This window comes from Adiantum capillus-veneris, chromosome 17 (genome assembly GCF_014529385.1).
Source record: "Adiantum capillus-veneris isolate H3 chromosome 17, ASM1452938v2, whole genome shotgun sequence".
Taxonomy (NCBI): domain Eukaryota; kingdom Viridiplantae; phylum Streptophyta; class Polypodiopsida; order Polypodiales; family Pteridaceae; genus Adiantum; species Adiantum capillus-veneris.
The window spans coordinates 133,151,136-133,295,314 of NC_140947.1; the positions used below are offsets into that span (position 1 = coordinate 133,151,136).

Sequence of the window (144,179 nt, forward strand, 5' to 3'; positions counted from 1 at the left end):
TTATAGATCTATCTCAACACGGGGCCAATGGTAAAGGGGCCCAAATGAGAGATGGTCTATGAAAGAGCAAGGCTAACCAATGGAGCGTAAGACCTTAGGGTTAGCTTCATTGAAGACCTCCAATAGTTAGTGTAAAAGTCCTTTGACCTTAGGTAAGCTAGGATTGAGCTTGAGGTGGGAACCCGGCCCAAGCTTAAGGTGCTTGAGGTGCTTGATGATTGAGATACTTGAGGTTCTTGATGATTGAGATGCTTGAGGTGCTTGTCATGCTTGAGATGCTAGGGTTGCACTTGAGGTGAGAACCTAGCCCAAGCTTAAAGTGCTTAAGGGCCAAGCTTGTGGTGGGAACTGGGCCTATGCATGAGGGGCTTGAGGTGTCAAAAGGTGAAGATTCAATCCCTACAAGGAGGGGGCGAGTCCTACAAGAGGGGGGATGAGAGAGAACACCCACACACTCACACAAGGCATGCATGGTACAAAGAAAGCAAAAGGGACACTTGTCAACTTCCTCATAATGTTGCCCTCATGGTGTGCCTGAAGCCTATTGGTTGGCCACCCAAGGGATCCAATGATAATTTAGGAGATTTAATTAATTGATTTTGCATTTATCAAGTCCTCTCTCTCAAAGGGGAAAGGGGGACACTTGTCCCAAGGCTACCCTTGCTGCTTGTAATGCCTCCTGCTTGTGATTGGCTAGGCCTGGAGAGGTCCAATGAGCTTCAAGCATGAGCTACAAGGGGGGATCGACCCAAGCAAGCTAGGGGGTTGCTTAGGGGGTATACTCACCCACACACACTCACACACACTCTCATTGTGTGCTATGCAAAGTGCAAGAGCTCCCTCTCCTTCTCCAAGCAAGTAGAGGTTGAGAGCCTACACCAACACTCTTGGATATAGAGTGCAAATCCAACCAAGACCCATGCTTCAATGCTTAAGCTTTCCATCTTCTCCATCTTCATTACTATGCTATTATGTATGCTAGCAAGAAGAGTTATGATAAGTGAGGAACTAATTTTTTCTCCTATGAAATGTTTCTTCTGGATAAAGCTTTCTTCAAAGTTTATGTTATGCTTGTGATACATGAAGCTTTCCATCTTCATTGCATCACCTAGGTCAAAAGGAACACAAAGATTGTATTGTAACAAGTCTCTCTTAATGAGAGAAATCATAATACAAATGCCTATTGGAGGAGGGACCGACTCCACATAAACCCGGTTCTCAATAGTTGTCATGCTCTCTAAATTCTCTCTCTTGCAAAAGTATTGTTCATGCCAAGTTAACTAATTGCTATGCCTATGTTGTTATCTTCAATTCTGTTCACCCACTATGCTCACAAAGTAACTTCTCAAAAGTAATCTCATTAATTTCCACTAATCTCAAGTTAATAGGCCAATTCCATTACATCCCCAACCCCCCACCACCTTCATCCGTCCTTGGTGCCTAGAAAAAAGCTTACAAATAAAGCTTTTTTCAAAAACTCTCTTTTTACTCCCTCACTTGTCTCTCTTCTCAACCCTTTTTGGAACTCTCCTGCACCCTCCTTATCTCTTATCCAAACTTTTGACCATCTTTCACCTCTCTTGAGTTCTCTTCTTTCCCACTTTCCCCCTTTTCATCCAAAACCTTCGTTTATCAACTCCCTTTTCTCTCTTAGAAATGCATAACATTGTCATTAAACCGGCGGACAGGAACCTTGGACCCGTCATTCTCTCCAAATCTTGGTACCTTAAGGAAGCTCTTTGACATCTCTCGGACCCTTCCACTTACACATGTCATGTTGCCTCCTCTATCGTTTGTTCAATCTCTCCTTGCTATTCTCTCAAAGTTTCCTCTTCTTTCACAAGGAAAGGAACTTTACTCTTTCCTCTAGTCACATTATGATCAAACCTTGCTCTTTCTTTCTGCTAACTAAAATCCATAAACCTACCCTTGTTAGCCGTCCCATTTTTTCCTACAAAGGTTACCTCTTGCAGAATGTCTCCACGTGGATTCATGTATGACTCTACCATATTCTTCTATCCAAAACTCAACACCTTGAGGACTCTCATGCCCATATCACAGACTTGGCTTCTCAGTCCCTCCCTCCCAACATTATTCTCTTTACTTTTGATGTAGAATCACTTTACCCAAGTATCCCGAGCACAGTCTAGAAGCTCTAAAATACTCATTTCAAGGCATTTTTCCTACATTCAAAGTCCATCTCTCTCTCTCTCTCTCTCTCTCTCTCTCTCTCTCTCTCTCTCTCTCTCTCTCTCTCGCATGGCTTATTCTAAATCATCACTAGCTCTCCTTTAATGGTAAATTTTGGCACCAGGTAGAAAGAACCACCATGGGTTTCAATTTCGCTATTGTTTATGCATGTATTTTTCTTTGCTTCTTGGAAGACAACCTTAACCTTCTTTCGTCTCCCTCCTTTACTTTAAAAGATTTGTAGATGACACTTTTGCTATTTGGGATGGTCCTCCCTCTAGTTTAAGTAAGCTTCTTAAGCAGTATGGTCACCCTCTTAAAGAGCACATTAGAACCTCCCATTCTGTTTCTACCTTTGAAGCCTTTATTCTAGATATACATTTGTTACAACGGTGTACTAGACACGCACTGCCATAAAAAATGTCTCAACTCCTATAACTACATTCCATGGCAATCTTGGCATCCCACGCATCAAAAAGTTGCCTTTATCCTTTTTGAGCTTAAACTCATTTTTAGGTTCATCTCTATTCGCAACTTGCTCTTCTAAACTAAGAGCAAAAGGATACCCCTCCTCTCTCTTGATGGCATGTTGTCTCTACATTTCTTACAATTCTAGATCATTGGTCCTTGAAAAGAAATTAACCCCCCCCCTCCCCCCCCCCCTCCCCGCATCAAAGTACCCTTTTCACCCCAAACGCACCGACTCGACTTAGCCCGTTCCATCAATAAAAACCTCTTCGAGCGGCTATCCACTAATACCCAACTTTCACATCTACTCAAACCAGTACTTTGTTGGTTAAACTCACCTAACCTCGGCAAACTCCCTTCCATGGACAACCTCCACCCTTTTTTTTTTCAACACCCTTTAGATAGTGGTAACCAAGCATCCTCCTTAACTCCGCCCAGATGACGTATTACCACACTTCCATGGACACCCCTTCTCCTATACCGATTTTTTTGTAATAAAAGTCCTAGAGGCTCTCCTTGTGTTGGAGTGGTGCTATCTTTTCTTTCCTTTAATTCCCCTTTACCCATGTTTTTCCTCCATTTTTATGGAAGGGTACATCCTTGATTGTATCAAATTCCTCTCTTAAAGATACCACCAACCCCCCTAGATTGTATAAAGTTATCCCTCCCAAAAGAGTCTTATCTCTCTTAAATTTTGTATCCTTTTTGGGAATGGAATAGCATTCCTCATGTCCCTTCCTTCTGTATTGTTTACACAATTGATGAGCTATTAAGTGAAACACTTTTGGTGTAAAGCTTTGGCTACATCTCTCTCTCTCTCTCTCTCTCTCTCTCTCTCTCTCTCTCTCCCAAAAAGGAAAAGAGAACCCAAGATTTGAAAATGTTGGAAGGGTAGAAACTTTGAAAGAAAAAATGGCTTTAATAATCGAAGGATAACATGATTGGGAGGATAACATCATGTCCATTGAAAGGTCACACGTCATCCCTAGACTTGGGCTCTCAAATAAGCCTCCCCTAGGCCTGCTTGATCGTTGTTTCGACCATGTATCATATCCACAATGTACACCATGATGCATTTGCATGTGACATTTTCTCTTGCTTAAGCTAATATAAACAATAGAGACCCCAATTCATTTTAAAGCAAAAATGCCTTTAAAAGTCTAAGGATAACATGATTGGAAGGATAGAAACTAGTTCCAATTACTGGGAGGTTTCTAATGTTTTCGCAAGAGACAGGATGAGAACTACGCAGAGGTTTGTAAATGATGATGATAATGAAAGGAGAAGAGAAGTTGTAGGGAGATTAGAAAGAGAGAGCTTCTTCTTCTCGCATGTAACGAACACGAAAATGGTGATGGGAACTGGCTGGATAAGTGTGCCATCTGCCAGAAGTTAAAAGCATGAATTGTTTAAGCCATGAAGGAAGAGGAAGGAAAAAGATCCTTTGGCTCACCAAGTAAACACGAAATGGAATTGTGGAGTTCTCTTGCTCCTCCCACCGCAAAGATTTGTTGTGGGAAAAATCTCTCTCTCTCTCTCTCTCTCTCTCTCTCTCTCACACACACACACACACACACATACGTGCGCGCGCACTCCTCCGCACCGAGCTGCCTTGCATAAAACTCTCCCCTCTTGTCTGAGCTGCTGCAGACAAAGTCAAAATCCTAGATGGCCGGCACAACAAGGCCTCAAGTCACACGAAAAGTCCACAGATTTCAAGGAAGCTTCTAAGAAGTAAAAGGAGTTAATTGTTTTCAAGCACTAGGTGTCCCCACAATTCATTATAAATGGAAAAATTCAAATTGAACAAGTTTGAAGCGAAGGGCCTTAGAAGATGGAACATGAAAGAGAGAGAATTGAAAGGTCAAAATGTAATACATTAGCTGTCATCCTATCCTTTTAAACTTTCCTATAACTTCCTTAGTCCTTTGATTTATAGGTATCTAACTTATTCTTTAACTTTTCAGGAGTAAAGCCAGTAGGAAATAAGTGTTATCATGTGAACTTTGCTCCCTAAAAGCATTCCTCCCTGCCTATCCACGCACAGGTCTTGTCAAAAAAACAACACAAAAGAGACATATAGTTGACAGTCTCCTCTCCAAAACAATGGTTGGCATTCCCTGAGGCTTAAGGCAATATGAAAACCCGCCTACTTCGTAACCGCAGAACCTTTTCATATGCCATTGATCTGTTTTGCCTCAAATTAAAAAGAACCAATACAACCGGGTTTAGATCATCGGTTGAACAAATATGTACTTGTTACATGTGATTCTGTCCCATCTCTATTAAAGAATACAAAGTCACTCACCGAGCAAAGCGAAGCAGCTTCTTTTTCTGCTTCACGAACCATAATTGACAAATTATAGACCAAGTGAAGTGGTGGGATGACTGCCACGGTGATCAAATAAACCAATTTGAGTTTCAACCGAAACAACACACATTCAACAACTATCCACTTGACATGATCCTGAAATAAGCTCGCTCACTGAACATAGAAGCCCTGAAGCTTGTCACAATTGGGTGTCTGCAAGGAAGGGTACCATCGCCGGTGATTCATTTCTCTCCGACAATTGTAGCCAAGCATTTCAATCATGTCCCTCTCTACTTTTGCTTCCACGCTTCTGCGAGAGGAGCTCCCTGGTGGGTACTCTTTATCAAAATCCATAGACTTCACATAAAATTGAACCTGATGCTCCTTTGTAGAATACTGAAATTGGTATGGCGCAACCTGCTCCATACTGTAAACAGGCTTTGAGAGAGGGATAAGGCTGATTAAAAACAATGCCAACACAGGTAGGATCTGCAGTAGGGTGAGCAATCCTGGGGAACTATCGGTATTGCGACTTGCTTGTGCTTGCCGAGTTGCTGATGCTCTGTTGTGCCTCCGCACATACTGAGCGCGATGGAACGCGTTCTCTGACCCAAAGAAAAATGAGTTGAAGATTTCATCAGCATCAAACATATCATCATACGCATAACCACTGCGCGCATAGCGATACCGAGCATTACTTTGACGAGATAATTTATGAGGATCCTCAGGGCCATGCTGATCATACATGGCCCTTGAGGACTCATCATTCAGATAAGCAAAAGCCTTTGAAACGTGCTTGAAAGCCTCTTCAGCACCTGCAGCACTGTTCTTGTCTGGGTGGACCTTCAAAGATATTTTTTTGTAAGCCTTGCGTAACTCTTCGGCAGTGCAATCCTTCTTGAGCCCTAAAATTTCATAATAATCTTTGGTCTTACGAATGCGGTGTACAATCTCGACCTGCTCAGCAGAGGCTACGGCATTTGGAGTAGAATCACCACAGGCTCTGGCTGTCCCTGATACACTTTGATTTATCTCATTTTGAGCTTGACTATCTTGGCCGCTTAAATCCTCCACACCTTCTCTTAGAGATGACAAAAGGGTGCCAAGTCCTAAGCTCGGGTCCAGCCGGTGAGCTTTTGCAAGAAACTTTAGAGCCTTTGCCTTATTACCACACTGTAAGGCGCTATTTCCAATATTGAAACAATGTCTCGCTGCATCCTTGTTTCCATCCATGTTCAAGGGTTGCTTCAAAGTGCAGCTTCTAGATGATCTGACAGGTAAACCTGTGAAATACATAAAAAATACTTTACATCGTATATCACACATCAAACAAAACCAAGAATGAATCTTCACATAAACAAAACCAAGAATGAATCTTCACATAAACAAAAAGCAACTTACGCTGGCCCATGAACAGATCATGCTCAAGGTAAAAAGTTTTACTTTCAAAACTTGAATTCTCTGTAAACTAAAAGCAAAGCTTTTGAAAGCTTCAAACCAGAAACCTAGAATAACTACCTTCTCTAAAGGCTAGGATCTCACAAAATGATGCCGCCAAGTCATTGAAGGACGATTCTTTTGTCCTATTTTTTGCATGTAGCTCATAATAGTAATTGTAAATAACCAAAGCTCATCAATAATGAGCTAAATCTTAGCTAAAAGGTGTGAGAAGGCACTAAAAGCTAATGCAAGCCGAAAAATGACCCAAAAGGTCCGACTCCCAAACGAGTTGACCTAATAATCATTCCTTAACTCTTGGTCAAGGTCTGAATTCACCCAAGCAGCGCACTGACTTTCTTTCTCTACATCCTCTCTCCTCTCTATAGAGTGCTGATTTTCTCTCTCTAAACCTGAATTTCAGATTTTCTCTCTTCTGGCAGACTATCTTATCTCTCTGTCTCTGGAATCTGCTCAATTTTTTCAAAAAAATTGCAGATTTTTCTCTCTAAAGCTGAGAGTTTCTCTCTCTTCAAAAATTCTTCTCTCTTGAAATTGATGAGAGTATTTGAAACTCTCTATATCTCCCTTTTAATAAACTGCTCTCTCTCTCTCTCTCTCTCTCTCTCTCTCTCTCTCTCTCTCATATGTCACTTTGGCCTCTTGAAGACATTAATAAAACATTTCATTTCTTTCTCTCTCTCGCGCTTTTTTTTGGGCTAAAAAAGGGGCTGTATTATGTGTACATAAGAGACCTCTGGGAATGCGTGACCGGTTCATGATGTGGGGGGCAGCTGCATGGCTGTTGCAATTTCCTGGGTCACACACCTTTTTTCAGGGCCTGCAGACAGATCCGGTCCTCATGCTTACCCTCTTGGGATATGGACCAGGCACTCTACAGATGATCCCAAATATAGGTCAAGAGTTGGATTTCTGCCAGAGAGAGACAGTTTTCACCACAATATGCAGCATCACGCTTTGGACCATGTGGAAGGCTCGATGCACCCACATTCTGGGCTCTCACTCTTCCCCTACGTCCACCGTTTGGATAGAGCTGCTGCATACCCTTCACACTCGGTGGGACTCTTCAGCCGACTCCTCCAGAGCAGCAGAGCAGCGTTGATGCGTCTCTCTCCACACATAGGCAACGTCGCTAGTTCTTTTCCGTCAAGATCATGGCCATCACATGGCATTATGCACCCCCGCACTGGTTCCTTTTACACTCATCGTATAGACCACCTTGATGTTTACATAGCCTACACATTGTTAACCCACTTTTAAACTTCCTTTGGGAGATAGGCCACTGAGCTCTCTCTCTCTCTCTCTCTCTCTCTCTCTCTCTCTCTCTCTCTCTCTTTTTTGTTTTTTTGGAAAAATCAGGGCTGTATATTACTGAGTACAATATAATCCCCAGCAGATGCCAAAATAGCCTATCACGTGGGGTGTACTAGCTGAATGTAAGGGTGAGAGCCACTATAGTGACAACTCGACTAGAACAATCTCATGGTGGTCTGTGTGATGAGTGGAGGAGAAACCACTGAGGGGGGGCATAATGCCATGTAATCTGGCCACCTGTAAGTGTGAAGAAGAGTGGAGATCGGGCCCAACGCCGAAGGAAGGCAAAGCGACGAGCCTCGGCTGCTCTAGATGTACCTGAGGAAGAATCCCATTGCCAAATCAGGGTGTGAATGATGTCCAGCCAAATGGCAGTGAGGGTATCCTGAAGGAGCTGTGGTGCTGCACTGAGAATGTGAAGACAACGAGCTCTCCAAACATTCCATAGTGTAATGCTAGTGATGACTGAAAAAACTTCATCACGTGTCTGAGGATCCCCTTGCCAAGCGATCTGTGGTAACATAGCCAAAGTCCCTCACCGATAACCAGTCGAGGTAAGCATAAGAGCTGGATCTGTGTCTGAGCCCTCGTAGAAAAGATGCGGTCCGGGCAACGGCATCAACCATGAGACAGATCCCCAATTGAGAAATCCATGCTGAACACCGGCTCTGCTAAGTAAAAAGCAAACTGCTAGCCACACTATATGAGAAGAGGAGCATGACCAAAGAAAGTGTGCATGGGACTCATGTAGTCGCAAAGGACATGTAGTCTCTCTCTCTCTCTCTCTCTCTCTCTCTCTCTCTCTCTCTCTCTCTCTCTCTCTTTTCTTTTCTTTTTTTTTTGAGAAAAGAGGTTGTATTCTATGTACATAAGAGACCTCTGGAGATGCTCAAAGCCTCAATGGCCTATCATCCAAAGAAAGTACAAAAGCAGGGTAGCAATGTGTAGGCTATGTAAACATCAAGGTGGTCTGTACGATGAGTCTAAAATGAACCACTTTGTGTGTGTGTGTGTGGGGTGGGGAGGGGGGGGGGAGGCGGGGATGAGGAGATAAATAAAGCCATGTGATGTGGGCATGATCCTGACTGGAGAAAACTGACGACCTTGCTCATGTGTGAAGAAAGACGCATCCACGTTGCCGTGGAGGAGAATCCCACTGACTGCGAAGAGTATACAGCAACTCAATCCTAGATGGTCTCGTGCAGTCACGTACGTTTTGTCCACGTACGAAGACGTGATGTATTCATCGAACTTTAAAATATTTTGTCACACTTACGTACGTTCAAAAAAAACAAGCGTGCAGTTGTAAAGCTTGGGAGATGTAGACTTGGGGAAGGCTTGAGAGCTATGAGGGAGGGAATGGAGAGCTTGAGAGCAATGCCTCATGAGAGAGCTTGAGGAGAAGCTTAAGAGCTATGAGAAGAGGAGAAAAGAGGGTCTGCTTCTACAGAGTTAGGGCCTTGAGGCCCTTGAATCTTGAGCTAGAGGAAAAGAGGGAGACAGAAGCAGCATTATGCATAATGGAGGGAGGGAAGGAGAAAGGGAGAGGAAGAAAGAAAGTTTTATTAACGTCCTTGTCGAGGCCAAAGCTAGCCTATAGGACAAATCAGATACATCTTCAATTACAATCCACTTTGGGTATCATCCAAAAAGAAAGGTGCATGTGCCAACTAACTTGAAGGTTCTCATGAGAGTTAGATATTACAAATGATAGAATCACCATGTGCATAATGTGACTAGATGTGTGCATGTGTCAAGTCCATGTCTTTGACAAGGGGGGTGTGGTCTTGAAATCTCTGATAATAGATTTTCCTCCTCTAGAAATTGCCGAATTTCCTTGTTTCCTTGCTTCTCTGACGCGTTGGATTCCTGAGAGAGAGAGAGAGAGAGAGAGAGAGAGAGAGAGAGAGAGAGAGAGAGAGAGACCATGTACAATATGAGAGAGAGAGAGAGAGAGAGAGAGAGAGAGAGAGACCATGTACAATATGAGGGAGGGAGATAAATTATAATGGGCATGAGCATTGACTCTTGAGGTAATGTCACAAAGGTATCCTAGGCTAAATGTGTGCAAAAACCCCCCCTCAAAAAGGCAAAGTCAAATAGTCAAATTGCTAGTTGGCAATCAACATGACTGTTTTAGTCGGACGGAACGGACTAAACAACCCGACAGGACGAGACAGTACAGGACCGAAATAACAGTCTCATCCAACAGACGTGAACTACCATGGAGCCTCAATCCAAATGGCCGTCAGAATGGTGGAGGTAGGGGAGGACTACGAGCCAGGAATGTGGGCACATCGAGCCCTCCACATGGTCCAAAGCGTGATGCTGCATATCGTGTTGAAAACTATATCCCGGTGGGAGAAATCCAATCGGTGACCTACATCAAGGATCATCTATAGAGTGCTTGGTCTATATACTAAGGGAGCAAGCATGAAGACCGATCAGACAGCAAGCCCTAAAAAAAGATATGTGACCTCGGAAATGGAAAAATTTATGCAACTGCCCACAAACCCATCATGGTCGTGCCCACTCTAATCAACAAACAACAAACTACCATACACATTGGCTGCACATATGGGACAAACCCAGAAAGAGTGCCTCAAAGACTCAAGCTCTGAAGTACGTATTTGACAAGTCGAATCATATGACTAGTGACTGCCGACCAAGTACCAACAGGTAATCTTGCATTTGCTATCATCCACATGAAAAAACATATCCTGCGGCTGATCCGAAGGATTCAGATGCATGACCAAAACTGTCGCTGGAAAGCTGGGAAGATACGTTGATCTTGCCATACCTCTAACTGCCGTGGACAGTGAGGTGGGTGCCAGGTCAGCAAAAGAATCCTCCTCCTAAGGGCTACAATATACTCAAAAAAGAATAGAGAGGCTCCATCATCGCTCAATGAAGGCCATTGCCACTCCCCAAGATCCTAGTCCAATTGAACAAGGGGCTTTCCTTGCCAAATCCACAGTCTCCAAAGGGGTGCCTCCTCAGTAGTGAAACACGTGATCTGTAAGGTGCAACGGAATAATTGTTTGCGCTTTGCTCAAGATGAGTACTCCGAACTGTGCTCAAGGTTCCTTTTAATTCTTATGGAAGGGAGAGCCTTCCGTTCTTACTGAAAAGTGCTATGATCACAACAAAGTGAATGGACACTGTGCGTGCAAGTGTATGAAACTGAGAGATAGAGAGAAGAGAGATACGACACCAGAGACGTTGTAAAACCCTCCTCCGAAGGCCCCACTCTCGTCGGCGAGAGTGGTCTACTTATTGATTGCACAAAGAGGTACAATGACGATGCCATGGATTGATGCAACTTGGGACTATGCCGATGACGACGACGACTTTAGGGTTGAAATCTGCGGTCTTCTAACTGCTGAAAATCTGCTAATCTTTGGGCTGTTTTGGGTGACTGAAAATGACTGTTTTGGCTGCGTTTTCGAGGGCTGAAAATGGGGGTCTTCTACATGCATCTAGGGCTGAATCTGCTGCTGTCCAAGAAGGCTGAAAACGCTGACCATCTGCAGCAGATCAGGCTGAAAATGGAAACGCTGATCTGCCCTTCTAGCGTTAGTGAAAAACGCTGGTTTTTCTGGGACTGCTGGCGATCATGGGGTTGCTGAAAATGCCAGGATTGTGGAAGTGCTGAGAATATCAAAAACGCCAGGGCTGAGAGGGAAAAACCAAAAATGCTAGGGCTAGGTGTTGGTGGCGATGAAGCAAATCTGCAAACGCTAGGGGTGCTGATGAGGTTCTTGCTGAGAAAGTGCCTGTTGAGCGGGAGCTCCTGTTGCCTCTTCTGCCATTGAGTGCTAACTTGGGTTTGCTTATATATTAACTTAGCAAAATTGCCCTACCTACTTTTGTTGGGAAGTCACTTACATTAATAAGTGAAAAATGTCAAAAATAGGGAAAATAGGCTAAATGCACTCGAAAATTCCCCTGAGTGAATCTGATGGATTCTGAATGGAATACTGATGATCATGCTGTGTGCAACCACAGGATATGCATCTATGCTAAGTGACTGGGCATGCACGGTCTACGAATAGACTCACAAAAAGTGCCAGATCACTTCTAATCTAGACTAATTGGACTGACTGAACCCTGAACATGCTATAGCTTGTCCACGGACACATAGGGTTGGATGTGTCAGGTACTGGTACCGAACTGTATGGCGTCGAGGGAGATCGCCAATAGCATTAGGAATCCTGGGAGGGACTCTTCGCCAGCCCACTCTGAGTGTGGGACGTGCGGTACTTGAACTTCATAAAGGTGTGCAACGCTTGCTTCTTTGGGCCGCGCCGAAAGCGACACAAAGTCTTCTGTGGCTCCTTCAATGCTTCAACTTCGTCTAGAGTCCTGCTTCTTTCTTCTTCGAGAATCTCCTTGGCTGAAAATTCATGAAACCGTTTCCAACACAAAACCATGAACATACCCATTCCATGTAAAGTGCCTGGAAAACATCTCGTCTTCGCTAAAGACTGTGTATGCAATGTAGATAAACATAGAGACGGGGTGACAAACCGTTCATCAAACACATGCAAACAATGAGATCGAATCTTTTCTGTTTGATCGAAATCAATCAACTGTGGCAAATCACAATGGAAATGCCCATGCTTGGTGCTCATACTATCATGTGCTCATTCTAATGTGTCATGCCAAGGAAGAGACATGGAATGCAACTTCCTTACATACATACTTTTCAGCTTTTCATGAAAAATCCGCATACATTCGTGCTCATCTATGAGAGAAACGTGCTCAACATACAATATATCATGCCTAGGAAAAGAGATCACATAAAGATGTTGGCTAAAATACAGGAAACGATCACGAATGAAATACTCGAACAATGCCAGCGTATCAATCATGCGAACACATAATACTTCCTGTAAGGGTTCTTTGGACCTAAGCTCGAGGGCCAAGATCGATCCTTCGTGATTGATCGAATCTGCAACGAGGTTAGCTTCGATAGAAAAAGCATCAACTAACACATCATCCTTGTGAACCATCACATCATCTTCATGCAACTCATCATGCTCGTGAGAAATCACATCTTGATCATGCAATTCATCATGCTTATCATTGTCATTGAAATCATCATGCTTTTCACAATCATGCAAATCCTGTGTGTCATGCTTTGGAGAAAAAGAGACTGAGAGAGTCTCCTTCTCCTGAATCCTTTCATTCTTGTCCTGCATATTAGCAATGAGAGATGGAGAATGAACAATGTCCTCTCCATGAATGACAATAGGAGAATCACTTGTGGCATTGAGAGTTAAAGTGTTAGCCGCAAAATCCAGGAGAGCGTTATTATCACGAAACCATCGAATGCCCAAAATCATATCACATCCTGAGAGAGGAGAAACAACAAATCTTCTAGTGAACACAGCTTGTTGAATTCCAAAAAACACATCAAGGCACTTCTCCGTGATGAGATCGTCCATACTGGAAACAAAGCCAGAGACCTCGAAAGGAGATCTCGGACTAGCTTCGAGGCGGGCTCTCAAAACAAGAGAGACACTTATCACATCATGCATACTACCTAGGTCAAACAATATGACAAAACGCTACCCCGACGTACGACCATAACATTTAATGAGAGAATCATCAATGGAAGGGTCCTGAGAAACTTGGGACACACTCGTGTTATCATTAATTGCATTGAGAAAGGAAGTGGGTTCTGTGGATTCTTTAGATTCATTCGATTCAAGCTTAGGACATGTTCTTTTTATGTGACCCTTAATGTGACAATGAAAACAACGACCTTCCTTAGAATAAATGCTTTGCTCTTCCGACGTGATGTATCCTCCTACAATTCCTTGTGCTATCTTTTCATCTCGAGTAAGCTTAGGTTTAGCAATTGTGTTAGCCTTACCCTTAGATTCATTGAAAGAATTCTTTTCTGAGAGACTGTTGGAAGATTGGTTAGAAGAGTTACCATTCTTACCGTTCTGAGGGTTTTGAGAAGTCTACGAGGTACTTGTGGGAGCCTTGTTCTCCTTAGGCTTTCCCTTGTTGTGCTTCATCTCCTGTGCGAGAGCAATCGCTACCGCCTTGTTGAGATCGATTGAATCGAGCACCTTGACATCGTACTTAATATACTCGTCCAATCCAAAGAGAAAAGCCTCTTTGCGCTCATCATCCGATTTGCGTAATTGGGTACCTAGCTACAAAACACAATTAGAAAAAGACATAACCGGCATACCATTTTGCTTGAGAGCGCACCAATCGTCCTTCAATCGTGCGTGGTATTGAGGTGGCATAAACCGCGCCTTGAGCTTGTCTTGGAAATCAGCCCAATTGAAGGAAAGGGGCGTGAATTCATCGGATTCCTCTAGGTGCGCGGCTAACTGTGCCTCTTGCCATGCGTGGTATCAATTGATGGCATCACCGGCAAGGTACATAGCTGCCGTCAAAACTTTGCTATTTCTTGTCTTCTTAGTTGTCGCAAAATAAGCATTAAATTGATGCAACCAAGAATGAATAACCGTAGCATCCATCTTACCGTCATACTTACTGAAAGTCAACTTCTCTTGACTAGATGGTTGGAATCCACATCGTGGCTTGCACCACTTGAGGAACTCCCACGATCTTTGGGTGGTTCGGTCTTCGAGGCTAGCACTTGTCAAAGCAATTCTTGAGTGCGTAGTTCTCGTTGAGCCTCACGCTCGATCTCCAAAGCCACTCTTTCAGCTGCACGCTCGGCCTCAAACATCGCACTTCGTGTTGCCTCTTCCGTCTTTCTTTGTTGTTTTCGTTCTTTGCGTGCGTCGCGCTCGCATTCTAAAGCAAGGCGATTTGCTTCTTGCTCGCGGTCCTTAGCAAGGCGATTTGCTTCTTGTCTATCCATCGTAGCCATCATCTGCTTGACCATTTCCTCCATAGGGTTTGGTATACTTGGTGACGTAGATGGCGAAGGGGAAGGGTCGAAAAAATCTCCTGGTGGGGAAAATTCTTCGTCGCCTCTCTCATGCTAATCACCTGTATGCGAAGTATCCATTCCGCTTCAGGTGACGACCATACACTATGATCTTTGGTTCTTAAGTTCACGAGGAACTTGGGTTCTTGGGTTCTTGGGTTCTTGAGGATCTTGAGGTTTTCTTTCGCTTGTAAATCGCGTTTGAGAAGGATCTTCTCTTCACCCGAGTTCTACTATTTTCCACAGGCGCACCCCTTGGCGGCCTTGCACTCACACCAAGGTTGCTTTTTCCCACCTCACGTCGATTGGTCGGCCGCTAAGTGCACGGTCCGCTCTCAATGAGTGAAAAGAGACACAAGGGGAGACTGGACAAGCCCTTCTTTCTTGGGATACCAGTCACTCTTCAACAAACACGACTAGGAATCGACACGCCCAAGCGAACTTGGGTTCGTGCGACCTCAACAAGCAAAAAAAGTTATGCGGTTCTTTATGTGGTTCTTGTGGTTCTTCCCTTGAGTGATACAGAACACTGCCAAAGCTCTGATACCGATGTAAGGTGCAACGGAATGATTGTTTGCGCTTTGCTCAAGATGAGTGCTCCGAACTGTGCTCAAGGTTCCTTTTAGTTCTTATGAAAGGGAGAGCCTTCCGTTCTTAATGGACAGTGCTATGATCACAAACAAAGTGAATGGACACTGTGCGTGCAAGTGTATGAGACTGAGAGATAGAGAGAAGAGAGATACGACACCAGAGACGTTGTAAAACCCTCCTCCGAAGGTCCAACTCTAGTTGGCGAGAGTGGTCTACTTATTGATTGCACAAAGAGATACAATGACGATGCAATGGACTAATGCAACTTGGGACTATGCCGATGACGACGACGACTTTAGGGCTGAAATCTGCGGTCTTCTAACTGCTGAAAATCTGCTAATCTTTGGGCTGTTTTGGGTGACTGAAAATGACTGTTTTGGCTGCGTTTTCGAGGGCTGATAATGGGGGTCTTCTGCATGCATCTAGGGCTGAATCTGCTGCTGTCCAAGAAGGCTGAAAACGCTGACCATCTGCAGCAGATCAGGCTGAAAATGGAAACGCTGATCCGCCCTTCTAGCGTTAGTGAAAAACGCTGGTTTTTCTGGGACTGCTGGCAATCATGGGGTGGCTGAAAACGCGAGGGCTGTGGAAGTGCTGAGGATATGCAAAAACGCCAGGGCTGAGAGGGAAAACCAAAAACGCTAGGGCTAGGTGTTGGTGGCGATGAAGCAAATCTGCAAATGCTAGGGGTGCTGATGAGGTTCTTGCTGAGAAGGTGCCTGTTGAGCGGGAGCTCCTGTTGCCTCTTCTGCCATTGAGTGCTAACTTGGGTTTGCTTATACATTAACTTAGCAAAATTGCCCTACCTACTTTTGTTGGGAAGTCACTTAAATTAATAAGTGAAAAAAGTCAAAAATAGGGAAAATAGGCTAAATGCACTCGAAAATTCCCCTGAGTGAATCTGATGGATTCTGAAGGGAATACTGATGATCATGCTGTGTGCAACCACAGGATATGCATCTATGCTAAGTGACTGGGCATGCACGGTCTACGAATAGACTCACAAAAAGTGCCAGATCACTTTTAATCTAGACTGACTGGACTGACTGAACCCTGAACATGCTGTAGCTTGTCCACGGACACATAGGGTTGGATGTGTCATGTGACATGATCTCCTCTGGAAAGAGCCTATCACTTTGACAGGCTGCCAATGAGCAATCAACTGCCAATCAAGTGGAACCTCAACCCCAGTTTGACGTGACTTCCATGATGGCCAATCTCAACAATGTTAATAAAAACTAAGAGTCCCCTATTGAGCAACAACCGAGGCTCCCAACAAGGATCGAAGTACACCCACCAACCTTGATGAGAAGGTAAAAGAGTTTGTTCCCCAATGAAGACATGACAATCGGGTGGAATAGCCTCATCAATCTCTCTCATACGGACAAAAACCCCTCTGTGGATACCGTAGGTGACTTCAATAACCTATGCCCCAACTAAGGAAGCATCTGAACAACGGTGTAAAGAGCCTGTTGCCCGTCATCCCATCTAGCTCAGTAAATGTGAGTCCTCTCGCCTAGCTAACACCCTTCTGAATCTGTCACATTTGCATTCCATACAAGTGGCTGCCTCGCTACCTCCTCGACACAAGAAGGCGGGCGTCAAATCAAAGCAAGACATAATTCCTTCCGATCTGTATGCATAAATAGTGACAAATGACGTATCCAAAGGTGCTTCTGTGAAGATGAATCTGATCATCGGGCACCAAACACCGACAGTATCCATAGATCCAAAATGAGGATAGGTATGTGACAAAGTATGGTGCAAAAATTGTTTCCAAGGCTCTGCCCTTGAAACCAATCCGTGTACTATGAGCTTGGCAAGTAATGCCTTGCTCTGCATCTTTCGACCAATAATCCACAATCCTCCCTCCTCTCTAGGCAAAATGATTATGTCCTAATGGACTCGTGGTTGGTTGTCAAGAGAGCCATCTAGGCCACCCCACAAAAAGTTGCATACAGGCGTCTCAACCGCGCCATGATAATAGAGTGAAGAGTCATGCAGGACGTGGTGAAAAAAGCCATCACATGAAGAACTTGATTCACCACAAGGAGCCCAAGATAAATGCAAGGATGATCAATGGCAAAGTTTCTTCTTGATAGATTGTAGTACGGGTACAAACTATTGCTCAACTGACACATCAATGCCAACATGGAAACCCAAATATCTGCAAATCTGCCCTCTAGGTAGCCAAGTGGAATTATCTTGTGCACACTATTGCATGGCATGGACTTGGATGGTTATTTACGGGGGGAGTATTAAGAACTCTGAGCAGTGGTTGATCTCAGCACCCTCAAACGACGCAGGCTGCGGTCTTGAGGGTGTGTGGTTATAAATAACAAGGCATCTCGTTGACGTTGTGTCAGACGAGGATGTTGAGGTTGGTTTTCACAAGATTCCCGAAAATTTGTTCGTTGTTGCCGGGAGTTCTGGTTAATGGCCGGAGGTTCTTCTGTGGTAAACTCCAACTTTCCTTTCATGAGCTTGTAGCCGATCGCGGAATGGTCCATAAGCTCTTGCATGGTAGAGACTTTCTTGGAGAGACAATATTCCTGCAATGGTGATGGTAGTCCAATGGTGTAGCGCTCGCACTGGTCCTCCAAGGAATGAACTTAAAGGAGGACACCGGAAGGTACACGTCGAGAAACCTTTGGCTATAGTCGTCCATGGTTTTGGTGGCAAGCATTTTCAAGTTGCCCCACTCTGCCAAAGTCCGGACTTCAAAGATCGAAGTCATGTAACTCCGTGCAAAAACTGTTTGGAAAGCTTGCCAGGTCCTTGGAGCATGCGGTTGTGTCGCGATTGAACTCCATCATTGCATAGTATTATCTTTAAAAAAATCCCACTGCTCGAGAAATCTTGGATTCTTCTGTATAGTTCCCCAAAGCATAGATGTTGTCGAATTGCTGTGAGAACTGCAATGCTTTCTTGCGATCTTTCACCCCGAAAAAAGTGATAAAAATTTGAATGTCGCATATCCCGGGTATGGATAATAAGGGTATCCATATGGGCTCCAACCATTGTAGCCTGGTGGCGGCGGGGATGGAGGTGGGGGCAATGGCGGTGGCAAAGGCGGTTGCATTGGATCAGGATCAGATGGCTGCACCATATACCTAAAGACTCCCCCGATCGAAACAGACGGCTGAGAAGGTTGCCGGTTGGAAGCTCTCGTACTTTCTGATGCCGGAGGAGGAGGTACCACCCGGGGCATCAGAGGGGGTAACATGTAGTTCAAAAATTGTTGAAAACTTTGCAGCATAAGAAGATTCTATTGAGGATGCCACGAAAGAATGTCGTGAAGCTCGTTGAGCAGAGACTGCAAATATTCTTCTCAATCCATGAATTCTATGTCTTGGGTTCTTTATGGTTTATGCCCTGTAAGACAGAGCGATGAAGACGGGAGCGCACCCGATGCGCGATGAAGTAAGGGTGGGAGTGGCTAATAAGTCCGGGGTCGGGCCTCGAAGATACTTCAAGTGAAAATTCCGCTCTGTCTGCTCTTTTGTAGGACCGGTGTGCTTTCTGAAAAGCACACGCCTGATGCTCTCATACCACTGTCACAAGATGGGCACCACGTGCCAATAGAAAAGGACAGACTGAATAGACTTTAAGCACTTCAATAACAACTGAACTGAGAGAGAGAGAGAGAGAGAGAGAGCGAGACGACACGCGACACGGAGTGGTGAAATTTCACCCTAAAGAGTATTGGCCTCAAACCTTGGCACCCATTTCGGTGTTTCTTTATATTGCATCAACACAATACAAGTCGGTACTCCATACTCTGCACCTTTGCCAGGAAGCATGCCAGAGAATGAGCCCTAACCTCATATTTAAAGGCCCTTGGCCTGAAAAACACTTACAGTGAAAAGCCTTCAAAACTCAAAAGCTTCTAGTCCAAAAGCAATGCCAAAAAGCTGCTAGCGCGTTTTGAGGAATTCCGTACAACTGCCACGTCAGCAATCAGCGCAAAACGTGGAGCGTCCGTACAACTGTCACGTCATCAGTTTTTGTGTGAGTTTTTGTGTGGCAACTGCTCTATATTACTTCCTTTATGTCACTAGGGCCCCATCGGACGGGGTCCCCATAAGTTGGTAGGACTTCTTCTTCTGTTACTTGTTCTTCTTAGGGTTTAGGCCCCTCGGCAAGGATCTGCAAGTTGGCTCCATTCTTTAGGGCTTTGACACGTCAGCAATTTGTGACAACTAGCTCTTCTAATGAGGAAATAGCAATGAAAGTACCTCTGCCAAGCAAGAGGATGTCCTCCACTTTGACTTCATCCGAACCGGCTAGAATGCATGTGAACCACTCCCCAACGTTGACACAAGCATAGGAACATCCTACCAACCGGTCGACGGGCCCTCTTTGAGGGAGAACCTCGATACGTCACCGATTTAATGCTTTAAATCCTTGAATATAACAAAAGATGGTTCCATAATACACAAGAGAATATCCGAAGGAAAGGGTGGCCAATAAAATTGACCTTTATCCACACCCCTAACTCTTAACCCTATTACTTCACCTCTCTTAAGCCTCGTGGAAGCAGGCAAAGACCTTTCGAAACCTAAACAAGCAGGGAAAAAGCGTGTGCGCGTGAAAGGAGAGAGTGTGTGTGTGTATGTGTGTGTGTGTGAGGATTCTAGATGCTAATCCTTAATTAAGTACTTAAAACTCATGATTAAGACTTAAGAAACTGAACTTAGAAACAAGACTTAGAAGACTCTGTGTTTGATTGAATGAATAAAACTGAGTACAAAGGGTTCCTTTTATAGGAACTGAAGAGTCATCAATGAAGAGGCATGTCTCTTGGTGAAGAGACATGACTTAAGGCGAAAAGACACATCTTTTTACTTTTTTGGGCTAGAGCCGGCAAGCCAGCAAGGAACTGCCTTTGCTTCGCGTGCACGCAAACGAGTCAAAGACAAGTTATCTTGCGGACTTGCCGACAAGGGGAAAAGCGCCTCCATGCCGTATCGTGGCATGTCAACGGGGAATGGAAGCAGGTTTCCCCCTCGGGGGAGTAAAAAGTCTTTTCATGCCATGTTAGTCAGTCCATGTTCCCTTGTTAGTCACGCCACCCGAGGGTAACGTCAGGAAATCACCAAACGAATTCAGTGATGCATTTAAGGACCAAGGCTGAGAGAGAGGGACATACCCTTGTAACTCACAGACTGTGCTGAATCCTGCCCAGGTACTCCAGGATTTTCGCCTGGTAGAAAAAGGCCCCCGTCCAGCGGATGTCCGGTAGGAATGCCATACCCAAAGTTGGCGTCGGCTCAAAGGAGGCATCCCGATCCGGCCAACCATGGTCACCAAGGCCCGCTCGGAAAGCCCCAGGACCATGTTAGGCGAGACCGCACCGTACGCAATAACTACAAGCCCTACGAGCTTCAAACACCCTCATGGGCCAGAGCATTGTAGTATCGCGATACGGCCCCGCAGAGGAATGCTGCAACGTTATCCGCATAGGCACTCCTCAGCTGCGGTCCACGACGACCATTATGGGCCCCACGAGGGACAACCCAACCCGGCAATCGCTTTCCGCTAATCTCCCCTCCCAGGAGTAACACTTCGGTATCTTCACCGCTAGGATTGTTTAACAGCCGTCTAGCATGTTCCAAACAGGGTAGTATTGAGCTTCTGAGATTGTCCAGTTCAGGGCACTGTATCAACAGGTGCGTAAGTGACCTTGAACCTTCTTCCATTCCGCACAATGGGCAAGTCCTCGACTGTGCCCGTTCAATCTTATCCTTAAGCATTAAGCCATCCACTCTTGCTAGTAACAAGACTTTCTCCTCCATCCCACCGGGGTTCTTCCCAATGCTCTGCCTAAAGAGGTATCCACGCGTGTCCTCATACTTCCTCTCGATATAAGGATCAAGGGAGACACATTGATGTGAGTGTTCCCAAAGCTTCCAGCTCTCCTGTCTTGCGGTTTCAACAGAAGCGCCGTTGATATACCTCTCCCCCCAAAACTTTGTCCTTTTACACCAAGTCCACTTCTTGAATTGGTTCCAGTCTGGTATATTGTTAACCAAATCTGCAATCCAAGTCTTTAGACCTACGTATTTGGTAAAAGCTCGTACCCTCTGTCCTGCACAGTAATCTGGTACGGGGGGCCCTAACTCCCGGTGAAGAGTTGTTGCTGCCACAGAACTCGACTTCGCGGCCTTACCGACTACCCACCTCATTCAAGTTGCTATAAGCGTCTCTAATGGGTTCAACTTCCTCATGTCATGTGAACCCATAATCTCCGCTCCATAAGTCGCCACTAGGAAGACGCACGCCTTGAGAAAGGCCAACCTTGACCACATCGGAATTTTCTTAGAGCACAGAAGATGTTTATGGGCATACAGAGACTTACGTGCACTTTCAATCCTATCTTTAAGGATAGTATCGATCGAGACTTCGCTGTCTATTAATATGCCCAAGTACCTATACTCCGAAGCTACCTGAATCTCCTCAGGTCCGATGTGAGGCTTGAAGGCAATAAGTTCCTCAAGGTCCCCGTTGAACACGGTCGCCTGGCATTTCTTTATGCCGAACTTCATCCGCCACTTCTCCGCCCAACTATGCAATCTATCTAAACTAGCCTGCAACTCCTCCTTAGACTCCGCAAATAAAACTAAATCATCTGCAAAAAGCAGGCCCTGGATCTTCAGGAGTAGGCCTGGAATAGCCACCCCAAGGTCAGTCGCACTCTCATCCAGGATGTCATCAATGAATATATTAAAGAGAGTAGGCGACGCGGGACACCCTTGACGCACGCCACGGGCGATTTGGACCTCCTCACTCAACTTCGCTCCCACCCGCACTCTGACCTTGAAAGATTGGTACAAGGCTCGAAAGAAATTCAAGCAACGACCTCCAATCCCTATGGCTTCCATCTTTAAAAAGAGCGCCTCGTGTGGCACTGTATCGTACGCCTTTTCAAAGTCAATATATGCCGCAAACGTCGGTTTCTTAACAACCTTCTGTCTGAGCACAATCTCCTTCAAGGCAATCACTTGTGCCACACACTCCTCCTGAGTCCGAAATCCGGCTTGACCACGCAAGAAGAAGTTTCTTTCCTCAAGTTTCATTGACATCCTATTGATCACGAGTGAGGTCAAGAGCTTCAGAGAGATTGGAATAAGAGATATCCCTCTGTAGTTGTCCGGATTAGAAAGATCACCCTTCTTCGGGATATACACCACTACCGAGGTAGATGATGCCTCCGGCAACTTCCCTGAATCAAACCAAGTACATAGCAGTTTGAAGACTGCTCTTCCCATGTCTGTATTTGGTTTAAATCGATCCGATCTAGTTCCCTTATCTTGCATAAGGATCTTGAAAAATTCAAGGGGAATGCCATCTATCCCAGCTGCTTTATGTCGCTTGATCTTGCGACATACCTCCCGAACTTCAGTCCACCTAATAGAGTCATTGATGCCCTCTATTCTAGGCCAAAGTCACACAGCATGGTTATGCCAGTGTTCTGGGTCCTTGCTGTGCTCGGAGGGATCGGCGAAGACGCGAGAAGCATGATCCTTCCAAATGTCTCGGATCTTCTCTTCGTCCGCCTGCAGCTCGCCGTTCTGGTCTCTTAGGGGTTGAGCGGGCCCTCCTTTTCTTCTCCCCCCTAGAACGGCTTTCATATGCTTCCACCAAGCATACCACTCCTTGCGTCTTGCTAATTCGACGCTCTTGAGCATGAATCGTTTGAGAGCCTCTCTCTCGCTTCTCTTCGTTTCAGCTCGCGCCTCTTTTAGGCACTCAACAAACTTCCTCCACGCCCTATCTTCACTAGAGGAATCACTCTCTGCATGCCGCAGAGACTTCCAAGCTTCCCGTCTTCGGTTGATGGGTCTCCGGGCTCTCGGGTCTAGCCTAAAGCCTCTATTTGGCCTCTTGGGAGGCCTTACGGAGAACGCACCAACATCTCGAGAGACTCTTTCAGCTGCCTCCTCAAAGCTCTTCGACTGGCGGTTCACCGCCGCCTACGTGATTCCCCTTCCTCCGTTGCTTCTGGTAGGGAATCCCAGAAGTTGTGGTGCAAAAAGAGTTGAGCCGCTGGTTCAATTCTAGTCGCATCAATGGAGGGGGGGGGGGGGGGGGGGGGGGGGGGGGGGGGTGGGGGAGGCTCCGCACACACCGCATCACAAACCAACTTCACCTTAACAGGCCAATGGTCCGACAAATCCACCGCTCTCTAGACACTGGCATGGCCGAGGAACTGAAGGGCCAGATCATTGGCCAAAAAGAAGTCAATGTCTGATCGCCCTTTACCACGGGAAGAGTGATACGAGAGTCCAGAGCCTCTCGTTTGGACAATCTTAAAATCAAGGTCTTCACTCCCCAGCCATCTCTTCATCGGGCGCCGTCTAAGATTCCAATCCCCTCCGATCAGGAGAGGAAGGCCCTTTCTGCCCAACCTACGAAGCTTCGAAGCTAACGCGCTTAAAACGTCTGCTCGCTCATCCACTAATTGCCTCTGCGGGACATAAACATTTCCGTAAATCCAACCGTCCTTCATATTTAAAGGAAAGAGTTGGACAAACAAGGAGTTTACGTCCGACATTCCCAACTCAAAGGCTCTAAGTTCCTGGGAGACCAAGGTCACAAGTCCCCTAGCACTTGGAATGTCGAATACCCCGCTATTCTAAGGGGCCATGCACCCTGGAATAGTCGAGTCTCTTGGAGACCCACCACATTCCAAGACACATCCTTTCGGCGAAGAGCTGCAACCATTGGGTGAAGAGTCACATCCGTAGGGCGAAGGGTTGTGACCAGTCGTCGTAGGAGTGTGGCTTTTGGCGAAGAGGTATGTCTTTTGGGCGAAGAGGTGTGACCATTCGAGAACAGGAGTCCTCCTGAATTAGTCACACTTCGCATCTGCATCTGTAATGAATCAAGAAGAGTGTAACAAGCCACAATCGTGACATTCCCTCCCATTTAAATAAAAACCCCGTGTTCAGATGAAAGTCTTCTGCTTGTCAAGGAATTCTTGAAGAAGGTTTGGGTACTCCTGCATATCTTCATCCGTTTGCCAAGTTGAGTCTGACTCATCAAGCTCCATCCACTTGACAAGAAATTCTGTTGTGATCTTTCGTCTTGTTTCTTTTTGTCTAACATCAAGAATCTTTTCTGGAACAAGAATTGTGTGTTCATCCTCAATTTCTGGCACATAAGAAGATAAGTCTGGAATTGGCGAATCTCCTTGTATGTACTGTTTGAGCCAAGAAATGTGGAAAGTTGGAAGTGTTGAAATTAGGGTTGCAGAGAAACACACACAGCTTGGACAAGACGAAGGAAGCTCAAGGCACACAATAGAGAGTGTGTTACTTAGTGTGCAATAGAAAGATAGATAGCCCTAGAGTAATGGGCGTATATACAATGCACGGGGGAAAAAACCTCCTAGAGAGGGAAAAAATGCCCCGGCGGTCCTAGTGTGTTCACACACATCACTGCCACATGTATATGGTAACAAATCCCCCCTGGAGTGATGCGGTGAATGAGAGCTAGCACATGAGTAAAGGGAAGTGCCATGCCCTGAGGACATGATCAGTCCACAAAGGAAAGTAAGCCCAAAGCTTTGCAAAAAGCTTCGAGCTTCTCACAAGACAATGCCTTTGTGAAAAGATCTGCAAGGTTGTCCTGTGTTGGCACATAAGCCAAGCTGACCTCTCCTGCTGAGAGCCTCTCCCTGACATAGTGGTAATGCACCTCAATGTGCTTTGTGCGAGCATGAAAAATTGGGCTCCTCGCAAGTGCCAATGCGCTTTGACTGTCAGTGTAGATAGTGTTGGTAGTGTACTGTCCAACATCCAAATCAGCCATAAGGCGTCTGAGTCATACACACTCAACCGTAGCTGTGAAGACTGCCCTGTACTCAGCCTCACAATTCGAAGTGGCCACAGTAGGTTGCTTCCACCATGATATACATGAACTGCCAAGCATGAAACAAAAACCACTTGTGGACACTCGCGTGTCAAAACAACCAGCACAATCTGAGTCCGAAAAAGCATGTAAGTCTGGCGGCAATGATCCCCCCTTGGGATAAAACAAGCCAAGATGTAAAGTGCTACTAAGGTAGCGGAAAATCCTCTTGACAACCTGCCAATGCTTAGACCCTGGGCTATGCATAAATCTGCTAACCTGTGAGACTGCAAACTGAATATCTGGTCTCGTGTTGCATACATAAATGAGGCAGCCAACAGCAGTTTGGTAAAGAGTGACATCGGCAGGATCGCTAGCATCATGTAGACTCAACTTCAAACCTGTTTCCATGGGAGTGGCAATAGGTTTGTAATCCTCAAGTCCAAACTTACATAGCAATGTCTCTATGTAACTTTTTTGACACAAGGCAATACCACCATCACACTGCTTAAACTGTATACCCAAGTAATGATACAACAGCCCCAAATCTTTCATCTTGAAAGTAGCATTGAAATCAACCTTAAATTCAGCAATATGTCTCTCATTTGTTCCAGTGATCAGCAAATCATCAACATATAGAACCACAATGAGAAGTACATCACCCTCACGCTTTACATACAATGTGCTTTCTGTTGGACTGTTACGAAAGCCTTGTTTGACCACATGAGTGTCATCTTTCTCATACCAAGCACGAGGAGATTGCTTCAACCCATACAAAGCCTTGTTACATTTGCACACTTTGTCCTCTTGTCCTTTTATGACAAAACCGCGAGGCTACGTTACATAAACTTCCTCAAATATGTCACCATTCAAGAAAGCAGTAACAATGTCTGATTGATGTACATCCCAACCAAAATGAGCTGCCAATGCACATAGAAAACGCACAGTAGTCATACGACAAGTGGGAGCAAAAGTCTCTTCATAATCTACGCCTTTTTGCTGTGCATAACCCTTTGCAACAAGTCGAGCCTTATGGCGATCGATCTCACCATCCGGCTTGCGTTTCAACTTGTAAACCCACTTCGTACCAATGGCCTTTTTGCCAAGAGGCAAATCACATAAAGTCCATGTGTCATTTTCTATAAGTGCATCATATTCTGATTGCATGGCAGCCATCCAATTTTCTGAATTTTGTGCTTCATCAAAAGTCAGAGGCTCCTCAACATCATGTAAGCTAGACACAGCCAAAGCATAACAATCTGATGCATAAGATGCATGGCGAGAGCCTGAACGAGTACGACTAGACAAAGGTGCATCCAATTTACTGTCACGCAAAGTGTGCACCAGCATTTTGGCATACCTCTAGCCTGCTCATTTTCATCCCTTTCCTCATCAAGTACATCATGTACATCTGCATCAGTAATAGGCTGATCTAGAACATTTTCAGAAACCCCCATAGGCTGTACATTTGCCTCATTGGAACTTACATTCGTATTTTCACCACTGAAAAGAGGCAACAAAGTGTCATAAATGTCATGTGAGCTTACATTACTGTCTCTAGTACATGACAGCAAGGGCTGAACAGAATCTTCCACAAACACTATATCCCTAGAAACCAGAATACGTTTTGTTTGCGGATGATACAACCTGTAACCTTTGCTTTCAGCACTATAACCAAGAAAAATACATTTGACAGCCTTATCATCCAATTTTCTGCGCTACACTTGTGGCACCAAAGCATATGGCAAACAGCCAAAAACACGCAATAAAAGGCTTTCTATCATGCCATGCTTCATATGGAGTAATAGACTGCAAAGCTTTCGTAGGACACATGTTTAGTACATAAGTGGCACACATGATGGCCTCAAGCCAAAAAGAATGCGGTAAAGCTTGACTTTTGACCATACATCGTGCCATTTCCGTCAGTGACCTTTTTTTCCTCTCAGGAACACCATTTTGCTGAGGTGTATAAGACACTGTACATTGGTGTTTTATCCCACGACTAGCCAGAAATGCATTAAATTCATGAGACATATACTCCCCCCCTCGATCGGAACGGAGGGTGCCCATAGCACATTTCGAGACATTTTCAACCATAGAGAAAAATTGTTTGAAGCACATAAAAACTTCGGACTTCACTTTAAGCGGAAATACCCCTGCATGCCTAGGAGTAATCATCAATGAAAGTCACGAAGTACAGGTAATTGCCCAAGGACGGAGTTTGTATTGGCCCACAAACATCACTATGCACAAGCTGCAACCTGCATGTGGCCCAGACTGAACCATCCTTTGGAAACTTAGAACGCTGCATCTTACCCAAAATACAGCCTTCACAAACATGTTTGACAGGTGTTTCAAGAGGTGGCAAAGAAGCAACCATATCAGATTTCTGCAAACCCAGCAAACTGGTAAAATTCAAATGACCAAAACGTGCATGCCAAAGTTTTGCATCTAAAATAGCCCTTGAATCTGCAACAGCATTTGCAAAATTTTGTCCACACTTGTCATACAAAGTGAGCTTATACAACCCACGGCACAAAAGGCCAGATGCAACAATTTCATCACCAAAATTGAGATAATGAACTGTACATCTGTCATCCATAAATTTGACTACAAGTCCAAGTCTAGCAAGTGCGGATACAGACAAGAGATTCTTCTTGATCCCACGTACATAAAGTGCATCAACAAGTGTGAAAGAACTGCCATTAGCAGCAGTAAGCACAATCTTTCCAACTCCCCGAACTGGATAAGAGGCATTGTTGGCACAAGTGACTGAATTCCCATGAGGGACAGACTCGAGAGAGGTAAACAATTCACGATGTGAGGTAATGTGCTTTGCAGCACCACTGTCGAAATACCACACACGTGAATCTGCAAGAACTGACAAGCATGCATCATGGACAGCAGGATTGTAAGTGCACTCTGCACTAAAAGCCCATTCTGCATCAACATCAGCATTACAGTCTCCTTTTACAGAAGACTCAACAATGGATGCATTTGTAGTGGAACCAGCATTTGCAGTGGAACCACCCTCTTTCTTTTTAGCCTCTTTTGCCTTCAACTTAGGACACTGCTTGATCAAGTGATCATTAGCTTTACAATAATGGCAACGCATCTTCTTTTTGCCCTTATCACCAGAATTGCCAGACAAAGTGTTGCCAGCAGAAGCATTAGGAACAGTATTTTTGCCACTCGTAGCAGAACCATAAGAAGTGGCTGCATTGCTATTACCACCCTTTCTTTGAGAAGCAATAAAAGCTTATTCAATTGCACACTGCCTAGTCCTATTTTTTCTGGAAAGTGACTCTTGTAACAGCAATGTGCATAATGCATCAAACTTGACAACTTCAAGATTTCCTTGGGTCATAAGTCTCCAAGTACTAGCAAAAGTCTGGTAAGAATCTGGTAAGGCATCAAGAACAGTCTGCACAAGGGAACTGTCTGAAATGACTTCCCCTGCAGAAATAAGTTGCTCATTGATATCCTTGACACTAGCAAGGAAAGTGTCCATATCATCTTCCTCATGCATAATCTTCGACTCCAGCTCTTTACGCAGTAAAGCAATTTTAGCCTCATTGCGGCTTGCATAAAGACCAGCCAAAATATCCCAAGCCTGTTTTGCAGATTTTGCTGAACGGATGTGAGGAACAATGGTGCGCTTCACAGATACGCAATCAATGCATGAGCCTAAGCATCCTTAACATCCCAACGAGCTTGTTCTGCCGTAGGCAAAACAACTCTAACAACAGCAATCCTTGCAGCAAGACCTGCAACATCCTCAACATCGCCTACATCCTCAGAACCGGGACGTACATCAATGCCCTGCACAATGGTCCAGACGCCCTTTGACACAAGAACATGTTGCATCATATAAGCCCACATAGGGTAGTTGTCCCCATCCAACCTGTCCTCAGCAGCAAACATCTTGAACACATCTGCGTTGTTGTTGTCAGGCATGGTAAATGCTGCACCTGATGTGAAAACTGCCCGAAAATAGGAGAAACGGAGCGAGAACAACACGTGCTATATAGCACAAACCGCAGAAGACTATAGGGCACCTGTTATGCAAAAAATGCCACTAACAAAAATTTTGCACAAAATGACGAAATTGCCTGTGCAGACCTGCCTGTAGTGGAAACGGAAGCCGAAATGAGCCCCAATCGAAAATCTGAGCAAACCAGGCTCTACGAGTTGTCCCAAAGTATTTCTCGACCTACGAACGCTCGCCAAAGCTCACTGAAATCGGAGAAAGTGAGCAGGCGTGTACTGGAGCAGCTTGCGACGAAGCTCGGGAGGACGCAACCTGCTCTGATACCAATTGTTGGAATTAGGGTTGCAGAGAAACACACACAGCTTGGAGAAGACGAAGGAAGCTCAAGGCACACAATAGAGAGTGTGTTACTTAGTGTGCAATAGAAAGATAGATAGCCCTAGAGTGATGGGCGTATAGGATGAAGTTTTCCCCATGAGAGTGGAAGTTCCAACTTGTAACTAACAATTGAGTACTTCTTGATTATTTTGAAAGGTCCATAGTAGCGAGGACGCAACTTTGGAAAGACCAATTTCACAGTTTTGTAGCGATGAGGTGCTATATAACAAAACCAAATCTCCTTCTTGGAAATCTGCAAGTCGTCAATGCTTATTGATTTGTTTTTGGTATTTTTGTTGGACATGAACCAACTTGTCACGTCGCATTTCTTGAACCAACTGATCTGCTATAGCTACTTTGTGTTGAAGAACAAAGTTTGTCGGTATAAGAGGAGTATGCCCATAAGCTGCTTGGAATGGAGTCATGCCAGTTACTGAGTGGATAGAGTTATTGTATGCGAACTCTACAAGTGGCAAATACTCTTTCCATGACCCCAATCGAATTTGTATGTAATGTCGAAGCATTTCTTCCAAAATTTGATTCACTCTTTCTGTCTGACCATCAGTTTGAGGATAGTATGTTGAGCTGAATAACAAATTTGTATCAAGGGATTCGAAAAGAGATGTCCAAAAATGCCCTGTGAATTTTGGATCTCTGTCTGAAACAATAGACTTTGGTAATCCATGTAATCTAAAAATGTGTTGCACAAACAATTGTGCAACGTATGGAGCCGAGGCAGCCTTCTTACAAGGAATAAAGTGTGTCATCTTTGAAAACCGATCAACCACTACGAGAATCTGTGCATTGCCTTTCTGAGAACGAGGCAATGTAGTGATAAAATCCATGCTGACACTTTCCCATCTTTCTTGAGATACGGGCAAAGGATGAAGTAACCCTTGAGGAAGCTGTCGAGAAGCCTTCTTTGTTTGACAGGAATGACAAGCTTTGACAAACTTGATAACATCTTGCTGCATTTGTGGCCAAAAATATGTTGCAGATAACAATTTGTATGTCTTGTTGATGCCTGGATGAGCAGCAAAAGGGACTTCATGATGTTCTTGGATCAAAATTTTCCGCAATGGCACATTGTGTGGAACACAAATGCGATCAATGTAATACAGCAAGTCATTGACAATGGTGTAAGCTGCAAACATATTCATCTCTGCAGGAGTCGGAGTAGAGGATTTAAGAGCTTGAAATGCATCCCAAAAATCTCTATCTGTCAAATACTCATACTTGGAACAAGCAAGTATTTCCATCTGCACACCGGAAATGGCAAAGTTGATAGCGCGAGACATGCGGCTTAAGGCATCTGCAACTGCATTTGCAAGGCCTGGCACGTATTGACTCATCATATGAAAATTTGCCAAAAACTCAACCCATCGTCCTTGACGAGGATTCATCACTGGTTGAGTAAAAATGTATGTCAATGACTGATGATCTGTCTGCACCACGGAATCTGCGCCAAGAAGATAGTGTTTCCAAGTGCGGTAAGCATGAACAATGGCTAAGAATTCCTTGTCATAAACTGGGTATCTCATTTGAATGGCTGAAAATTTGCGGTTGTCAAAAGCAATGACACTCTCATTCTGCATAAGAACACCTCCAGAAGCACGATCTAACACATCGGTCATGACCTGAAAAGGTTGAGTAGGATCTGCAATAGCCAAAACTGGAGTTGTCGTCAAGGCGTGTTTAAGGGCTTTGAACGACTGTTCTGCTTCTTCAGTCCATTGAAGTTTATCATGCTTGGTAAGCTCAATCAAAGGAGCTGCAATGTCTGAGAATTTGTGGACCTTGGTGTGATAGAAATTTGCAAGTCCCAAAAAAGAGCGCACATCTGAGATGGTGAGCGGTAAAGGCCAATCCACTATGACCTGTATTTTCTTCGGATTGATTGCAACGCCACTAGCAGAAATAATGTGACCAAGGTATTCCACCTGATTCTTGAAGAAATCACTTTTCTTCTTATTGATGTATAGCACATTGGTTTGCAAAACTTAAAAGACAAGCTTCAAATGTTCCTTCTGATCAACCATCGTTCGACTGAAAACTAAAATGTCATCCAAATAGACAATCACGAACTTGTCCAAGTAAGGTTCGAAAATTTCGTTCATCGGGGTCATGAAAGAGGCCGGGGCATTGGTTAACCCGAATGGTAATACCAGAAATTCATAGTGACCATACTTTGTGCGAAAAGCTGTCTTGTACTCATCACCAATACGAATGCGAATTTGGTGATACCCTGATTTTAGATCAATTTTGGAGTAGATCTTTGCTCCCAATAACTGATCAAATAACTCGTCAATGCGAGACAGGGGAAACTTGTTTTTTATCGTCAACTTATTCAAAGCACGATAGTCAATGCAAAGACGCATAGACCAATCTTTCTTTTTGACCAACAGAACAGAAGCTCCAAAGAGACTTTTGCTTGGGCGAATATGACCTTTATCCAGCAAATCTTCTAGCTGGCGCTGTATCTCTTGAGATTCGGAGTATGAAACTCGATAAGGGGCTCGAATTGGTGAAGGTTGGCCGGGGATCAAATCTATGGGATGATCCACGGGACGCCGAGGAGGCAAAGTTGTTGATAGCTCGTCGGGAAACAAGTCCAAATGTGGTTGAAAGAAGGGTTGTTGCAAATAAGCAATGTTGGAGGATGATTTAACTTCTGCGTCCTCTGCACCGGGTTTGACATCTCGCAACATGATTAAGGCAGTAGCACAATCACGTTTTTTGAACCAACCGTTTGACTTGTAAAGTAGAAACCAATATAATGGGTTTGGTACTGAAAAGACCACGAAGCTCTATTTCTTGTTGCTTGTGAAAGAGCCGAATTAAGTGATCTCTGAAACTGATTATTGGATCATACTGAAATAACCAAGATTGGCCAAGGATCAAGTCGTAATGTGACAAGGGCATAACTGAAAAACCAAGCTGATCCTGGTAATCCTGAATCAATCCTTTTGTTGCACTCAAGGAACCATCAACAAGTTCTACTTGGTAAGCTACCTCACTAGGTTGAGTTTGGAGGCGCAGTATAGTAATCAAAGATATGCTGACGAAATTAGTAGAACACCCATTATCCACAAGAACATTGATTGGCTGCTTACCAACAAAGCCAAGGAAGCGAAGAACTTGGTTCGAAAGATCCACTGGAGCAATGACTTGATTTCGAGCATTCATCATTAAGGCACTTACAACCTTAGAAACTCGAACACAACGTGCTGCTTGTTGGCCTTTGTCTGGGCAGGAGGTTGGCTGTGGATAAGTTCTGAAATTGTGGTCTCCATGTGAGAATTCTGGCGAGGATTTGAAGGGTTTGGCTTCTTGGGGCATTCATACCACCTGTGTTGTCCATGACAAATTGTACATAATCTTGTACGGTTGGAGTTGGAGGTTGAAGGAGCCGATGAAGAGGCTTGCTGCCCAGAAGAAGTATCCTGCCGAAAATCACGACGACCATTCCTTCTATGATTGGGACAATTGTTTCGTTGATTCTGATTATTTGCAGCAGAGGAGGCTCTGCAAGTGGCTGCTTGTCCAGAAGATTGGGATCGAAAAGAATTTTGTCCAACAGAATATTGTCTCGAAGATTGAGATCCTGAGAAAGAACACTGATTCTGACCACCTTGTCCTTGGTAATTACGTTGTGAAGAGCTTGCAGAATTGGAAGCTCGATCACCAAGAAGGAAACTTCTAAATGGGCGTCGATTATCACCAAGACGCTCGACATAAGCGATCGCAGCATCAATTTTCTTTTTCTGTGCTATGTTTATTATTTTAAAAAGGTAATTTAATTTTGGATTGTCTACCTCTGGTTCCGGAAGGTCGACTTGCTCAGGAACTGACTCTGCTACAGAGGAAATTGAATGTGTAGCTAGATGCGTCCTCGAAGAAGAAAAGGCCTGTAAGACATCCAAACGGGCGGTCATCGATGCAAGACCGGTGGAAAGGGCCTCCTGGAGGATGGACATATGTTCTCTGAGGATGGCTATCGGATCGTCGGGTGGAGCACTGCCTGTCTCTGACATTCTGATAGCTCAGAGAGAATATCTCAGAGAGGCTGGAGAGGTGTGGTTGCCGTAAAAGGGTGAAGTTGCTGCTGATGCTGCGTCCCACTCCTCTAAAAAATCTGGTCCAAGATCCGAATCCTCGATATCTTCTACCTCGTCGATAGGAGGTGTGTCGTCTGGTGTCAAAGGCGTATAGTCCGAAGCTGCAATTCGCTGTGAACCCGAACCAAAGGCCGCTAGGAGATGATGTCGTTCTATCCACGCGACACTCTGTCAGAGAATAGGCCAAGTGAGGGTACCGGCCTAGTATGTGCTCGTAGTGTGGCAAATGAAGAGGCTCGCACGTAACAATGATATGCCACATCACCCAGGCCTCTAAGCGCGAGGCATGCCGATGCGTGACATAAACCAGATAATTTTGCGGCAAAACTGTTGGCTGTAGTGCAGGAACAAGAGCAGGCTCAGGTGCCGGAATGTAGTCAAGAACCTGTATTTCCTCTGGAACTGGAAAGGGTTCTAGAGATGGGGAATCCGAAATGAGAATTACCTCTGGTTCGAATGCGGGTTCCGGTTCTGGGGTTGATCACTTCGGGAGCAGGAGGAGGATTTTCTGGCAAGATATCTTCGAGAACCTCGTCTGTGTACGAGAGAAAGATGACTGGAACGTCGAGGGAAACGTCGGCCATGACTGTGAATAAACCTGCGTGCGCACCCGGCGATGGCCAAAATTGGCAACGCGGAGGATTAGAAGAAGAGGGGGCGGCAGATTTTCTTCACGCTGGCGCTGGCTTTTCATTGCGTTGGTTGATATTCGGTGGCCCTTCTATTTATTTTTTTTTTTTTTATGTTTGGGTACCCACTTTAAATTTCTGTTGGGCGGTCGGACAAACTCCTTAAAAAATTAAAAGGGTGGCCCAAGTTAATCCAACGTTGTCAAAACGAAACGCTGCACTTATTCGACTGCTGCGTGCGCTGCCAGCGTGGACGGCTTGGCGTGAGTAGCCGGGTGAAGAGGTGGCCTGGGAGCACTGGCTCGCGTCAATTGCGCAAGAGAAGGGTGCGATGCCCTTACTCTTATCAAGGAGCACATGGCCACACTCTCCACAAGCCTCACATCATTACACACTCGTTTGGATCAGATGCAGACGCAAAATACTTCTCGGAGTCGTCCTACAACTTCTTGGACAACAAATGCTGCTTCACCACCTTCTTCCGAAGCTTCAATGGACGAACAAAACGAACAAGATCCAACTGATAAGGTAGACAATCGCGATGTCAATTACTTTATAAAAATTTTAATGCTGCACAGAAAAAGAAGCTTGATGTTAAACTGCAAAAGACGTATAATGGTCGCAGCGACCGCCGACAAGCGCGTGCTAGACCAATGGCTGTTCAAAATGGACGTCTACTTGTCCAACACGGACTTAGTAGAGAGTAAAAAAGTTGCACTTGCTAGTTCTCTGCTCAAGGACATAGAATTTCTTTGGTGGCAACAACGGGTTGCTGATGGTAAACACACACCTTCTTGGGATAAATTCCGGTGTGCTATTCGCAAGGCGTTCGAACCTGCCAATGCAGGTTTTCATGCCTGGTCCTCTCTACCCGCCTGAGCCAGGCAGGTTCCTTGGCCGCGTACATCACACAGTTCCAAAGGATAACTCTGGAGATAGAGACCCTTAGTCCCTCTAACAAACTTCATAGTTTTATCGACGGACTCGAACCCAACCTAAAGGACGATGTGCACACTACAACCCTACCACCTTGTATGCTGCAATTGCCTATCTGGAGCGTCTTGGCGATAATCGGCGTCCTACACGAAATTTTCTTCCTGTTGCCAGATCTTCAAATAGCGCTCACTTTTGTAAGGTGCAATGGAAGTAAATGTTGAACTTTGCTCAAGATGAGTGCTCCGAACTGTGCTCAAGGGTTTCTTTTACTTACGGAAGGGAGAGCCTTCCGTTTCTTTAGTGAGAGAGTGCAATGATTACAAACAAAGTAAATGACACTGTGAATGAAGGTGCTGAGACAGAGAGAGAGAGAGAGAGAGAGAGAGAGAGAAAAGAATACGACACCAGAATGTTGTCAAACCCTCCTCCAAGGGCCCCACTCTCTATGGCGAGAGAGGTCTATGCTATTGATTGCACAAATCTGGCACAATGGTCTAAATGCAATGGACTTGCCGACGATGTCGACGACGATGAGATGACAACGACGAGACGGGCTGAAATCTGAAAATGCTCGGGGCTGAAATCTGCAAATCTTCTATTAGTTAAATTGTGACTCTGTGTCAGCGAGGACGACGATGCGTTGTAAACGCAGATGCTGAAATCTGCGAATAGCGGGCTGAAACTGAAAACGCTAGCTGATCTGACAGTGCGGCGAGTATTTGTTGCGGGAAGGTGAGATCTACGAGGTTTTGGGCTGTTATTGCAGAGTCTAAGAACTGAAAACGATGATGCTAGGGCTGATTCTGTCGCCGGGAATCTGCAAAACGCTGATGGTGATCTGCAATTGCAAAAACGCCACGTTGATCTTGGGGATCTGCTAACACCAGGGCTGATCTGTGAACTGCTAACGCTGGTCTTGATCTGCCGTAGAAAATGCTATGCTGATCTATAGCAAAAATGCTAACTACATCTGTTGTTGGCTAGAAACGCTAGGCCTCTTGCCTGTCTTGCTGAGAAGGTGCACTGTGAGTTGGTGGACTCCTACTACCTCTTCTCCAGAAAGTGCTAGCACTAGCTTTCTTATATATCAACTTATCAAAAAAGCCCTACCCAGTTTCCCACATGCGTAAGCGTAGAGATCAAGGTGAGAGAGAGAGAGACACACACACACACACACACACACACACACACACACACACACAGAAGAAGAAGAAGAGAGTTTTAACGTCGTAGGAAACTATCCCAAGACACCTTAAAGATCTAGCTGACGAGGAGAGTTGAACTCAAGACCTGTTATTCAAGAGGAAAATGGCATAACCAATCTACCACACTTGGATGATAGAAAGGTTATACCATTTTCCTCTTTTATCAACACACACACATCCGAGAAGAAGAGAGTCTTAACGTCATAGGAAACTATCCCAAGAGACCTTAAAGATCTAGCCAACGAGAAGAGTTGAACTCAAGACCTGTTATTCAAGAGGGAAATAGCATAACCAATCTACCACACTTGGGTGATAGAAAGGTTACACCACTTTGCTCTTTTTCTCAGCACACACACACACACACCCACACACACCAGAGAAGAAGAGAGAAGAAGAGAGTTTTAACGTCGTAGGAAACTATCCCAAGAGAAACTTAAAGATATAGCCGACGAGGAGAGTTGAACTCAAGACCTATTATTCAAGAGGGAAATGACATAACCAATCCACCACACTTGGGTGATAGAGAGGTTATGCCATTTTCCTCTTTTTATCAGCGCGCACACCCCCCCCCCCCAAACACATCCGAGAAGAAGAGTCTTATCGTCGTAGGAAACTATTCCAAGAGACCTTAAAGATCTAGCCGACGAGGAGAGTTAAACTCAAGACCTATTATTCAAGAGGGAAATGGCATAACCAGTCTATCACACTTGGGTGATAGAAAGGTTATACCATTTTCCTCTTTTTATCAGCACACTCACACACACACACACCCGAGAAGAAGAGAGTTTTAACGTCGTAGGAAACTATCCCAAGAGACCTTAAAGATCTAGCCGACGAGGAGAGTTGAACTCAAGACCTGTTATTCAAGAGGGAAATGGCATAACCAATCTACCACACTTGGGTGATAGAAAGGTTATACCGTTTTCCTCTTTTTATCAACACACACACACACACACCCGAGAAGAAGAGTCTTAACGTCGTAAGAAACTATCCCAAGAGACCTTAAAGATCTAGCGGACGAGGAGAGCTGAACTCAAGACCTGTTATTCAAGAGAGAAATGACATAACCAATCTACCACACTTGGGTGATAGAAAGGTTATACCTTTTTCCTCTTTTTATCAACACACACACCCACACCCACACCCAAGAAGAAGAGAGTTTTAAGGTCGTAGGAAACTATCCCAAGAAACCTTAAAAGATCTAGCCGACGAGGCGAGTTGAACTCAAGACCTCTTATTCAAGAGGGAAATGGCATAACCAATCTACTATACTTGGGTGTGAGAAAGATTATACCATTTTCCTCTTTTTATCAACACACACCCACCCCACATCCGAGAGAGAGAGAGAGAGAGAGAGTCTCTTGAACCAACCAACCTTGGCAATGAATTGATAATAATACAATAGGGGCTGAGGGTTGCTTATATAGCAACCTCAATAAATTGCCCTACCCAGACTTTGACAAAGAAGTAAAACAACTATCTAAAAGCCAAACTAACTAATGGGATCACATTGGGCAGTTCATTTGAGGTGCCAAAACTCCAACACCCTCTCTACAGCTCTTAGTGGACATCAATAGTGAGACCAAGTCGATGAAGAAGCTACCATGGACACCCCAGCAACAGCTCCTTGCTGGATACACCTCCATTTTGCTACCCTCAACTCTGTACCTTAGAAGAATGCCATCTTGAGCATTGGTTGCCTTTTAGAAAATTGAACTGTAGACCAAACTACGTCCAAGAATCCCCATTCGTGAACTGTGAACACATCACCTCCGAGAATATTTTCGAGATAATGAACTTTGAAACACGTCCTGTCCATAATCCGACCAACAACAATGGATCGGTGCACTCATCCATAGGTTTTAGATACGTCTGATTGATTCCCTGCCAGATGCATGTGCCTTGAACTCCGATCCACGGGTTCAAACACCGATACCTTGAACTCCAACACAAGGGTCCAAATTAATTATACGCAGCACTGTTTGCCCCTCTCTGCCACTCACAAGCCCTCTCTTTGGTTGAAGCTAGTGGCGGCAACTGTCCTCTGACTAGAAATCTGGTGCCGTGACCACTGTGCTCACCACTACGTGTGCCATGTCGATCTCCTCTGTCAAATCTTTATTATCGTAATCTCTATCCAGCTTGCCTTTGTCGTTGTCTTCCTGTGAGTTCCTGCTTTTGTCTTTGGCTTCAAACTCCCGAGCCAAACAAAGCGTCGTTTCACAATCAAAACAACTGTGGTCGGACCTCGTGGATACCAAGGCAGCTAACTGAGTAGTGGGTATTGCCATCCTTGTCAAGCTTGCATTTGTCTCTGTCCTCTAGAGAACTTGTCCAATTGCTTTTGGCCTCCTTTTAGCTTCACAACGTAAGGTGCAGCGGAATGAATGTTTGAACTTTGCTCAAGATGAGTGCTCCGAATTGTGCTCAAGGTTCCTTTTGTTCTTATGGAAGGGAGAGCCTTCCGTTCTTAATGAGAGAATGCAATGATCACAACAAGTGAATGGACATCATGCGTGCAAGTGTATGAGACTGAGAGATAGAGAGAGAAGAGAAATACGACACCAGAGACGTAAAACCCTCCTCCGAAGGCCCCACTCTCGTCGACGAGAGTGGACTACTTATGATTGCACAAAGTGGTACAAACTGTATGCATGAGACTGATGCAAGTCTAGGCTATGTCGACGATGACGACGGGGATGACGACACCGACCTAAGGGCTGAAATCTGCAATCTTTTATCTGCTGTCCAAAAACGATATGGGCTGAAATCTGCTGTTGCTGAAAACGCTAAGGAAAACGCTGAATTTTCTGGTCTTTATGGCTGAAAATCTGCATCTACTATAGGCTGAAAACTGAGGTTCTTTTATGGCTGAAAATCATTTGCCGCAATGGTCCAAAGACTAAAATCTGAGGCTGTGCTTGCAAGGACCAAAAATGCTAGGCATGGGGGATCTGCTGGCGATGGCAAGGGCTAAAAACACTGGTGTTTGCAGGCTGCTGAAAACGCTAGGCTTGAGAACCTGCTGGCGAAGACTACTTGCTGGAGAAAACGCCAAGGTTGGATGCTGATGAAGAAAATGCTAGATGCTGAGTCTTGCTTGGAGGGGAGAACCGCCAAAGTCTTGCTTGAGAAGTTGCCTATTAAGCTTGGCTCCTGTTGCCTCCTCTGCCAATTAGCGCTAGCCTAGGTTTGCTTATATACAAACTTACCCAATTTGCCCTACCTACTTTCCAACAAAAGTCACTTAAAAATAATAAGTGAAAAATGTCAAAAATAGGTAAAATAAGCTAAATGCACTGGAAAATTCCCCTGAAGGATTCTGATGGATTCTGATGGGAATGTTTATGATCATGTTGTGTGCAACCAGAGGATATGCATCTACACTAAGTGACTGGTCATGCACGGTCTGCGAACAGACTCACAAAAGTGCCAGATCACTTCTAATCTAGACTGACTGGACTGACTGAACCCTGATCATGCTGTAGCTTGTCCACGGACACATAGGGTTGGATGTGTCACGTGACACACAATCTCCAGCCAAACAATTTGCTAGTTTCCTTGAGAACTGTGTCAATGCATAGGCCGTTAACTGGATGATAGACGATTTGTTGTCCATAGCCATTTATCGGTGTTGGTCGATGTCGCGGGCGCTCGAGGCCATTTTGAAGTTGCAAGATCTAGAAAGTGTGTATCCTTCTCGCACTCCAAGAGGTTGGCCACAACTCCCAAGCCGTTTCCCACTTAGCCAATCCGCTTTCACACCTCACATAGGGTGGCTACTCAATTCCCAAACAATTAACCTCAAAACTTCGTTGCCTTTGCATCACCATTCCAAAACCGCTTTTAAATCCCTCTCAAACCACTAATCCAAGGGGAAATTTTTCCTCTCGTCGTCTCTAACCACCCTCCTCTTCCACACCTCTATCGTTTTAAAACGTTGAGTCCTCAGGTGGAAAGGGGGGGGTGACAATATTGCAGAAAAGGGGGAGCCTTCCAAGGCTTGTCGGCGCTAGCATTTCAAAACGCCGTTAACCACTTGCTGCCTAGCATTTCCACCCAAGCGAGCCCGACTGCATTTCAAAACACAAGGGCAAAGAGAGAGAGGACCACTGCCACAAATAACTTTGCGATGAGCGTTTCAAAACGCCTCATAGCATCCACAGCACTGCTAGAACAATTTCGACATCGATGGGCCAGTGTTTTAAAACGCCGCTTGGAGATAGGGGTAGTGGACGGCGCCGGCAAGGGAACCAACGCCCAACGTTTTAAGAGGCCGTCGCAGAGGGTACGGAGGGAAGAAGCCATGAAGTCGGCAAGGGAAAGAATCTCCGAGTTCTTCTCTTCTTCACGGACCGCCTTGCTTGCCCAACGTCATGCATGGAGCACATAGCTCTGATACCATGTCAAAGTCGACAATGCGGAAGAGTAGAGACCAAGGGAAGAGAGAGAGAGAGAGAGAGAGAGAGAGAGAGAGAGAGTCTCCTGAACCAACCAACCTTCGCAATGAATTGATGATAATACAATGGTGAGGGTTGCTTATATAACAACCTCAATAAATTGCCCTACCCAGACTTTGACAAATAAATAAAATAAATACCTAAAAGCCAAACTAAATAATGGGATTACATTGGGCAGTTCACTTGAGATGCCAAAACTCCATCAAATCTAACCTTCCTTCAACCCTTCCACGTTCTCACATCAGCCCCAAGAGGTGCCTCACAATAGGCGATGCTCAAAGCCATTGGGTATAGTAGTTTGGAGACTCAGAGAGAACGGACAGACGGTGTCAAGTTGTCATTCGGTTAGATCTACATTGAAAGTATCATCATTGATGCATCAAGGTAAGGTGGTATACACCATTTGTGCATTAAAAAAGTAAACAGTAAGTGACCACTAACTGCATGTTGCCAATGTACAGCCGCATTTATAGAGAAACACATAGCAATGACATAAGTGCATTTGCCAAGGTCAAAATATCGCATCATCATGGGCCCATGGAAGTTTTAGTCCAATGATGAGGACCCTTCACAAGCTTGAATCCTCTAGTCAATAGCCGACTTGAATATCCCTCTTTCCACATTATAAACCAAACATTGTGGATGCGACTGGAGACTGGTGCAAGAATGGCCCAATCATTGAAACGCCAAAGCTTATTCATAGGAGTGCTTTGTGAGAACGAGCTATGGGTAGCAAGGTGAGATGAGCATGTCAAGTGCATTTCAGGTAACCTGGACCTCCTAAAGAACCTTAAATGTTCACCGAGAGGAGGAAAGCAAATCCTTCACATCATAATCAAACTCCTCTAGGATGAGCATGTCAAGTGCATTTCGGGTAGCTTGAATCTTCTAAATAACCCTAGATGTTCACCAAGAGGAGGGAAGCAACTTCACCACATTCTAATCAAAAAACCTCGAGGATGGGAGAGACATCTCTGTCATCGATACTATGAGAGTGTGACATTAGCAACTATTCCAGTAATTAGCAATGTAGTGCTGACTTATAGATTATTTGTAAACGCCACTAAGGTTCTTCAAAACCTTCAAATACAACTCATTTTCATTTACAATCTCTCACAAATTAGCAAGTTTACTAGTGGTAGATTAATATCAGCAAGAACAACACTGTATACACCTAGATGAAGCCAACACAGGCGAAGATCCGCTTTAAAAGGAAACTACAAGTTATAGACTCATGGTAATCATCTAGAAGAGAACATAACCATCAGCTACATCATACATTGTAATAAGTTAATACTACAAGATCCCCAATAACATTAGTAGTGGGTACATAACTATGTATCAATATATGCCCACACACGCACAAACAAACATGAGCGTACATCGATGTAAAGGTCTCCACACTAAGTTTCGATTATCGGTCTAGAGATGACAGGTGACTCAAGTCACTCAACCACTACAACTATAAAAAAAAACCATCAAATCGAAAAAAGTAATGTAGTTGATAGGACATAATCACCATCAAAGAAGAAAGTCAAGAACGACCTACTCACAAAAATAGAAGGGCGTTCATCATGGGGAATGATGACAATGTGGAATTGAGGTTTCACGTGTGGCATAAAACCCCCTGCATGAGAAAAAGAGTTATCATGTGTGTTTTACGTATATATGTTGTGTGTGTAAACACATACACGTAAACATATCTACACACACATATATAGATGTGTGTGTCGCAACAAGTACCTAAAGAATAGTTCCAACACAACCATTGTAGGCGCGTAATAAACTCCATATTGCTAGAGCAACGTCACTTAAACATACAGGAAATTTATTCTTGAGGCTTTTCAAACTGGCATTTCCATCTCATATCCATAATGTAACAACCATCAACGAACAGAAACTAGTATTTCCAAAACCAGAAACTGACAAATTCTCAAAAAGCTTACATACGCAAACTACAAAAGCAACCAAACCTTTGAGCTTAGTTACAACCAAGCTCAATTTCGAGAATAAGAGGAGCGGGGAGAAACCTTTGAGCTTAGTTACAACCAAGCTCAATTTCGAGAATAAGGGGAGGGGAGAGAGGGAATATGGTTGAAAAAGAAGATATGCACAGGAGCTTCAGCAATGAAGGAAAAAATTCCAACCTGCTAATGTAACGAGGCGAGGCATTGGGAAGCGCCACCGCTAGATGCATGCCAAGCTCTCATGGACAACTTGGGTGAGTCGAGGAGACGAGAAGTCTGATTCTCGATCTGGAGAAAGTGTGGTTTATCAATTGTGTGGTCAAATGTTATTGTTCGTCTACACGTCTTGAGTTCAATACTGGTCGGACAGATCTGCTTGGGATGTAAAAAGTGGAGACTAGGGAGCTTCCTCCTCATTAAAGGAAAAACGAGGGGGGTTCAAGGGTTCTATGGTCTACTTTGCCTTGACATGCATTTCTATTTTTGCCACTGCCATTGAGGCCTCTCTAGGAAGAGTTGGAGCACAAATTTCTCATCATTACGATGAGCTAGGAGCACAAATATATTGAAAGGTTTACGCGTGTATTTGAAGGTGCTTAGGCTGAGAGGTATTTTTTGCAATAGCTCGAACTTGAGGGGCATGCTTTCCACTTTTGTTCCTTCTCCTTCAACAACTTTCTTTGACTTTATCTCGCCCTAGTCTACTTCATCAATGCACACTTCTCCTTGGCTTCTTCTAGATCTTGTGGGACTTTTTAATCCACCGTGAAACATTGGCATTATGAGTGACTCATGTTTTTGCGCTAGTTCCCATCTCTTCATGGATAGAGCAGTGCAAGTGGATCTTCATCCTCACAAGAAGATGCCATCATTAGCTTTGTGTAGGTCTTCATGTTTTGCATTTTGTAATTGTTGGGCATTTAATTTTCATGCGTAGCATCTGTTGTGAGAGAGAGAGAGAGAGAGAGAGAGAGAGAGAGGAAGAAGAAGAGAGCTTGAGCTCTTACAAGCACGCACACACTCTCATAGATGAAGGCAAACCCAGTTCTTCTTCTTCTTCACTAACTCAAGATAAGAGGTCTACAAAAAAACATAGGGGAAAATAACAACATAAAGGGAAACTTGTAAAATGGTTTAGTGTGAACCACTAGTGAGTGAGGTGAATGGATAAGTGTGCCATCACTCCGGTAGGTAGACCAACTCGATGTACTACATTTGTAGTATTGCTCATGAAGATATGTGTGTCCACCACCAAGGCATGCAAGTGATGATGACTATCGGTGATAGTCATCCAGGAGTCGTACATGTTGAGCTTTACATGTCAAGACTCCCCCTCAACCTCAGCACCATCTCCCATATGCCAAGCATCACCTACCGCAGTTTCTCCGCTCCAAGGGCCTTCTTGAAGTTATTTGCAACGTGTTCATCCGTCACCACATACTCAAGGTCAATGTCACTTGCTAAGACCCTCTCTTTGATAAAGTGGTAATGCACCTCAATCTGCTTCTTCTTGCATGAAACAATGAGTTTTTGAGTCAACAGTACGTTGTTGAGGTTGTCACAATCGATGACAAGTGGCCTCGCCTCTATACTTGTACTCCAAAGTCCTAAAGGAGCAATCCCAACCGTGCTACCTCACATGCCACCATTGCAATACTCCTATACTCTGTCTTTGTACCCGATAGAGCAGTTGTAAGTTGCTTCTTGTTGATCCATGTCATAGTAGCACTCCCAGTGTGAAAACATGAATATGTTGGTAGACATACGATCGTATATGCTACCAGCCCAATCCGCATCTGTGTAATCATAGAGTTGTACCTCCACATCAGGCGTATAAAAGAGTGCATAATCCAAAGTAGCACTCACATAGCGCAATGTGCATCTCATTGCATCCAAAGTGATTTCCTAATAGACTGCATAAACTAGCCCACTAATCCAACTGTATAGCTCAAGTCTGAACGTGAGATAGTCAAGGAGATCGAGCTACCCACCATAATCTTCTTGTACATGGTAGCATTCTCAAGTACTTAACCTGCCACATTCCCTAATTTCAACTTTTATATAAGGGTATGGCAACCCTCTAATTCAACCATACCATACTTTTTAACCATTTGTCCATAGCATATTGTCTTTGTGATAGCCATACACCCTCTTTTGTGTGAACAATTTCAATGCCTAAGAAATACCGCAAGTCTCCCAAGTCTTTCATCTCAAACTCCTACATAAGTAGAGCTTGTACACCCTCTACTTCAGCTACATTACCACCTCCAACAATCAAGGCATCCACATAGATGCATATCATCACAATTCTTGCCTCATTCTTTCGTACATACAATGAATGATCTGTAACTCAAAGCCCAAAGAAACGAGAAATGCCACAATCCTCTCATACTAGGCTCTAGATGCTTGCTTAAGCCCATATAATGCTTTCTTTAACCTACAGGACTCATATTCTCATAACCCTGTGGCTGCTCCATATTCACAACTTCCTTCAAGTCTCCATTCAAGAAATCAATTTTTACATCCATTTGTTTCAACACCCATTCTAAAGCTATAACCACTATAATAAAAACATGAATGTTAGCCATCTTGGCTACAGGGTTGAATGTCTCCTCATAATCAATCCCATACGTCTGTGCATAACCTTTGGCCACAAGCCTGACCTTGTACCCGCTCACACTAGCATCATCATTATGCTTTATTTTGTAAACCCACTTACATGCCTTCTTTCCCTTTAGTAATGGCACCAACTCCCATGTTCCATTAGCATCAAGGGCAGCCATCTCTTCATCCATAGCATGCCACCATTTTTCATCTTTAATAGCATCCTCAAAACACGTGGGTTCTGCCTCCTTTGTAATCTTCACCATATATGCACAATGATGAGCCACGTAACTGTCATAATCTATCTCCGCACAAAATTTCTTACTCTTTCAGACTTGTGTGGTCTAGAAACACTTCCAGGTGCCTTGTTCCTTGCTTGCATCCTTCTTGCACCCGGAGTCTTCATAGAGGGTATGCCAAACTCCTCATCTAAACACTGCTCAAAACCACATCACCATGACCAACGCTCAAATTTGGCAGCTTAGGGGCATCATCAACCTTTTCCTTCCCTTTTCTTGATACATTTAAAGAGTTGGCATGACTCACTCTTTCATGCAACCCGTCACTCCATGGATTCTCACGATGACCTACACTAGGTGACCCTTGTGACCGACTCAAAACCTGCGTTTGTGCACCAAAAATACACTCACATTCTCTCTTACATCATCCACTAAATCATCTTTCACATCAGCATACCAACTTTCCATTTCATCAAAACCAACATCTCTGACCGACTGTACACTGTATCAGTTACCCCAGTAACTGGCTTGGGAATTGCCCAGCTAGGTATCTCTGACGGAGCAGTTGTTCTCGCCATCTACTTTTCTTCCCCCTCTTCTTTGAATTTTGGCATAAACCAAAATTTCCAATCAGCAATGACAAGTTAGGTAGTGTCAATCTAGTGAGCCCGCTTCTTTTTATATGGAACCTTCTTCTTCGGTGGTGGGTAGAGGACTCTAGGTGGTGCGATGGGTGCGCTAGGACCTCCTTGATTTTCCCACTAAATTTAGGTGATAGAGAGCCTCCTTCTTGAGTTGATCCTTTTGTGTTGTCTTCATTTCAAACTAGTACGATGTGAGAGCATTCTAGGTTTTCGTGTCACGATCAGAGAGAGTCCTTCGTCCTCTGGTAAGTCTAGCTCTAGCTAGCTTGTGGCAATATGAAGTCGTGTGAATCCATCCTTGTGGTAATGGCTGATTATATTTAATTTTGGTCTCAAACAAAATCTCAGCCATCTCTCTAAATTGGGGTTCAGAGGCTGCTTGATTAGCTAGCTTTTCTCTTGAATCTTTGAAGCTTCAACTGTGATCTGGAGCAGTTGGTTGTTGTTGATCTTAAGTAACCTGCAAATTTGAACCCGCCACTACCCCATTGTCAGCTTGAAACTATGTAAAACTTATACCAGGTCATTAACCTGGTCTTTCTTCAGAGCTTCGTCTGGAACCTGGTTCTGGGCTGTCCATTTGGTTGTGGCTCCTTCATACCACTCCCTTAGTTCATTTGACGATCTTAATGTAGCTCTATTGATCAGTCGGTTCTGGATATGTCAGATATATTGCTAGGAAGAACCTTGCTAGCTCAGCCTCTTTAGTAGGTAAAGCATACATCAACAGAATCTTGGATGAATTCAAGGAAGTCCATTATCACTTGATTCTCTTGCTGCATCATTTTCCTGGCTATACGGACTAGATGATAGAGCCTTTTGAGGTTCCTCTCCTACTCCCCCAGAGTCATCCTGGTTCGTGATCCCTTGCTACTAGTGGCATGGAATTCTAGAAGTAAGTGGATCTTATAATCCAGAATTTTTCTTGCACTCTGCGACTTAACCGTCATGTCTTTTATTTGCATCCTAATGCATGTGTAGGTTTGTCACCCATGAGCATTTCCAACTATAACCCAAGACTCTTTAGATCCATTGTGAAAGGGCTCTTGATATGTGGATTGACCATGATATCCTCTTTTGTAAGAAATCACTAAGGTACCTTGTCCAATAGCTGGACACAACTGGGGTGAGCTGACAACTGACAGATTTGTTGATTGTGGTAATTGAGTGATTTCCAATCATTGACCATTTGTTTGGCTCCCACAAACATCATTTGAAAGCGCTCTAAGTCACTGTAAGCGATTTTGTCATGAAGGAATTCTTGGATCTGAAGAGCTTTCTCCTTTCTCAACTTCTTGTTCAGAGCTAACAACACACTTGAGCCATTATGTTCTAAATATGAACCTGAGTTAGACTTGAGTTGAATGCTTTTGCTCTTATACTAATTATGTAATGTGTATATAACCAAAGTTTGTTGTGTCGTCAATTCTTTGGAACCAGATAAACCATGTTCTTTAGAATGGGTTTAGGAATGGTCATGTTGCTAATCTTGACCAAACTGGATCTAATTTTGTTGTTGAGTTTGGTTGTGATGCTGACCACTCTGGTTGGTTGAACCAATACCCTAGGTGGACTGGTTCCCACCCGTAGCAAAGTCGGGAGGGGGTTGATCATCATCATTATCTTCATCATCATCGTGGTCAGGTCCGATGTCAACCCCTTGGTCCTAGTCATCCTCTTTTTCTTCTTCATCATCTTCAAAATCCTGGTTTTTGATGTACTCAACTAGCATGTGATTAACCAGAGCTCCTGTACATTCTTCAGATTTGTCCTCTTAATTAGATTTCATGTTTGTCACCAAATTTTGTAGATCTTCCATATTTAAAGTGAGATTTCCCTCAAAATCTGTAATATCCACCAGGAATTGGTAGATGTACTTCTCTGTGATTGCTTGCTTGAGGGTGTGATGACTGGCCATTACCGATTTCAGAGCAGTCTTTTCTGTATTAACCTCCCTTATAGCTTTTCTTTTTCTTCTTCGGCAAATTGCTTCTTCTTAGTTAATCGTTTGTTGTCATTTCTTAGTGCATCTATGTCTTTTTGTAGGGAAGCTATGAGGCGAGCATCGTTATTATGCTCAATGATGAAGAGCTCTAGCGTCTTGGCCCGAAGTTGATCAATCTCCTGCGTGGCCTTCTCTAGCTCTGTTTTGTTGGCCTAACGTTTTGTATGAAGCGCAACTACTACCGAGCCACGAGTCTTCTGTTGGGCTTCTATCAATTGCCCCTTGGTGTTTACCATAGTGTTCCACCCAGACATCATGGTAGCAACACATCTGTCAGTAGCATCAATGGTGGTTTGAGAGGTCTCATATGCAATGAGACAAGTGGATAAAGGCACCAATGCCTTATCTGCTCATAGTGTTCCACCCAGACATCATGGTGGCAACACATCCGTCAGTAGCATCAATGGCCGTTTGAGAGGTCTCATATGCAATGAGACAAGTGGGTAAAGGCACCAATGCCTTATCTGCTCATTGAACCACCATCCTCCCATGCAATGGCTTCTTTTGAAGTCTTTGGAGTCGGTCCATTTGCTTTTGTTGAACTTGAGGAGCCGGTAAGGCTAACTTGAGAAGTCGTCCTTGCTCCTTTTGTCAGTTGGTGGAGCTTGCCGCATCTCAATGGTCTTCTATTGTTCTACAATTTTCGATGGAGTTTGGGCCAAATCAATAGGGGTGAGTGCTAATGCCCCTTTTCCTTTATCTTGCTCAACTAACTTAGCTGTTGAGGATTGTTTCAATTTCAGGTGAGTTATTAGAGCAGTTATAAACTAATGACTTTAGCTATGAACTTATATATTGGCGCAAACCTCAAGGCTACCACAGGGACTTCCTGAGCTCCCTTGTTCCGTTTCTTTGTTGCCTCAATGTCCTCCTTTAGGTGTTTGCTGGCTTCTTCAGCTGAGCATGGTTTGGCCTTGACATTGTAAGACATTTTGAAGGCATGTCCCAGGGCTGCTGTTGTGGCCTCTACTTATCAACCATTAATTTTAGATCCACTATTAGGGTCAAAAGTATCCACCGCTTGCTAAATAATTTCTACATCAAATTCCATCCTAGTGGCTTCTAACACCACCTTAGATCCCATAGCCTCAACAATATGCTCGTTCACGCTGGTGGAAAATGTATATTCCAATATTGGTGTGGGGCACTGAGCAAACATGTTGCATTTGCTCCACTTGCTACTCAATGAATTGTGTAGCCTTATCAATTGCTTCTTACATCTGCTCTGAAACCTTCTTTGTCTCTCCAAACAGCATTATGGTCCTATCAAACTACCTATAAAGTCGCTACATTAGGATTGCTAATGTGGCGTGGATTTCTCAGCCATTTATTTTTGTAGATTCACTATTAGGGTGAAAGGTATCCACCACTTGTTGAATAATTTCTGCATCAAATTCCATCCTAGTGGCTTCTAACACCAGATCCCATAGCTTCAACAATGCTTGTTCACTCTGGTGGGAAACATATTTTCCAATATTGGTGTGGGGCATTGAGAAAACCTGTTGCGTCTGCTCCACTTGCTACTCTATGAATTGTGTAGCCTCATCAACCGCTTTCGGCATCTATTCTAAAACTTTCTTTGTCTTTGCCATGGCTGCGTCTTTTGAGTAATCTTGTGAAGATGACAATCCACCTGTGGTGGTGGAGAAAGAGAAACACGAGAGCTTTGGAGTGTCAAGTTTAGAATGAAAAGTTGTGGCAGTAGAAGGTGAAGGCGAAGATGTAGGACTTGCTATCGGTTGTGTATGCGATGAAGGTGTAGAAGGGTCTGCAAGGGGAGAGGTGAGTCATGCGATAGTTTGAGAAAGAAGTGCAGGATCCCGCACCCTTTGCATAGTTATCTTTATATGCACCATGAATGCTCCACGCTCTTGTTCTCTTGGTTTTAAGACCGCCATCTACCACATGGCAGCTATGCGTCGGTCTAGCTGCCTACTCATTACTTGGAAGATTCTACCTTTCATTATTGATTGCATGTGACCATTAGAATTGTCAAACCATACTAGTTCTGGCTTTATGTGTGTCTGAACTGGAAATAATCCAACTACTACTTTCACCAATTCTTGGCAACTCTCTTTTGGCATGATGTGGAATAAATCCAGTAGTTCACTTTCTGAATCTGAATCATTTTTTGGTGCTAGTGCTACTGGGATTTCCTCTGACCTGGCATAATACAATTTGACCTTGGTCCCATTGTCAACTCCAACCAACACCAATCCAGATAAATCTCATAACCTTATTTCTACATTGGAGAATACCCAGTCAACCTCAAAGGGCCAAGACCAAGCTATCTTCAAATTATGTTTTTGGTCCCAATTTTGACTGATATAGTAGTACCAAATCACCCTTATTGAACTCTCTAACCTTAATTTTACTATCATGCCGGTGTTTCCTCCTTTGCTGAATAACCTCTTGTTCCAGCATAGCACATTGTCTGATCTCATCAAGCTGTAATAAATCATCCAACCTTTGCTTCAAATTCTAATTGAAATCCATCCCATACTCTACGACCAATCTGAGACTGGGAATGACAAGCTCCATGGGGACTTCTGCCTCTGTGCCCTATGCAAGCTTAAAGGGTGTCATTCTAGTAGTGACTTTATAGGAAGTTTGATTAGGCCCATAACATTTTCTGAATTCTGGTATCCCATTTTACGTGGTTCTTTCTGGAATATCTTCATGCGAATGGTCTTGATAGTCTTGTTTCTACTTTCTGCCTGACCTTGGATAATATGGTGTTGATTTCTTGTGCTTAACTAAGAATAATTCCATCAGTATGTGCATAGTGTCATTGATGAAGTGGGTACCCGGATAAAAAACTATCTCTATGGGACAAACATATTTGCAGATGATGTTCTCATATAGAAACACAGCAGTTGATTTAGCATTATTGTCTGGTAGTGTCTTTGCCTCTACCCACTTGCTCACATAACAGGTAGCCATAATGATGTATTTGTTCTCTCTAGGAGTAATTTTCTTAATTCACATCACGCCAAAGGAAAGTTGCCAAGAATTGGTGAGAGTAGTAGTTGGAGTATTTCCAGTTCAAACACACATAAAGCCAAAGCTAGTATGGTGTGACAATTCTAATGGTCACATGCAATCAACAATGAAAGGTAGAATCTTCCAGGTAATGAGTAGGTAACTAGATCAATGCATAGCTGCCATGTGGTAGATGGCAACCTTAAAACCAAGAGAGTAAGAGCGTGGATCATTTATGGTGCGTATAAAGATAACTATGCAAAGGGTGCGGGATCCTGCACTTCTTTCTCAAACTATCACATGACTCGCCTCTCCCCTTGCAGACCCTTCTACACCTTCTTCGCATACACAACCCATAGCAAGTCCTACATCTTTGCCTTCACCTTCTATGCCACACCTTTTCATTCTAAACTTGGCACTCCAAAGCTCTTGTGTTTCTCTTTCTCCACCACCACAGGTGCATTGTCATCTTCACAAGATTACTCAAAAGACGCAACCATGGCAAAGACAAAGAAGGTTTCAGAGTAGATGCCGAAAGCGGTTGATGAAGCTACACAATTTATAGAGCAACAAGTGGAGAAGACGCAACAGGTTTTCTCAGTGCCCCACACCAATATTCGAAAATATGTTTTCCACCAGAGTGAACAAGCATTGTTGAAGCTATGGGATCTAGAGGTGGTGTTAAAAGCCACTAGGATGGAATTTGATGCAGAAATTATTAAACAAGTGGTGGATACCTTTTGACTTTAATAGGGAATCCACAAAAATAAATGGCTTCAAAATTTGGAAAGGACCATAGTATCTTTTTGCTAGCTTAGCATAATACTTTTGATGGCCCGTAGGATTTTTGCCCGTCATTTGCCTTAATCGAGCCTTAGGAAACTTAAGTAAGACCCAATCATTTTCTTTGAACGTTAAGGACCTTCTGTGCTTGTCAGCAGCAGCTTTTTGCCTTTGTTGAGAGATGGATTTAGCCTCCTTAATCTTTTGAAAAGATTCTGGTAGGTCACAACTATACTCATCGGCGGCCAAGATCTTCCCATGTACTTTGACTAGAAAGGGACTTTTTGGTCTTCCCTCAATGATCTCAAAAGGTGCTTTTCTCGTAGAAGTATGTACAGTATTATTGTGAGCATACTCTACAAGAGGTAAATATTTTGCCCATTGTGAGCGTTGATCTACTTTGATAACGTAAGTCTTGAGTAGATTGAGTATCGTAAGATTAGCTATCTCACTTTGGCCATCTATTTGTGGATGATAGGCTGAAGAGAAATTCAATCTTGTTTCTAGATTTTCAAAGAGACCGTTCCAGAAATTACTGGTCATTCTAGGATCTCTATCTGACACGATGGATGTGGGTAATCCATGGTGCTTGAAAATCTGAGATATGAAGAGAGTTGCCATTTGGAGTGCCTTAATAGTCTTTTTGACAAGAATAAAGTGTACTTGCTTGCTAAACGTGTCGACTATTGTCCATACTCCCGTATTCCCATGGATAGACTTAGGTAATCCAAAGATGAAATCCATGGATATACTCTCCTATGGTGAATTTGAAATAGGCAATGGCTGGAATAATCCAAGTTGCTTCCCTCTATCATACTTGGTCTTTTGGAATACTACACATTTTGAAACATACTCTTGTATGTCCACTTTCATGGTAGGCCAATAGAAGTACATGTCTACTCCTCGGAGAGTGGGTTGAATACCTCTATGTCCCGCATATGCAGGAGCATGGGATTCATACATAACTTTCTCACGAAGGGAATGTGTAACACAGCCTATTGCCGTGGAGAAGATAACCATCCTGCAAGGTGAATGGTTCCTCTTTCTTCCCTAAAGCAAGGGCTGACATTATGTCTCTAAAGTCAGGGTCAGTAGCATACTCATCCATCATAAAGATAGATCATTGTAAGTAGCTATAGACAACGCATTAACATTTGGTCACCGTGAGAGTGCATCGGCCACTTGATTGTGCTTACCAACAATGTGAGCAATATGAAAATTAAATTGCGAAAGAAAATTTTCCCACCTCATTTGTTTGTCAAAGAACTTGGTTTGTATCATGAAATACTTGAGACTTTGGTGGTCAGTTTGTAGAATGAATGGAGTCCTCGATAAGTAGTGCTTCCATGTGTCTAGGGCATGTAAAATAGCTAAAAGCTCTTTCTCATAAATGCCCAAGACTCGTTCATCCGTATTGAACCTTCGGCTCTCATATGCTATGGCATGCCCTTCTTGAAGCAAAGCTGCTCCAAGGCAATCACCACAAGCATCACATTGGACCTCAAATGGCTTTGAGAGAACAGGAAGCATGAGGACTGGTTGGGAAGTAAGCTTCTCTTTGAGCTTATCAAAAGCGTTTTGCTCCTTAGCTGTCCATATACTTAACGTTCTTCTTAGTTAAGTCATGTAGTGGTCCTGCTACTTGAGAGAGTTTTGCTGTGAAGCGTCTATAGTATGCACACATACCAATAAAGCTTCTTAGCTCATGTAGATTCCTTGGGTTAGGCCATGCTTTTATTACCTCCAACTTTGATGGATCCATACGGATACCATCTTGAGAGAAAGTATGACCTAGGTATTGAATCTCTTGAAGGAAAAATTCACTTTTCTTTTGGTTAAGAAAAAGCTTATTCTCCCTCAATGCTTGAAAAATCACTTGGAGATGTTGCTTATGTTCCTCCAAAGACTTGGAGTAGATGATGATACCATCAAAGAACACTCCAATGAATTTATTGCACAGTCTAAAAATTTTCTCCATTAAACGATTGAGTGTAGCTGGTGCATTAGTCAAGCCAAAAGGCATGACTAAATATTCATAAAGACCAAACGTTGTGCGAAAAGTGGTCTTTACGATACCTTCATCTACTATCCTTATTTGATGATAGCCACTCTTAAGGTCAATCCTACTGAAGTAGGTAGATCCTTGTAGCTTATCAAACAGATCTTCTACCCGAGGCACGGAAAATTTGTTTTTGATAGTGATATGGTTTAGTGCTCGATAGTCCACACACATACGGTATGTACCATCTTTCTTTTGCACTAAAAGGACTGGAGAACAAAAAGGAGAGGAACTAGGCCTCACCATCCATTTGTCTATTAATTCCTGTACTTGCCTCATGATCTCCTCTTGTTGAGCTTGTGAGACTCGATAAGGAGGCTTGTTAGGCGGTGAGCTTCTTGCAAGGAGCTCAATGTGATGGTCATCATCCCCTCGTTTTGGAGGTAAGTCCATAGGGATATCATGGATGAACACATCTTGGAATCCTTTAGAAAATTAGACAAGTCTAACTCTTCTTGATTCCTACCATTTACATTTGATGAAACATTAGGATCTTTTATAGACTCTTTGACAAAATTCATGTATGCAAAAACTGAGCTCTTCATTGACTTATCAAAAGCAGGAGGATTCATAAGTGGAATAGTGTGACCACGCTCATTAGCATCTATATACATATTCTTTCCCTTGTAGGTGAAGTAGATTCTCCTTTGAGGAAACTTCATATTGGAAGCCACGCGATCAAACCATGGTGCCCATAGGATAGCATCCTCATGTTGGAGAGGAGAGATGAAGAACTCTTCTTTGTCGACATAGCTTTGAACATGAAGCCTCAACTTCCCAATCAAGGGAGTAACGGAGGCTTGCTGTCCCTTGAAAGCTACATCAGCCATTACCATATCTCCCATCTCGAAAGCTTGAATGCCCAACTTGGTGGCCAACTCCATTGATATGAAGTTGTAGGTAGAGCCAGGGTCAAACAAGATGAAGGAATCATGCTCACTTACCTTTCCCCAGGCATAGGAAAGTGATGATCCCTTTGCAATGAGCATCCTCTTTTGGAGCTTCGATGGTGGAAGCCCTAGGAGTCTCATTGCGAGTATTCTTCTTGGGGTAGGAAAGATAGCCATGTCCTTGCTCCCCACACTTGAAACACTAGCTCTTCAGGAGAGAGTTTGTTTTTGCCTTTGTAAACTCCCTTCTCCTTGGACCGATTGTTGTTGTTGTTGTTGGAAGTGCCTTTGGGAAGAATTTTGAACATTGGTTTTCCCCTTTGCATCATTTTTGTCTTTGTTTTCCATGGGCTTGACATTCCGTCTAGCCCCTTGATGGAAATTGATGCATGAAGCAACCATGGTGTAATGGATTACTTCGCTAATAGTACCAGGCCGTTGAGAGTTGATGTATTCGGCCATCTCTTTAGGTAATCCCGCACAGAATTGCTACCTTTGCTCGGCAAAGTCTATCTTTTGAAAGACATCAACCTTGAGATGTAAATCCCAAACCTTGTCTACATACTTGCGGATAGACTCATGAGAGAGAAGCTTCAAGCTGCGCCATTCAATAAGCACTTTGTCTTTTGCATCGCTTGCAAGGTGTTGCTTCATGATGAAAACTCATAGAGTTTTCCATGTCTTTGGGGCTTCGTCATTGCCACGAAGGCTAGCCCACCATTGACGAGCTGATTTTAAAAGTGCATAGCTACATGACGTAGCTTGGACGACTCCGTAAAGCCCTCGTTTCCAAAGGCCGCATCAAATTGCTGGATGAAGGCCAACACTTTGTTGGTAGCACCAAAGGTGACATCATAGGTGAGAAAAGAGATACTCTTTTCCCCCTCCTTGAACTTCTTTAGCTTTTGTGACCTTTGCCATGTAGAGAATGATTTGCGATGTCCTCCCCTCTTGTATTCTCTAAGAGAATAGTCATAGCTTTCATCGGAAGAGGAGGAGGTGAAGAAGAAGAAGAAGAGCGTGACCTCTTCCTAACCCTTTTCTTCCTTTGTTTCCTCTCTTCCATTTCGGATTGATGAAGAGAAGGACTATGTGTTGATCTTTTCCTCTTGGGAGGACTGGGCGATCGTCTAGACCACCGTCTTCGTGGATCCACATCTTCAAAGGAACTTAAACTTTCATTGCTTTTTTGCTCTTTGGATTCCTCCTCTCGAATGGAAGAGAGTCTTCATTTGGGGGTTTTTCTTCAAGAGGCCTCCTAAGCTCTTTCTCCTCTTGGAGAGGAAGGGAAATTCCATAAGCACGAAATTGTTGAGTAACTTCGACTTGCAAAGCAGGGTTGCCCATAGCTTGCTGCAACCTAGTGATGAGATAATTCACAAACATGGGAGCATCATTATTAGCACCTTCATGTGCAAAATCAAAGCTATCAATGTTCATTCTACTCTCTTGATTATTGTTAGCCAAGTTAACAAAAATTTATAACATTTGTACTCTAATTTGTCGTCTTTGAGACAGCTAAATCCCGGGTACTACTTGAACAACCACTCCTCCCAATGTCTCAATCATTGTCTGATTCACGAATAGTACGTGGGGAACGGACACAGTAAGAAAATATCTTGGAACCACATGTCTACTCTCAAACTCCTCCAAACTGAATTCTAGGTTCAAGGCGTGGCAGAGCTGCTGACGCTGAAGGATCAAAGAAGCGCACCAAATAGTAGCAACTCAATGATGCAAGCCTAAAGAGCTCCCAATGCCGATTGGCACCAACCCCTTAAAGATGATAAGTGAGAGTATTAGTCCCTTGCCGGATCAATCCTGTACACAACATGAGACAATCCAACATCACAAACAAACAAGAACAGTACGCGTGAGCGCACATCAGGCTCCTTGAGAAACAGTTGTCTTAGCCTCCAGCATGGAGGATGAGAACCCCTAATCCCTTGTGACCTTTTGCCAATGACCAAATCACTCAAACTCGCCCCTATTTCTAAAGATACTGTTCATTGAGCTCACGTGGGAATCTCACATGCTACCTAGCGTCCTCCACATTCTGTTCTCTTCTTAACTTATCCCCTCTTCGATCTCTCCATCTCTAACCCTAGACTGCTAGACTTCTAGACCTGTCTCCATTGCAAGTTGCCTTTAATGTGGAGATACCCTACTTGGAATACACTTTCCAGCAACATACCCTTCTCAAAGAAATGGGCAGGGAAACCTGTGTAGAGCCTATGACAGAGAGGGAGCAATAGAGACTCGAGCATAGGAGAATCGTCCTCTGAAACCACGGTATCAACGACCAGATTGGACATTACTCTAGAAAAAGTGAGAGCAAACTCTGTTTCAGCAGCAACAGCTGAAGGCACTCAGCTACATGAGGTCTTCTGTTGCAGCAGAGAGGCGTTTCTTTTGAAAGATGAATGCATACATGAGAGCACACACACATAGAAGCAGTTCATTACATGAGAAAGCGTACTTTCTTACATATATCTATGTCCGAACTCTTCCCTGTTTCAAGGATCTCTTTGTGCAGTGAAGATGAGAGAAAAGAAGAATAACCTTAACAGAAAACAACAAAAATTAGAGGGATGACAAATTACGTAAGTGACGGATCTGTACCTGAAATTCTTGTTCAAGAAGCATATGAAAGAGAGAAATCGACGTGTGAAAGAACAGGCGAGAGAGAGAGAATAAAAACAGACGGGGAGAAGGGGGGGAGAGAGATCCGATGAGCTCCGAAATAGAGACACAAATTGGTATGAGCTCCTAGTTGGCAGTTTCTGGACCTTCAATCCTCCGGCAGGCAGCGGCAGCCCTGTTGTGCTCAAAATTCACTTGATGGCAGCCGGCTACCTTCCTCCTCCCCCTGGCCGCACCAGCTCCATGTGCTAGTGTAATAGGGTAAGGGAGCTAGTTGTCGGATGGGTTCCAGTTTAAGGCCAAAAAAGAGATTTAAGCGGGCCCAAGCACAACACTTTTTAGAACCAAATTAAAGGTTGGAAAGAAAGCGTGGCCATCAGCAAAGAATTGGACGTGGCCTTTACTCCTTTCCAACGCACTCTCTCTCCAAATATGGCGCCTCATCTCCCACGTAATAGCGCCAACGAGGTAAGAGCAGATCAGCAATCATGAATACCATACTCTAAACTAGACTACCTCCCTCTTAAGACTCGACCCTCTTATCTCATTATTTCAAGCATGTACACACATTGAATGCAGATTCAAACCAAAAACTGGCGCTCAACAAATTCCACCAATAGCAAACACCTTGCCGGATTCATCCAGATTAAAGGCACTTGAACAGCTCAGATTTTACTAAGATAAACATAGATTTGATAAATACATCAGAATGCGTAGAGCATGGATTAGCAGCAACGTTAATCACCAGCACTTAATCACACCATTTTTACAACACTGCAAATCAACCCCAGCTCACTCTCAAATACACTACCAAACCCATCCTTCATCAACACTGCAAAACATCCTATTAGGCACTACCCTCTTTTCTGCAGATTTTATCAGTCACTACTCTCTTTTCTTCGAGAGATTATAATCACCTTCAGATTTAAAGTCCAATACAGAATGTGCCTTGATGGCCTGGACAGCTCCATGTGAGTGCAAGAAATGCTTGCTTGAGAGGCACCCAGTACTTGCAAACCTACTATGCACATCCATGTTGCTCCATCACAACGGCGGACGAGTTTGTTGTTGTGGTCGTGTCCACGTGAAACCCCCATTCATGTGCTTAGTGCCTAGAAAGCAAGCTGAGTTTGTAACCCCAAAGACCCAACCTCCACCACTGCTACAAAAAAGACCAGCAAGCCCTGAAGAACTTCCTCCTCCAGTGCCTAAGAAAAAGTTTTCAGTTAAGGAGTACGAGAAGCTTCTACAGAGATTTGAGGACTAAGAGGTAAATTGCAGACAGATTCTTTTTGTTTTCTTTCCAAACAACATCTTTAGCATTTTTTTGTAATAATTAAGACAGGTCTTTTTGTCTATGTAGACTATGGTGAAAAGAGGGATGAGAACCAGAAAGACTACAACAGGCAAAACCACACAAAAAAACCAATGTCCAATCATCTCTCCCTCCTCCAAAGTCGGCTTGAAAAACAAGAAACAAAGAAGCTGCAACAAGGTTTCTAAATCAAGCGCTCCACTTGCAATTCAAACTAGAGTCAGATTTCCCAAATCAGTGACTTCAAAGCCATACACACAAACCCAGGAGCCTCTCATAGTCAATGAAGACAAAGCAAGTAAAAGGCAAAGAAACCAGTGCAGCGCAATACATTATCATGGACAGAAGAGGACATGGCCAAGGCTTTGACAGCTCGTGAAGAGGGCCTTTCTTTGCAGAAATGTTCTGTTCAATTTGGCATAAGCAAATCTGCTATAGCAAGCTGGGAAGAGGGAAGAACGTGCAAGAAACGACGAGGACCTAAGACCGTGCTCAATTTAGAAGAAGAAAAAGCTTTGCTACAGTGGATATTTTTCAAGTGCGATTCAGGACACGGCGTATCTATAATCGATGTGAAGTTAAAGGTTGCAGAAATCCGTAAACGAGGCACATACTTTTCAGTAATGGAATTCCAGGAAAAAGCTGGTGGCAAGGTTTTCGAAAGCAACATCCTGAGTTAGTTTTCCGAATTTCAGAAGGGTTAGAACAAACAAGAGCCACAAGGTTTCGACCTGAGATTGTGAGGACACTACATGATAACCTTAAAAAGCTTTATGATGCGAATAAATATCCACCATCACACATTTGGAATGCGGATGAGAGAGGGTTTCAAGGTTCAAGAGACAAAGGAATCAAAATACTTGCAAGAAAGGGAACAAAGTCAGTTTATGGTATTACATGTGATTCAAGAGAATGGATGACTGTTTTGTGCTGTGTAAATGTTGCTGGACAATCAATCCCATCATACTACATTTTCAAAGGCAGCAAAATCGGAAGCGATTACATTCAACATTGTGAACCAGGTGCAGCAATGGCAATGCAACGGAAGGCATGGATGACGGAGAGCTATTTCAAGCATGGCTGGATCACTTAATAAAGTCATCAATGAACAGATGGGATTTGAGCATAGACATTTGCTGATTTTGGATGGACACAGAAGCCATGTGTCCTTGGAGGTGGTTGCCAAGGCTTATGACTCAGGTATTGACATTGTTACTTTACCTGCACATACGTCTCATAAGTTACAACCTTTAGATGTGTCAGTCTTCAAGTCTCTAAAGGCCAACTTTCGTAAGGAGCGAGCTATATGGCAACAAAAGACAGCAAGCTCTCAGGCCAGTAAAGGTGAACTTGCCACAATTGCATCCAAAGCTTTGACATTATCATTTACAGCAGAGAACATCAAGGCGGGATTTAGGGCCACAGGAATATGGCCACATGGTGCTAATGCAGTGACATTTGAAGGTATGCCATGCAATCACATCAAAATAATCGAGGAGAACATCAATGAGGTGGGTGATGAGTCTCAAGTGCCTAACACTCCAACTTCAGACATTCCAGAGAATTTACCATCAGCTTCAATCGTAGCAAATACTTTACCTTCTATTGAAGGTGAATTGACAACTATGGAAGGTGAGGCAGTTGATGCTTTGAAGGCCATGGCAGATGATAATCAGGTTCAGATTCCTACTGTGGATGATGTTGAAAGCGAAGACATCATATTAAATCTTTCACGAGAAGAACTTTTCAGCTTTGATGATCCCATAAATGATGACAGGCTTTCACTACAATTCCCATCAGAAGGCCAAGGACAAGAAAGCACACAAAGAACAGAAGGATGCAACAACATGCAAGGGACAACTGAACATACAAATGGAGCAAACAATCCAGCATTATTGAGTTTTCAGCAAGAAAACATGAATCCATCCTCATGCACACAACCATCAGATGAGCAGAACAGAATAATTAATCTCTTGAGAGTGCCTATGACAGAAGTATGTGTGAGGCGAGCACCACGAGAAGCCTTTGTGGATTACACAAACAATTTGATCATCACATCATCTCAGTATGTTGAAAGCATGAAAGCAAAGAATGCAAAAAAAGAGGAGATCAGCAAAGCAAGAGAAGTGCGAAAAGTAGAAAAGGATAAGAAGCGGCTACAATCTCTTGCTGAGAAAGAGGAGCGCCGTCAACGGACATCATATGCAGCCAAGGCTAAGCTAACTAGAAAGGAACGGGAGATACAACAACAGCTCTTTGAGAAGCGATTGCGGTCGATACTTTGGGAGAATGGTTCACTTGAAGGTGTCCTCATCAAGTCTCTCCACCAAGATCAACCATATCAAGCATTGGCAAGGAAGTTGCGCTTGGAGAAACTACGAAGATCTCGACATAAATTGCAATAAGCCTCTCAGTGTTACATTTTGCGAATCAGCAAAAACATTAGATCTTGCTTATCCCATCCTACTTTTTGTTAGGAATGCCTTCTTTTTACAACTTTTCCCTTTATATCCACAACAATTCCATGTTTTGTAATATCTTGAAATCACAAGTGTACCTACCCTAACTGCTCTTACCTTCATAGAGTTAATTTTTCCTCTCTTTCAATTTGTTAGCGGTGAGTAAACAAATGTAGTCAAACAATGCAGACATCAAACACCTTTTTGCAAGTATGTGACATACAAAACAAACATATATGAATCGAGAACAAACAAGAGCCAAACTCATGCGACTTACAAACTTTAATTGAAGTATCGAAACATAGCTAAGTGAGCAGTAGTCATGATTGCGAGTGAGAACCATTGCAGTGAAGCTATCTCACCTGAAAAAGACCAGAGTAGCGACACCATCAACACTTTAGATCTCCGTTTTCACCATTCTGAAAATCAGTATGTCTAGAAGAACTTGTTGGTATCCACGTATCCACGGATGTGTTGACAAATAGAACACAACAAACACACTTACTTAGACACCTAGGCCCTTCAAGAAAGCATTCATAAATTTACAACTAGTGGCCTGAAGTCCTGCATACTTGGATACACAATGACATACTCAGGCCTTGAGCAGCTGTCATTCTTTTGTGGCGATCTGTCGTGAGAAGCCTCTTCACAAAGTCCCTTGCTTCAGGTGACAAGATGGGCCATGGTGCTTCATCGAAACTTGGCTTAGACTTCAAAACAAATCTAAAGATACCAGATTCTGTACGTGCCCAAAATGGGCGGCTGCCACATAGTAATATGTACGTAATTACTCCAATGCTCTCTGCTTCGATACTATAGGATCTATGCAGAACTTCAGGAGCAACGTAATAAGCACTTCAACTATGTTGTTTAGCCTCTCATCTCCAACAACAAGAACCATCCTCAGAGTACTTTCCACCTCTGCCATGTAAAGCCACCAGCATCAGACATTGTGCACAGAGGATGAAGAACGATGTGTGTGTGTGTGTGTGTGTTTGTGTGTGTGTGTTTGTGTGTGTGTGTGTGTGAGAGAGAGAGAGAGAGAGAGAGAGAGAATCTTACCCGAGATGGAGTCGACAAATCTGCCTCCAACGAAGAGCTGAGTGTGTTTAACCTCGACGGGAATATCGCCTGCCATGCAAGTATGCGGGTAGAGGGATCTCGCAGGTGAAGCTCAACTTGCCTGCGTGCAGCGTCCTCTACATTTTGTAGCACAGAAAACAGTCCTCACGTCTTCTGCAACATATTACAGAAGCAAGGAATGCAACATATTAAAAATGCTACATCCAGGAAAAGCTCACCGCCTGAGAGCCTGCGCAAGTCCCTCGGAGATGGCCATGATGCCTATGAAGCTGTTTGGAGATGATGACGAATGTGAAACAGGGGGCGCCTTTCCTGCCCGCTCCAAACTGCAGGAAATTCCCCACAGAAAATGATGCGTGTGTAGCTCACATCTAGACTGAGGGAGAGCTCATACAGAGCATCGCCAGTTCTTCAATTCGTGACAAGCCTTGTTGTACGTGACGAAGATGCGTTTTGGAAAAGACTTTTTGACCCATTCTCACTGAAGAGCCACGCTTGGTGATTAGACAGCTTTAGGATCAGAAAGGGCTTATCCTTGGCATGTGGTAGGGGTGGATATTGTAGCTTTAATGGTACCAAAAATTGTAACACTATAAATCAAAAAACTAGAAAAAAGAGGGGAAAATGGAGCCCATGACCTAGTTTTTTTAATTGCCACATGCAAAAGGGCCTATAGCGACCCTGTTTGAGCACACACTTTGATAGAAACCCTACAATCTGTGCTTTGAATAGGGCCTCCACTTTAAGTGTGCTTAATATGGCTCCTCTACCCTAGGGCTAAGATAACACAAATTGGGCGAGACGAAGTGGTAGCGTAGAGAGACTATGCGCGGAAGGGAGAGAGAGGGAGACAGAAACGAGGGGTCAAAAACAGGAACAGGGGAATGAAGCTATTTAAATAGCAATTTAATGATTTTAATGTCCTTCTCTCTCTTCGCATCTGTGTGTGTGTGTGTTGCTAAGGCTGGGTTCGCATTGAGGCGGCGGAAGAGAGCCTCCAAAAGTAGCTTTTCCGCGTGGTAGAGTTCCATAATGCACACTTCCGCCACCCATTTGTTCACATAGAGGGTGGAAGAAAAAGTCACTCGATTTTCTTCTGCCGGCTTGTGTGAACATTGGGTGGTGGGGCGGAACAAAGAGTGAAAGAAGCATTTAGCATTTGCATCAATAAAGCATAGTACAAACCATAGCATAAAAATTATGAACTTGAATGCATTTGTTACAAAAGCTCTAACTTGAGGATAATGATGATGCTATTTCCTCGAAAGCTTCATTTCCAAAAAATTATTGGACATTCATCGGTGCATGTTCTTTGTACATTGCCTTTGCAATATTATCCCTCCTCTTGGAGCCTACTCCAAGGTCATTGGAACCTCCTTCATCGCTGCCTTGTGCACGCTCCATAGCCTCCTCTATTCCGACATCCCGTGTTGCCATAAGCTCCATCATGGATGTAGCACCTGCTCTTCGATCCTCTGCCGCACGTCCATCGTGACCCACCAATTCTGCTTGTATGCCTAGCTTGGTGGCCAACTCTATAGATCTTGCACTTGCCGCATAATCTCCTCTTGTTGAGCTTGAGAAACTCTATAAGGAGGTTTGTTAGGTGGTGAACTTCCTAGAAGAAGTTCAATTGCATGGTCATCATTACCTCGTTTAGGAGGTAGCTCACAAGGGATGTCGTCAATAAAAACATCTTGAAACCCCTTGAGAAAATTGGATAACTCTAATTTCTTTTGGTTGCTTTTATTTTCTTTTGCTAAAGCATTGGTTCATTTTGAGAATCTTTGACAAAAATCATGTACACGGAAATAGAGCTCTTTATTGACTTGTTGAAAGCTGGTGTATGTACAATGGGGATAGTGTTACCCATTTCCTTAGCATCTATATACATGTCTTTTTCCCTGAACTTAAAGGAGATTCTCCTTTCAGGGAATTTAACATTGGCAGCCAGGCGATCAAACCATGGTGCCCCTAGGATTACATCCCCATGCTTGAGAGGAGAGATAAAGAAGTCCTCTTTGTCCACATAGCTTTGGACATGAATCCTCAATTTCCCGATTAAGGGAGTGACTGAAGCTTCTTGCCCCTTGAAAGCACTGTCTGCGGGTAGGACATCTCCCATCTCATAGGCTTGTATGCCTAGCTTGGTGGCCAACTCTATAGATATCAAAAGATTCTCCATGGAAAATACAAAGGTTGTGAAGCACAAGACAAGCTGCTACAAGATTTGGCACATAGCGTAGATTCATGTCACATCTTTTTAACAAAAATCTAAACCTTGCCTTCAACATTCCAAAAGCTCTCTCAACTGGCATCTTTGTACTTGATTTAATGAAATTCTAGTAGTACTTGAGATGTGACAGCCCTTCCTTGCACCCTTTGAAAGGCACTAGCATATATGGCCGTGCCGGATAAGGGCAATCACCAACTAGACAGTAGTTGCCTAGTTCCCCTTTTGCACATCTTTGACCTAGCTCACTTCTAGTGAAATTCAAGGAGTCATGCACTGATCCGGCCCATCCAACATCAAAATTCCATATTGAACAATTAGCAGATACGATTAGTTGCAGCAAAATAGAGTGGAAACCTTTTCGATTGAAGTAGTCGACATGGTGCAATGATGGGAATGTGCGAACCATCTATTGCACAAACAACAAAGGGATTCCTCTTGCTGCTTCAAACTCACGCGCCAATGTCGCAAGTCGAGAGCTTGAAGGCCATCTAATGTACATATCCCTAAGGCCAGATTTCACGATTGCCTTGCAAAAATCAAGTACAATTCCACAAGATGTACTTTTGGCACATCCATAAGTGTCACCAAGGCCCAAGAGTCCATCGCCAGTAGTAAGTCTGGTAAGAGCGATGGCTACTCTATCTTCTATAGGCACAGTCTTACGAAAGTTTGTGGATTTCTTCTGCATGAAAGGTGCAAGCTTCCCACAAAGGTAATTGAAGGTTTCTTTGCTGACCCTTAGACGCGCTTGAACATGCTAGCATTGTAAGCACTTAGGAGATAGCATCGGACAAAGCCTTGTGGACGTGGGTATGCCCACGCTCACCATCGTTCATGGCCCCGCCTTCGGTTGACGATCTTGAGGCTTACAGATCGTGACATGCTCTCGCAAACATGCAACCAAGTTTGCACTATGGACTCATCATTGCGAAAGCTGGGCTCCTTTAGCAATTCATAAATGGCTAAAGAACACAACCGTGCACAATAGAGAGCCATTTCCTTGGATATAGCCATTGAATCCTGCAATCGTTGAAAGGCTACAAGATATTTAGTTCACGGTCTACTATAATTTATTGCAATTTTTTCAGACTTTGAAACCTTGAAACATTTTCATACACTTCGAAGCACAACAATAAAATTTGCAAGCTTTGGAAGCTTTGACAAATTACAACAAAACTCTGAAAAAACATAGAAGCTGTGAAACATGGAAAGCCTAAAACTACTTGTCACCCCCCCTAGATTCCTTCAAAAAATAACTCATAGTCATGCGCATAGCAGCTAGTATATTGAGCCTCTCCTTCTCCAAGGCAATATTCTTGCTAGCGGTATCCTTGAGATGCTCCAAGAGAAGTTTTCCTGTACCAGCCATCTCGGCCAAGGACTCCTCGTACTTCGGAGCGACTTTTCGGCTTGAGGACATGGTGGTTGGGTCTTCTCTTAAGTTGTTGGGGTAACATCCTCCATTGTTGATGAAGAAGTGTGGCTAACATGAGTAACAGTGGCTCTGGCGTGGTAGTATCCATCCACTATGTCGAACCATTTGCATATATGCCTCCTACCATTACCAGAAATTGAGTTATGGGCTTTGTCCTGACGATATTGTTGCAATACTGCTTGCCACTTTTTGCGACAACTTTCACTATCTTTATCAAAGTCAAGGTAGGTGGTGGCTAGTTTAGGAGCCACCTTTGCCCATAAATTAATCCCTTGCTTCCCGGGATTATTGAACTCCTCATTCATGCCCCCCCGGATATGAATGAGTTGGTAGACCCACCAATCTTTCCACTTGCTTTTCTTGTTGTCGCCGTCATCATCATCTTCTGTCATAATAATCAATATCTAATTCTCCTAAATGATTTTCTCATGTTAAACTGATCATTTAATATGGGGAAGTTCCAGGGGAGAAAAAGCTAGAATCTTGGTTAAGCTAGCAGACCGGCCACAATAGGGATCCAAAGGAGGGAAAATAGGGATCCAAAGGGGGGGCCATCTGCAAAAGAGCCATGTGCAACAATGGGCTAAAAAGACCCTAAGGTTCAGCCCATTAAGACTTCCAAAATGCTAAGGTTCCAAAATTCAAAGGTTGTGTCCAAAGGTCAACCATGGGGGGAATTGGATGCTTTGTGTGTGTCCCAAAAGTCTTTACAAATCCCTACATAGGAGGGGGTGATCCTCGCTTGTAGGGAACGAGAGAGAAAGTCACACACACACACACACACACACACACACACACACACACACACACACACACACACACACACACACACACAAGCTCCCTTTACACAAAGGGAATGAGGGACACATGTCAGCTCCCTAGCCCAGATGCCCACAAGGTGTACCCAATTCTTATTGGATGGCCTTGGAGGTGGACCAATGAGAATTAGGCTAGAGTAAATCTAGTTTAATTAATTTAAAAACACTTAATAAAAGAACCAATGAGAATTAAGTCCTCTAGAAGACTATTGGACAGTCTCCCAAGGGGTCCAATGAGCATTCAACAGCCCAATGGCTTGCCTGATTCCTATTGGCCAGGAGGCAAAGGGGTCCAATGAGAGTTTAGTTGAATTATTAAATTACCTAAAGCTCTCACAAAAGGGGAAAGGGGGACACATGTCAGAAGGCTATCACTTATGCTGCTTAATTTTCATTGGCTAGCCCTAGGGAGGTCCAATGAGAGGGTAGCATGAGCAAATAGCAAGAGGGGTCGACCAAGAGAGAGAGGGGGCTGATTTTTGCAAGGCATTATCACACACACACACACACACACTCACACAACCTCATGTGTGAAGTAAAGAAGACTCTCTCTCCTTCTCAAGCTTTAATGGAAAGCTTATCACCTACTCGAAGCTTGTGAGAAAGGAGGCCTACACCAACAACTCTTGGCTTTGTGATGCAAATCCTGAAGGAGTACGAGCGGAAGTGCGACGCGAGAGAGAGTGCACGAAGAAGAGCACGACGATATGGTGAACTCGCTCTACTGTAATGTGTAGAGCATAGTGAGTTCTTATTAGGTTTTTACAAAAGAATGTGTACATACCTGGGGGCCCGCCCACTTACCTGGGCGACCACATTGGGCTTTATACCCCAACAACCTCCCACTTAAAGTCCAATGTGGTACTTTAAGTGTGAGAGAAGCTACTCTACAAGCTAATATACAAGAGATGTAGAGAAGTGATGTACTACCCTACACCTAACTGCTTGCGAAAATGCGCAAAGCTCTCTAAGGGAAGTCCTTTTGTAAGTAGATCAGCATGATTTTCTGTGGTGTGAACTTTGACAAGCTGAAGTTGCTTATCCTCGAGCATTTCCCTGATGAAATGATACTTCACATCCACATGCTTTGTCTTTGAGTGATAAACTGGATTGCGAGCCAATTGTATAGCACTTTGACTATCACAATATAACAGGCATCTCTTCTTTGATTCCCAAATCTGTTACTAGTCGATTAAGCCAATTTGATTCTTTGCATGCCTCTGATGCTGCAACATATTCAGCCTCTGTAGTAGACTGAGTAACACAATCTTGTAATCTAGAACGCCATGATACTGCTCCACCAGCCAATGTAAAGACATACCTTGACGTAGACCTTCGGTTGTCTAAGTCACCTGCATAATCTGAGTCTGTAAAACCCTTTACACTTAGATCCTGACTCCCATAGCATATGCGCATACTCTTTGTAGCTTTCAGGTATCTCAATATTCCTTTCACTGCCTCCCAATGTTTCTTGCCTGGGTTTGACATGTATCGACTTACTACTCCCACTGCAAATGCAATGTCTGGGCGAGTAGCAATCATTGCATACATCAAACTACCCACTGCAGACGCATATGGAATCTTATCCATTTCAGCCTGTTCTTCCTTAGACACAGGATAATCTTGTTTGCTAAGTTTCACATATGGTGGCAATGGAACACTCAGTGCCTTTCCCTTCTCCATATTGAAACGTTGCAAAACCTTGTCAATACACTCTCTTTGAGATAACCAAATCAACTTCTTTGATCTGTCTCTCTCAATGCGCATACCAAGTATATGACTTGCCTCACCCATGTCTTTCATGTCAAACGATTTTGCCATCTTTGACTTCAAAGCTGAAATTTCTTCCAAGTGCTTGCCAGCAATCAACATGTCATCCACATACAAAATAAGGATCAGCCAACTACCATCCTTAGCCTTCTTTGTATATAGACAGTGATCGAACTCACTACGTTTGTAGCCTTGAGAAAGCATAAACTTGTGGAATTTATGGTACCATGCCCTCGGTGATTGTTTTAAGCCATAAAGACTCTTTAACAATTGGCATACCCAATCTTCCTTGCCTTTCTCAACAAACCCTTTTGGCTGCTACATGTAAATTTCCACATCTAAATCACCATGCAAGAACGCTGTCTTGACATCCATTTGGTGCAACACCAAATCTAATATGGCAACCAATGCAAGAAAGCATCTCAATGTAGTCATCTTGACCACCGGAGAGAAGACTTCATCAAAGTCAATGCCTTGTTCTTGCTTAAAGCCCTTGGCAACAAGCCTTGCTTTGTACTTTGGCTGATTATCATGAGCGGTGATCTTATACCTGTAAACCCATTTACAAGGTAGAGCCTTTTTGCCCTGTGGTAATTTAACTAGCTTCCATGTCTTGTTTTTATGCAGAGCTGTCATCTCTGACTGCATGGCCAATTGCCAATTCCCGGAGTCCTTCATTTGCACTGCTTCCTTGTAACATGAAGGCTCATTGCAATCAGTCAACATGACATAGTTCATAGATGGAACAAACCTATCAGGAGGTCGCGTGACACGTCCAGATCTACGCACAATAGGTGGCTCAGGCTCGGCCACAACCTGTGGTTCCACTCTATCCTGTCCTTGTTCCTCTTGAGCCCTGACATTTTGTCTTGCACGTGCAGGTCCATCTTCTTGGAAGACAACTCTTCTAATATCCTCAACCCTCTCTGGTTTAGAATGATATTTGGATTCATTAAAGTGAACATCATTGCTGCGGACAACCTTTCTGGATTTGGGATCCCAAAGTCTGTACCCCATCTCACCAGAATTACCATAGCCTAGAAAGATGCACTTTCTACTCTTTGGCTCAAGTTTGTTCCTAAATTCCTTTGGAACGTGAGTATATGCCTCACAGCCAAAGACTCTGAGATGCTTGTATGAGGGCATTTTGCCTGACCATACCATCTCTGGCACTGAATCCTTCTGCAAAACCTTGCTAGGAGATCTATTTACAAGATGAACAGCTGTTGATACAGCTTCAGCCCAAAACCCATTTGGCAGCTATGCATTAGACAACATACTTCTGACCTTCTCTTGTATGGTCCTATTCATCCTCTCAGCAACACCATTTTGAGGAGGATTGTAAGGAGCAGTAAGTTCACGTTTTATACCTTTTGACTCACAAAAGTCCTGAAAGGCCTTTGAAACATACTCTCCACCATTGTCAGTGCGTAAGCATTTAAGCTTCTTGCCACTCTGATTCTCCACAAGTGTCACAAACGTTTTGAAAACACTAAACGCTTCATCCTTGTGCTTGAGAAAATAAACCCATACTTTCCTCGAGTAATCATCTATAAATGTCATAAAGTAAGAAGCTCCCCCTAGAGATAGGTTAGGCATAGGTCCACACAAATCACTATGAACAAGTGCCAACTGTGTATCTCTTCTACTGCTTCTATGCTTATGTGGCTGCTGTGTTTGCTTACCATACAGACAATGTTCACAGAATTCAAAATCATTAAATGAAAAGCCAGGAAAATAACCAGAACGAGACAAGATTTCCATTCCCTTCTTGGACATATGTCCTAACCGGCTATGCCACAAAGAAACGTTCGGCTGCTCGGTTACATTGATTACATTTTTAGAGACATTTGATACATAAATCATGTAAAGTCCTCCAGACTTTACTCCATGTGCTACTGTCATAGAACCCTTGGATATCTTCCACATGTTCTGTCCAAAAATGGTGACGTAGCCAGCATCATCAAGTAAACCTGTGCTGATCAAGCTCTTTGTAATTGCGGGAACATGTCTCACATTCTTCAGCGTGAAAGAAGAGCCATTCTGAAACTTCAATTGAACATCTCCAACACCTAAGATCTCACATGTCTGCCCATTGCCTAGCCGAACATGATCTTTAGTGGTCACATAAGAAGTAAACCACTTCTTGTTTGGAGACACATGAAGTGATGCCCCTGAGTCTATAATCCAGTCACTCAGTGCATTTCCATCAGATGCTGTAAGAAGAGCTGAGTCCATTGTATTCTTCAAGAAGTAGATGTCTCCTGACACTAGACTGTCATCCTCTGCAACAGTGTTTGTCACATTTATTTCTTGAATCTTCACTGAGGACTTGTTCTTCTCACCATGGTCTTCAACTTTCTCTTTGCCTTTTTCTGCTTTCCATTCTTTGCAGTCTCTTTTCATGTGACCCTTCTTGCCACAATGGTAGCATTCTATGTCACTCTTGCCTTTAGCATTGCGGGACTTGCTACGAGACTGATTCCTCTTTCCACCTTTGTACTTTTCTTTGGTCCTTCCCCTGACAACTAAGGTTGTTCCTTTGCCTTTGTCCATTGTCTTTCTATTGGTTTCTTCAGTAAGCAGACTTCCTTCTACACCTGCTATGTTCAAACCATCTGGAGGTGCAAATTACTCAAAGCTGTGCGAAAAGTGTCCCAACTTTCCGGCAATGTGATCAACAGGAACATAGCTCTAACAGGTTCATCAAACTTGACACCTTGAGCTGACAACTGACTATAGATTGTGTTGAATTCATTCAAATGATTGGACATAGGTGTCCCTTCTTTCATCTTCAAGTCAATAAGCTTCTTAAGCCAGTATACCTGTGAAGCTGCACTCTGCTTCTCATAAAGATCACTGAGCTTTAACCATGCTTGATAAGCCGACATCTCGTCTGCTACATTGAAGTAAACGCTTTCTGCCAAAGTCAGCATAATGGTAGAGAGTGCCAATTCATCCATTTCGTTCCATTCATCTTCGTCCATATCTTCTGGTTTTATCCCCTTGAGCTTTATAGGTTTTATCTACTTCTTTTGTACCAACACGTGCCAAATCTGCTTCTTCCACAATGGGAAGTTGGTTCCATCCAGCTTCTTGATATTGTAAAGAGCAGTGTCCTGTGATCCAGCCATAGCTACGCTTCACAGTGGTTTACTTTCCTGGGAAAAATTCGGCAGAGTTTCCCCTGTAAAGTGACCTCTGAACCAATATCAACCTGTCAAATGAGATTTGGGGCCGTGTCTTCGCCTGTCGAATTTCACTCCAATCTGAGCTGATGACTCTAGCCTCTTGCAGTGCTGCCCCGAGCCTCGATCTGAGCTCTGATACCAGTTGAAGGAGTACGAGCGGAAGTGCGACGCGAGAGAGAGTGCGAGAAGAAGAGCACGACGATATGGTGAACTCGCTCTACTGTAATGTGTAGAGCATAGTGAGTTCTTATTAGGTTTTTACAAAAGAATGTGTACATACCTGGGGGCCCGCCCACTTACCTGGGCGACCACATTGGGCTTTATACCCCAACAAATCCAACCAAGAGCCAAGCTTCAATGCATGCTCATCTCCTCTACCATGCTAATTACTAAGCTAATCTATGCTAATATGAGTGATTATGTGAGGAGATGTACATCTTTCTTGTAAGAATACTCCTTCTTCCTCTCAATCTACTCTCATACCCTGCTAGCTCTCACCATCTTTGAAGGTGTGTGAGGTCTTGGGTCTGAGACCGGAGATAATTGATGTTGTGTTTGCTAAGTGTTTTGCTTAGTGCATGAAGCTTTCATCTTCATTGCACTAGCTAGTCTTGAAGGAACACAAAGAATTGTATTGTCCAATGTCTCTCTTGATGGGAGAAACCATAATACAAAGCCTTTTGGAGGGGGGACCGGCTCCATGCAAATCCGATCCTAAACTGTTGTCAATAGCTTAATTTCTCTCTCTTTGGAAAGTATTGTTCATGCTATCTAACTAGGTGTTATGCTTTTTGTTGCTCTCTCCACCCAAGCACTCTTGTAATTCTCATTAGGAATCTATTCTAATGAAATGCCCACTATGCTCATGCTAATTTCCGCTACACACAAGTTTTTAGGCCATTAAATGTTACATTGGTATCAGAGCATAAGGTTTCTCTTTTCTTGCTCAAGAAGGGAGGTCCTCAAGCTAGCTATAAATGGTTGGTATTATTAATTGCCTGTGAGTAAGTAGAATAGGGATTTTTCAGCCTTGCAGTGTGCCTGCCTTCGTGCAGTTAACGGGGCATCACTGTCAAGAGCTATGGTCTCAATAGTGGAGTCCTACGGGGCTTGCCTACGGCTTAACCACTATTGAGCTATTAGAAGCTTGACAGGAGCCGGTGTTGTTTTGGTGTTGAACGACCCTCTCTTCTATCCCTTGCAATTAATGGTATTCGAGCCACGGATACAGTAGCTTGAGTTCTTTTTCTAAAGGGGTAAAGAGGAGTAGCAACTAGGGCTTGAAGTGCCAAAGTACACCTAAGAAGTTTACACCTAAAAGTTGTTAGAATGGATGACAATAGTAAATAGAGTGAAATTAATGTTGATAACTTTAATTTTGCTAACGAGCAAGCTACTAATGATGCTTCCATGCTTGTTAACTATCTTGTTTCTAGGCTTCAACAAGCCATGGGCAATCCATCTCTCCAAAGTGAAGTGCAACGGCAGCTCCGTGCTCATGGGATTCTCCAAGCTCACCACCGTGACGAAAGAACACCTAGGAAGCCTCCTTGTGAGACTTCCAAAAGAGGTCTCTCTCCGATTTGGGAAGAAGAAGAGAATCCATACGAAGGTCTCAAGAATTTCCTTCTTGATGATGCATCTCCTTCCCAAAGGAGAACTCAAGAGCCTTCACCGAAGGAACGAGAAAGAAGTGATTCTTCCGCCACCTCGACGGAGATGGCTCCACAAAGACGGCGGGCTAAACGCTCTCCATCACCACCAAAGCAGAGAAGACCATCGCACCCTTCTCCACACCATAATTCAAAGAGGGATGATAAAAATCAAGAGAAGAAAAAGGCGAGAAAGAGGACACCCTCTTGTCCATCTTCTTCCTGTTATGAAAGTGATGGTGAAGATGACGAAGATCAAGACAAGAAAAAGGCAAGAAAGAGGTCACCTTCGGCGCTACGGACAAAGTCTTGGCCTTTATCCAACAATTTGATGCGGCGTTTGGAGATGAGGGCTTCACGAAGTCCTCTAAGCTACGCCATGGAGCTATGCACTTTCAAAAGTCCGCCAGGCAATGGTGGTCCAGCCTACGAGCCAACGGTGAAGCTCCGCAAACATGGAAAGATTTAAGAGCTTCCATTATGAAGCAGTTTTTGGCCACCGATGCGAAAGAAAGTACTCACCGAATGGCGAAGCTTAAAGCTCTCTCCCTATGAATCCATCCACAAATATGTAGATAAGTTTTGGGACCTACAACTCAAAGCCACTGTCTTCAAAACTTTGGATTTTGGAGAGCAAAAGCAACAATTTTGTGCGGGCTTAACCGAAGAAATGGCGGAGTATGTCAACTCCCAAATGCCACGTACCATATCGGCGGTAATACACCATACTATGGTGTCCTCTCGAATTAATTTTCAAACGAGGGCTAAAAGAAATAATAAGCCTACGGAAAACAAGGGTTCCAACGATCCTAAGGGGAAGGACAATGTCCAAAAGTCTCCTAAGGGCACCTCTAACAAAGCTAAAGAGAAGGGAGTTTACAAAGGTGAAAACAAACTCTCTCCTGAAGAGCTTGAGCGTTATCGCAAGGATAATCGGTGTTTCAAGTGCGGTGAACAAGGGCATGCGTACTTCGCTTGTCCCCAAAAGAACAACCGCCAAGATCCTCCTAGAGCTACCTTGGTTGAAATCCAAGAGGAGGAGACTTGCCAAACTCACCACAAAGGATCTCCTCTATGCCATGCTTGGGGAAAGGTAAGAGAACATGATGCTTTTATTCTCTTTGACCCTGGATCTACTCACAATTTTACATCTATAGAGTTGGCCACTAAGCTAGGCATACAACACTATGAGATGGGAGATGTCCTACCCGCAGACAGTGCTTTCAAGGGGCAAGAAGCTTCAGTCACTCCCTTAATCGGGAAATTGAGGCTTCATGTCCAAAGCTATGTGGACAAAGAGGACTTCTTTATCTCTCCTCTCAAGCATGAGGATGTAATCCTAGGGGCACCATGGTTTGATCGCCTGGCTGCCAATGATAAATTCCCTGAAAGGAGAATCTCCTTTAAGTTCAGGGAAAAAGACATGTATATAGATGCTAAGGAAATGGGTAACACTATCCCCATTGTACATACACCAGCTTTCAACAAGTCAATAAAGAGCTCTATTTCCGTGTACATGATTTTTGTCAAAGATTCTCAAAATGAACCAATGCTTTAGCAAAAGAAAATAAAAGCAACCAAAAGAAATTAGAGTTATCCAATTTTCTCAAGGGGTTTCAAGATGTTTTTATTGACGACATCCCTTGTGAGCTACCTCCTAAACGAGGTAATGATGACCATGCAATTGAACTTCTTCCAAGAAGTTCACCGCCTAACAAACCTCCTTATAGAGTTTCTCAAGCTCAACAAGAGGAGATTATGCGGCAAGTGCATGAGTTGGTTGAGAACGGCATGGTTAGGCCTAGCTCATCTCCATTTTGCTCACATGTGCTATTAGTGCAAAAGAAAGATGGCACATATCGTATGTGTGTCGACTATAGAGCACTAAATAGGATCACTATCAAGAATAGGTTTCCCATTCCACGGGTAGAAGACCTATTTGATAAGCTACAAGGATCGACCTACTTCAGTAGGATTGACCTAAAAAGTGGCTATCATCAAATAAGGATAGTTGATCAAGACATTGTAAAGACTACATTTCACACCACATTTGGTCTTTACGAATACATTGTCATGCCTTTTGGCTTGACCAATGCACCGGCCACATTCAACCGCTTGATGGAGAAGCTGTTCAGGCCTCATCGAACCTTCACTGGAGTGTTCTTTGATGATATTATCATCTACTCTAATTCATTAGACGAACACAAGCAACACCTCCAGGTAATATTTCAAGTTTTAAGAGAGAATAAACTTTATGTTAATCGAAAGAAAAGTGAATTTTTCTTGCAAGAGATTCAGTATTTAGGTCACATTATCTCTCAAGATGGCATCCAAATGGATCCATCAAAGTTACAGGTAATAAAAGGATGGCCTAAACCAAAGAATCTTCATGAACTAAGAAGCTTTATAGGTATGTGTGCATACTATAGACGCTTCATAGAAAAGTTATCACAAATTGCGGGACCATTACATGACCTAACAAAGAAAAGAGTTAGGTATACATGGTCTGCTAAGGAGAACAATGCTTTTGAAAAGCTTATCTCTCAACCTGTGCTTACACTACCGGATCTCTCAAAACCATTTGAGGTCCAATGTGATGCTTGTGGTGATTGCCTTGGAGCTGTTTTGCTTCAATAAGGGAACGCCATAGGCTATGAAAGTCGAAGGCTCGACCCTGTTGAGCAAGCTCTAGGCATATATGAAAAGGAACTCCTTGCAATTCTACATGCCTTAGACTCATGGAAGCACTATTGATTGGGAACTCCTTTCATTCTGCGAACGGATCACCAAAGTCTTAAGTACTTCATGACGCAGACCAAGCTCTTCGACAAACAAATGAGGTGGGCAAATTTCCTTTCGCAATTTCATTTTCATATTGCTTACATTGCTGGCAAGCATAATCAACTAGCTGATGCACTCTCAAGACGGCCGAGAGTGAATGCGGTTTCCATAGCAACTCACAATGATCTATCTTCAATGATAGATGAGTATGCTATTGATCCCGATTTTAGAGATGTGGTTTCAGCCCTTGCATTAGGGAAGAAAGAAGAACCATTTACTTTACAAGATGGTTATCTTCTCTACGGCAATAGACTATGTGTTACTAACTCACTACGTGAGAAAGTAATGTATGAATCTCATGCTCCACCTTATGCGGGGCATAGAGGGATTCAGTCTACCTTAAAGGGAATTGAAACATATTTCTATTGGCCTACCATGAAAGTGAACATACAAGAGTATGTTTCTAAATGTGTGGTATGCCAAAAGACAAAATTTGATAGAGGGAAGCAACTTGGATTGCTTCAACCCTTGCCAATCCCTCACCATGGGAGAGCATATCCATGGATTTTATCTTTGGATTGCCTAAGTCTATCCATGGGAATACGGGAATATGGACGATAGTAGACAGGTTCAGTAAACAAGCTTATTTTATACCTGTCAAAAAGACTATCAAAGCCCAACAAATGGCAACCCTCTTCATTTTACAAATTTTCAAGTACCATGGCTTGCCAATGTCCAGAGTGTCGGATAGAGATCCTAGAATGACCAATACTTTCTGGAAGGGTCTCTTTGAGAATTTAGGGACAAGGCTAAACTTCTCTTCGGCCTATCATCCACAAACGGATGGCCAAAGTGAAATAGCTAACCTAACAATTCTCGATCTACTAAAAGCCTATGTAACGGAAGTAGATTAAAGATCCCAATGGGAGAAGTACTTACCCTTAGTGGAGTATGCTTACAATAACACTGTACATACTTCCACTGGAAAAGCACCTTTCGAGGTAATTGAGGGAAGATCAAAAAGTCCCTTGCTACTTAAGGTACATGGGAAGATCTTCGCTGCAGATGAGTATAGCCGAGACCTACAAGAATCTTTCCAAAAGACCTTCCTCAATAATAGGTGCTAGCGGATCTAGCCTTGCCTGAGTTACACTCTCTTCGGTGGACACTAAGCTACCTTGGTCACCTGCTATCTTCTGGTCTCTAACAATGTATCTTCCTGATCTTAAATTCATCAAACTTATCAATGCAATTTATCACAAATCCAACCACTCACCTGGAAAAGGATCAGTTTTTGCACGACTTCTTGCTTTGTTGATGAATATACCTGTACACAAGCATTTTAATTTCGACAATCGAGTCAAAGTATTTATCTGCTAGAGGTTATCTTAGTAATTATTGGTATAACTGGAGAGTTAATCTCAACCACTACTGTATTTTATACACTGCTGATGTTCTGGATTAGGTCTGCTAATATGAAACTGTACTTTCCTCGGATGTTGGTCAATTTACACGAAAAAGTTTGAATTCAGTCTTTGCTTCGTCAAATGGGCAAACAAGGTCCAAATTCACTTCTGAAAGAAGTCCTGGAACCCTTAAGCCAAATGGAATCTCAATGTCTATGCACAATCAAATTTTCTTTGCAGTATGCCCCAATAGACATCCTACGCGTAGGATGTCTCCTGCTTTGTTTTGCCTGGATTTTTGCACTGTGGTTTCCCCTTGTTGTGCTGAGCCTACATCTGCTTTTACTTTTTGATTTGGACACCGATTAGCTGGTCAATGAGTCAGAAACCTGTTCCGACAGCCTGTCGCTGATATTGATCAGTCTAATCAACTCCAATTTGGACCAAAATTGACTAGGAGGCTTGCCTTAGGCTATACAACACCTTGCTATGCTCACTGTCAAAGTCTGGCTTCAATTTCTTGCTTTAGACATCCTACGCGTAGGATCTCTTTTTCATCAGAATGGCTTCAAACTCAAAGCCCAGGCTCCCCTTGAGTTGCTGATCACTTTGGTATACTCAAAATTTGGTTTGGAGTCCAAAATCACTCAGAAGACATCCTACGCGTAGGATGTCTTTTTGGCCTGTTTGACCCCAGACTTGTCCCATAGCTTCCCCTTGATGTCAGTAACCCAGTGGTATGCTTAGATTTTGGTTTGGATTTCAAAAGTCCTAAATTTCAGCTGTTCTTACCTTTCTCAGTCAAAAGTGATAAAGTGCGCTTTGAACCCAATTTTCTCACCCAAATGAGGTGAAACCCCTTTTAGTCACTCAATATATCATGCAAGACATGCTCATGCAGCCCTCTTAGGGTTTTGGTCTCAAAATAATGCTTTGGCACAAATTAGGTAGGATGTCTGGCAATTTCAGTCTATCTGGTCTTATCCTGTCAAGATATGGTCAAATTTCCACTTTCCAGTTGAAATTGGGGTAAACCCCACCTTCTAAACACACTTGTCAACTCAAAACCCCAAAATTCCTCCCAGATTAGCCTGTAGACATCCTACACGTAGGATGTATCCTGGCTTAAAATTAATTTTTTTTCTGACAGGAATGCTCCTGATGCTCTATAGATCTATCAGAAACACTTACAGTAACTTTTGGACTTCAATTAGGCTTTCAAACACACTTTTGCATCTTTTTGCATCTTTTACAAACTTGTAATGACTTTACCAAGTAAGTGTACATGCATGAAATGCTCTAGATCCTGAATCATGATGTCCTACTTACTCTACTCCTATTTATCATGTGAAATGGTGTTTTTGGTTGCTTTTTGGCCTCTCCGGACTTCTCAAGCTCTCCTTTCACCTCTTCTACCACTCCAATTCCTACTCAAGAACTCGACGACTACCTAAAACTATCTTGGTCTACCTAATCTACCTAAGTCGAAGGATCTAGGCCAGACACACGCTTCCTAGAATCCCTCTAAGACCTAGAGAGTCCTCCACCCTCTAATCCTATCTAAACGTAAAACAAGACTCTTGGCAAGCCAAAAATCCCAATCCTCAAGGATTAGTCTCAGTCACCTACCTAAGGTTTTCGTCCCCGACAGCGGCGCCAATGTTGGACGGATACGCCGCGATGGATGTCAGCACAGCGAGAACTCACCTAACATATAATGTCAGCTAAGGACGAAGCTCGACCTGCAGGCGCGTGGAAGCAAGCATAAGGTGTCAACCTACACTCGACCGACTCCTAACTAATTCCTACAGAGGTCTCTACCAATTGTCTAAGTCACAGCCTTTAAGAGTGCATAAGAGGGAACTTCCTACAACGCTTTCGAGAGCCGAACACCCATCAAACAATCTCAAAACACCATAGAACTTGAAGGAGACCCTACTAATACCAATAGGTCGCTCTCCCTAAGGTCTATGAACCAAAACTACAACCCAAAACACCTGGTGCAGAAACACGTAGGATGTCTGGCCGAAATCTGCAGGTCTTTGTTTCCTGAAATCTAAAGTGCCTAATGCGTAGTTCTACTCAATGTGAACGCGTGGATATGCTGCAATGCAAAATCGGACAACGTATGCTCACCCAAACACCCGATGAAGCTCGTAGAAGGAGCTCGCAAAACCGGACCGTACGCGCACAATGTAGGTATTGGCGCGTAGATCTCGTCGGGGGCAACACGCTGCACTTCTCCGCACTCGATTCCGACCACCAGAGCACACGTAGCGTCGAGATGAAGCTCACACACTCTCTCTCGTACACAGTACGCTCACTCACAGACTTCAAAACTTGTTTTTTAAAAATGACAAAAGGTCCTTTCATTAAGGTCAAAAAGTGATATATATACCTTACAATTCTCAAACCCTAAAGTTCCAAAATCAACCATCTACTCAATCTAACTATCAAAACTGGGATACAATCCGAAAACTTCTGTAAGTCCCAATATTTACAAGGTGAAAATTCAGGTTTTCCTCAATGAATGAATAATTACAAAAAGAATAATCTTTTGAATAGTTAGATGCCGTGGGGTGTGTCCAACTTCTAATACTTTCCTTTCTGGAGCTGCATGATGTGAGTAATGGACTCTACAATCCCTCTTCTTTGATATTATGGTTTGGCTTTATCAAGCATGTGATTGATTTAAAACTCATTATTATTGGTAGTAAGGGCTTCTTCTTTGTGGTTATTAGTTGTTGCACGATATTAACAATCCCTATATATCCTAGGTTGGAGTAGGGATTGTTTGGATAGGAGGGCACATTATGATGTTCTTAGCGACAACTGAGTATGCTCCTACTGGTTAACTTTTTCTTTTTCACTTTATGGTTGTGGATCGAGGAGAGCTTCTCAAGGGCATAGATTCCTTGCAAGGATCTTGTTAGGCTTTTTAAGAAATATAGGTACTAAAATAGGAGGTGCATCTAAGCTAAACTTCAATAGATCTATTCTAACTCTTCAAGAGATGTAGTCCCCGAAAAACGAATAACCCAACCCTTCCAAATAAACGAGGAAAGGAAAAAGGCTAGGCAACTAAATTGAGAGAGTTTATTGGGGGTTCTTAAAATGGTATCACAAGAATTATCACTAACCATAACATAATGTAGGGAAGTAACACAATTTGCCCAATTAGTCGAGAAGTCATCACCCTAATGTAAGGGCCAAAGTTCATCATTGACAATCTGAAGAAGGATTGAAAGTCATTGCAAAATGTGTATCCAACATCATCTTCCCATACAAGATACCACTAGAAAACCGAATCACTATAAGAAGAAATGATTGTGGTTCTTGGAGTGTGTCTCAGACTGCTTTACTGACCTTTGTAGTAGCATGGATTGCACTCCTTGTTTGGGTTTAGTGAGAGATAGGAAGGCTAATTTTGTTGGGGGGGGGGGGGGGCATCAGTGAACAAATTATGATATTGCTAAAAATATAACCCACCACTTGCTTGATGAGTGCGCGTGTGCATGTACGGAGTGTGTGCAAGAGAGGGGAAGAAGAGAAATGGGGAAGGGGGGGATACACAGGCAGCCACTGTGTAGGTTAATGGAGAAGAAAGAGCGGTCAACCCTTCCTCTTTCTCTCCCTATATTGAATAGGGAAAATCAAGTGTACAAGGGTGGTTTCCCACGGCCACCTGGCCTACACCCCAACAAACTCCCACTTGAAGGTCATGGTGGCCAATAGTGGCATTAGTATAGTTAGTCTATACAAAATTGATGAAGCATTGCCGAGGCAGCCAATGCATCTCGTATGACATGGTATCTGACCTCTATGTGTTTCGACTTTGAGTGAAACACTGGATTCTTTGCCAAAGCAATGGCACTCTGACTATCACAATGTAGTACTGGAACCTCGTGAATGCCCAAATCTCCCACTAGACGAGCCAACCATATGGCTTCCTTGCTGGCGTCAGACGTAGAAACATATTCTGCCTCAGTGGTAGATGAAGACGTGCAATCTTGGAGACACAATCTCCAAGAGATAGCTGCTCCAGTAAACATGAACACATAGCCAGATGTGGATTTTCTACGATCCATGCAACCCGCATAATCCGCATCCGTGTAACCTACAATAGATGCATCACTGTTTCCGAAGCGTAAACACTTGCTAGCTGTACCTTTCAAATATTTGAGGATTTTCTTCACTGCTTCCCAATGCTTCTTGCCAGGGTTTGCCATGTACCTAATAACCACTCCCACTGCATGTGCAATGTCTGGTCTTGTGGCTACCATAGCGTACATCAAACTGCCAATTGCTGAAGAATATGGTACTTTCGCCATTTCCTCTTTCTCAGCCACTGTCTTGGGAGAGTCTTCCTTGCTAAGTTTGGAGTATGCTTGCATTGGGGTACTCAATGACTTCCCCCCATGCATACTAAAACGTTGCAAGACTTTGTGAATGTACTTTTCTTGAGATAATTCAAGAATTCCACGTTGCCTGTCTCTCTTGATGTGCATACCAAGAAAGTGATTGGCATCTCCCAAATCCTTCATGGAAAACTGAGTGCTTAGCATCTTTTTTAAGTGATTGATTTCATCAATTGATTTGCCTGCGATAAGCATATCATCTACATACAAGATCAAGATGATTAAAGAACCATCGTTCAACCTTTTTGTGTATAAGCAGTGATCCTCTTGACTTCTAGTATAACCCTGAGACTGCATGAGTTTGTCGAATTTTTGATACCATTGCCTTGAACCTTGCTTGAGGCCATAGAGTGCCTTTTTAAGTCTACAAACCAATTCTGTCCTCGTTGGTTTTTGGGTTTCACATATGAATCCCTCTGGTTGTTTCATGTAGACATCTTCATCTAGATCCCCGTGAAGAAATGTTGTATTCACATCCATTTGGACAAGTTCCATGTCCTGGATAGCAACCAAGCCAAGCACGGTGCGAAGTGTAGTCATCTTGACTACTGGAGAGAAAATCTCATCAAAATCCACACCTTTTTGTTGCTTGAAACCCTTGGCAACTAGACGAGCCTTGTATCTAGGCTCGGGATCTTCCGCTGTATACTTCTTTTTGTATACCCACTTGCAAGGTAAAGCATTTTTGCCTTTTGGTAATTCAACCAAATCCCATGTCTCATTAGCCACAATCGAATTGTATTCTGATTGCATAGCCTGCTCCCACTTAACGCTATCCTCCATTTGTATAGCTTGTTTGTAGCAGGTTGGCTCTCCACTGTCAGTGATCAAAATGTGGTGTATACCCGGCTAAAACCGCTCGGGCGCACGTGATACTCTCTCAGAGCGTCTTAGTGCCTGACTGCTGGACTCTGCTCTCTCTGGAGCAATAGTAGTATCTTGCACTTGAGGAGTAGGTGCAACACTACTGAACTGAGTTGGTTCGGAGGCTACATCCTCAAAACGAACACGTATATACTCAACATCTTTGATGGGCTTCTTGTGCATTTTTTATTAATTGAAAATCACATGTGAGCTACGAATGACTTTGTTTGATTCTGGGTGCCAGAGACGATATCCTATCTCTCCGTTTGCACCATAGCCAATAAAGATGCATTTGTGTGATCTGGGATCTAACTTCCGACGAAGTTCTTTGGGCACATGTGCATATGCCTCACATCCAAATACACGTAGATGCTCATAGCTTGGCCTTTTGCCATTCCATAATTCCTCTGGAATTTTGAAATTCAAAGGAGAACTAGGTGACCTGTTGCAAAACTCTGGAGTAAGCTTCGCCATAGACATCATAGAGACAACTCGCTCTTGAATCGTACGATTCATTCTTTCAGCTATCCCATTTTGTGCAGGTGTGTATGGAGCAGTAAACTGCCTCCGAATGCCTCTTCTATTCCAAAAATCCTTGAACTCTGTGGAGACGTATCTCCACCATTGTCCGTGCGAAAAGCTTTGAGCTTTGTTCCTGATTGGTTCTCAACCATTGTGAGGAATTTGTGGAATGTCGAAAAAACTTCTTCCTTACGCTTAAGGAGATACAACCACACCTTTCTGGTAGAATCATCTATGAACGTGAGAAAGTAGTTTGCCCCCCCTAGAGTTTTATGTGGCATTGGACCACACAAATCACTGTGCACCAAGTCTAGAGGTTCGCCTAGTTTCTTATTTAATGGCGAAGATGTCAATTTAGTCTGTTTGCCATACAGACAATGCTCACACAATGGAAAGTCCGTGTAATCTAACACAGGTAAGTAGCCAAAACGCTAAAGTGTTTTCATTCCCTTTTGGCTAATATGCCCTAGCCGGCTATGCCACAACTCAGGAGACGGCAGCTCGGCAACATAGATAGAGTGTTCGTCGACACTCGAAACAAACAAAGAGTACAGGGATCCGTTTTTATTGCCTTTCATCATGATAAGGTTGTTCTTGCGGATCATCCAAGAACGATTACCAAAAACTGTAGTGTAGCCAAGATCATCCAATTGCCCTAATAGAAAACAAGCTTTTCGTAAGTTTGGGTACATGTCTGACATTCTGCAGCACAAAAGTAGTGCCATTATGCATCTGAAGTTTCACATCACCAATGCCAATAATGTCAAGCTCATAGGAATCACCAAGCTTGACTATTCCATGCATGGATGCATAAGAGGAAAACCACTCTCTATGCGGTGTGACATGAAAACTTGCACCAGAATCAAGGATCCAATTTTGTGCATAACCCTCATCCTGTGCAACCAAAGCATCTGGGGTGAGATCTGAAGTGAAAATGAGAACATCTGAGGCATCTTTTGTCACCTCGGCATGAATCTCTGTAGGCATAATGAGCATCATTGGAGGAGGAGCATCCTCTACTGCAGTGGTAGGTATGGGAGACTCAACAATATTGAGCTCCTTAATCTTTACTGTACTTTTGCCTTTGCCAGAATTATCATTTTGCATGTTTTTCTGATCTCTTAGGAAACTGAGACAATCCTTTTTGTAATGACCCTTCTTGTGGCAATAGTAGCACTCGACATTTTTGGCATTGCGGTCTCTGCTTTGGTTTCTGTGTCTGCTAGGACTACGAGGATTCCGGTCTCTACTTTTGCTTTTGTATTTGTGCTTGTCACGGCCTCTTGCCTTTGTTGAACTGCCAGCCATATATGCATCTCCATGACTAGCATTATCGAGAGATTTACGACGAATCTCTTCAGTGAGCAATGCATCTGTGATAGCATTGAATTCTAACTTGCCATTCGGAGCCGAATTGCTAATGGCTGTGCAAAAGATATCCCATGAACTGGGTAGAGAGCATAATAAGAAGATAGACTTGAGTTCATCGTCAAACTCCTTAAAGCCCTGAGATGTCAGCTGACTGAACAAGGAGTTGAACTCATTTAAATGACTGGAAACTGTGCTACCTTCTTTCATGTTGAGCTTCATAAGATTTTTCATGAGAAACACTTTGTTGGATGCACTTTTGCTCTCCCATGCGGAACATAAGCTATCCCAAAGTTCCTTGGTTGTTTTCTTCCCTATGATAGTGAAGAAGACTGACTCGGCTAGATGTAGACGTATCGTAGCCATGGCTTTTGCATCCAAAAGCTCCCATTGAGCTTGTGTATAATCATCATCCTCTGCGCGCTCTTTCAACGGTTCTGAGAGGCCTTTGTTTATCAAAACGTCTTTCATGGGCTCTTTCCACATGGTGAAGTTGCTGCCATCGAACTTCCGAATGAAATACTCCTCCTTTTCTGAAGAAGAAGCCATCGCTGACAAGAGGGTTTGAGAGGTGCCAAACTATGGCGAGAAGCTGTAGAAATTTGGACAGAGTAACCTTTGTATCGGGAGTAAAATCTCAACCGAAATAGACTCAAAAATGCCACCTATGGAAGGCACGACTCGTGGGAAGTAAATCCGACAGAGTCTCCTTTGTATGAGGAGTCAAAACTCAACTCAAAATGCATATAAATGTGCCAACTGCACTAACTGGGCATCTTCTGCACAAAACAACTGCTATGTGAGTGCCAACTCGGCGTCAAAAGCATAAATAACCGTCCAGATACATATTCTATGGCGAGGGTACCGAAAAAGGGGAACTCCAGCTACCTGTATCACCGAAGGTGTCTCAACATTCGAGCACACCCCAGCTCAAAGAAAACCTCACGCTATCGACCCTCCAAAAGGCTAATGCAGACACAAATGGACTAGCCACAGTCTCAGAAAGGGCTCTTCCGGTCCGAGTCTCAGAAACGGCCGGGAAAAACTGCCAAAATAGCCAAAAATGGCTCCACACGTAGTACAGTGGGCAGTGTCCGCAACTCAACGTACATGAGTAAAATCGCGCTCAAACAGGCGCCAAGAACTGCTGCATGCAGTGAAAGTGATCCCTGCGGGGATATTTGCTCTCAAAAGAGCTCAGTAGCACGAGGTGTGCTCAACAACAAAATGCATCTGTCAACGCATGTGTCCGCAGAGAATCTGCTGTCGAAATGACTGCCAAATCGCTTGTGAAAGCGCTATGTCTGGTAACCTGGAGAATCTGTGAGTGAATGGGCTGAAAAAACCCCCCTGTAGCCTGTAACCTGCGTGTCGGTGTCGCTATGTGTTGATTTCTGCCGCCGAGCAAAAATATGCCAGTCGAATAGCCACCAAAGGTGTCGTATCCGTAAACTGTGTCGTAGAAGGCGATCGGTGCACTCGGTTCCGATGTCGGGTGTCACTCCTCTATGATAGAGGTACCTCACCCGCGCATGTCGCAAGCACGATCGTCGATCGCGAGAACGCGCTCATGTGGTGAAGCGCCCGGTGTGGGTCGGATGTCGGAAATCCGCCGCAATGATGAGTGTCAAGCCTGAGCGGTGTTGATGTCGATGTCGCCTTCCGCCGCCGGGTGGAAGTGGCTAGCCGGGTAGCCGTATAATGCTAATGTTCTTCGGACTCGGTCGCTTGTGCTCACTCGCAAGCACGGTGTCAAGCTCTCTATCTGTCTCTCTCTCACTCTCTCTCAAGCTTGTCGGACTCAGTGTGCGGACGTCGAAGCCGGGTGACGATGTCGAAGAAGTCGATGTCAAAATCGTAGAATCGCTGATGTCTATGATGAGACACTGGTCTTTGTCTCTCACTCACTCACATGCTCTGTGTGTTGCTTGGGCTCGCTTGCAAGCTCGGGAGAAACTTTCTTTTCAAGAGCTCGAGGAGAGGAGTCGGGGGATTTAGTCGCACGCTCGGTGGAAATGAGCCTTTGCACATACACTATTGTGGGAGTGTGAAAATAAAAAAAATTTGCTGCTCTCTGTCAAAAGCTGCCTGCAATCGACGACTTTGTGTGTGTGTGTGGTCTGGCAGCCTGGCTTTGCTCGCACTGGTTCAAGTTTAGTGTTGCAGCTCGTTCAAGGCCAAGCATACACACAGTGAGTGTGTGTGTGTTCTATACACAACACCAAGCAAGTGCCAATGTCTTGCTCGAATCGTTTGCTCGATTGCCCGCTGCAGCACCCCGAATGTGCTCGATGCCAGTAGCGCTGCTTGATTTTGGTGCTTACACACACAATGTGTGTGTGTGTGTGTGTGAGTGCACACACAACCTTGGACTCCTGCTCTCGGTTCTCTCTGGCGGCCCCAATTTGCTGCGCTCCTACTCAAGAGCTCCTAGCCCAAACTCTCATAGTTCACTAATTGCATTACTCATGCAATCAATGTTAAGCTTTAATTTTCGCCCCTCGGTTTAATCGACTGCCCCTTGCTACTCTCATGACCTGCTGCCAAAATTCTTTGCAATGTAAAGCTGCTGCCCAACTTTTGGTAGCGCTGCCCGATCTGCTCCCATATCTCCAAGCTTCAAACCAATGTTGCCCCTTGGTTCATTTGCCTGAATCTGTGGCTGCGCAATTTCTCAAGTTTGCAAGCCTTTCAATAGCTTGCTTCTTTTCCTGACTGCACCCAATGCTCTCGTTGCTTTCCAAGCATTGCTTCAATCAAGCTCTCTTGTACACACACAAGGTGCCGATCTTGCTTTGTTGCCCCCAAGCTATGAAGCTCTACAATCTCTGCCAACTCCAAACTTCAAGATCTTTACTCTGTCCCTGTAGAGCTTTTCAAAAGCTCCAAGATTCCACAAAGCCAAAGAGGGACTGCGTGTGCTAGGTAGCTGGGAACCACCAAGATCCGATGCGGCTCCGCCTTGCTAGATCTTCCACCGCCGAGCTCAAGTACGAGTTTCGACCTCCGCCATAGCCGGCGAGCTCCGTTGCTTTCGAGTCGATCGTCGGAGAGCGGTTGCACGGGTGGTTCGACGCCGTAGCTTTGATACCAATTGATGAGTGCACGTGTGCATGTACGGAGTGTGTGCAAGAGAGGGGAAGAAGAGAAATGGGGAAGGGGGGGATACACAGGCAGCCACTGTGTAGGTTAGTGGAGAAGAAAGAGCGGTCAACCCTTCCTCTTTCTCTCCCTATATTGAATAGGGAAAATCAAGTGTACAAGGGTGGTTTCCCACGGCCACCTGGCCTACACCCCAACATTGCTTAGAAGGTTTTTGTGTGTTGCTGACATTACTATGCTTTCTATTCTATCTTAGAGCCGATTCCCATTGTGTGCTTAAAGCATTAACTATGAAATTGAAAATATTGGGGTTACAAAATGATTGGGAGATAGGAAAGTCTCTCCTAAAAACAAATTGTGAAGACTACGTAGCTAGAAACAAGGGAAAGACAAGGGCACAACAATCTAAGCTAGCTTCACCCAAAAAAAAAAAGGTTTCTTTTTGACAAATACTCTCCTCAATGTACAATGAAACAAAGGATTGATAAAATGATAAAGCAACACATCGATTGATGCTTGGATGAATCAAAGCCGATGAGAAAATCATCTCTATTTAATGTTTTCTATTGGAATCTATGGAGTTATTGATCAAGGATCATGTTGCAATCATGTATAATTCAATGTGAGCCAAGTTTTTTGGCAAAAGAACGGCTATGATTTTTTATCTCTTATTTTACAAGTGTGTGCATGAGTAGACTATATTAACCAGTTAATGGCTTGAAAACCAAATAACAAACTATGCATCATACAAATGTATCTAATTACTTGGTTTTTACAACCGCCGTAGTTTTTAGAAGTATCAGTGTTCATCACTGTGCACTTATTTTCTAAAATTAAGCTCCAACAAGTTGGATCCCTATTTGAGTTCTACATGGTTGCCTCCTCCATGATCATCACATCGTAATAGTAACTTGCGTATAGAGACTATCAATCATGCATTGGGCTTGTTTGAGATCAAGATATTGTCTTGAACACGATTGCACATGATTTGCAAGTACTGCAAGATGCTACATTGATTGCCCCCATGATCTGAGGAGTTGTAGCAAGGTCATCCCAAATGAAAGTCAACACATGTTCAACACGCAAGCATCGAAGCCAACACCTCTTGCTCAGGATTGCAATGCTCTACCACTACGCTGGCATGCGTGCTTTGAAGTGGATACATTTATGGTAGTACATATGTAGAGAATCATTGGTGGCCCACGAAAAGGTGAGGCAACCAACCATGCTGGCCACTTCCACCTACATGGTGGCTAGCGAGCCAATTTTTTATACATAGCCCGTGTAGCCAATTGACCCTCCAACGTGCTCATGCTCAAGTGAGTATCTAGTGCACTTATTAGCCTTACCATGCCAAAGTCAAGACACTCTATCCTCAAGATTTTTGTGAAGCAACACATTGCTAAACTTTACATCCCTGTAAATTATATGGGTGGCCACTCTTGATGTAGAATGCCTGGCCCTCAAGCTGTCCCATGTGTAATTTACTTCTGGTGTTGCAATGCCAGTCTTTGTTTCACCCTCTCATCTCCATGCCCTCGATCATGTAAGCTTCTGCCTTCCATGCACTCAAAAACTAACAATGTCTAGTTGCCCACCTTGCAACAACGTAACAAGGGCACCAAGATTAATATATGCTAAGTCTTTCCTAGAGGCCTCTCTTTCTCCTGGATAGATGAATGCAGTAGTTTCTTGATAGCAGTTGTAGCCCCATATTTTAACTCAACTTTGTACACCTTGCCAAATCCCCCTATCCCAATTAGTCTCTCTTGGCTAAAATTGTTTGTCATGTCTATGATTTCTACAAAAGTAAGCTCTCTAAGAGGCCTCTCAAGGGTAGCCACATTTATGTCGGATTCTCCTCCCCTCCTTGTTATTTCATAGCATGATCTTAGATGAAGAATGTTGAGCACACGTCAAATATCTAATTGTCCCTTCTTAGCTCTCGCCATGAAAATTGTTGAGTACATAATTAGTTTCTAGTTGTCCCTTCTTAGTCCTCTACATGACACACTATCAACATACACATGAGTGCAGTAGCTATGAAAATTCCCATAGCAATGCTATTGGCCCATGGAAACATAGTGAAGTTAGTAAGATTGATTCATAATCTACCTGCACCGCTATTGATGTATCTTCCAGATGTCTTGTTATCTTTTGACACATTGGTGCACGTTGGTAGTGGTTCACCTCGTAGACATGGGTTGTGTTCAAAACCTGCTGAAGAAGCAATGTTGAGCTGCCCAATTGAAGGGATTGGGCCACCAAAGGCCTCCTTAAATCTTTTTATAGAAGAGGTCTCAAACTCCTATGGTTTTGAGATGCAGAGAACTTGGAGGGATGGCACCCACAAGCAAGTTAGCCCTAGGATCAACATCATTAGGACAGTGAGATAACTAATATCTTTGGACATGTTGCCCACCATTCTGTTGTAGTAGAGGTCCAGTACCTATATGCTATTGAGTGTTGGATCATCGTTTAAGAGGTCTCTTGCATAGAGCTAGAGGAGCTACATGAATTCATTAATGGAGTTGGGGAGAGAGCTTCTACATTTACGCCTACAAACTCCAATAAAGTCCCCAACATTGGTCTACAACCACTACCATGAATTTGCATGAATCTAAACACTTCACCATGGAGGAAATCTTCAAGCCCATTCACATGGCATCTAGTCCCTCGAGTGATAGGCTTGCTTAGGATTTGCTGTTGAGATCGACCGATAGAAATTTTGTGGCATTTTCAATCTCAGTAGGTTACATAGGGCCTTGCCAATTTCTAGCATTGTTAGTTGCTGCATGCTCTCTATAAAAGTGGGGATGCCCCTTGTGACTTGGTTGTTGGAGAGTATGAGCCATTGCATTTGAGTGTTAGCACTTAGTAGGTAACATACCAGAAGTAAGTTTTTATTTAGAATGAGAACTCTCAGTTTGGACAACCGCCGTATCTCATTTGAAATATGTCCCATGAAGTCTACCACATTGACAAGGTCTCCAGGTTTGAGAGGCACCCGACCTCTCGAGGTATCTCACCATGTAGATGATGGAAGTTAAGGTTCAACACATTGAGCTTGCTATAATTAGGGAGGACTGCTGGAATTTCTCCTACAAACCCATTGTTGGAGAGCATCAATTTCTCCAAGGTAGAGGATGTAGAGCATAATTGTTGGAGTCCAGAACCTTCAAAGTGCTCAAAATTTTCAATCACCATTGCAGTGAGTGGGCCTATGAAGGCATTGAAGGTGAGAAGCAAGCTCTCCAAGACAAAAATGGATGACAATTTCTATTGGAAAGTTCCCTAGAGCTTGTTTTTGCAGACCAAGTTGAAGTGCTTGAGGGAGTTTCATGAGTTGTATACGAAGAAGGCATGGTAGCTGAGAACATATCAGAGGCATTCAACTTTTTGGCCGTGGGAATAAAAGTGCAGGAGATTAAGGTGGTTAGTGGTGATCTAGCTACAAAGGTTGTAGATATTGCGGAGATGCATTTAGCAGATGAGGACTTTAGAGTTGAAGGGGATGCACAAAGCTCTTAAGAGGTCAATTTAGATGCTCGAGGTAGAAAAAGGAGAACTCTAATATGAAGTAGAGGATGCTCTACTCTTGGCATTTAGCATATGAGGACGCTAGAGTTGAAGGGGATGCACAAAGCTCTTAAGAGGTCAATTTAGATGCTTGGGATAGTAGAAGGAGAACTATGACATGAAATAGAGGTTGCCCTTCTCTTGTCTTAAAAATTCATGCTTAGCTGTTAACGGTCGGGACCTACATAACTAATAGTCTTGTCACTGTTGGTTGCATTCTCATATAGCTTATGGACATAATCCTTAATCAAATGTGTCCTTAATTCAGAGGCATTGTAAGAAACAATTGGGGACTTGTGTGGTGGATTTGGTGGTTAAGGGAATGCAGTCTTTTCAATAATTGGTAGGGGTTTGGGGTTCCCACAATTTGCATGGGTCTCGGCTACACCTAGCGTGAAAATGACTGAAGAGACTTCATTGAGCAAGTTGTCTCCTGCTGAGTGCGAAAAAAGGTCCTTGTTGGCAGTCATTATGGTCATCTTCTTGTAGCTGGTCTTGTCAATAGGAAGAGGTGTTGGATCGACCACACCTTGAGGTTGAGCCATTAGGGGTAGCAAAGTGTCAAGGTGCAAGGAAGGTGAGGTATGGTTGCTCTTGTTATCGATGATGAGGGTAACCTGAACTAACAAAAAAATTTGTAGGAAAAGTCTTTATATCCAAAAGCTTTTTCATGCGCAAGGCACTTCTGACACTTTCTACAACAGCAATGGTTGGTAAAAGTTGTTGTTTTGAATATCTAGCTAGAAGTGTACGTGAAAAGTTGGCAAAAAATATAGATAATACTGAGTTCCTTCAGGTATGATGATGTTTGATCAACTCGATGAGAAAAATGTAGCTCTCGCAGAAGCCAGCTTCCTCCGACAATGGCTAGAAATGACCATGGGCAAGCACTTTGAGCAAAAGGAGCTGGGGCACACAACATAAAAGTCCAAGTTGTTTCAAGCACTTTGAGCAGAAATGTCAATCATCTTGTTGGAAAAAGGAAAGGCAAGCATAAGAGCTAGAAACAATTTCAATAAAATTCTCTGATGGATGTAGTTTGCACAAAATCACACGCGAAGTAAGGCTCTCCTTCACCATTGATTGTTTTCCCATGCATGATGTGCAATGAAGAGAGGAGAGGAGAGTAGCATGGTGCTTGGCATTCCCCTAGAACCATGCCTTTTTCAATGGTGCAAAGGATTGAACGTTGTGCCTCACGCACCTTGGGTGATAAGCCTTTTTGCAATGCTTGCACAAAAACATGCATGGTTTGCAATGAGGAGAGGAGAGGAGAGGAGAGGAGATTAGCATGGTGTTTGCAATTACCCTATATCCATGCCTTTTTCAATGGTGTGAAGGATTCAACGTTGTGCCTCACGCACCCTAGGTGATAAGCCTTTTTGCAATGCTTGCACAAAAACAAGATTCAAAAATCAATGATTATGTTGGCATCAAAGTTTGTAAATGCTAGCTTGAAGAGGGCTTATTGACGCCCCTCTAGTATACAAGGCACATCTAAAAACATCCTACAGGTTTCACAAGGGAAAAAGGCTCCATTTCTTGTTGGAAATAGGGCTACAAGGAAATGCACGCAGCTTGGAGAAGACAAAGGAAGCACAAGGCAACAACAGAGAGTGTATTGCTTAGTGTACAATGGAAATATAAGATAGCCCTAAAGTGATGCGCATACATTCAATGCACGGGGGAAAAAACCTCCTATTGAGGGAGAAAATGCCTCAACAGTCCTAAGTGTGCTCCCACACATCACTACCACATGTATATAGTAACAAAATCCCCCTAGGAGTGATGTGATGAACGAGAGCTGGCACGTACATTATACGGAAGTTCCATGTTTGAGTACATGATAAGTCCACAAAGGGGAGTAAGCCCAAAGCTTTTTGAAAAGCTTCAAACTTCTCATGAGACAATGCCTTTGTGAAAAGATCTGCAAGGTTGTCCTGTGTTGGAACGTAAGCCAAGCTAATCTCTCCTGCTGAGAGCCTTTCCCTGACATAGTGGTAATGCACTTCAATGTGCTCTATGTGAGCATGAAAAAATGGGTTCCTCGCAACTACCAATGCGCTTTGAGTATCAATGTAGATAGTGTTGGAAATGTCATGTCTAACACCCAAATCAATCATAACGTGTCTGAGACATACACACTCAACCATAGTTGTGAAGATTGCCTTGTACTCAAGCCTCACAACTAAAAGTGGTCACAATAGGTTGCTTCTTGCTCAACCATGATATACATGAAATGCCAAGCATGAAACAAAAATCACTCGTGTACACTCACGTGTGAAAACAACCATCCCAATCTCCGTAAAAAAGGCATTTAATTTTGGCGGCAATGATCCCCCCTTGGGATAAAACAAACCAAGATGTAAAGTGCCACTCAAGTATCAAAAAATCCTCTTGACAGTCTGCCATTGCTTAGACCCTGGGCTATGCATAAATCTGCTAACTTATGAGATTGCAAACTGAATATCCGGCCCCGTGTTGCATACATAAATAAGGTAGTCAACAATAGTTTGTTGAAGAGTGACATCGGCAGTGTGAGTCCGCAAATGTGGTGCGTGTGCGGAGAGTGAGAAGGGGAGAGTGAGAAGGGTAAATAGGATGTGGGTGGAGCTCCCAAATCTCACTGTATGAGCACAATGTGAGAATGAGGGAGAGCTCCTTATTCTTCGTATGTATAAAGAATAAGAAGATAAATGTGGGCGGCCTGACACTGGCCGACGAACACGAGCAAAACATGGTGAGGCACACTGCCTTTACCTACCATTCTCCCACTAAAGGTTGTGTGCCAATAAGTGGCGAGAAGACTAGCCTACAACTAGTATATACAAGAGGTGAAAGAAGACGGCTCTCAACCTATGCCCACTGGCTCACTCTGTAACCGGTCTAGTGTAGATGCAACATGCATATCACTAAGGCTAGAGCTAAAATGACTCTCCTGATGCAGGTATCAAGTGACGACCTGCATGGCTCCACAATGCACAATGCAAGTGTCAATCATCACATGATTGACAAGTCCCACCACAAATACACCAACCGCATAAGCACGATCAGGTCTCGAGACCAAAAGGTTAGACATGAGAGACCCGAAAGCCGACGAACTAAACATATCTGTACACACAGACAGATTTTGGTTAGTGTGCAAATATTATAAGGGTCATGTCAAAAGGTCGTGTCCTTGTGCATAATGTGTTATTATGACTTTGGGGTCATGTACTAGAATTTGTAGGTTTCATGCTTTTTGTTTGATGGCTTTTGCTCTTTAAATTTTTAAATTTTGTTTTCTTGAGTATAGGGCTATATATATACATTCCCTAAGATTGAGAAATTGGGATGTCAAGGAGGAAGGTTAAGAGGGGAGCAAGTGAATGATGGATGTCAGCAAACACTCCCCCCTTCCTTGGGTAGATCATACCTTTTGGAATGATGTTGTCACCTTTTGAAACCAATTGTTTCAAGTTATAGTGGGTAAAGACTTTGACCAATAGTTTTTCAACATCTTTTCATCTAGTTGCAAGGGTGGTAAGGTACTCTCCCATGATTTTACTTGCAACGTTGTTGTAGGTGGTGAACTTACAACGGGAGGTGCAAATTCTTTCTTGTTTGTATGGATATTTACAATGGTAAGTGGAGGTTGTGTAGAAGCTTGTATTTCCATATATGAACTACATGAAGAGGTGGAAGCTTCATTTGACTTCCCTATTTCTGAGCTTAGTGGAGTAAATCGTTCTTTCTTTGGTACCCAAACTAGCTCTGGATCAGGTGTGTAGTATTTTGTGATCTTTCTCTTCCCATGGTCTTCAATCGGATTTATCGTAACAAGATTTGACTCACATGGGTCTATAGGTGACACGTAAGAACACAAGTTACGTTTAGGCACCCAAGTTTGATCATTCCCTTCATAGTAGCCTTGGGCTTCTAATAGTCGTTTATGAATTTAATGCAACGTTTTTTTACATTTCTTGGAGTGAGTGGGACATCTCTTACAAAACTTCTGTCTTTTAGTGTAAAAAATGATCGCTAAAGAAGCTTTAAGGACCCATTTGTATGTTTTCTTTGTTATATTATGATTAGTCTTGTGTGTCTCATGTTTTGTTTCAGCTACAGAAGTTGAAGCTCTAGAGGGTTGGGCCATAGGTACAGATGGTTCAACCTCTTGGACATGCAATGTTTTGGGTTGTATTTCCTCAGGAGGTGATATCTCAGGGACTATCACTTGAGTGGTAGGGCTAAGAGTTGGTTTTTATGTTGTGACACTCTCAGTTCCCCCAATCAATAGTGCATTTGGTTGCTATCATCCATGCATGTCCTAGGTTTAATTTCCTTCCATAGCTCTAGCAGGCATGACCAGAAAGTCTTGAGCTACGACTTTGTTGTCATAACTCATAGAAGTGTGCTAGGTTCCAAAAACTATAGTTTTTTTCTTGTTGATACCCTTGACTTGGATGGTACTCTCAGATAGAGATGGAATTCCTAACTGACACCACACTCCGTATGGTAGAAGATTATATTTAGCATGTGTGTCCAATAAGGCGTTATATAGAATTTTTTCATAGACACTATTTAACTCAATAGGGTACAACCAATCATCCTCTGTTTCAACTTGAAATGCATGTGTAACTCCAAGGTTGGCCTCTCGTTGGCGTCTAATATGTTGTTGTCGCTCCTTAGCCTCAACTTGAGCTTGTATTTTTTTCAATTCTGCTTGTACCTTGGCTACCTTTTTTTGATGGATGGCAGCTAGCTCCTCTTGGCTTAAAGGATCCTAGTATTTTTTAAATTTAATCCCATTGAGGAATCCAATGGTTTCAACTCCATCAAGAGTTTCCCCACGAATGGTACCTTGTGGGGTGATTTTGCATACTCTATATGATCCTTTTTTCACATAATTGAACTTTTTCTTCTCATTATGCACTCCATACATAAGGACTTTATCCGCAACCTTGATATCCTTGTTCTTTAAATGACGGTCAAACCATTTTTTTCTCCTATCTTTCTCCACAAGTGAATTTTGCAATGCCGTTTGTCTTTCTTCATCTAATCTCTCAAGGATAAATAAACGCTCAACTAAAGGGTTACCATCCCAACCTTCTTGTGAAGCTACCCGTAGACTAGGAATTACAAACTCCCATGGCATAGATGCTTCTTAGCCATATACTATCTTGAATGGTGTACAATTAATAGCCACTTTGTAAGGAGTACGATAAGCCCAAAGAGCTGACGTCAGCTTCAAATCCCAATTTGTGCGATGAGCTTACACTTTTTTGGTCAAGATAGAAATTAATGTCTTGTTAGTGCTCTTAGCTTGGCCATTTGCTTGTGAATAATAAGGTCTAGACTTATGGTGGGCTATCATGAAGTTTGTTGTGAGTTCTTTTATCACTCCATTTATAAAATGAGTACCATTGTCGCTCACAATCTCAAGGGGACAACCAAATTGTGTAATGATGTTCTCAAAGAGAAGCTTAGCACTTGACCTTGCATCAACTTTGCGTGTTGCCTTGACTTTTGTCCACTTTGTCACATAGTCAGTTGGCAACAACAATATATTGTGATTGAGTGTTACGAGCTGCTGAACTAATTGGGCCTACAAGTCTAAACCCCATTTTTCAAATGGTTGAGTCACTTAATAGGATGTAAAGGCATCTTATCCTTTTGTTATGTGATCTTGTAACGTTGGCATTCATCACACCCTTTTGCAAAAAGTGATGCATCCTTGAATAAGGTAGGCCAACAATAGCTTGATTGCAACACTTTTCTAGCAGCAGTTAGTTTCCTTGAAAAATGTTCTTTGGCTATGCCCATGTGGGATTCTTGAAGTAGGTATAAGTACTCAAGCACAACGCCTAAGAATCTCGTCCTTCCCTAGCTTGTAGAGAGTTTCTGCACTTAGAGAATAAGGTTAATATTCCTTTAACAGTTTTTGAGCTATATCCTTACAAAGCTCTTTGGGTGGAAAACCATTAACTAAAAAGTTCACAATCTTCTCACTCCATTCAGGCATGGTCTCGACCAAGAACAGGGAAGTATTGAGCAATTTGTTGTCAATTGCAGTAGGGGCTTCACCATTGGGTATGCGAGACAAATGATCCGCCTTTACATGTATTTTATCAGGTCTCACCACAATGGTAAATCAAACTCAAGAATAATTAACAAGAATTGTGTAATCCGTGGAACAAGGTTTATTTACTAGATGCAACAATGCTTGATGATCCACATAGAAAACAAACTTGTTAGCAAGAAGGAAGCAGCAAAATTTGTTCATTGCATAAATCATGGCAAAATATTCCCACTCTGTAGTGATGTAGTTCCTCTCAACATCATTTAATTGACAACTTGTAAAGCTAATGGGATAGTCCAATTTATGTTCTCTTAGTTGAGCTAGAACACACCCAATAGCAAAGTTCGATGCATCAATATGCACATGGAAAATTACATTCCAATCAGGCACTCATAGGATGAGAGCACTTGTCAAGGCCTTTTTAATACCTCATAAGCATGGTCACACTCTACGGTCAAGTGGAACTCAATAAGAAGCTTGTACGATGGACAAGCTACCTAGGCAAAGTTTAAAATAAACCGCCTGTAATTACCAACATGGCCCATGAACCTTTGAACTCATTTATAGTTTGAAGGTGGTGGCAAATTGGAAATGGCTTTAATTTTTCTCTCATATGTGGAAATCCCATTTTTGGACACTATATGCCCTAAAATGATTTCATGTTTAACCCAAAATTGGCATTTGAAAGGGTTTAATGAGATGCGATATAATGTGCACTTTTCAAACACTTTTTGTAAACATGAGAGATGTTCTTTCCAAGAGGAATAAACACAAAGGTCATCTAAGAAAGCTTCACAAAACTCCCTCAAATATTCCCTAAAAGCAGTGTTTATTAATCTTTAGAAGGTAGCAGGGGCATTGGTTAACCAAAATCCATAACACAAAATGCGAACACTCCAAATTCAGTTATCAAAATAGTTTTAGCTTGGTCCTCTAGTGCAATTGTAATTTGATTGTAGCCAAAGTATCCATCCAAAAATCTATAAGCTTCCTTCCCTACGACTCTTTCAAGCAGATGTTCCAAATATGGAAAGGGATAATGGTCTCTCCTAGGCGCGGCATTGACCTTCTTGAGATCCACACACACTATGAGTTTCCCATTCTTTTCTGGCACAATAACTATTGGAGACACCCATTGTGAGTACTCAATAGGGTATATGAGTCCGCTTTTGACAAGCTTTTCAATCTTTTCTTGAACAATCTTTGCATACTTAACATTCATTGGGTAGGGCCGTTGTTGGACTGGTTTAGCCATGCTATTCATGGAAATGGTGTGCTGCACCATGGAAGGTGGAACACCTTTCATATCATGATATGTCCAAGCAAATTTTTCCTTGAATTTCTTGAGAAGCTCCTTCAATACATATTCCTTAGTCTCTGTCAGATCTTGGGCAATGAAAACAAGTTTGGACTCCTCACCTGGGTCTGCTAACTGTATTTTGGACCATCATAGACTCCATTACTTCCATTGATAGGTGTTCTATAGGCCTTTGTATACACAACCTTACGCTCCTTCATGGTGTAGTATTTCAAATGCTCAGGTGAAGGGTTGGGTCTTGTTGTTCTGTGGACTGTGATTCTCTTTCAATTCCCTTTTTGTTGAGCTAGCTCTCGATTTTGTCGTCTCCTTACAATATAGCTCAATTTTGGCTTCTTTGTAGCTTCTAGCTGGGTGATGTCAATGGATTATGGACTACACCACATGACACTTTGAAGGTATTCACCCCAATTATCTACCAACTTTCAATGAGCATCACATGCCCCCATATAATTAAGCCATTCTGCAGTAGATTTCTTTTCATTTATCCTAGCACACACATTTTCTCAATATCGTCGTCTCTTATATCTCTCACTCCTCTTATATTATTTTTTATTATGACCGATCTCCAGTGAAGAGTCACTAGATGAATTGCTACTCGTGTCTTCTCCCCTTCCGGATAGATTGTCATCTAGGGTACCACTGGACCTTGAATGGTTTGTCCCCACATTTGCACCACAATTAACTCAGATTCTTTGTCCTCAGAGTCAATTTCAATTGATGATTGTGAGTCCAAATTGTGTGGGCTATAGTCTTTTGAGACGTTACTAGTTTCAGTGTCAATCAAGCCTTCACCTTGTAGGTCCCCATGAGCTATATGCATTGCACCTATCATATTTAAAGGTACGAGTTATGGCATTTCATCTCCCTCATGTGTTACCAAGGTCATCCCCCTATTTCCCCAAGTATCTATGGTTGCTGCTAGGTGGACCCAATCTACATTGTCAGACTCAGTCATCCCAAGTAGAACGTCCAAATAAGGGAAATATTCCCTAACATTAGTGTCCTTTTTACATGTGTAACAATATTGCAATGGGCGGAGTGAATTGTGGTGTCAGATCTATGATCAGTTATAAATTTTTTTCCTAGAGGATGTGCTCAACCAATCACAAGATCAACTCAAATGACAGAGTCTTGGAACGGCAAGTAAACATGGTTTTTAGACGAGTCATGCACCATTTTTGCTTCCCTCATGAAGGACGTCCTAAGATCATCTCAGATGACATAGCGTGCTTGGAAAAATCCATAACAATGAAGGTATGCCTTATTTTGTGTCCAAAGACCTTGATCTTGAGATCTTCTAGCATCCCAATAGGTTTAACAATAGTCACATTGGCCATCTTTACCACTATGTTTGTAGTCCCAAGGTGAGGTCTTCCCATAGATTCTTATCAATTTTTAGTTACAATGCTAACCCCAATGCCACCATCAAGGATTCCCTTCACAATTAATCCCTTGGTAGTGATTGGTATAGTCTCATTAGATTCATTGCCTTCAAAATATTATCCCAACTTGTTAACAAGTATTTCAACAACAGAGTTATCATCTAGGTTGGGTTGTGGATCTAAATGTTTCTCCTCTATTGGCACCTCCCTAGCTCCATCCATCTGTGAAAATTGGGTAGCCCAACTTTTAGTTCTCCATTGAGGAAAGCTCGAAGAGCTAAGAATAGCTTGGGGTCTCCATATAGTTTAGACATGATGGTGGTTTATACTTTTGAAGCCATGAAATCCATCAATTTGGCAATATTTAATGACTCTTTTTGGGCTTTAGTCCCTTGACATAGGGAAGATAGGATCTCCATTTCTTTGATAGGGTCAGGTAATCCCTCTGTAAACATTCTCTCCAACAAGAAGGGAGTACGCGCACTTCCCAATGACTTAAAGTCACTTTCTTCTTGGATGACACTACGTATGGCTAGTGGTCTATGGTCTTTGTGAGGTTGATTCCACGTAGGGAACACCGTGTTTAATTTGTAATCTGGATCTGCCTAGGTGCTGGCTCTAGATCCCTTTGGGTCTCTTCTACCAAACCCATTAATTGCTTGACTCGCTCGATCTCCTCTATAGGTTTTGGGTAAGTTCCTATCTTCTTCTTAGGATCCTTGGGTCCTGGCCATTGTGTCTCATGATGATCTTCCTTGTTTTTTTTCTTTTCTAATGGTCATTTTAGTCTCCATGGTCTCATTTGAATCAAAATTCTCTTCAACATTGTTCATATGCAAGGGGTCATCACCAGTCCCTATGTTGGTCTTTGAACTCGGGTCTGACTTTGCTGGTTTTTGCAATCTCTTCCTTCGTGTTTTCTTCTTCTTCTGAGATTGGTCAATTGATGTTGCATCTCTTTCTTCAAGAATATAATTTTGGTTTTGGAGCATTGATCATGTGAGTACATTTACTGGTACCACATGCGTACTCTGTGATGGTTGCTCGATAACCTCAATTAAGTTTAATGGCATGATCTTGGGTGCATTTGGATTATTAGGACATTGGCCAATCAAATGATCTATGCCACATCAATTACACATGAGCTTCAAGGAATAAATGTAGCGTATGTGACATCAAAGGATGTTGTGATAGCTTCCATGTTTCCAAGAAGGGTTTTAGATGTAGAAGCTTCTCCATTGATCATACCTCATTGTGCTCAATGCATGAGTGTCAGCATAATCATTAAAGGGGTTGTTCAACCCCAGTAATCCATTTTGAATTTTTGTCTCCTCAATTGTTGGGTTCTCCTGGTCTGTCCTTGTTTGATTGGTTTCCTCTATTGGTTTGAAATCAAGCTTATCTCTCTCTTGCCACTCTGGTGGGTCGTCCATCATAACCAATGGCAGGTCTGACACATTCATATTTTTTGTTTCTAGACTAGTTGCAAAGTCAATTACTTCCTTCATAGACATTCTTGTCCTTTTTCCTGAACATCATAAAGACAACAATTAAAAAGTGAATTCTACCTAACTATTCTTTGAACAGCAACACAAATTACGTTTTTCCTTGTTACGAAGAATAGGTCCTTCCGAGCCTATAGCATCTCCAAAATGCTCCATCCGTGCTACTAAATTAAAATCGCTATGAAAAACTAACTTGTATCATGAAATTGGAAAAAGACTCTTCTTATGAAATTACCTCACAGACCTGAGACATAGTAGCAACCTCTTCTCTTTGAGACACCTGCACATCGGCATCGTATCATCAATATAGATACCGATATATCTCTGGTGGAAATACGTAATGAGATTTACGTCGATATCAGTGTTAAAATAGGCATCCAAAAATAAGTTTCCTCTATCCCTATTTCGAGGTGCATTATCACGCGTATACCGATACCTGTACTAGCGACAAAATCATTAAAAAAAACCGACAGAGAGGGCTGGGAACTGATACTGCATGTACTACAGCACTAGGAAACAACCCTCTCTGCCCAAAGGAAGAGTGCAAAAGCAACTGCACTCCACCTACAATTTGGCATATAAGAGCGAGTAAGTATAGATTAGCAAAATTGTAAAGCACAACAAAACCACAAAATCAAAAGCTTAAACATGACAAGTTTCCAAAAGCATAATCATAACTTTGACTCCCAAACCATAGGCACAAGGACATGAAGATTTTCTAACCATAATTAAAACATGATTTGAAAACCGCAGGTATAACCATAATGTGATTGCCAAATCGTATTTGCAAAACCATAAACATAATCTGCATGCCATACCATAACCATAATCTGCTTGTCACACCATAACCATAGCTTGCTTGTCATACCATAACCATAAGAAACATACCATCATTGCAAAACCATAACCATAACCTGATTGCCAAACCATAATCATAACCTAATTGCCAGATTGTATTTGCAAAACCATAAATATAATCTGTTTGCTATACCATAACCATAACCATAACCATAACCATAACCATAACCATAACCAAAACCATAACCATAACCATAACCATAACCATAACCATAACCATAACCATAACCATAACCATAACCATAACTTGCTTGTCATACGTTAACCATAACAACCATACCATCATTGCAAAACCATAACCGTTACTTGATTGCAAAACCATAACCATAACATGATTGCCATACCATCATTCAAAAACCATAACCATTGGACCACATGAGAATGCCTTGCACATGTACATTTCATCCTCCAATTGATTGGGACATATCAACCACATCAATCCCTGTCCACAAGATTTGGAGCTCTTCTATAAGTGGTGCCAGATAGACGTTCACGTTCTTTGCTTTGTACTTTCCTAGGACGATCAATGAAAACAATAGATGGCCCTTCTTGATATCTAGCCATGGTGGAAGACTATAATTAACCAAGCAAATAGGCCACGTTCTCCATGACGAACTCCGTAATCCAAATGGGTTTACTCCATCCATTGCCAGACCAAAACGGATACACCGAGGCCCATCCTTAAATGTAGGCCATATTTCCTCTATGTGCTTCCTTGCAAAAGAGTAAGCAGGTACCAGCATCACATCATCTATCGATCTAGTATTTGAGTGCCATGTCATTAAAGTGGCAATAGACTTGCACTTGAAAATGCTCTTTATTCTTGGAATGATAGGAAAGTTTTGAAGGACCTTTGCAAGGATAGTTTTTCCTTGTGTATCCTCTCTATACATGTTTGATTCACAATTGGGACACTGTTTCAAATTTTCATAGTGCAAAAGAGTATACAATCATTAGGGCATGCATGTATTTTGTGATAATCCAAGCCCAAGTTAGTAAGAAGGCTTTTAGCGGCTGGACGGGTAGAGGGCATGTGATTGCCTTCTGGTAAGATTTGCTCGTTGAGCAACATCTCATTATATCAACAAGTGAACACAACGATCATATTATTGAATTGTAATTTGCACTTTGGAATGCTTAGGATACAATGTATTTATGTGAAAATCTATGTGACGGAGGCATCAGAACACCCATGGATAGACTGAAAATTAAGCGCTAAAGCAGTACGAAGAACTGAGATTTTTGCACCATTGTAAAGTGGCATTCGTGCAACACTTTGCATCATCTCACCCTCTTTATCATTGCTATCATGCCGTCGATATGGATGAGATGATTGAGGTTGGTTCACAATGGTTTCTTGAATGTTGTCGCCTTCTAGGTTTTTAATGATGGGATCCATGTCAAAGAATGTGTCTAACATCTTCTCCATCTCTACTTCTTGAAATGTGGAATCGGGTATTGGTGGGGTGGACTCCGTTGATGGTTGTTCCTTTGATAATCGTCTTCTCTTGAATGAAGTTGGAAAAACATCTACTTGTAGAGGTTGATCTATTGCCTTCAGACCATGAGATCGATAATGCAGGCCTATGGGAAAGAGACCATTATTGCTCTATGGAAAAGAGACTGTTATTGTGTATGTGCTGATGGGAGATCTTTCATTTTTGAAAGATCTGATGCTTGCAATGCGCACAAGGACATGCCATCCTATTGTCCATACTTTATCTACCAATGATGCAACAAATAAATAAATCACTCTTGTTATAAGTACACACCACTAACTACATGACAACCTCACATTTTCTAGCCATGCCCGATCCCTACATAGAGTTGCACAAAGATCAGGACCACAGAGTAATAATCTTGTATTTATTTGTAAATGACTATATATTAGGGTTTTTGAAGTCTTTGTGCGCTATTGAAGTCCAATTGCGTTTTTTAACTTTGTTTGTCAAAGTTCGTTTGTGTTTTTGAAGACTATTACGTTTTTGAAGTCCGTCCACAATTTTTCTACCATTTGTTGCTAGCTCTAACAACCTCACATTCTCTAGCCATGCTTGAGCACTACACGCCTTGGTCTTGAGGTGCCCAAAGATAAGGACCACCAGGTAATGACCTTGTCTTCATTGATGAATCCTATATATTAGGGTTTGACATACATCTATTTTTTAAATCGTTTGCGTTTTTGAAGTCTGTGTGTGATATTGAAGTCCGATTGCGTTATTTTACTTTGTTTGTTGAAGTCCTTTTGCGTCTTTGAATTACACAAGTCACTCTTGAAGACTGTTGCATTTTTGAAGTTCATTTGCAATTTTTCTACTATTTGTTGCTAGCTCTAACAACCTCACATTCTCTAGCCATGCCCGATCCCCATGCACACCTCCGTCTAGAGGTGCACGAAGATCAAGACCACCAGGTAATAATCTTGCCTTTATTGTTCAAAGCATATATATTAGGGTTTGACATACGTCTATTTTTTAAATTCATTTGAATTCTTGAAGTCCACATGTGCTATTGAAGTCAGTTTGCATTATTTTACTTTGTTTGTCAAAGTTCGTTTGTGTTTTTTAAGTACACAAGCTACTTCTCAAGACTGTTGTGTTTTTAAAGTCCGTCTGTGATTTTTCTATCATTTGCCGCTAGTTCTAACAACCTCACATTCTCTAGCCATGCACTATCTTTGCACACCTCGGTCTAAAGGGCACGGAGATCAGGACCACCGGGTAATAATCTCATCTTTATTGGTCAATGCCTATACATTAGGGTTTGACATAAGTCTGTTTGAAAAATTTATTTGCATTTTTGAAGTTTGTGTATGCTATTGAAGTTTGATTGTGTTATTTTGCTTCGTTCATTGAAGTCCTTTTGCGGCTAACATTAAGCGGCTAACACTAAGCGGCTAGCCCTGAGTGTGTAGCCTTCAAGGCCTAAATACGGAGTAGTCCGGCCTGAGCGATAAGTGACTAAATACATAAGCCGCTACCTTTAAGCGGCAAGGCCTAATAAACCGTATGAATACTGATTAAACCTACACGACTAGCCCTAAGTCTTAAGTGACTAGATAACAAAACAAGCATCAGTCTTCAACAGCAACATGAGGCCAAGAAATGATTGAGAATTGTCCTAAAACTTTGGGATGGCCAACCAGGACAAAGAAAGTTGGTGATGCGACTTAACAAAAGCACCTATCAAGTGTAAAGTTGAATATCAGACACTTCATGCAACTACAAGGCCATATACAGAAAGTAGATCTTTATAATGTAAATCTTCTATCATGTATGTGACTTAATGAATCCTGAAAAACAAATGAGGCTAACAGTACTAGCAAAAAAAAAGGAAAAAAAAAAGGAGGCAAAAATGATAGTTGAGTCATCTATCGTGATATATGTATGTAGGACCAATAAAGGGTCAAGCCAAATTTTGTTTATCATCATTGGTTCTACATGTGTTTGGCATCCAGAAGGTGCCAGAGATGCCCAACAGTCATTTTCGAGATTGGAATCCAAAAAGTTAGCTTATAAGCCAAATATACAGCCAAATATAAGTCCAAATCAAGCCAAACTTTGTCAGTAGGCTATGAATAGAGAATACAAGCAAAGGGTGAAGGATTTTTTTTGAAAAAAAAAGATAGAAGTCTAACCCTAGCCAGAGATGCAATTTTTTAAATTTAAAGCCATGATAGCCATCTACATACCTTGTACATCATGTATATGAGTTTTGGGGACAAATGGACAATGATAGCTCATAGATGGTCATCTATTGTGGATGATGTTGAATAAGGCCCTTTTGAAGCAAGTTACTGACTCGGAGAATTAATTGGGGTTTGTTAGGCTTTAATTAAGTCATGTATCAAGTAGAAGCAATATAATAATTTACACAACACACAAAAGCTAATAGTGGCAAGTGTAACTTTGATAACCCCTACGCAGGAACAAAGAAGTCCCCAACGAAGAAGAGCAGACACAAAAGGTAGACAATGGAAAACTCAAAGCCTTAAGTCATTTTTGAAGTTATAATAAGATCTACAAGCTATGGACGTTAAAAGAGATTCTAGCAAGGACTTTACAGAGGCATCCAAAAGACAATGTACAAGCAGTGGAGCACAAAAAGAAGGCAAAAAAGACAACAAAGATCACATCGACATTGACAATCAGCTCATGACAGGGACGACATGAACTCGGAGGGGGGGAGTGTTGACCCACGGTTCAACACTACAACATAACTCAATTTTTGTACCAAAGTCTTATTTTTTGAGAGTTATGAAATGATGCAGATTAAGCTTAAAAACACCATTTGTAATGAGTAGTTATTCTAGTTGCAAAAGCCGGGGTATGATGGCACTCCAGATTGTAACTACAAAGCCATTTGACCCACTGAACTCTATTTTTGGTTTAACCTATCGTAGCCTTAGTATATGAGGCACCTAGGTCATGATGTAAAGGAGAACTTTTATCTTAATCAAGGTTTTGAGCTGCCGTGGACTGTGTGTGAGAGAGAGAAAGTGTGAGATTCATCCTGAGGCAACATTGTGCTTGCTCATTGCATTGGAGATCTGGCTTCACCATTGCAATAGACTTGGAGAGAGCTACACAACAACACCAAGCATTCCATGTGAAACAGAGCACATACGCTAACGCATCTATGAGCTATTTGTGGTCATAAAAGTATGTAAACTGATGTCTATTTTTTGCGTGCAAGTAGCCATTAGAATTCTGGTGACATAAGTTACACATAGGTACTTAGATTTCACTTTCGGGCACTTTCAAAATTCTACTCTGTCTTTATACGAGTTTTTTGCAGATGGGTTTGGAGTGAGGATTTTGAGTGTAGAGGCTTTGGGATAGGTGTATCCTAGTGAGGGGATGGTGTTCCTTTAGTTTCATACGGTTTTGGTATGATTTGGTGAGTTTCCTTCTGTTTGTGTGTATGAGGGTTCTGTGGTGTAGTTGAGAGCAGTGAGATTTTTTATTTTGGTTAAGTTGGCCTTCTAGAGAGTTGTATGTGTGGCATGGTCTTAGCCTGACAAGCTATAGAGATTGTCTCCGTGCACCTATCATGTCATCTGTGTCCTTGATTGACACTATGTTGATCTAGGTAGTGTTGCATGCACTTTATGGTGGCATGATTTGCTCCCGCAACATTGACGCCATTGCCGGGGGGACACAAGGACTTGAGTAGGTAATCCTCATAACACTCATGTGCTGGTTGCTTGCTTTAGTTTTAAGTAAAGAAAGAATTTTTCTTAAGTGGATCTGAAAGAGGATATTCTGAGATCAAGTGGACAGTGAGGAAGCATGTGTCTTATCGAGGGTCTACGACTAGATATATTTAGTTAGGATTTGTAGTATTAGTTGTACATTAGAGTAGTTGTTAATGGTCAAGTAATTTGTGAGGTGATAAAAGCGTTTGCTAGTTCACGTGGCAGTGAAGCGTTTGTTAGTGATCGAGTGATTTGTGAGGTGATAAAAGCGTTTTCTAGTTCATGTGGCAGTGAAGCGTTTTTCTATTCATACATGCAAAACTCCATATGATGGGTAAGAGTAGCTTTAAGTAAGTAATCTAATTATGATCTAGAGCTATTTGACACTAATTTATTTGCTGAAGTGCTTGTTTGCAATTAAAATTATGAAAAAGTTTGATTTTGAGGGTAAAAATTCAATAAACAGGCTCCTGTTGACATTTTTTCATGACTGATTGATTTTGTGCATATAAGAAGGCATTTGTAAGAGTTTTGTGAAGAAAAAATAAAATTTTGCAAACTTGGACATCATACGCATTTGACAAATAAGAGTACATTAGAGTGTTTTGAAGGGGTGTTTTACCCTAGGTACACTTTGAAACTGGAATTTTGATCTACATTTGGTGCCTAAAACACAAAAGCCTCGTCTAAGTTTAAAAAGGTTCAAAAACTCCTGAAAGTGCTTAAAATCATGTAAGAAGACCATAAAGACCAGTTTGGGCTTGGCGAAAGATGCAAATTCACCAAGAGACATCATACACGTATGAAGACTCCTGGGCCAATTTTTGAACAAAATTGACCATTTGTCATTATACGGTGCTTTGACACGTTGTGTTGAGAATTTTCACCAAGTTTGAACCATTTTGGATATATAGCTTGAGAGAAAAGTGTAATTTTGCACTTTATGGAAGTTGAGAGGTTAAATTTGTGTTTTGAAAGAAATCTTGAACTTTGTTGTGATCATGTATTCTTATTGCTTATGATAAGGGACCTAAGTAAAGACAATTTTGATATCTGAGCACATGGACATCATATGCGTATAATAACTCAAGAGGCATCAAGAGACCATATTTGACAAATCTGACTGTACCAGAGTGTTCAAAAGGGATATTTTACCTAAAGGACACCTTGAGACTAGGGTTTTGACCAACCCTTGGTACCCAAAAAAAAAAAAGACAGAGTGTCAAAAACAAATAAAAGAGAAACTTGTGATTTTGAGCATATCTTTGCATGAAAATTGGTAATAGTACTTGAAAATCAGTGCTAGAGACGTGGGGATGCTTGCGGTTAAATTTTGGCCAAAAATTCATCAACAGACATTGTTAACATATACATGTGGTAGTGATGTGTGTGAACACACTAGGACCGTCGGGGCATTTTTTCCCTCTTTAGGAGGTTTTTTCCCCCGTGCATTGTATATACACACATCACTCTAGGGCTATCTATCTTTTCCATTGCACACTAAGTAACACACTCTTTCCAACCCTAATTTGTGGATGACAGATGTACAGTTCATGATCTCACTTTTGGTGATGAAATTGTTGCATCTGGGCTTTTGTGCCGTGGGCTGTATAAGCTCACTTTGTATGACAAGTGTGGACAAAATTTTTCAAATGCAATTGCAGATTCAAGGGCTATTTCAAATGCAAAAATTTGGCATGCACGTTTTGATCATTTGAATCTTGCCAGTTTGCCGCGTTTGTAGAAATCTGATATGGTTGCTTCTTTGCCACCTCTTGAAGCACCTGTCAAACATGTTTGTGAAGGTTGTATTTTGGGTAAGATAAAGCATTCAAAGTTTCCAAAGGATGGTTCACTTAGGGCCACATGCAGATTGCAGCTTGTGCATAGTGACGTTTGTGGGCCCATGCAAACTTCTTCCTTAGGCAATTACCTTTACTTCGTGACTTTCATTGATGACTACTCCAGGCATGCATGGGTATTTCCGCTTAAAGCGAAGCCCGAAGTTTTTATGTGCTTCAAACAATTTCTGGCTATAGCTGAAAATGTCTCGAAATGTAATATGGGCACCCTCCGTTCGGATGGAGGGGGGGAATATATGTCTCATCAATTTAATGCATTCCTGGTTAGTCATGGGATAAAACACCAATGTACAGTGCCTTACACACCTCAACAAAATGGTGTTGTTGAGAGGAAAAACAAGTCACCTTACAAAAATGGCATGATGTATGGTCAAAAGTCAAGCTTTGCCACATTCTTTTTGTCTTGAGGCCATCATGTGTGCCGCTTATGTACTAAATAGGTGTCCTACAAAAGCTTTGTAGTCTATTACTCCATATGAAGCATGGCATGATAGAAAGCCTTCTATTGAGAACATGTGTGTTTTTGGTTGTTTGGCATATGCTTTGGTGCCACAAACAAATCGTAGAAAATTGGATGATAAGGCTGTCAAATGTATTTTTGTTGGTTATAGTGCTGCAAGCAAAGGTTACAGGTTGTATCATCTGCAAACAAAGCATATTCTGGTCTCACAGGATGTAGTGTTTGTGAAAGATTCTGTTCAGCCCTTGCTGTCATGTACTAGAGACAGTAATGTAAGCTCACATGACATTTATGACACTTTGTTGCCTCTTTTTAGTGATGGAAATACGAATGTAGATTCCAATGAAGCAAATGTACAGCCTATGTGGGTTTCTGAAAATGTTATAGATCAGCTTATTACTGATGCAAATGTACATGATGTACTTGATGAGGAAAGGGCTGAAAATGAGCAAGCTAAAGGTATGCCAAAATGGCTCTGCATACATTGCATGATAGTAAATTGGATGCACCTCTATCTAGTCGTACTTGTTTAGGCTCTTGCCATGCATCTTATGCATCAGATTGGCTATGTATAGCTTACATGATGTTGAGGAGCCTCTGTCTTTTGATGAAGCACATAATTCAAAAAATTGGATGGCTGCCATGCAATCAGAATATGATGCACTTATAGAAAATGACACATGGACTTTATGTGATTTTCCTCCTGGTAAAAAGGCAATTGGTACAAAGTGGGTTTACAAGCTGAAACGCAAGTTGGATGGTGAGATCGATCGCCATAAGGCTCGACTTGTTGCAAAGGGTTATGCACAACAAAAAGGCATAAATTATGAAGAGACTTTTGCTTCCACTTGTTGTCTGACTACTGTGCATTTTTTATGTGCATTGGCAGCTCATTTTGGTTGGGATGTAGATCAATCAGACATTGTTACTGCTTTCTTGAATAGTGACATATTTGAGGAAGTTTATGTAACGCAGCCTCGCGGTTTTGTCAAGAAAGGACAAGAGGACAAAGTGTGCAAATGTAACAAGGCTTTGTATGGGTTCAAGAAATCTCCTCGTGCTTGGTATGAGAAAGTTGACACTCATTTGGTCAAACAAGGCTTTTGTAACAGTCCAACAGAAAGCACATTGTATGTAAAGCGTGAGGGTGATGTACTTCTCATTGTGGTTCTTTATGTTGATGATTTGTTGATCACTGGACCAAATGAGAGACATATTGCTGAATTTAAGGATGATTTGAATGCTACTTTCTAGATGAAAGATTTGGGGTTGTTGCATCATTACTTGAGTATACAGTTTAAGCAGTGTGATGGTGGTATTGCCTTGTGTCAGAAAAGTTACATAGAGACATTACTATGTAAGTTTGGACTTGAGGATTGCAAACCTATTGCGACTCCCATGGAAACAGTTTTGAAATTGAGTCTGCATGGTTTTGATGATCCTGTTGATGTCACTCTTTACCAAACTGCTCTTAGTTGTCTCATTTATCTATGCAACACAGGGCCGGATATTCATTTTACAGTCTCACAGGTCAGCAGATTTATGCATAGCCCAGGGTCTAAGCATTGGCAGGTTGTCAAGAGGATTTTTAGCCACCTTAGTGGCACTTTACATCTTGGCTTGTTTAATCCCAAGGGGGGATCATTGCCGCCAGACTTACATGATTTTTTGGACTCAAATTGGGCTGGTTGTTTTGACACGCGAGTGTCCACAAGTGGTTTTTGTTTCATGCTTGGCAGTTCATGTATATCATTATTGAGCAAGAAGCAACCTACTGTGGCCACTTCGAGTTGTGAGGCTGAGTACATGGCAGTCTTCACAGCTACGGTTGAGTGTGTATGGCTTAGAAATCTTATGGTTGATTTGGGTGTTGGACAGGACACTGCCAACACTATCTACACTGACAGTCAGAACGCATTGGCAGTTGGAAGGAACCCAGTTTTTCATGTGCACACAAAGTACACTGAGGTGCATTACCACTATGTCAGGGAGAGGCTCTCTGCAGGAGAGATAAACTTGGCTTATGTGCCATTACAGGACAACCTTGCAGATCTTTTCACAAAGGCATTGGTTCGTAAGAAGCTCGAAGCTTTCGGAAAAGCTTTGGGCTTACTCCCCTTTGTGAACTGATCATGTCCTCAAGGCATGGCACTTCTCTTTACTGATGTGCCAGCTCTCGTTCATCACATCACTCCAGGGGGGATTTGTAACCATATACATGTGGTAGTGATGTGTGTGAACACACTAGGACCGTTGGGGCATTTTTTCCCACTTCAGGAGGTTTTTTCCCCCGTGCATTGTATAAACGCCCATCACTCTAGGGTTATCTATCTTTTCCATTGCACACTAAGTAACACACTCTCTATTGTGTGCCTTGAGCTTTCTTTGTCTTCTCCAAGCTGTATGCGTTCCTCTGCAACTCTAATTCCAACAAACATCATACGCGTATGATGTTCTAGAAGCAAAATTGACTTTTTGACTTTACACCCCTATTTTGCATGTTGTATCAAGAACATACACCAAATTTCATTTCATTTGGGCATATAGATTGAGTATTGAGGGGATTTTACTCTTGCAGGAAATTTCCTTGTCAAAAGGTGGGGATTTTGTGTAGTTTTGACATCCAAAATTTGATGTAAGCACATGTGCATGTAGTACATATCAAGGAGCAATTGGGGTAGAAGCAGAATTCCATTTTGACCAGATAGACATTATACATATATGATGTCTAAAAGGAAATTTTAGGGACCAAAGCTAACATCAGAGCAGACCAGGGTGTTTAGCACCACAAAACAAGCTTAGAGACCAAGTTTCATCCAATTTGGAGCACATAGACATCATACGCGTATGATGTCTCAAATCAAGATTTGAAAGTCCAATTGCACTTACGGCCACATAGGAGGTTTGGAAATGATGTGTTAAGCTTGTTTGTAAATTTTCATTTCATTTGGACGCACATCTTTGAATTTAAGAAGGATTTTGCGAATCCAAGAAGGTAAAAGTGAAAAATAGTGATTTTGTGCATTTTTGACATCCAATTTTCTTTTGTGCGTACATATTTTTGTTGTATTCATCAAGGAGCACCTTGGGCAGAAGCAAAAGTGAAATATGAGCCAAAAGACATCATATATGTACGAAGACTTTTAGGCCCCAGATCTGGGTCAAATCAAACATCTGACTATACCCTAGTGTCCTAAAGCATAAAAGAAGTCCCTAGCCAAAATTTCATTGCATTTGGAGCCAGTTAAGTCTTGGAGAAATTCTAGGTCAGAAAACATCGTACACATATGAAGACTCCAAATACATGTTGAGGCCAGAGGACTTCCTTTTTGACCCTAGAATCCCAATTATCATTTCAAAACCAAATTTGGACACCTGTAAGTGGGCCAAAGCATGTATCCAGTGTGAAATCACCAGGATTGACCTGCAAGAAGATTGAATGTGATAGAAAACTGTTTTGTCCATAACTTGAGCTCTTGATATCGGATTCATAATTTTTTCATATTAAAACGAAGGTCTAGAGTAGCTTTATAAATTTAGTGCAATCCGTTGGGATGGGGGAAATGGGAACACACCCGATACACAAGCTAACTGCCTCTCTATAGCCCAGCAGGTATCCAACACCCCAAACCACAGAGAAACACGTACGCATGCACACTATCCGCCAATCTTCACACCATGGACTCGCCTTCGAGCAGTCACGACTACCCACCGCATGAACACTTCATTACAATAAATTCATTAGCAAACCCTCAGATCCAGACACCAATGGATGCCTGCAACTACCCAACCTGTAAATGCACTCACATCGGGAGACAACACACGTCTTGACCACCCCTAAGATTTTGCTCACACAACCTCTCTCCCTCTCTCTTTGCACACACACACACATACTATCCGGAGCCGCAGCTACCACGGATCTTCGGCAAAAGACAAGATGAAGAATAGATTGGAGCCGACTAACAAACGTAAGTTCACTTATGCATAAAAATACTTGGAACAACGATGCAGGCTATCGCCCATGCACAATGCAACATCCACGCTTCCTTCCCTCTTACACGAAACCTTGGCGGTTTTCCCCCTTGCTCTCGAGCTTGCCTTCCTTGTCGACCTCCTTCCCGAGCTCCTCTTGGTGGCTTCTTCTTTACATCGACCACCCCAGGGCAGCCCTCCCTTTGGCAAAAACCTCTCTTCTCAGCATGGCGTGCCTCCTCTTCCTCTGATATGGCGCCGCTCTACTTCAACAAAGCCCTCCAAGTTCATGGCCTTGTTCAACTAGTAGCTCTTGGCCTCCTTTCACCCCTTGTCTACTGCAATCCTCCCTGTGGATGGCGCCAACTGCCTCAGCAGCCCATGGCGGCCCTGTCTTTGCTGCAACCTGGCCCCCTTACACCCGTCACCTCAAGGGAACCTTCTCCTGAATGGCCCCCTGGCGGCCCCCTTCTCTCTCCTCTTCACATGATGGCTCCCGAGTCCTTCGTCTCTCTCCGCAGTTTCTCTGTAGCGCAGCCCTGCATAACCAGCCCCTCGGTTCTCTTCCTGCAATCCAACCCTCTCCCTCTTGCATCCACCTCTTGCCGCTCCCGGCCTTCTCTCTGCAATCGACCCGGAGGTCCCGCCTCCACTGGCTGCAGCCCCTTCTACTCCAACTGCTGTGCCTCTCAATGGGCTCCTCTCACAAGACGACCCCCATGCACCTTCTCCTCAGCCCCTTGTGGCCACTTCTTTCCTTCCCCTGCACTCCGATGCAACTGGCATCATCGCCTCCTCATGCAGCGCATGGCGGCTTTCCAGCATGCTATCAATCCCCCCACAGATGGCGCATCTCTCTATTCCTGCAACCCAGTTTTTTCTTTGTTTGTTTTTTTCGATTAATGGCTTTAAAGAGCTTTTGGGCTTAGCCCCCTTGCACACGCCGCATGCTCCAATGTCCGATGCCCAATAAAACGCGGCCCTGGCACTTCATGCCAATAGACTTCCCTTTGCCTTTTGACTTGAACAAATGGCCATGGTTGTTGGCGGATGGCCTCGTGATCGAGATTAGCACAACTGCCACGAGCATCAATTAACTCAAGCTGCCACTCCTTGTCATGATAGATGCCACATGTGACATACACTTCAACTTATGACCTGTTGAACCCTGCATCAAACAAGTGCTCAAGCCTCGTGTCATCTGCTGACAAACCTCCATGTACCGTCTTTTGAGCTCTCCCTGGGCCGACCAAAACTAGGTGCACCATCGTGAACAACAATCAAAGACCCTTTGGGTAATTCATAGTTGGTTAGCATTCAAAAAAACGTTGTTTAAGGCCTCTAAATGCATCTAGAAAGTAGGAGTGTCTAAAAGTGGCAGTTTGAGAGAATTGTGAGAAAACGATCGTGGTTTTGGGCATAGTTTTGACTTTTTCCTAACCAAAGCACTTAAAAACATTGGAATAAAATTGTTTACATTAAGCCAGAGTTGTTAAGCCCAAAATCCATGTCTACTTTAGATTCAAACTCAGTTTATACAAGCTCTGGGATCCCAACAGAGGAGCATCCACCCATAATGGATCTTCCAAACTTGTAGTTGATAAAGACCAATTTTGTTGAGAGAGTTTGGATGATAGATAATGAGAGTGAAGGAATATATAGATACATCGACGGCAATGAGGTTAACCTTTATAGGTGTTCAGAGCCATACCCAGAAGAGTTGACGGATTACAAGCTTTTATATGTCTATACATATGGAGTCTATTGTCAATGGAAATCTATAGTTGTTGACAAGTATGGACAAGAATACATAGCTGTAGAAAGAAAAAATCCACAGACTGCATTAGAAATAGGTGGATATTGTTCAATGAAGGACCACAAATGCCTTCACTAAACACAAGAATTCCTACGAGAATTCTAAAAAGGAAGCTACTTGGATTCCCTCCTAGAGAGATAACGAGAGATGAAATGATCACAGAGATGGTAGACATGCCTCGTCAAGTGAATCTCCCCAACGAACCAATCCCCAACATAACAGCCACTCCCTTTGAAGAAGACCAATATATAATCAGACATCAATCAAACCAGACAAGAAGAATGGAAATGCCGATCTATCCACCAATGAACAACGTGGGACCAAATACACTACAATCATTGCAGTCAAAGCTACATCAAGATGCCATATCAAGACCAAATATCAATAGTGGTGGTTATTTGGTCATCCCAGGACTAAGTGTTCCACCACTATTTCCATCATAGCCGTATCTAACTGAAGGTCGAGGACCAACCAATAGACTGACTATAACAGGGCTACCTTATGGAGAAAGAGTAAGAATCGAGAGGGAGTTTTGGGAAGACCTACCTGCTGTGAGACACTCACGAGGATATGAACTAGACAATGAAATCAAAGAAGAACCTAGGCATAGTAGAAGGCTTGAAGTGAGAGAAAGATTGGGAGAGTCTATGGTTAGGCTTACAGACAATTGGCGAGCTAGACCGTACCAAGTCCAAAAATGGATCAAAAAGAAATAGTATGGAGATAAAGATCCAAGAGATCACGTAGCGACTTTCAAAAGAGTAATTAGGGTAGAGGAAGTTTTGGATTTTGCGACACAATTTGCGAGATTTGGACTGACTCTAGAAGATGACGTGGCTACATTGTTTGACTCAATGAAAATACGGGATTTAGACGAGATGTTTGAGGAATTCATCAAAGAATTCTCGCAGAAAGGCATAGCTCACAATACGGTCTCACAAATTCATAAATTCCATCAAAAAGAGCGTGAATTAGTATGTAAAGAGACATTACGGCTCAAGAAACAAGTTAATTTCTATCCAAGAGCAGAACTACCTACATTGGCATGACTGATGCTGATCTTTATCTAGGGTATGAGACATGCGAGTCTTCAGAAGGATCTGCATATGATAAGGAGCCCGACGCTAAAAAATTTGATCAAAGAAGCTCTTTATCTGGTGGATAATTGTGAGGAGTATAAAGAAAAGGATTGTAAGAGTCAAGAGGATGACAGATCCTCTCAGCACAGTGATTCACAAATGACTGAGTCCATTGCAAAACCAATGACACCTATCTATTACAAAAAGTTTATCGACGACATGGTCAAGAGGTTGACTCTTCTTGTAAATCCTGATTCAAGGGAGCCTAAGTGGTGCAAAATTAAGAGGAAATGGACAAATCATACAAGGGAAGAGTGCTACTATAACATGGAATATAATAGGGAGAGGTATGTACAACTTGTTCCAGTAGCACTTACTCCACCTAGATACATTACAGAGAATGCGCCAGGTCCAGTAGGAGTTTCAAGGCCACTGCTTGTCTTAGAAAAACAACCTCCATTTCCAGGTGCTAGAATGCATGTAGACATGAGATACACACTGATGATGGAAGCATATATTAAACAAGTGCTAGTACCAACTACAATGTATTATAACAACCAAAGCAGGCACTACCCTTCGAAGCGACTAAAGATGAGAGAAACACATGGAGTGGTGAGGTTGGTTCAACCTCCACCTCCTGCGTTTAGACCTGAAGAAAGAAGGTATGAGATGGACAAAAGGACATTGTGGTTCATTGTTGTGAATAGTGGCTTAGCTAGGTCAGAGTCTGTTTATAGCCAAGAGGAAATGAAAGAAGAAGCTCCTCAATCAGAGATAGATTTTCACAAAAGCTATGACAACTAATTGGTCAAACAATGTCCTCAGATGGAGATCACTCAAGTAAATGCCTACTGTCTTGAATGTGGCATCATTCACTTGATCCTCGTTTGTCCAAAAACCCAAATCCAGTCATAAAGATCACAAAAAATGTCTCAGGGATCATTCAACTACCCAGTAGCTTGAAAAACAAATGTCTCAAGGATCATTCGGCTATCCAATAGCGCAAGATTAAAAGGAAGCTGATGAGAACCCAAAGATAGAGAAACAAAAACTGACGCAAGTTTAGAGACGGGTGAACCAAAGAACAACACACCTAGTAAAAAAACCAAGAGCAAATAGAATAGTTGGAAAGCTAGAAAGGCTAGGATGAAAGCACGTAGGGAAGAAGAGCAAAAATCCCTAGATGAGGAGCTTACCCAAGATAAAGAGCAAATAAGACAACATGAGTAAAGGGTTGCACCTCCTCTTATGCAGACATCTCAACCTCCAAAAGAACCATCCACGGAAGAGAAACCAAGTAGTGCTAGTTTAGGAGGATCGATATTGGTCGAGAAGGTTAATACGACATTAGACACCCTCTTAAAAGCCTATGATGCACGGCTAAAAAACAACCAAACCCAACAACAGAGGTGGATGACATATTCATATGTGGAACTAGAAAAGAAAAGGCTTGGAATGTGCCAGAAAATGATGCAAGCAACCCAAGCTTTACTAGAACCACCAGTTGGAAAACCTGCAGATGTGATCCTTATTTCACCTACACCAGTAATCCCACCAAACTAGGAACAAATAGAGCTAGATCCTAGTCACGAGCACAAATCAAAGCTAAAGGACCCAACATTAGAACCAAGGACAGTGTTGAATACCACAGATAACTCTTTTGAGGTATTTCACCTAGCTATACTTGAGGGTTGTAAAGAAATAAATGGTCTTGACCAATTGTGAAAATAAGTCAAAGAGGCCAATGAAGCAAGTCAGCTATGTAGATGAGTAAACTAGAGCAATGATAGAAGAGGAGTGTTTCTTCCACCAATAGAGGAAATTGACATTGGATCTCGTATGAATCTAGAAGTGAAATCATATTGGGGAGACAAAGGATCTGTACAGTCTATGGACACTCAATCCCATTTTCTAAGAACACTACCATCCTATACGAGAGAGCACGAGGCCAATAGAGATGTTATTGCAGTCCCATCATAGAGACTGTCTTCCAACGAGGTCATCAATTCAAAAGGGTTAATAGTTAATCTATCTACCATAGTTACGTGTACGTAATAAGTTGCTCAGAATAAGACCAAACATGTGGACTAATGTGGGAAAATGCCTAGAGAAATTTTTGTAAAAAACCCAATGAGACAAATCAAGAAAGGGATCAAAGAGTTTGAAATGCCTCAGTTAAACACTACGCCAATGCCATTAAACAAGGCAGGCAAGTATCGTGAAAGTGAGGATGGCAACACAACCATCCCTATTGAACTCCAAGGTGTAAAAACCATGGCAATCCTTGATATTGGAGATGGTGTTTCCATCATAACAAAAGAGATCAGGAAACAATAGGGAAAACCAGCATTGAGAGCCACACAAATGAAATTATAGCTAGCTGATAGATATATGGAGAAACCCTTAGGGATCCTATAGAAGATAGTCATCACTTCTTGCTGCATTGAGTATGAGCATACCTTTACTATTGTTGAATTTGGAAAGAAGAACAATTACGACATAATACTGGGAAGACCATTCATGCGGCAATTGAAAATGGTCCAAGATTGGGGTTATGACCATATCTACCTGGGAAAACAAAGAGAACCAGACATCAAAAAGTTATCGAGTTGAAGAGCAAACAAAGGAATGTGGAAAATCAAAAAACAAAGAAGAATCTATGACTCCGTAGAACACTTGGAGCTTCAAGAAGATGCCGATTATGGAAACTCATACAACCCATCAGGTGACATAAACAACCATTGAGAAGTGGAGGCCTACACCAACAACTCTTGGCTATGGAATGCAAATCCAACCAAGAGCCAAGCTTCAATGGCATCCTCACCTCCTCTACCTTGCAAATTACTAAGATAAGCTATGCTATTAGAGTAATTATGTGAGGAGAATACTTCTTTCTCGTAAGATACATCTTTTTCCTCTCGATCTATCCTCATTCCCTGCTAGCTCTAACCATTTTTGAAGGTGTGTGAGGTCTTAGGACTGAGGCTAGGGACACTAGGTGTGTTTTTCAAGCATAATTTGGTGCATGAAGCTTCCATCTTCATTGCACCAACGAGTTTTGTCAAGGAAGACATGAATTATATTGTACAAAAGTCTCCTTTGATGGGAGAAGCTATAATATAAAGACTTTTTGTAGGGGGGACCGGCTCCATGTAAATTTGGTCCTCAATTGTTGTCAATTGTTCTACTTCTCTCTCTTTTTAAGTATAGTCAATGCCAAATTAGCTAGGTGTAAATGGCTATGTTGCTTTCTCGAATTAAGTACTCCCTCTATGCTCATTAGGAACTTGTTCTTAATAAAATGCTCACTATGTTATCAATTTCTGCTACACACAAGTTACTAGTGCATTAAATGTTACAATGCCTATATTATAGATTCTTCTTCTTTAAATGTCATGGATGCTGGAAAAAATATTAGTCTCACCGTTTATAAGTAGAGATCTCTTGAGGTAGTATGATATAAACCATTGGCCAAATGCAAAGACACTTTGTAGCTAAATGTGTGGGTTTGTACCATATCGAAGCTCTCCATAAAATACAATTCAAATTGATAAAATACCTAACATGAGGTATTAGCCCACTTTATAAAGTACATGTATCATATGTCATCTTTTGTTGAATGCCATGGAGGTTCCACAAAACAAAACATTTTGTCATTTATAAGTAGAGCTCTTTTGAGGTAGTATGATATAAGCCATCACCAAAATGAACAAAACTTTGTAGGCAAAACTCTTGCACCTGCACCATATTGATAATCACCATAAGATGAAAACAAATTTTATTTAAGAAGCTAAATCTTACAAGTTTTAGTATTTACAAAAGGATATAATTATGAAAAAGGACATGAAGAAAAAACCTATACCTCAAAAATTAAACTTGCATTTTATCCATCCCCATTCATCGTACAAAAACAAACTCAAGCATGTCAAGATGATTTTGAGCATATAATAGAATTTAACTAAAAGTATCCATGCACAACAGATCAAATTACCCTTTCACATTCTTCAAATAATCATTAATGACTTTATAATCATTAGCATCAACCACAGATTCTTTTGTTGTGGCATCATAATCCAAGTGCGCTTTAGCAATTATGGAATCCAAAGACACCGCTTGATTGTCCACTAAATCATATGTGTAGCTTCTTCTACCCTTGGCCCCTTGATACCATGATAAATGAACCTCCACATTAGGAGGATGATCTAGAAGATCAAAAGGACCACGAGTATCTTTGAAACTACCTCCCAACTACCTTCTCATGGTCAATAGAAGATGAAAAGGACCACGAGTCTCTTTGAAACTACCTCCCAACTACCTTCTCATGGTCACAACTCTTCCCAAGTACCATGTCCCTTTGTTTACTCCACGACTAGTACTTGCAAATCGACTCGGTTTCCCTCCTTTGCACTGTCTTCCATTGTTGTCTTCTCAAATGAAACAACACAACCTGATCCAATTACAAGACATGTGCATGTATCTAATTGAGTCTTCTTTTTCAATGAGAAAAGAACTTCTATTTTTACCCATGTGATCATATCCTTTGACAATGTAGGATTCCCATTTAGATGGTTTACAAGAGTGCTTTTGCATATGGTCTTTGACGATGACGATGACCGATGACGATGATACATACTCTCCTAGGTTTAGTTTTCTTGTCACTCTGACTGGCGTATCACTTGAGCAGATGGGCTCCTTTTTGTCATAGTTCACACCATAGCAGGTTACTTATGCATAGAACCTTTGGAAAATTTGTTCCTCTAGACCTCCTATGGCTGCCCCTATGCCTAGGACTGGTGTGCCCCCTACACCGACTGGCCCTACACCTCAGTCAAGTGTGCCCCCTACACCAATGGCTGGTTCATCTTTGAGACAAGATAGGCACTATTCTGGAGGTGTTGGTTGTTGTGGTAGCGGTTCTATCGATGCGTCCAGACCACCAAGAGAGCGTCTCTCTTCAGTAGATAGTTTACCGATTGGCACACCACATAGACCTTGGGGATCACACGAGCATGATCCTAGCAAGGTGTACAAGAGCAGGGATGGGGCTATTATGGTGGATAGGGTCAAAAAGGCCATGCGAAAAAGGATTTGGTAGCTCTATACAATTCATTTTGGCCATTTTATGATGGCAACTTGGGATAATCAAGATAACAAAATAAAGAATTATATCGTTAAGACCATTCACATAGAGTACAAGCCAAAAGAGGGGTACGATCCAGTCTCAAATGACTGGATTTTGAACGTGGCAATTGCAACAATGTCACACCATCATTACAGGCGAGAGACAAGTGCAAGGATGGCAGTCCAAAGTCGGCATGGTTGGATGCAAAGGAGTGGGTGGGGATTTCATGAGAGACACAAGACAATCCTTAGAGATTTCAGTAGTAGAATGATGCAATCAGAGCATGTTTGGAGTCTGCTAGAGCATCACATCTTGGGAGTGGGGGTTACGACACACTTTGGCATACATTTGTAAGTATTATATGTATGCTTTTAATTGTCAAAAATATATGTTATTTGAAGATTTATTCTATGATTAATTGTTAGTTTTGCAGCAAGTTGTTGTGAAGCACCCTCTGACATGGCGAGAGGAGAAGTATGGGTACAAGCATGGACTTGTGGACCTTTTGACCCAGCTATAGGAGGAGGGACATGCCACTGATTAAGAGGAATTACCATGAGGGAGACATCCTCCATATATGTTTTTTTTGTAGTTGTGGTCTTCTTGATACAATTGTGCTCTTTCATTGTATACATGTACAGTTTCACGCTTGTGTTTATCGTTTTGCATTCCGTCTATGATTATGATTATGGTATGACAATCAAGTTATGGTTAAAGTTTTGCAATTATGGTATGGCAATCATGGTATGGTTATGGTATGGCACAGAGGTTATGGTTATGGTTTGGCAGTCAAGTTATAGTTATGGTTTTGCAATGATGGTATGACAATCATGTTATGGTTATAGTTTGGCAATCAGGTTATGGTTATGGTTTTGCAATGATGGTATGGTTGTTATGGTTATGGTATGACAAGAAGGTTATGGTTATGGTAGATACTAAAAGTGGATATGTTGGAAGTGGTCAAAATTGGAAGTTTATGGAGTAGAACTGTAGTACTCAGAGTGCTCCACATGCTTGTCTTTACGGCTCATCTAGAGCTATGGTGTGAAAATTATGGCAACTTGAATGTCAAAGTAGTTTGTAGATCCATACTAGCTTGGACAGTTTGGAGATGAAGGGTCAGAGATGAAGTGAATGCAAAGTTCTAAATTTCTCATCTTATGGAGCACGTTGGTCTTTTCATATCATCAAATGGAGTTCTGACTGCCAAGATAGTGCCAACTGAAGTTTCATTGGGGGCCAATTCTGTGTCAAATAGGTCACCTTGGTCAGTGCTCCATCGAGGGTTATCTCAGTCTCATCAAGATTTGTATTTTATGAAGACCAAAAAGGTTGATGGCAAGTCAATTAGAGTCCGGATCGGCAGTGTACTCAAGGTCGAAGTCGGCGGCAATTGCTAGCCGGGTGGTGCTATGTAGTTTTTTGGTGACCGTAGCTGAAGGGCCTGGCAAAGCCAAAAGTGGTGAGGATTGCATGTGGCAAAGTTGATCGCTGTTGTCACTTTCAATTGGATGTTGCGACTTGAGCACTGGATCTGAGAGCAAGGAACTACAATACTTGAAATCTAGGGGAAAAAGGAGTTTTCTTTTGAATGTTAAATAGGGTTTTGTACGCCTTTGGAGGACCAATTGATGCGGAGCCACCATGTGGCAGGACATAAGCCCACATATGTGGGCGTAGTGAATAGGAGGCAAGGGTATTTATAAAGAAGTGGTGCACCATTCTAATGCATCAAAGGGATAGAGAGCTTGAGGGCTCTTGGCCATGGTGCAAGTGCACACGGTGTCTAGTGCCATTTGTGGTGGCCGATGGTGGTGTGGCATTGTAGTGCTGTCTGATAGCATGGAGATGATGATGACATGGTAGCGGCCACTTGGGGTGTCCCTACAGGAGTCCCAAAATGCCTCCTAACGGCCCCATATTTTTTAGTGAGGGGAGGGTTCACAACAGTGGCACCGTGCACTACTGCCATGTATAGGGAGCCTCACACGAGTTAGATGGGCTGAAGCATGCCTAAAATAGAGAGGTGGTTGATATAAAAAGGATGATTCTAGCCAAGCTACTCAAAGTGCAAGGATTTTATGAAGGTAACACCCAAATATGGTTACCAAAAGTAGTAGCTCAACTTGGAATAATGAAGATCAGTCATGTGGCACAAAGCTCCACCCAAAAACAAGCAGTCACAACCAAGAGCTAACGAAGCCAGTAAAAATCGAGAGTGCTACGACCTCCAAATGGATACCTCATCTTCTCCTATAGAAGCAAGGTTTTCACAATGATAATCATCAGATATGGATACCAAATCATAGTGTCCATCAAGTCATTGAGCAAAAGAGGCAAATGAAAAAGATGATCACATGGAGATCACAAACAAAGTGAGCTCCAAAATTGCTATTGCAAACTCAATCATAGAAAACCCACATATAGCAACAACCGCTTCTCAAGGCAAATCAAGAGGAGCCAAAGTATGCCAACCTACTGGAAAAAATGGTGGCATCCAAATACCAAGACAATGCAAGAGGCCTGAACCTCAAGAACCTATGGAATTGGATTTTTGGCCTTGAATAGCTATGTCCATGTACATAAAAAATACATGGCATAAAAGTAAGAGTTGGGGCGGTTAAGCCACTAAACGAGGAGGGCGTTAGTCCAAAGCTTCAAGTAATACTTTTTGTGGATTAAGAGTATTAAATAGTCTAGATAGTGCTCAATCTTGAAGAGTTGAGCATATTTACATTGTGTCGCTCATGCTGGTATAGGTGAACATAAGAGTTAAAGTCTATGTATCGTAAGTTGAGTGAAGTGGAGGAAGCTTAGAAGACACTCATGCACTGAGCACAATGAGGTATGATCAATGGAGAAGCTTCTACATCTAAAACCCTTCTTGGAAACATGGAAGCTATTACAACATGCTTTGATGTCACATATGCTACATTTATTCCTTGAAGCTCATGTTTGATTGATGTGGCATAGATCATTTGATTGCCCAATGTCCTAATAATGCAAATGCACCCAAGATCACGCCATTAAACTTAATTGTGGTACCAGTAAATGTACTCACATGATCAATGCTCCAAAACCAAAATTATATTCTTGAAGAAAGAGATGCAACTTCAATTGCCCAATCTCAGAAGAAGAAGAAAACACGAAGGAAGTAATCGCAAAAAGCAACAAAGTCAGACCCAAGCTCAAATATCAACATAGGGACTGGTGATGACCCCTTGTATATGAACGACACTGAAGAGAATTTTGATTCAAATGAGACCATGGGGACTAAAAACGACCATTAGAAAAGAAAAAAACAAGGAAGAAAATCATGAGCCACCATGGCAAGGACCCAAGGAACCTAAGAAGAAGATAGGAGCTTACCCAAACCCTATAGAGGAGATCGAGCAAGTCAAGCAATTAATGGGTTTGGAAGAAGAGACCCAAAGGGATCTAGAGCCAGCACCTAGGCAGATCCAGATTACAAACACAGTGTTCCCTACACAAAATCAGCCTCACAAAGACCATAGACCACTAGCCATACCCAATGTCATCCAAGAAGAAAGCGAATTTAAGTTATTGGGAAGTGCACGTACTCCCTTCTTGTTGAAGAGAATGTTTACAAAGGGATTACCTGACCCTATCGAAGAAAAGGATATCCCATCTTCCCTATATCAAGGGACTGAAGCCCAAAAAGTGTCGTTAGATATTGCCAAATTGATGGATTTCATGGCTTCAAAAGTATAAACCACCATCATGACTAAACTATATGGAGATCCCAATCTATTCTTAGCTCTTCGAGCTTTCCTCAATGGATAACTAAAAGTTGGGCTACCACAATTTGCACAGATGGATGGAGCTAGGGAGGTGCCAATAGAGGAGAAACATTTAGATCCACAACCTAGATGATAACTCTGTTGTTGAAATACCTGTTAACAAGTTGGGATAATATTTTGAAGGCAATGAATCTAATGAGACTATACCACTCACTACCGAGGGATTAACTTTGAAGGGAATCCTTGATGGTGGCACTAGGGTTAGCATTGTACCTAAAAATTGATGGGAATCTATGGGAAGACCTCACCTTGGGACTACAAACATAGTGGTAAAGATGACCAATGTGACAATTGTTAAACCTATCGGAATGCTAGAAGATATCAAGATCAAGGACTTTGGATACAAAATAAGGCATACCTTCATTGTTATGGATTTTCCAAGCACACTATGTCATTTGAGATGATCTTAGGACGTCCTTCATGAGGGAAGCAAAAATGGTGCATGACTCGTCTAAAAACCATGTTTACTTGCCGTTCCAAGACTCTGTCATTTGAGTTGATCTTGTGATTGGTTGAGCACATCCTCTAGGAAAAAAATTTATAACTGATCATAGATCTGACACCACAATTCACTCGGCCCCATTGGAATATTGTTACACGTGTAAAAAGCACACTAATGTTAGGGAAGATTCCCCTTATATGGGATGTTCTACTTGGGATGACTGAGTCTGACAATGTGGATTGGGTCCACCTAACAACAACCATAGACACTTGGGGAAATAGGGGGACGACTTGGGTTACACCTGAGGGGGATGAAATGCCACAACTCGTACCTTTAAATATGATAGGAAGGACGAGATTCTTAGACGTTGTGCTTGAGTACTTATAACAACTTCAAGAAGCCCACATGGGTATAGCCAAAGAACATTTTTTAGGATAACTAACTGCTGCTAGAAAAGTGTTGCAATCAGGCTATTGTTGGCCTACCTTACTCAAGGATGCATCACTTTTTGCAAAAGGGTGTGATGAATGCCAACGTTACAAGATCACATAACGAAAGGATAAGGTGCCCTTACATCCTATGATAAAGTGACTCAACCATTTGAAAAATGGGGTTTAGACTTGTAGGCCCAATTATTTCAGTAGCTTGCAACAGTCAATCATGATATATTATTATTGTCATACCTATGTCATAAAGTGGGCGAAAGCCAAGGCGACATGCAAAGCTGATGCAAGGTTAATTGCTAAGTTTCTCTTTGAGAACATTATTACACAATTTGGTTGTCCCCTTGAGATTGTGAGTGACAATGGTACTCATTTTATAAATGGAGTGATAAAAGAACTCACGACAAACTTCCTGATAGCCCACCATAAGTCTACACCTTATTATCCACAAGCAGATGGTCAAGCTAAGAGCACTAACAAGATATTAATTTATATCTTGACCAAAACAATGTAAGCTCATCGTACAAATTGGGATTTGAAGGTGACCTCAACTCTATGGGCTTATCATACTCCTTACAAAGTGGCTATCAATTGTACACCATTCAAGATAGTATATGGCTAAGAAGCAGCTATGCCATGGGAGTTTGTAATTCCTAGTCTATGGGAAAGACAATTGGCATTGCAAAATGAACTTGTGGAGAAATATAGGAGAAAGAAATGGTTTGACCGTCATTTAGAGAACAAGGATATCAAGGTTGGGGATAAAGACCTTATGTATGGAGTGCAGAATGAGAAGAAAAAGTTCAATTATGCAAAAAAGGACCATATATAGTATGCAAAATCACCCCACAAGGTACAATTTGTGTGGAAACTCTTGATGGAGTTGAAACCATTGGATTCCTCAATGGGAGTAAATTCAAAAGATACTACGATCCTTAAGCCAAGAGGAGCTACATGTCATCCATCAAAAAAAGCCAGCTAAGGCACAAGCAGAATTGAAAAAGATACAAGCTCAAGCTGAGGCTAAGGAGTGATAGCAACGTATTAAACGCCAACGAGAGGCTAACCTTGGAGTTACACATGCATTTCAAGTTGAAATAGAGGATGATTACTTGGACCCTATTGAGTTAAATAGCGTCTATGAAAAAGTGCTATATAACTCCTTATTGGACACATGTACTAAATATAATATGCTATCATACGGAGTGTGGTGTCAGTTAGGAAGTCCATCTCTATCTAAGAGTACCACCCAAGTCAAGGGTATTAACTAACAAGAAAAAAACTACAGTTTTTGGAACCTAGCACACTTCTGTGAGTTATGACAACAATGTCATAGCTCAAGACTTTCTGGTCATGCTTGCTGGAACTATGGAAGGAAATATAAACCTAGGACGTGTGTGGATGATAGCAACCAAATGCACTAATGATTGGGGGGTGAGAGTTTCACAACACAAAAACCAACTCTTAGCCCTACCACTCAAGTGATAGTCCTTGAGATATCACCTCTTGAGGAAATACAACCCAAAACATTGCATGTCCAAGAGGTTGAACCATCTGTACCTATGGCCCAACCCTCTAGAGCTTCAACTTCTGTAGCTGAAACAAAACATTAGACACACAAGACTAATCATAATATAACAAAGAAAACATACAAATGGGTCCTTAAAGCTTATCGCATAGCTACTCTTATCACTTGACCCTAATTGCAAGGTTTGCATTAAAGCTTAAACCTAAAATACAAGGTAGTCACTAAAGCTTACACCTAAGTGCAAAGTTACCATTAAAGCTTAGCTTACGAGAGCAAATCTACCTTTGAAGCTTAACTTTATGATGCATAGATACTCTTATCAGTTGACCCTAATTGCAAGGTTTCCATTAAATCTTAAAACCTAAAAATGCAAGGTAATCACTAAAGCTTACATCTAAGTGCAAAGTTACCATTAAAGCTTAGCTTACGAGTGCAAATCTACCTTTGAAGCGTAATTTAATGATGCATAACTACCATTAATACTTAACCCTAATTCCAAGGTTACCATTAAAGCTTAGACCTAAATGATGCACATAAACCTTCCTAGTATTAAAACACATGGGTTAATAATCCTACTAGAAATGAAGATTACCTCCTCTAAGCAGGGAAAGTGGGGTTGAAGTTCTTCTTGAAGAGATGTGAGGCTCAAGGAGGAAGGAGAGGGATTTATGGTGAAGAGGAAGGAGAGAGGAGCTTCTTCACAAAACCCTCAAGGGTTTGGCCTTCAAGAGAGGGAGGGAGCAAGAGCAAGGTTTAATGGAAACCTTGATTTCCTTAAGCATAGTCTTGAGCATGGCAAGTATGCAAGTAGCTTAGCAATATATGTGTGTTGTGTAAAATTACAAAGGAGAAGGGGTGCTTATATAGGAAATGTTGGGTGGAATTCTCTTCTCAATTCCTATTGGACCCCAAATTCTCTTCTTAAATGCTATTGGACCCTATTTCTCTTCTCAAATGCTATTGGACCCCAATTCTCCTCTCAATTGCTATTGGACCCTATTTTTCTTCTCAAATGCTATTGGACCCCAATTTTCTTCTTAGTTCTTATCTCTTACCTTTACCTTTCAATTAAGTTAGTCCCTTTTTCTCCTAGTTCTCGATATAGATCAGTTCCCACGCGGCTTTTCACGAAAAAATAATCTTAATCTTAAAGGAAAAATATAAGGATGACGTAATTTCTTATTTGAAATATCCTTGTCTTTTCATTATGGAGTAAAGTCTCATTGTCCATATAACTTCTTTGTCGATATTACTTTTTCTAAATTATTTTCTAGACCAAATTTTTTTTGAATGGCTCTAGGGTTTAGCGAGGGACCTTACAATTCTCCCTTAAGATCAGATTAAACCAAGCTAAGAAGGCATGTGTAGGACATCGACAGCTCTCAAGTTATTCGCATATATGGCTATGAGATGGGCACTACTAGACACCTACCCACAAGTGGGTGACAAGGTTAGTCCATTTCAAGTTTTGTTTGTTTTTGTCTATGTCTTGTCTTTTATTTTGGGCAAGATCTCTCTGCTATGCAGAGCAAAGTGCTTGGGTAGACTCCATATGAAGCAACTGTATAAAGCAAAGTGCTTTGCCTGTCTTCATGTGAAGCACAACTTCTCTTATGTGTCAAGGTATTATCGATTGACTTGAAATCAATGATACTTGCACACATCTTTGGCACTATTTGGATATAAGATCATAGTTTTCGCAATGGCGCACTGTGATGTATCCATGCCAGTGTAATTGTGCAAGGCATGTATACCAACGGCTCACATGGTTGAGACTATCCTTGAAGCCTAGATCTTATCATTGATTTTTTTTCATATGTATGCATGGCATACTAGTATGATGGGCGTACAACACCCATCATTGAGTACGCTTCTGCTATACTACTAACTACTCTGTCAACGACAAAGTAAGTGATTGATTTATTCAACCATTTTTTATGTTTAATCACAGGCAAGGTGCCATACACATGTACCTTCATACAGTCCCGTTCATATACATGGTAAGTCGTTTGTTGTACGCTTATAGGATAAGCTAAGACACAGACATGGTATGCACTGGGTTATCTGCACGAGACATACAACACATACAAATAAGGATTTTTTCCTCATCCCAATATTCCCTCTCTCTCTCTCTCTCTCTCTCTCTCTCTATTCCCAACTTCTATGCAGGAAAGGTGAAACTAGGCATGATTTTGTTGAAATCTTTCTATGTCAATATGATAACAAGAAGGGATACGAGCCAACAAGAAGGGCTAAGAGCCATCTATTACCACCTATTTTGGCATGGCTAAGAGCCATCTGTTTGTAGTCCATCAGTGATCGATTTCAAGATCGAAAACCATCAGTGATAATGGACAAGCAAGAGTCTTGCCATTAGTGATTTTTTGGGCATTATTTTAGCACTACACGCTTTGAGTGTGAAATCAAGTTGAGTTTTTGAACGTCTTAAACTCGTAAGAGCTTATCTCTACCAAGGTGTATAGATGAAGCCAGCATTTCAAACAGCACGGCTGTTCACAAAAACTCTAGATTATGGATTTTTGGGTCCACAAAAGATCTAGTTGTGAATACGGTTCCAACTTCAGTGGATCTTCTATTTTATCTCTAGCACTATGAGTCCAGTTTTTGGGTAAGACCCAACTTGTGATTATTAAATCACTTATTAAGTGTGATGGTCAATTCTAGGAATCTTCACACTTGTCTTCAGCCTTTGACAGCTGGACCATCGACACCGTGTCTTCTTCTGTGACTGGGAATTGAAACTCTTCTTCCCCACTCGGCTCTACTGTAGATTGTGTCTCAAAGTCAGCAAAAGAGACTGAGGGAATTTCCACTTGGGGCGGCTCTGAAGTGCCTGTCTCCTCCTGTATATCTGGCTTTCCATCTCTGAGGAGTTGGTTTACTCTTTTCAATTCTGCAATCTCTTTAAGGAGCTCCTCCTCTCTTTGGACCCGCATGAGCACCAGGTCTCTGCGTTGTGACTGCTCTAGCTTCAACTCCAGCTCTAAATCTCTGTTTTTCTTTTCAAGTGCTTTATACACCTCATCTGTACCCTTGATTGAGGCCACGGCTGGATTTTCTCTTAATTGCCGCAAGAAAGTGGCCTGATCATTAATCCTCTATTCCGAATACTGGAATGATGCGTTGGCTGCATCTAATTGTACTTGAATCTTTTGAGCGGACAGAGAAGTGGTGAGAAGTTCATTTGTCACTTCTGTCAACTGCTCATCTTTCAATTTGCAGGCATCAGATAGCTTAGTCAGGAGGTCACCCAATCCCTCCATTTCCTTCTGTTCGCTGTCTGGTGCTATCTGATGCTGTTCTGCTTCAGTCTTGAGCTCCTGTACTTGCCTTTGGAGATCTGTAATTGTAGCCATTTTGTCGTTGAGCTCGCCTTGAAGAGCATCGATGACCATTTCTAATTCTTTGGCCTTAGTACTGCGGTTAAAGGTTGCTGAGCGGAGTTTCTCCGTCATGATTTGCATCTGCCTTGCGTACTCGTTCACTTGTACAATGACTTCATCATTAGACTACCACTCCTCTTGTCTTGCTAGTTCGGATGTGCCGGCAGCTTCTTGTGTTGTTTCTTGCTGTGTTGTTATTGCTGGTGTTTCTATAGAGGTGGTTGCTTCTCCTTTTCCATCCTGAGGTTTTGAAACCTCGGCAATTTTTGGCTAAGTGGAGACATGCTGTGTGGTATGAACCCTTACCGTTTCTTCAATTGTAGGCCTCCCTGCCTTCTCAATGTGGGTTTTTTCCGCCTGTGTAGTGGTTTGCTCCTTTTCTTTATCTTCCTCTTTATCAGTTTCATCTGTCGGCTTCTGAGTTTCCTCGGTTGTCTGTTCTGGTTCTGGTTCTGGTTCTGGCTCGGCTTCCTTTTCTTTATGTTGTTCGGTGTGGTCAGTTTGTTGTTTAGCTTCAGTTTGGTTGGTGAACGCAAACTTCGTTGCCTTGTCAGTCTTGGCCTCTTCAGTGGTCTCTTGGCTTGGCGGTGATGATGGTGGAGTGGGCATGGGTTGATCCTGTTGTTCCGGCGGCGGTGAGGTGGGTCGGGGAGATGGTTGACTTTGCTCTCTAGTTGCCGCGTCTTCCGCTTCCTTAGCTGCTTCTTCAGATTTCTTAGTTGCTTCTTCAGCCTCTTTCAACTTCAAGGCCTCTACCTCTTCGTAGATTCTTTCTAAATGATCCTTAGGATCCTCGGCATCTTTCCTTGAATGATGTTTTGTTCGCGGTCCCTTCAAGCCGGTAGGTACCCACTTTTTTGGGTCTTTTCCTTGTGCTTGCCTAGTGCCCTGATATGCCTGTTTTTCTCTTTCAAATCTCGCTTGCTTTTGAGCTGGCTCCTATTGGTGAGCAGCCACAACTTTTCGCTTCATTTCCTTCCTCCTAGCTCTTTTCTCTTCGTTGTCAGAGCTTTCATTGCTATTTATTATTAATTTTTGACCTTTTTATTTGAAAAATCAAAGAAAATAGAAAAATGCTCTAAAAAAGTAAGGTAAAAATCCAGTAATTAAGAAAATCCTCTGAAAAACATAGCTTTATTGTTCTTTGTTGGATTCCTCTATTTTTAAGCCTCCTTTTCACAAAAATGATGAAAATTACACAAAAAGGACTATTTTTGATGATTTTTTGATAGTATATACACTATTTACACTCATCAAAAAGATATTATCAGTGAATTTTCCCTTGTTGATGAATTATAAGGGCATTATTAGGTAGTTTTGTAAAAAAATCACACGTTAACATGAAAATTTTTTCCTCCCTCTTCAAACACTGCCCTTAATTACTTAGTATCTAATAGTATCCTTCCACCCCTCCTAGATGGTGTTCTCTGGGATGACTTGTGTGCATGGGTTGAACAATTGTGTCTATGCATAGCCGTGATTGGCCCTACCATGATATGAAGATTAATGCAATTCAACTCAACATGCTGTGCAAGAGTTGGGTCTTGAGTAAGTAACTCAAGGGTTTTCGATGGCGAGGTTTGCTGTTGATGTCTTCCAAAGAGAAAATCTTGTAGCCTTTGTGCTCTTTGTTTGATAGTACCATCAGGGTGTTTAAGCACGCTGATTGCTTGAGCTGTGGGGAGCATTTTAGACGGTTGTCAGGCTTTTTCTCGCCACTGGTAGCTCAGTCTGCTTGCTCCATGGTTCTTGAGAGTCTGTTTAGACTTAGCTCACCTCTGTTTGATTGGTTTCACGTTGTGTGGAGAAGATAAGTGATCTTTTTTCTTCCAAACCTTTTTCATGTTAGGTTCCTTGTTCATAGACGATCGATTCTGTGCTTGAACCCTTGGAACCGTCTTCTGTTTCTTTGGTGAAATTTTAGGCACCCAGATCTGATTTGGTTTATCCACAAGTTGTGCTTTTGGTACCCAAATTTGTCTGACTCCTTGCATGCTACTTGTAGCATTTGTTTGTTGAGGGGATGGAGAAGATTTACTTCATGGATTGGGACTTTGATTGTATCTTTTCCATTCCTCTTTGCTTGGTGCAATAGGAACAATGAGTTGCCCTCCCTTAAGTGATAGCTTTAGTTGATTTGTATCCCAATCTGGTACTGGTTTGTATGTACGCATCCAAGGAATGGCAAGCATCATTGTCTCATTCATGTGTTCATTTGGCAAGCATACAAAATGATGCGGACATGAGCATCCATGTACTACCACGTTCAAGTTGACTACTCCCAATGTTGGAGTTGGGCTCTTGTTGCATCCTTTGATTGTCGTTATTCCCACGGTCAATGCTTGACTTGTTGCTTTTGTGTATGTGGAATAACTGACTGCATTCACTCTAGCTCCTATGTCTACCAAAGCATTGGTGCTATGATTGTTGAGTTGTACTTTGATGCGGAGATCCATTCCATCTAACCAGTCGTCATCTGTTGAAACTGAATCTTTAGGTAATTCCCATTGTCGATCATCTATTTCCAAAGTGTTGATGGGAATCGGTATCTGTTGATTCCTGTGAGCAGCTTTACGCTTGAGTACTCGAAGTCTAGCTTCCTCTTGGGCTTCATCAATAACCTGCTGTCGCTTCATCTTCCTTTGTTTGGCTGCATGCATTCTCTCTAACAAGTCATTGGTTAGTGGCAAATTGTATTTCTTAAAACGACATCCACTAATCCAATTAGCCATTGGTTTACCATCGATGGTTGACAATTTTACTACTCCACTTGGAGATACATCTTCAATGATAAATGGTCCATTTCCCTTTTTCTTAAACTTGGGAATGTGTTGCTTAAGTTAATAGACTAGAACTAAGTCCCCTTTCTTGAAAATTTTGGTGATTAAGTGGGAATCAAAAAATTGTTTTTGTTTCCTCTTTTGTGCATAAATATGAGCTACAGTAGCTAGCCTTTGCTCATCTAGCTTTTCCAAATCTTCAAGTCTTTCTGACAATTCATGTCCTGTCCATTCGAGAGTCTGTGCTACTCTTAAGGTTGGCAATAGAAATTCTATTGGCAGTATGGCATCAAGACCATAAACAAGGTTAAAGGGTGTAGCATTTAGAGTTGTTTTGAATGAAACTCAATAAGCGCATAGAACTGCATGGAGATTCATTTCCCAGTCGGTCCTTCCTGAACTAACCACTTTGGTCAGTACCGAACTAAGAATTTTATTCGTATGCTCAGCTTGTCCGTTTGCTTGTGGGTGGTAGGGAGCTGATTTGTTATGGATAACCATAAACTCATTAAGTAAAGACTCTATTACCTCGTTGAGGAAATGAGTTCCCCGATCACTGACAATATCTATTGGCAGTCCATACCTTACGAATACATACTCACATAAGAATGCAACAGTGGTTCTGGCATCATTCTTTTGGGTCTCTTTAGCCTTAGCCCATTTGGTCAAACAGTCCATAGCTACAATGATATATTGAGCTTGGGTTCTATAAGTAGGCGGCTGTATCGGTCCAACAAAATCTATACCCCATTTTGCAAAGGCTCTAGCCCCTATCATTGGTCTTAAGGGCATACTGTTTACCCGTGTTGGCATTTTTGCTCGTTGACAAGCATCACACCTTCAAACATATTCTTTGGCATCTGCAAAAAGTGTTGGCCACCATATGCCTGCCATCAAGATTGCTCTTGCGGTGGTCTCACTAGAAAAGTGACCTCCAGCTAATCCAGCATGTGCTTGTTCTATAATCGGAATATACTCATTTTCATTTGCACAAAGACGCAAGTGTTGATCCTTACCTCTCCGATACAATTGGTTCCCAATAAGAGCATAGTCTCTTGCTTCCATTTCAATTGCTCTTTGACGGCGTTTACTCATATCCTCAAGAAATGTTCCGCTCGATAAGTAAGTAACCATATAGTTACTCCATTTAGGAACAGGTGACATTTTAAACAATGTTACATAAGGAATGGGTTATTGTTGCTTACATTGAGAGAAATCTCTTACAAATGATCGAACATCTCTCCTCATAGTCGGCCAAAATACTCCCAGTCCTAAAATTCATTGCATAGTTTGGTCTTGCGCAAAGTGAAGTCCTACTATGGTAACATGTGCTTGACTTAAGTATTAATCTATTGATCTCTTTCTTCAGGATTAATGCATAAAAGAAATATTCCGTCCTGATTTCTTTTATATAGCCTCCCAGCTAGTAATTGATACGTAGCCGATTGCTCAATTAGTTCAACTGTGATAGGAAGTGGTGAATCCACTTGAGCTATTGTCATTAATGACACGATTTTTTCCGCCCATCTAGGTATCATTTCCACAGAGAACAAATAGGCATCTGGTAGATCATCATCTACACCTTGAGGTGATTCCCCTCAAACAATCTTGGACAAATGAAACCGTCGGTAATATCCACAATGTCCCATGAAGGCTTGTACCTCTTTGACTGTTGTTGGTCTAGGCAAATTAGCAATGACATGAATTTTAGACACTATATGTCCAAGAATTTTCCCTTGTCTTCCCATGAATGTGCACTTTTTCGGGTTTAAGAAAATCCTATAAAGTCTACATTTCTTGAATACCTTTTTGAGGTGTTCAAAATGATCAGATCGGATTGACGAATGTACGCATAAATCATCCATGTATACTTCCAAGAATTTTCGAAGATACTCTTTGAAAGCATGGCTCATCAATCTTTGAAATGTGACTGGAGCATTAGTTAACCCAAACGGCATAACCAGATAGGCAAATATACCCCATTCTGTTGCAAAAGCAATTTTGTGCTGATCTTTTGGGTCAACCAAAAGTTGATTGTATCCCGAAAAGCCATCTAAGAAGCTGTAAGCTTCTTTTCCTGCCACTCGTTCTAAAACGTGCTCAGTTATCAGAAGAGGAAAGTTGTCTCTAATGGTAGCTGCATTCACTTTTTTGAGATTAACGCACACTCGTAATTTCCCAACGTTCTTAGATACTACCACAATTGGGGACACCCAATCAGTGTGTTCAATTTCGTAAATGAATTCAGCTTCCTTTAGTTTTTTAATTTCTTCTTTGATCTGTCTGGCAAATGTTTCGTTATAAGTGTATGGTCTCTGTCTAGTTGGTTTCGCATCATCTCTCATGGGTATGGTATGTTGGCATATTTCTGGATCAACACCCTTGAGATCTTTGTAAGACCAAGCAAAGATATCTCGATATTCCTTTAGCAAACTTAACAAAATATTTTCTTCTTCTTCTTCTGTTAGGTCATTTGCAATGTAGGCCGGCCTAAGCTCTTCTCTTGGTTCAGCCAAGTCTACTCTTTTAGCTTTTTCAGGTCCTTCTTAAGACTCGCCTTGTTTTCGTAGTTTCCTAACAAGTTGTTTGATTATGATTTTCCGATCTTGGAGAGTATACTTTTTGTAATGGGATGGAACATGCATTACATCCTTCCCATCTTCTTCCGTGGTTTCCATCTCTATGGTGTATATCTCCTTTAGATCTTTTTTCAACTCTTGATATTTCTTTTTCCGTTTGACTCTGATCATGAGTGTTTTTTTATTCGGATGTTCTTCTTCAGTACCCTTTATTGTTTTTCTGAATGTCTCAGACATTTTTGAGTTTCCGTTCAAAGGATATCTCCCAGTTATTTTGTCCTTGACACAATCTTTAGCATCTATCTGCATCAAGAATTGTGTTTTACGGGAGACTGATGGCATAGGTCGTGCTTTCACAATTGTAGTGTCCCTCTTTCTTCTATACCATTTTTGTCTTCGTGGTTTGGAAAGTCAAAAAACTTTTCTTCCCTTCCCCTTAAGAGTAGTTGAGCTCTCGTATGTTCTTTTTTGGATCCCAAATCTTCAGAGGTAGTTGAGTGTTCATCCAACTCATCAGTTGCATCATAATAGAGGTAAAAAAAGACTTGTTGAGCTTTCATCAAGTCCTTTGTTTCCTCATCCTTGTTTGTCTCGATGTTAAGGACTCACATCATTTGGATGGGAATTATGTCGTAGCCATCCTCATTGCAAAATTGAGTAAGCATAGACGTATTCACATATACATCCATTGTTGCTAAGATTTGAGTCCACTCAAATGGTTTGAATAAATGCTCTGGGAAGGGTTCATGTATGTAGGCTTCGTCTGTACAGTCTCCTTTTAGGATACATTCCTCTCATCTTAAGCTTCCATTTTCTGAAGCTCCGCACATTCAAATAGGAGTGTCTTTGTTTAGCCATGATGGAAGTCTAGTTTCAACCGAAGAGACTGAATCAAACTCTTGAATACGTGTTTTCAAGACGTCTCTATAGGTGTGGTCTTTTAGATTGACTCTCGTTATAGATCCCACCTGCTTTAAGTACAGATAGTCATTTCCCCAATCTTGGATAAGCTGTACCTGTCGCATGAAAGGTCTTCCCAATATGATTTCATAGTTGAGTTTTTTCCCAAAGTCTACTATGGCAAAAGTGTGTTGATATTCAATTCCACATGAGTTGACTATCACTTTTTCTAGTAGCCCTAGTGGTCTTTCAATGTGTTCGTCAGCCAACTGCAATTTCATTCGGGTCTGTCTAATGGCTGGCTGTCCCCAGGATTCCCATACTGCTTTAGTGGCTATGGCTATGCTAGCTCCACTATCCAGTATTGCCATGGTTTTAATGTCATTATATTTCACTGGGAGGGTAGTGTTTCCTTCTTCCCCTTCATAATATTCTCCGACCTTGTTCATAGGAACTGATCGAATCTCTTTGTATTCCGTTTCATTTTTTGAGTTTCCCAAATTCTTAGAGATTAACCCCGTTATCCCCACCTTTTCTAGGGTTGTCTATAAATCATTCCATAAGTATGGCATGAGTTTCAATAGTTCTTCCAAAGTGAGAGTGCATTGGATAGGTGTAGACATGATTGAATGAATGTTGTCTACTTCTAGGGTCTGTTTGACTCTTTTGACTTGAGTGGTTTTGCAAATGATAGACTCATCTTCGTTATCTCCCAAGTAAGAAGGTAATGTTTTTAATGTCATTGGTTTAGATATCCCTGAAGCCTCTGATCCGCAATCCCCGTATAAGGATTGTATATCCAGGTTTATATCAGATGGTAGGTTATCCAACTAGACTTCTTCTATAGGGACTGACTTTAAAGTTAGGCTTCCATCATTGATCTCCCTTACCTTTTCCCATAAGTGTCCTGGCCAATCTTCTTCTACAAATGGAATTCCGTCTAACGCATCTTCACTGTCCGGCACCAGGAGCTCTGGTTCATTTGTTTCAAGGTGGGGTTCTGCCACCACATCGAATTTTGCTTTCATTTCTTCTACCGCAAGCTCTTCCGATTTTGCAATACTTTCAAGCTTGGGTTTTTGTTTATCCAGCATTTCCTGGGTGATTCTTACCAAATTTTGATAAGCTTCCAGCTTAGCTACTTCCATGTCTGGAGATGGATAGTTTTTCCATCTTTGGGGCAGGATGTGCAAACTATGTTATCATCCATTTTTGCTCTTAAGAGAAATGACCAGGTCATGTAGGCGCCAAGAAATTTGGGTTGTGGTGTCCAAAATAAGTTTGTGCATTTTGCAGTTATAGGCCCACTTGTAGGGTTTATTTGGCACATGTTGTCACATGGGATACAACATGGTCTAGGAACTCACCTAGTTCGGTTTAGCCAATGTGGAGCAATGAATGAGGGTCCCTCTCACTCTTGTCACGGAGTGTTTAGAGTTACCTCCACACACAAGTGCATCTTGTACTTGAAGGATGTACTTTTTTCAGACACCCTTACATGAGACATATTCTACATGTGGAGAATATGAGTCTCTGGGACCGACACTAGCACCCACTATTTCAATTCCGTGTCACGACAAAGTCCCTAGGTGCTTGTCAAATCTGTTTTCTATACCATTTTTAGCACGACGCATCAAGAGCAATTTCGGTGCAAAAAATTGTCGGATACTTAAACTGACTTGTTAAGGTACAAGTGCAGCTAAACAACATTACAGATGGTTGTTATGCATATAGCAAGGCTATGAGTTGTTAATAAAAAGGTTTCATTGTTTGTACCTAGAAGTGATCATTGTTTCACCTTCTATAATGGTTCAAACGTTTCAGCACGGCAGGCACATGATTGCAGCTGAAAATATTAAATTTCTTTTCAGAACTATTTACATTCCTTTTTAATGTGTGCTAGGAGCACCATATTCGCCATAAGAATTGGCAAGAACGATTATGGATATAGAGGTTCATATCTATTTTTTGTTAAATGCATGCACGCTAGGTGTTATGGGCCCTAGTGTTTAGCAAAGGCTGATTTGGAACGGCGTGCGTATTCATAAAGTGATTGCTTATGAAGCATTTTGCACTCTATGTGCAGTATCTCTCTGAGATTACTTTTGGGTCTACTAATCACCAATAGAGGTCATGGCTTGATTTGGGTGCTTGTGGATCTTACAAGTTAACCATGGTGGTTATTCAAAACATTGTTGATTCCTCAGCAATGTTGTACGATATTGTGATCCCCATTTAATCATCATCTGGGACGAATGTCTGTAAAACGTGGGGGAAACACACCTCAGTACTGTCGGCTCTTACCCAAGGGGATAGGCAAATTACAAAGTGTCATCTAGTGCTAAAGGAAATGCAAGGTGCATACATTAGCACCACGCAGTCCGATTAGTAAGCATTTATTGCTCTACTTGGAGTTTGCGTATCATAAGTTAAAGCATGTTTGTGAGTTAGTTTAGTCCCTTCATGTTTAAGTTGGTTCTCAACTTTGAACACTAGTTATGGTGGGATTGTTTACTGATGAAATTAGTGAACAAGTCAAGGACTTAAACTTGGATGATGAGTTATGTCAGCAAGTTACTTTCATGAAAAGTGAAAGCGGTACTCTTTTGGGTACATCTTTGTTGTGATAACTCGTTTAGCATGCTATGTGCATTCTAAATGGAGTCTACACACTTTGATTGGATAGGAACTGGTAACATAAGATGGTTACAAATGGACAACAATGTGGAAAATCAAGATGTTACTCTTGGTTTCATTGAACCTCCTATTGAGCCATGTTCTGGTCAAGCAAACAGCTGCATCCATGAAGGATGCCACGATGAAAAACATTAGTGTATCATCACTCTTGTTTTTGAGGACGAAAACGCTTCTCCAAGGGGGGAGTAATTTCATGCCAAGGGCATATGCAGGGGAGGTCACGGATCTAGGCCAGTAATTGGCTGGCTGCTAGTGTGGAACAGGGGATTCATGCCACATGACACATCCAACCCTATGTGTCCATGGACAAGCTACAGCATGACCAGGCTTCAGTCAGTCAAGTCAATTTAGAAAAGGAAGCGATCTGGCACTTTTGTGAGTCTGTTCGCAGATCGTGCGTGACCAATCACTTAGATTAGATGCATATCCTCCGGTTGCACATAGCATGATCATCAACATTCCCATCAAAATCCATCAGAATTCATCATGGAAATTTTCCAGTGCATTAAGCCTATTTTCCCTATTTTTTTGACATTTTTCACTTATTTATTAAGTGACTTTTGTTGGAAAGTAGGTAGGGAAAATTTACTAAGTTTGTATAAAAAGAAACCTAGCACTAGCACTTTCTGGCAGAAGAGGCAGCTGGAGCACCTTGCTCAGCAGGCAACTTCTCAGCAAGACCCCCCACATCAGCAGAGCTAACGTTTTTGCATCTGCAAGGACCTAGCATTTTCATCCACAGGCAGCTTGGTGTTTGTGCACAACAGATCAGCCCCGGCAATATCAAGACAGATCAAGAAGCTTAGCGTTTTGCATTTGCAGGACATCCAATAGCAGTAGGAGGATTTTTAGTCCTAGCGTTTTTGCATCTGTAAGGCCCTGGGAGCCAAGCCGTGACGGAAGTGTGTGCACCTCTGTGTGATTAAGATGGCCAAAGAAGAGCATATGGAAGGTATATATCGTGTTTTTTGGTTGGAATTGAAGCTATCATTGCCTATCATAGCACCGTGTTTCTCCCCTTTCTTCTTTGCTCATCGTGTGAGTGTGTATTGCTTGAATGTGTGAGCATGTGTGCCTCCAGATAGTGTGTGTGTGTGTGTGTGTGTGTGTGTGTGAGAGAGAGAGAGAGAGAGAGAGAGAGAGAGAGAGAGAGAGAGAGAGAGAGAGAGAGAGAGAGAGAGAGAGAGAGAGAGAGAGAGAGAGAAATGAAATGAAATGTTATATTAACGTCTTCAAAAGGCCAAAATGACCTGAGAGACCAATCTGTTACAAAATAGTGAATCTAATACCATGTATGGGTACAAAAGAAGTAGAACCAAGATACTCCCACTAGAATCCATCCTCATCTACACTCTGGATGTCAAGAGATTATGGCTCGAATCCTCTGTTGCAGTCTCCGTTGATGTTGTGTAGCCCCTCTCCTCAATCGTGGCCATCTGGATCTTTGTAGCTCCAGTGCTCAATCGATGAGAGTGCCAGTAGTGGTCAAATGAGTGTGGGCCGAGCTCTGCAGTGATGGCCGCTCCTCTAATGTCCCATATCTAATGAAAATAAATCTATAATCTATCTGTGGGACTCTCTCTCTCTCTCCCCCCCCCCCCCCCCCCCCCCCAAGTAAAGTGTCTCTATATCTGTGTAACTCAAGTAGATATAGCCCAAGACATCTCTAATCCTCATAACTCATGACCCTAGAGAAAGGATCAAAACCCTCTCTGAATAAGCACTGGAAACGGCCCTGTATCTCATAGTACATTGTGCAATGACACATGTAATGTAGCTTTATCTCTGGCTCTACCTGACATAAGTGGCATGACTTGTTGTCTACTAGTATCCCTCTGAATCTACCAGTCTCAATCTCCAGTTGATGTGAGGATGTGCGTATCTGACCAATGGCACACCGCAAACCATGAGACGTATGTGTGTTCATGTAGCTGAGTCGAATCACAAACCCATCTCTTGTGAGATGGAGAAGATGAAAGTGTTGGTGTGTGTACAATCTCCTTTCATCCCTAATCTACTTTTTGTGTTTCTAGAAGATGTCACAGGTCCAGCTCAACAAGATCATATAGCTAGCTAGAAGATTTCTATGGGGTGGCTCAGACACATTAAAAAAAAAAACTAAGGTCAAGTGGGACACATTGCCTCCCTAAGAGTCGAGGTGGACTTGGCATCCTCAATATTACCAGCACGCTCACAAGCTAGCCTCTAAATGGATCATGAGGGCAATAGACTCAGATGATTATTGGGCGTGTCTTATGAAGAAAGACACTCACACCTTTTTATTGGTAACTTACCCAAGCTGGAAAGGATTCTATCTCAGAGACATTATCACTACACCTTTCATTCTTAAACCTGCATGATCAGGTCTGGTTAAAAAGATGTGGCACTCTTGGACATAAATTAAATAGGACAACATCCTACCCCCTCAATTGGATTTCAATTTTCATTTCTTTTTGTAGGATTCTCTGTGGATGTGACAATTGGCCAAGAAGCATCACTGTGGGATAACAAAAAAAATCACATATGGCCTTCAAGAAAGGGATCCAAACCTAGAAGGATGTATACAAGGACAAGCAATGAAAGTCTACTAACAATCTAATGTCTAATGTCTAAGTATGGAGTTTCGACATTTGTTGCTGAAGGTATTATTGTAAGAATCATCAAGACGTAGGAAACTATGATTATAGGCACCATAGCATGTCCAAAATCAAGAACGCTCAAGGGAGTGGCTTATTTTATCTACTACCAAACTGACAACCCTAAAGGAAGCCTGGATGACAGTCTCAAGAAGAAGCTCAGTAGAAGATGGAACCTTAACTGGAGCAAAATGCAGTGGCAATAAATATTTTTTTACCTTTGGGATTTCCCACAAGCCATAAAGATCAACATCCTGTTGTGGCTTATCCTTCATAAGGGCCTTTTGGTAGGAGATACAACTAAGAGAATCCTACAACTGCCTGGCATTTTCCCCAATTTCCAAATGTAAACAACATAAGGAAACACTTAGCATTTATTCTTTTACTACCCAAGTTATCCAAAATGCTTGAGGCTCATACAATAGAGAATCCTTCACATTGCTCCAATCACAACCAAGGAGCTGTTGCTCGGCAATATTAAGTATCTTGAAATAGCATTATAGAATCTTTGGAGATCCTCCATTTTATGACATTGTGGATTTCCAAAAATGAATCAATTTTTCAGGGAAAGATCTCTAAACAATGCTACCCACTTGAATCAGACATCCAAACACTCAATAGATATGTCCTTCAATGTATGAAAGAGATTCCAAGCTCATCCTTGTTTCAT

The 144,179-nt window shown here is 42.4% G+C and overlaps 1 protein-coding gene and 3 pseudogenes across 3 annotated transcripts; 2 read left to right on the top strand and 2 right to left on the bottom strand.

Moving 5' to 3' along the window:
• Positions 1-4,811: 4,811 nt before the first annotated feature.
• LOC147438116 (chaperone protein dnaJ 49 pseudogene) lies at positions 4,812-57,931 on the bottom strand (annotated as a pseudogene). 2 transcript variants are annotated; one of them, XR_015184938.1, is made up of 2 exons: positions 57,625-57,931; positions 4,812-6,252 (listed from the first exon to the last, which is right to left on the bottom strand). The product of XR_015184938.1 is annotated as a chaperone protein dnaJ 49 pseudogene, transcript variant X1 (transcript). The 2 variants fall into 2 exon arrangements; XR_015184939.1 differs by lacking the exon at positions 57,625-57,931 and adding an exon at positions 57,490-57,511.
• Positions 57,932-59,313: 1,382 nt separating this feature from the next.
• On the top strand, positions 59,314-60,824 carry LOC147438117 (MFS-type transporter clz9-like; annotated as a pseudogene).
• Positions 60,825-89,318: 28,494 nt separating this feature from the next.
• LOC147438118 (serine/threonine-protein kinase BRI1-like 2) lies at positions 89,319-91,430 on the bottom strand (annotated as a pseudogene).
• Positions 91,431-113,757: 22,327 nt separating this feature from the next.
• On the top strand, positions 113,758-115,165 carry LOC147438119 (uncharacterized). The gene has a single exon (XM_086486698.1). The coding sequence runs from the start codon at positions 114,296-114,298 to the stop codon at positions 115,163-115,165; it is 870 nt and encodes a 289-aa protein (XP_086342824.1). The 5' UTR covers positions 113,758-114,295.
• The last annotated feature ends 29,014 nt before the right edge of the window (positions 115,166-144,179 follow it).

Coding starts and splice junctions, on each gene's coding strand:
- LOC147438119 (XM_086486698.1), top strand. CDS start 114,296: ATGCAGGCTATCGCCCATGCACAATGCAACATCCACGCTTCCTTCCCT.